The 110,292-nt window shown below is 43.4% G+C and overlaps 1 protein-coding gene and 5 long non-coding RNA genes across 15 annotated transcripts; 3 read left to right on the forward strand and 3 right to left on the reverse strand.

Annotated features, from left to right (window-relative positions):
• Positions 1-213: 213 nt before the first annotated feature.
• SV2B (synaptic vesicle glycoprotein 2B) lies at positions 214-61,983 on the forward strand. 2 transcript variants are annotated; one of them, XM_027466233.3, is made up of 13 exons: positions 214-485; positions 31,741-32,633; positions 44,002-44,182; positions 44,708-44,859; positions 46,866-46,999; positions 47,645-47,734; positions 49,870-49,980; positions 51,085-51,173; positions 51,938-52,102; positions 54,300-54,433; positions 55,373-55,573; positions 57,542-57,701; positions 58,654-61,983. In XM_027466233.3, exons 2-13 carry the CDS (start codon positions 32,117-32,119, stop codon positions 58,835-58,837), a joined length of 2,118 nt encoding a protein of 705 aa, XP_027322034.1. In that variant the 5' UTR covers positions 214-485; positions 31,741-32,116; the 3' UTR covers positions 58,838-61,983. The 2 variants fall into 2 exon arrangements, with proteins under 2 accessions (XP_027322034.1, XP_027322036.1); XM_027466235.3 differs by lacking the exon at positions 214-485 and adding an exon at positions 4,579-5,143.
• On the reverse strand, positions 22,523-35,744 carry LOC110352237 (uncharacterized). The gene is made up of 3 exons (XR_002400888.4): positions 35,584-35,744; positions 26,567-26,692; positions 22,523-25,816 (listed from the first exon to the last, which is right to left on the reverse strand). It is a non-coding gene; the product is annotated as an uncharacterized lncRNA (long non-coding RNA).
• Positions 61,984-73,509: 11,526 nt separating the features above from the next.
• Positions 73,510-85,498, forward strand: LOC119718077 (uncharacterized). Of its 3 annotated transcripts, none has more exons than XR_011811964.1 (4): positions 73,510-74,956; positions 81,487-81,590; positions 81,688-81,783; positions 84,637-85,498. It is a non-coding gene; the product is annotated as an uncharacterized lncRNA (long non-coding RNA). The 3 variants fall into 3 exon arrangements; XR_011811963.1 differs by having other exon boundaries at positions 81,487-81,585; XR_011811965.1 differs by lacking the exons at positions 81,487-81,590; positions 81,688-81,783; positions 84,637-85,498 and adding an exon at positions 75,049-76,024 and having other exon boundaries at positions 73,510-74,557; positions 74,884-74,956.
• On the reverse strand, positions 76,286-82,637 carry LOC140003411 (uncharacterized). Of its 2 annotated transcripts, XR_011811962.1 has the most exons (4): positions 82,405-82,637; positions 80,503-80,555; positions 79,830-80,011; positions 76,286-76,749 (listed from the first exon to the last, which is right to left on the reverse strand). It is a non-coding gene; the product is annotated as an uncharacterized lncRNA (long non-coding RNA). The 2 variants fall into 2 exon arrangements; XR_011811961.1 differs by lacking the exon at positions 76,286-76,749 and having other exon boundaries at positions 78,931-80,011; positions 82,405-82,632.
• Positions 85,499-86,604: 1,106 nt separating the features above from the next.
• On the reverse strand, positions 86,605-89,242 carry LOC110352239 (uncharacterized). Its single transcript, XR_002400890.4, has 2 exons — positions 89,083-89,242; positions 86,605-87,847 (listed from the first exon to the last, which is right to left on the reverse strand). It is a non-coding gene; the product is annotated as an uncharacterized lncRNA (long non-coding RNA).
• An 11-nt stretch (positions 89,243-89,253) lies between these two features.
• LOC106016267 (uncharacterized) lies at positions 89,254-99,177 on the forward strand. 6 transcript variants are annotated; one of them, XR_005268684.2, is made up of 4 exons: positions 89,254-89,608; positions 89,727-90,359; positions 96,198-96,338; positions 98,557-99,177. It is a non-coding gene; the product is annotated as an uncharacterized lncRNA (long non-coding RNA). The 6 variants fall into 6 exon arrangements; XR_002400889.4 differs by lacking the exon at positions 98,557-99,177 and adding an exon at positions 96,754-98,526; XR_001188846.5 differs by lacking the exons at positions 96,198-96,338; positions 98,557-99,177 and adding exons at positions 91,861-91,987; positions 92,498-93,087 and having other exon boundaries at positions 89,255-89,608.
• The last annotated feature ends 11,115 nt before the right edge of the window (positions 99,178-110,292 follow it).

Consider the following 110,292-nt stretch of genomic DNA (forward strand, 5'->3'; position numbering starts at 1 on the left):
TAATACTCAGTCATGCTGGGATCCCCTCTACTTGCAGAAACACGCCTGCATGACGGCAGTAAAAATCAAAATAAAACAAATAAATAAGTAAAAAAGAAAAACCATGCAATGCAGAACTCTGCTAGAGCTGTAACGTTGAGGCAGCAGGCTGGGTTTTATTACTGTGAGGAAATGACACGAGCTTCATCTCGCTCCCTCCTTGCCTGCTGTGCAGCCTCTCGCTCTCTCCCATCCCTCCTCTCCCTCCCCTTCGGCTCCGCAGCAGGGCTGGGGTGGGTGGCGCTGCGGGTGGGGCGAGCAGCCCCCCGTTTCCCTCCCCACCTTGGGCTCCCCAGGCTGGGATCCCCCGGGCTGCATCATTGGCATGCAGCGCCCGGCAGGACTGCATCACTGCTAGAGGAGATGCCGGCTCGGAGCCTCCCGCAGCTGCACGCCCCACTGTGCCGCACAGCCAGCAGCACCGGACGCAATTCAGGGTGCCCAAGGTAAGAGCAAGGTGTTCCCTCTGTGCTTTTATATATTATAAAAAAAAAAAAAAAGGGTGAGGAGAGGCTGATGGAAAGCTGGCAGGTCCTGGGGGCTCCGTGTTGAGTGCCGGGGAGGTTAGTGTAAGAGGCAGGGAAAAGCTCTGTCTAGAAATTAATACAGAAGATGCCGTGAGATGAAGGTGCTTAAGGATGCGGAGCCGGTGGCTGAGTTGGGATGAATACACGGGAACTGTCGGGGACTGTGTTCGTGTAAGGGGATTGGAGGTGTTGGGGCAGCCAGGAGTGAAGCAGCCGTGCAAACTCGCCCCGTCACGCTGCCCAGCTGCCCGTGCCCTCCCCAGAAGGGGATGTGCTGCTGTCTTTTATACTCTTAACTTGGGCTCGGGCAATTTTTAAATGAGTGCTCACGGTGTGTGTCCAGGTCGGGGTGGGCTGGGGTGGAGAAGGAGAAAGTGCACGGGGGAAGGGGCTGCCGTGTCCATCCGGGAGCTCTGTGCACCCGTGTGGGTGTGGGTGTAGCACCCCAGGGTGCCTCTGTTCACCCTTCTGCCCACCACACCACCAGCACCCCTTTGGATTGTCCCCCATCATCATCTTCCCCAGACCCTGGGAGACCTTAAACATAGCTAAAACTGAAAACTGCAGTTCGTCACCTCTGTTAGGAAGGATGAAATGAAGCCACAGAGAGAAAGCGATGGTTTGGGGTGCTAGTGGGGCTGACACTCTGACCAGTGACTGTGGCAGGACATGGGTTCTCTGGTGGGAATTTGCTATGCGTGTGTGCATGCACTTCTCTGCTCCCCACAGCACATCCCGACCTACATCTCTGCGGGGACTGCTTCTTCTCTTAGAAAACAAATGTCGTTCAAGGGAGATATTCATCTAGCTGCAGTAATATGATTCATAATGCCAGGATCCCATTAAAAATCACCGATAGGAACTGGATTCATAATAAGCTAATCGTAATGGATCACTTTGTCTCAGGAAAAGAAAAAAAAAAAAAGAATAACAACTCAACAATTATAATGTACAGGTGAGGAGGATTGCAATGCTCAGAGGAACCCTCACTGTGTTGAGATTGGGTGCTTTTAAGCACAGTGGCAGAGCTTAAAGGGCTTTCCTGCCCTGGGAGGTCTGGGCAGAAATTACAGGCAGGAAGAGAGTAAGTCATGTGTCCGACCTGGCGTGAAAATTGCTGCTTCATGGCTCTTCTGGCTCCCTGATGTTATCCTTTGGGGGAAGAGAGAGGAAAGGGGCTAATGATCTGCCTTACTTAGGCAGATATATTATTTTATATATATATATATATATGTATATTGAATATCCAGTAATGCCTCGCTGGCCATCCCGGGGTGAAGCACCAAGCCAGGACTCTGATCCTGCAGCAGAAAGAGGAAGGGAACCTCTCCCTTCCCTGCGGGAGAGCTGGGAGTTCAGATCTGAACTGACACTGCTGGTTTTCCTGACATGATTTTGCAAAGTGTAATGGAAGAGCTGGAGGAACCCTACCAGAGCATCAAAGCAAGACAAAGAGAAAGCACCCCCCAGGACAGCCATCCTGGTCAGCTTGCCCAGCAGAGAGTGCTCTGCCCCATGAAGTAGTTCTGCTATTTGCAGCTTTTTATGTTCCCTGCATGAAAATCCCTGGTACCCGACAACTGTTTATTGAGGGAGCTGAGCTGGAGGTGGAAGCCCAGCTTTTGTGCAACCTCATGTGAGTTTTAGCCAGGCGGTACCCAAAAGACAGCCAGGCAGCCTAGCCCATGCAGGCAACCTCCATAAATCTGGCTGCTTGTCTGCAGGTAGGGTGAGGGCACCAACTTCTGGAAGTGCTGTTAAAGTGGACGTGGAAGGTCCTACATGTATGATGAGTATAAAAGCACGCAACCTGGTGTTTGGTACAGGGGGTACACGAGTTTAGATTCGAAATAATAATTGATTCAGTCTGTCCTTGTAAGAAAAAAGCCAGGGTGCAGAAGAAGGGGTTTTTCATTGCTCATATTAACTCCTGGGTTGGGAATGTTGCTTTTGGTGCAATTAGATGCAAAAAGCAGAGGGACCCCACTGACCTGTGGTGATGCTCTCCAGCCCGTGCAGCACGGCGAGGAGGTCAGGGTTTGGAGGAGCCCGTGCTTGGTGCAGCATGAGTCAGGCTCCCTGCCTCACCCACGCTGAGTGCCAGCTCCCAGCTTTACCATTCCCCTTTCCTGGCCCAGGTACCAAATCCCATGGCTAGGAACAGTCCTAACCAAAGCCCACAGCCTGCTTCCAAAATTCTCTTCCTGCACTGTCAGGTCAGCAAATTAATTTTCCAGCTCACAAGCTGAAAACTCATGAAATTGTTCTTGTCTGAAAAGATTATGGAATTACTCCGGTGCTAATGAATGTTTAACATCACAGCAACTGAAGGACCCATTAGGGCTTTGACAGCCAAATAAAGACATGGGAGGAAAAGAGAGCCTGTGGTGGCTGTGCCAGCCCTCACTTTGTGTCTGGGGCAGATGGGAGGAGGAGGATGACTGGAGGTCTCGACTTCTCCCAGGTTTATCCAGGTTTTGCACTGCCCTTCTACCCTCCCGTCATGCTCTGTAGTTTGGGACTGTGGCACAGGTTCCCGAATACATAGGAAGAGCTGTGACCCTACCAAGAGAGTCTGGCAGTCATTAGGGAGAAAATATACGGCTGGGAATGGGTCTGCCCGGGCCCTGCTGCCTTTCCCAGAAGTGCATCCTCGCCCCTGCTCTTCTCGTGCTGTAACTCCCTGGGTTGCAGCCGCACAGGGACATCCCCTGGGGTGGGATGGGGAAGAGCAAAGGAACTGTGACACAAAGCAAGGGCCGCTCTATATTTAGGTGAGGGCCCTGGACAGAAGGGCTAATCCTCTTTCCCTGAATTATCCAGCCTGGGGATTAGACTGCGTTAAACCCCCCCAGGCCTCCCCTGCTGGAAAGGGCAGTGGCAGGGAGGGAGGCGGAGGTGTGGGCAGGTTGCTGGTGACTCACGGCGCTGCTGGCAGCACCCAGAGGTCACCAGGGGCCCGGGTGCAGAGTGAGACCCGAGTGACGTGTGGCACAAAAAGGAGCACAGAAAGGAACATTACAGCATCCCGATTAGGAAAGGACGCGGAGCTTTATAAATAATTGCAGAGATGAGGGAGTGCGGCAGCAGGTAGGAGGAGGAGCAAGGGACCCAAAGCAGAGGTTTCCCAAAGTGTAATCTCCTCCTTAGGTTTTTCCACGCTGTTTCTTTAATCAGAAAAAGGGATGCTTTGGGGATCACAGCCAGTGCCCCTGAGAAGATGTTCCCAGCGTACCTGCTCGGGCTGGCTCTGGAGACGCAGTGCTGGGGACGCAAGTTCAGGTTCAGCTCTTCGGAGTGCGAATGAATCACTGTCAGCGCTCCATTAAAACACTGAAGGGAAGCCAATAACGCAGCTCAGGGACAGTGAGTGTGTGTGGGGGGAATGGGATGTGAGGAAGGAGGCAGCCTGGATTGCACCAACAACCAAAAAGGGGCATCTGCTTCTGAGGCAGGGACAGAGCCGGTGCCACCGCTGATCTGTGGCAGGGCATGTGAGGGGCCCTTGCTTTTCCTCCCTTAATCTCCAGAAGCTGGAATCTATCTCAGAACAGTATGGTTTGTCTTCCTTCGCTCAGCTTTTCAGACCTTATCAAATAAATCAGTTTTTTATGTTTGCATTTTACCATTTACCGGGGTTCCTGCCACCTTGTCGTGGAGTTACATCCCCACTGCTCACCCCATGGACCCTCACGGTGCAGCTGCCACCCCCCAGACTCACCCTGCCCACCCTCGACTCAACTGCTGAAAAGTAGAGTTTGCTAGTGGGGAAGCCAAATACACCAACACACTTTATTTTTTCCCTGCATTTAAATCAGTTTATTCTATTTTCTGCTCTACAGCCTACATAACCTAAATCAGGATTTAGACCCTATTGTATTTTCCCTTACCCAGAACTGGGACAAATCGAAAGCCTCATCGTGCTGTTCAGCATTCCCACGTTTACCCTCAGCATCGAGAGGATGCCATTGAAATAACTTGGTGGCAGTTTGATTTGGAAGGGGAATAAAATGCTGGGCTCCCAGCTCCCAGCAAGGAAGGGAAATACCTCGGCTGGTCCTGCAGCACCTGCTCTGCCTGCCTTATTTCTGAGCATGAGGTTCGAGCTAGAAATCACCGGGGAAATCCTGGCTGGAAGAGAGAGAGGGAGCAAAAAGGGGGAAGACCATGGGAAATCTTTGCCTTTAACGTGAGCTCAGTGCCTTTCCTCCGTGTGCCGAGCATCCCCAATTTCCTGTTTAACTTGGAGTCCACACATCTGTCACGTTAGCATCTCCCGCTGCCTGGTTCCCCCCAGCCACCCCCCTCCCATCTGCTCTCCCTCCTGCCTCCAGCTCCTGGCGCTTTGTGCCTGGGGTGTGCGTGTGTGCGCCGGGCTTTGCCGCTGCCCGATGGACTTTTCCCCTGCTTGTGCCTCAGTACCTGGATGATCAGCTCGGCTTGCAGAGCATTTACTTCTAATCTCCAGCTTGTGACATCCTAGCGGAAAGGGACGAGCCTTTCAGGAGCGGCTCCCCTGGGTTGGAAAGAAGGGAAATGGATGGTGAATGGCTGCGATGAAATGTTTCCCAGCTCTGGTAAGGGATGCTTTTCTCTTGGTCCTTTTCTGGACAAGCAGTTGGGGTGTAAAAGTAAGAAGGTTTAAGGGGGTGAAAAGCAAAGGGAGGGGAGCTGAAAAAGCCACAGGGAAGAAAAAAAAATATAAAAACACAATGAAAGCCAGTTGGGCTTGCACTGAAGCTTTTCTAGGGGTCAGTGCTCATCAAAGCAATTTAATTACTGTTAGTGAGAGGATGGGAGCCGAGCGGATCAGACAATGCGTGTGCTGAGGCAATCAGAGCAGCTTTAACCCAGATAACGTTTCATTGCCCACTCTGTATCCTTTTTCCTATGGTATTTCCAGCTTAGTCTGGGGAATATTTGGAATGGATGGGCAGGTGCTGCTACCCAAATCCTGCTTTTTTAGGTCCTATGCTCTTTACTGCCGGAGTTTTGCATGGTCATTCATGATTTCTTGCCTCTAAGCTGGTGCATAAAGCCCGTCAACTTTTCTAGCTGATAAACTTTCTCTGGTGTGAGGTCTCACTGCGTTTTTCCCCCTGAAAGCAGTCCCCAAGGCATTGCAAATAGCTGTTATATAGGGAGGAACAAATAGAGATGCTTGGAAGGAAGGGGGTCTAGCTGGACTACGTGGACTGTGAGCTGTCGGATGTCCTGGGCATTGGCTTGCTCTGAACAAGAGGTCCGCGAGTCGATTTAACTCATGAGGCTCTCAAAATGGGCGTCCCGTGTCTAGGTCGGCTGCTAGCAGAGCTCTTACACCAGGAATTTAGGGCCCTTGTTTAAAGAGGATCAGGGAGTAATAAAACTAAGAGCAGCCTTAGCAGCCTGGTGGCATTGAATCCACAGAGGTCTGTAGATAATGCTCCCATTGGGAAAAAATAAAATTAAAAAAAAAAAAAAAAGAAAAAAAGGAAAGGAAAGGAAAGGAAAGGAAAGGAAAGGAAAGGAAAGGAAAGGAAAGGAAAGGAAAGGAAAGGAAAGGAAAGGAAAGGAAAGGAAAGGAAAGGAAAGGAAAGGAAAGGAAAGGAAAGGAAAGGAAAGGAAAGGAAAGGAAAGGAAAGGAAAGGAAAGGAAAGGAAAGGAAAGGAAAGGAAAGGAAAGGAAAGGAAAGGAAAGGAAAGGAAAGGAAAGGAAAGGAAAGGAAAGAAAAGAAAAGAAAAGAAAAGAAAAGAAAAGAAAAGAAAAGAAAAGAAAAGAAAAGAAAAGAAAAGAAAAGAAAAGAAAAGAAAAGAAAAGAAAAGAAAAGAAAAGAAAAGAAAAGAAAAAAGAAAAGAAAAGAAAAGAAAGAGGAAAAATACTAGAGTGACCTGTGTTCCACCCAAAACCTGGTGCTTCGATCCAGTAGTTGCTAAGATCATTTAGTGAGAAGAGGCTTTTGAAAACATTTGGTTTTGTGATACAAAAACAAATTCTTTCTGGGTTTATTTATGACAGGCAGAGTTAAAAAAACTACTCCTGGAGAAAATTGCAGGGGTGTTTTGTTTATAAAAATGTTCCTCTCGTGAAGCATTCATACAGAAACCTCCACCTGCACCAAATTCACCCATTTCCTACTCCTTGATGTCAGGTACCTCAGCACTTGGAGTGGGGCACCCTGCTGCTTGTGCTCACTCTAGAGCATCCTTAGAGTTTCAGGCACCAGTTACATTAAATCTGAAGATAAGGATCCTCCTCTCTTAGACAGCAAATTTTGGCTTGTTTTGTTTTGTTTTGTTTTCTAGTGGGCTTCAGAGTGACAATCTTCTGTACAAAATCTGTGCCTTGTGACCAGTGGGTGAAGTGAATACAGGAAAGTGGAGTGAGCTTTGTGTGTGTGTCTGAATCCCAGCACTGTGTAAGAGGGAAAGAGTGCAGGAATTGCCAGATGCGTGTTCTTTGAGGTGTTTGATGATTGTATCAGTAGGAAAATCTTAGAGGGCAGGTTTTGCTTCCTCTGACTGAAAAAAAAAAAAAAAGGAAAAAAAATAGTTTGTTTCAAATGATTAAAAATCCTTCATTCCCTGTTTGCAGGAAAACCACTTCAGAGCACCAGAAATGTCTATAATTTCTATATTTATTTATTTTTCTGGATGAACTACGTTATAAAATCTGCGGGAAGGTTGATGCCAGAGTATCTCTGCTATCTGTCGTGTGTCTGTGTGCAGCTGACGTTTCTCCCACGTCCAACCTGAGGTGTTGGCCAGCGGTGACTGTGCTTTCCTGGTCCCTGCTGCGGTGCTGCTCAGAAGGGTTCATTTCCTCTGTGTAATTAATGTGCTCTGTGATATTTATAAAGAGAAAATCCTCATACCCATCTGTGGTAGTTTTGGTACACCTGCCAAGATGAAATTCTAGGGCCAAATTAATATTACAATCTGCTAGATGTGTAGATCTTTATAGCATCCCAAAGATATTTCCTGAGAAATGCTGATTTGGTATTGAGAAGTGAAGGAAAGGTTCTGAAATCTTTGACTCTGGACTTCTGCTTGAATTTTAGTCTTTTCTCATGGACATTTGGGTTGTAGAGGGGGGATTTCTCTTGTGAAAAATCCACTTGGTAAGGACAGGGAGTCATGTGAAATCCTAAACAAAAAATACATCATTCATGTAAGACCTGTAGCATCAGTGTCATTATCTCTTCAGGATGAGATAAGCAAGGAGATGGAAGATGAAACCTTTCCTTGCCTGGGAAAATTCCACAATATTTGATTCGAATTGGAATCCAGTCACCTCGTGCTCATCTCTCCAGATTTTTCTTACCACATCTGTTAAATTATCACCAGCTATTTGTGTTTTAAACGAGGCCTTCCTCCCTCACAGCCCATCTGCTCAGCCTGTTTGTTCTTCCCGTGCAGTCACGACTTTGTCATCACGTTTCTGCCAGTCAACACACGCTGGTGTCTGGGGGGGGAAGGAAGATGGGGTACAAGGCCTTGTCTGGAATGAACTAGAAAGGAGGGTTGGGTCAGAAAAAGTGAAAGGAATTGGAATCAAAATGAAATTGAAATCGAAATGAAATTGAAATTGAAATTGAAATTGAAATTGAAATTGAAATTGAAATTGAAATTGAAATTGAAATTGAAATGGAAATGGAAGAGTATTTAGCCAGGGCAAGAAAGCTAGGAAGTTCATCCCACTTGAAGGACAACTCCAGAGAACTGGCCTCCTCCATGGGATGTTTGTCTCGTCCTTTATGGCACATGTTCAGGCTGCTGCAGATTTACCAGCATTGAGAGCTCTGATTATTGCAGCTCACAGGTTCCTGACCTCCTGAGCTCACACCCTGCTCCCATGGGCATGTGTGACTTCTGGTGACTCCCTCTTCGGTAGCAGCCAGAGGAAAACCCCATAAGGGTGGTGACTGAGGCTTCTTTGAGGAATCCCATTTATGAAGCAGTGTGACAAAGCAGTGACAATCCTCAGACAAGCCTGGTGACATCTTGTTTTGGTGGCTGCCATTTCCTCTGAGACCTGTTCTTAGGGGGATTAGCACAGCCAGAGTACGAGTTTAGAAGCAGGTTTAATCAGATGTCTCCACGATGATGACCATAAGATTGGCGAGGTTCAGGGGAATGGCAGTACACAAAAATCCTTCTCCTGTTGTACTTGGCACAGAGGATCTATTGCACCAGACGCTAACACTAATGGGTAAAAGCTCCTTTAGATTTGCAAGCTATCCCTGGGTGGGTGGATTCCGATTTTAGTCCCAGGGCTGCAAATCCAGTAAAATAAGCAAAATTCTTCTGGGTTTCTGCCAGGAGCACAGATATATGGGCTATTATGAGGGATATGGCACCTCATAATATAATAAAATTGAAAAGCAACCATTCTGTTCTCCCTTTTTTGGGGCCAGGGCTCAGTCTGCCCTGATCGGTGGGAGGGAGGAGGAAGAGAGGGTGCTTTGTGCAGAGTTTGGGTACATGACAGGTGTGGGCCTTTTCTAAAAACCTGCAACAACAGAGGGCTGGCTCACAAAAGCTTTCAGCAGACACGAGTGAGGAAGTGTGACCCTAATTCCTCTCTACTTCCCCTGAAGCTCGGAGCAGGCACCAGCAAGACCAGCCCCTTCTCGGGGAGCTTTAAGGTGTCCTTCTGCACCCCCACCCGGCACGCATTCACAGTCCAAACTCACGGATATTTTAACAGGGCTGTCTCACTGCAGGGATCAAGCATGCTTTAATTAAGAGCACTTGTGGAGGGGGTGTTAAATGATTTATATGCAGACACAGATTGAGAAATCCCAGTGGTTTCATCTCTTGATGTGTAGCTGCAGTTGGCAGGTCAAGGTTTTCTGGCATTCAGGAGCAGCTGAGGAGCTTTTCCACTTGTGATACGGGCCCAAAGTTGCTGGGTTTGGTGGAGGCTGAACCTCCCTCTGGCTGTGACCAGCACGGAAAGAACACACAGCCCATTTCCAGCGGGGGCAATGTGTGTGCTGTCACCACAGCCATTCATTAACCTTCTGGTGACTGTGGCTGCGCTCTGAGGTTGTGCCACCTTGGGAAAGCAAAGGTGTGTTCCCAGAGCTGCAGAACGGTGAATCAAAGTGGAGAATTTGCAATTAATCTTGCATTTATTATCATTAATTGAATGCGCTTTGGGCATATTTTTTTCTTCTTTTAGATGAGGATAGCTAGGGTTGGCTATTAGTGTCTCTTTTATTATGCTAGCAGGGTATCTTTTACACTTAGGAGCTCAGACACTGCAAACCATCAGAGATGCTGCTTGTGCTGCAGTGCCTGTGGTGCTGTGCAGCACGGACATCCCCAGCCCCACATCTCCAGTGGGATGGGAAGGGAGAAACCAGAGCCTCGAGGGGCTGCCTCGGGGATGCGAGGCGCACAGCAACTCAGGGAGGGTGCAGGACTCTGGCCCTCTGGTAGGAAATGTTCGTGGATTAGGAAAAGCCTAATGCATGCAACTTCTGCAAAGTCCTGCCCGCAGCCAAGATTTACACAGAGAGAAGTGGGCGAGAGCTCAAGCCCTGCTGACTTACGGCTACAGGGCGCTGAGCACAGCAGTTTCCCAGCCATCAGCAGGAAAGACAGCAAGATTTACACCTGGAAGGCAGCTGAGAAACAGAGGAATGAGAAATAAGGTGCCTCAAAGCCATGCTGTTTGAAAGCTGAAGCAGTGGCCGGGGCTCCTATTTGACTTCCCACCACAACAAGCTCGCAAAAGAGGAGAGAGGCTCTTGGAGGACGACAGGCTCACCCCTGGGCTGCTCCACGCAGGCAGCTGGGGCTGGTACCCCCTGTTTCAGGCCGTGCAGCTGATTAAATATTGAAAGGGTCTGCTTGTTGTTGCTTGAAAGCTTCTGTCTGGATGGCAGCGAAGTTAAGTGAGGACAGGTTTGCGCTGGCACAGTTTCTCTTTGCTTAAAGAGGGGGGGCCGTACACAGAGCAAAAATAGCTTTGTGGGTTTGAGCGGAAAGGTGCTGTTAGGACATGGGTTTAGGTTACTCCTTTTTCTACTCCAAAGCAAGCTGTGGGAGGAGGGTAGAGCAGCCAGGGGGCAGGTTGAGTTATCAGAGGGACCCGGTGGCATCAGAGGCTGTTGTGGGTGCTCAAAGGGCAACGGGCACGAGCACCCAACATGGGTGATCACACAATTGCCTTGCTCCAGGCTGCAGCCAGGATCACCTCCAGGCTTCCCTTGGAGAGGAGGTGATGGATGGAGGAACAGGCAGAGAAGAGGGAGGGAGAAAAGGCTTGTGGTGGGTTGTAGGATTAGGGGGAAGAAGGTTCGTTACTGCCTTGTGCCATAGGCAAATCTCAGAGACAGAGAAGAGCTGCTTTCAGGTGGAAGGAGGAAAAAAAAGACCATTTTCCTGCTCCTCAGCCAGGCCTGCTGTTGCACTCCCATCTTCCAGAAGCATACGCAGGGGGTGCTATGGGCATCTTCCATGCTGCACATGGCTGGGAACATCCTGAGTCCTGTGGCTTGGTGCCTCCCTTTCAGAGCACGAAAGGGGCAGGCTTCCTTTGTGGCAGAGATTTCCCATCAATTTCTCCCATCAATGAGTGGCAGACATTTTCCAGACCCCCCCTGAGCTTTCAGATAAGCCCATGGAGCCACCCAGAGAGGCCCCAAAAGTGACATCTATTCGTGCTTCCATTGAATTTCTACAGAGCTGTTCCTTTGCTGCTTCCAGCTCCACTGAGGATGTGCTGATTTCAGTCTCTCAGTAGGGTCTGTGCTGCAGGGAACATCCCAGCAGGGACAGCTGCAGGGCTTCACCAGGAGTTTAAGTCACTTTGAGCAATCAGAGAAGCCATCTGACCTGGAAAAGAAAGTTACCTTTGTTGTCTGAGTGCCCAACATAGCTGTTCATACCTTCTTACATATATAATCGGTGTCAAAAATTGGTTTCTTGCTGTTTGCACCTACAAACTCAGTCAAATCTGCCACAATTCAGCTAAGTACTGATAGATTTGGTTGTAGCATCCTTCTGATAAGGAGTTCAACAGAAATGCCTGTGAGCAAGCAGATGAGCAAAGCTTTGCTTTCTTGCATCCTAAGTGACACTGGACAGTGCTTACTTTAAGGTTTGCTAAACCCAACGAGGAACTTAGCAGCTATTTATTATTTTTTTTCAGTGGTGAGGAAAAAGAGATCATATTTATTTTTCCTGTTCAGACTAAGGTGGCATGTCCACAGCAGAATTTGCTGCTCGCTATGCATCGCCATTATTCTTCAGAGCTAATTGAAAGTAATGCTGAAACTTGATTTCAAAAATTACGTTAACCAGTTCAGCTTGTGCTGGCCATTGATCAGTTCCTAAGCGGGTTTTAATGGTGTTACGTGATCACTGGTGATTGTACTTGATTAGAAGAACATAATCACAGCAGGGCTGATGGATGAATTCGCAGCTGATCAAATCTGGGTTCACCCACAGCCCCGAGGTTCTGATCCATAACATATCTGAAACTAAATTAAAAAACAGACTGGTGGTGTTATTAGAATGGGATGTTTGTTCATAGTGGAAATGATCTGATAAAATTTTGGCATCTTTTTTGTTCTTTCAGAGTGTCTAGTGTAGCTGTTCAGTTTCAATCATTTTTTCCTAATTGTAATAAAAAAATTATCTTGACACTCATTCCAGCTGGAAGACTTCCAAAACAAAATATTTCCTATTACCTTTATAAATCAAATACCTGAATCAGATTTTTTCCCTACTAGATGTAGATAAGGCATTTGATTAAAAACCATCCAGAATTTCCATCTCCAAACAACATACTCTCAAATACAGGACCTGATAATAATTTTTCCATTTCTGAGGAAGGGATTTAATTAACTGTTGTGGGACTTATTTTCTTGTTTGGGTTTCTTGTTTGTTTGTTTGTTTTTCTTATACCTGCCATGAAATAATGCTACGATTTTGGCAGACTTACAGTATGTGAGACCATGGAGATCCTCAAAAGCATGTGACACGTAGGGAAGAAAACACAGTCTGTTACATCCATCCTAGACAGGTTTTCCCACTCAACGGGGAAATAACACAGGATCCGTCAACCCCAAAAAGTTGCAGAGAAGCTCTCCAGGCTGACAGGTCAGCTCCTTAAAGATGTTTCACAGGGGCCTCAATCTCCTGTGCATCTCCCTTGCTTGGGATGGGAGGATTTTCCCATTTTGATGCTCTGTGAAGGCATGGGATGGAGGCTTGGGAACCAAGCACGACCTATGGCTCTCTCCAAAAGGAGCTCTTCAGCTCCAGCAGGTCAAGGGCAGCTTCTTGCTCTGCCAGCTGGTGGGTGCCTGCCCGTGGGGGCGCAGACGAGAGTGGAGCTGCTTCCCTGATTACCTCTGGCTGCTGAGTTAATTAGCAGCCCAATCTAGGATGCTGACAAAAGGCATTACTAATGTGAACATGAATACAGCTTGGAGCTGGGAGGGGTTGGGGTGATTTTGCCACCACCATTAGTGAACATCAGAGAACATCCAAGATCTGTTTCAAAGCAAACATTTGAGGAGGAGATGCCACAGCTGCTTCCCCTGTGAGATTCTAGGGGATTGCATTGAAAGATTCAACCTATGTAAGATTTCAATGCAGACTCCCAAAATGGCTTTATTTTGCATCGGTCTGGTCCCATTTGCCCATGTCTGGACTGCCTTGTGCTTGCAGAGAGATCATCATTCAGGTTTCATCTCCCCACCAAGGGAGGAACCTACTTGCTCCAAGCAAGGAGGATCAGTGCAAGCCTGAGAGGCTCCTGAGAGGTGCTTAGAAATAAATAATGTCATTGCAGAAGTAGAGGCTTGCTCTGACCAGCCATGCATGGTTAAAGCACATAAAGGCAGAGATCTCTCAGGATCCAGCTCACGTGCAAAGGACAGAAAGGATCCACAAAGCCTTTAGTGAACTCACAGGGAGCTTGCACCAACTCAGGGCATCCCAGTGAGTTTGCATGGCCCTGAGCTGGAAAAAAGCCATTAACAAATGTCCACAATGACAGCACCCTTTTAGCCACTGCCTTGTCTCCATGTCAGGATCAGCAACAATTTGTTTCCTGCCTGTTCCACGTAGAGACACATTTTCTTTGGAGGTATTACAAAGGCTGTATGTAGTTTGGATCAGGGTATTGCATCTGCATCATGTTGACGCTCATCAGGTGCTCTTTCTAAAGGATGTTGGAGATAACAGTCTGCTGAGTGGGTGAAAGGAAAAAAGGAGAAAGGGGGCAAAATGGAGTTGCTTGTTCAGTTACAGCTCAGTTACTGGAGGAATGTTTCTCTTTTCGTTTCGTTTCGTTTCTTTTCTTTCTCCCCAGCAGTTGCTGAGTCAAATGTGCATATCAAAGTTTACTCAACAAGCCCTTTCTGCGTCCTTATGCAAAACATTTCTTGCTTGAAGATGGAGCCAATTATCGTGCATGTATTTATCCAGTTCTAGGAGCCTGCCTGGCTCCTATCTATATTTCATGAGTCTCCACACTCCCTGAGGCTCTGCTCTGCCTGCAGTGAAGGGCTCCTCCGCCACAAAAGCAACGATGACTCAAGCAAAATGCACAGACAGATGAAGCTCCCTGGATTTACCTCCCCAGCAGCCTGGCCTTTATCCCCTTTAATGCTGGGTGGCATTTGGATGCTCTTTCAGAGCCTGCCAGCAGTCAAGCACATGCAGTAGCCACCAACTGATCCTCAACTGACTTGCCCGCTCCTTGTACCCCATGTCCTTCAGCCCAGGAATACTGCCATCAGGCTTTGTCTAAACTTCAGCCTCAGGCTGAATTTCGGACTTACACATTTGCTGCAAATGCCCCAGAACTTGGCCAAGTTAATTTCTGATTTGGTGCACCTGGGGATAGATGAGCAGGAATGCTCAGTCCTCTGGTTTGCTCCCCAAGTAAACCTTGCCAGCTCTGTTTGAGAAATAGATGTGTTTTTTTGTTTGTTTGTTTGTTTGTTTGTTTTTTTGACTCATTGACTGCTTTTAAACTTCCCTTTTAGTTCCCAGCTGAAATGACTTCCTGGCCAGTTCACAATCTCCTTGTTCTTGCATTCATGTTGGATTAAGTAGCACTTTTTCCTTTGTTTTCTCTTCCACTGCTGTCAGTGCAGCTGGGTCCAGCTGGACACTACGGACAGTCCATTTACACCCCAGCGAGGCCAATCTGTTTGTGCAAACAAGAAGCTCTCCATCTTTGGAGGACATGCTCCCTCTTTCTGCTCAAAGAATTTTCATCCAAACATTTTATTCTCAAAAGAAAAAAAAAGAGATCTATTCTGAACAAATTGGGAATGCTTGAGAAGCAGATGTTCCCTTTTGCCCATTTTTCACTGAAAAAGACTGAAGTCACTGCAAAATTCTGTATCTCTGGGGAAAACCTGACAAATTTTGAAGAAAAATACTGACTGTTATGAAGAAACATTTTTTTTGGCCTTTTTTCATAGAAAATTGGGCAATTTTCTGACCCCTTCTCCCACCTTTATCTTCCTGAATGAAACAAAGAGGCAAGCAAGGAGGAGAGTACACTTCAGACTCAATTTTTAATACTCAGGGTTATTCCAGTAGCCTCCAGTGGACTCCAGGTTTGCGGGGTTCTCTTAGTTAGAATCATGTGGAAGAAACAAATGTCTGTTCTTGTCAGCAGAGCTGTATTTTTAGCGGGGGTTCAGAAAATAGAGATAATGTTGTATTTCTTTAAGTAGTGGGGGGGCTTTCCTGTGGTGCTCCCCTTTTTTATTATTTTGAATTTACTTTATGGTTAAAATACTGTGGGCCTTGACTGGTATTTGAACCCAACTGTGCCTATGTAATTTTTTTTTTTTTAATATTGCTTTTATTGTGGAAAGAACAAATGACACATCAGAGGTAAATCTTCAGTCGTTTATGGTGCAGCGTGCTATTCTTCCAGTTGGGATCATGCCAGAGGAATAATCATGTTTATCTATGCGATGCATATCTCTGAGATCCACCGTTCCCATTGCAGTGCAATCCAAACCCTGGTGATTTTACGACTGCTAATAAGCACTGTAATTAGGAACCTAATTAAATATCCTCTGATCTTACCCTTCGTAGAGTCGATCAGCTCAGGGGGTTGGTTTGGATTCTCCATTCCTCCCTTCACACAGGCTTACAGAGCAAGCAAAGCACGGCTGCTTTTTCACATCCTTTGAACTATATCAGATACTGCTCATCAGCAGCGCAGAGCTCAGGGACAAACAGACCGGCAGCACGAGCCAACGTGGCTGCTAAGTTCCTGAAAATTACATCAAATGTGTTAAGAAAAATCAGACAGGATGCCTGAGCTAGGAAGGAGCCAGGAAGGGCAGGGAAGCTTTGGCACCTTCCAGCAGAAAAAGTTAGCGGTGCCTCGACCATCTGCAGCAGCGCAGCTGGCGATTTGTCAGGGCAGTGTCAGAACAACTCTGAAAAGCTCTATCCGTGGCCAGGGGCAGGTGCTGAGGGTGCTGTGCAGAAGGATCAGCAGTTCTGCCTTCACTTGGCAACCAGGATTACTCTACCAGAAGAAATCAGCGCGGTCCGTGAGCCAAGGGAGCTCTCTGCGTGATGTCAGGCTGCAGGGAAAGCCCTCGCTGCAGGGCATCGCTTCCCTCCTGCCACGCACGTGGGATGGGGGGCAGAAAGGGAAGCCAGGCAAAAATTCCCTGCCTGTCCTGTGGGCTGTGTCACCTCAGGGTGAGGTGGGCACCTAGGATGAGCTGGGCAGAAGTGGGCCTCGGTCAGGAGGAACGGCACTGAGGCTCCCTGGGGATTACAAACAGCAAGCACGAGGGATGACTTTGGGTTCACAAAGCCCTGCTATGTTTTGCAGTCCACTGCTTGAGTGACACCCTTGGACTGATGCCCTATGTCCGACCATGGTGGATTTCCCTCAGACTTTATAGCACTCAGACACAGCAGCAGTCTTTCTGAGAAAGAAATGTTCCTTCAGCTTCCAACAAGAGACTCCATTGTAAGAAGGCAGGTGGTTATTTCCCAGAGAAGATCCTGCTCATTTCACAGTCGAATTTCAAAGTATATCACTTGCAGACAGGAAACGTCTACAATCTTCTCGACCAAATGCCAGTACCCCAAATTCAGGCACCGTGCAGCAGGTGGTGAGCAGAGACCTCCTGCAGAGCCTGGGTTTCCTGGATGTCCTCGATGGGGACAGCTGGGCAGGTGGCACTTCAGAAGCATGTAAAGCTGTCACCTGCGCTTTGCAGAGGATGAACACTGGTTTTAGCCACTAACTTTTACAAGAAATTTGGATTTATTAAAAACCAAAACACCATGATGGGCCAACTGCCTCACCTGGAGGATGATGGATTTGTTTTGGGGTATTCTGCAGGTGTAGTGTGGCTGGCTTGTGTTTTCCTCACTAGCCCTAGGAAAAAAAATATTGCACCTGGGTCCTATGGGGTGGTAAACAGACTTGCACAGCAGTGAAAAGTGGTGAGCTGTGAACATCCAGCATGTCGTGATGAGGCAGAGCTGGGGCATGAGGCCTATGAGTGTCCCAGGAGAAAAGCTGGGCCCCAGCACTGCAGAGCGTGGGGTCTGGGCAGGACCAGCCCTGGCAAGGCTGAATAGTGACCATCAGTCCTATTTATCAGTACTATTAGTAGCTTTGGAAGTCCCCACCATCCAAGATATCTCCAACTCTCAGCTTCTCCATGGGGAACTGGTAAACATGTTATGTTTGGAAATAAAAGCTCCACAGACCAGTTTAAAAACCCATCTTAACCCAATCACAACAAACCCATTTACTGTCAAATACAGGCGGTATTGGCCATCTTCCAGCAGCTTAAAACACAACAGACACTTCAGTGTCTTTTACTCACTGCCTTGTGCCCATCACGAGATCCATTTGTGGTTCTCACGTGTGCAGGAATTGCAGAGACTCGGTGCTGCCCTTGTTCCATGCCCATTACCTGTTTTTTTTCATATCTGCACCTTGCAGGAGAGAGGTAACGCGTGAATTTAGTGCTCAGGCAAAGCAGCGACTTCACAGCCCTGAAACCCAACCTCCACCACAGCACAGGCATTCCACTTTCCCCAGGCAACAACCTTTTGATGGCCCTTGTCCAGGTGAGATATATAACCTGCCTCTGTTCTCAAGCAGCTCACAGCACACTTGGGAGGTAGAAAGCAATCGATCCCCTCCTCAGAACGGGAAACAGAGGCAGAGACAGGAGTCACCCAACATCTTACAGAAATTCTGTTACACAGACAGGACTTTATATGTAAAAAGTCCCAATCTGATATGTTAATCATGGGTCCATGTTCCTCTTCCTACCCTCACTACCTTCCAAGGATCTCTTGCCACCAGGAGGGGATGGGTCAGCTCTTGCCCCTTCTGCTCAGCATGTGGCCAGGGGACCTGCTGCAGGCTTGGTGTTTGGGTTTCATTGCCATTGCTGCTTCCTCCTGAGTAATCAGGGAAGTTTTGCAGCCACCACCATATCTTACGTTGGTCACTGAAGTGTCATCAGAGCGAAATCTTTTTCCCCAACCTGTCTGGGTGAGATGAAAAGCTTTGTATCCACCCACTGTCTGCAGGCCATTCCCTGGCTTCCCTTCAAGTCAGCCTGATGTTACACTTTGATAAATAACTTTTGATTATCATCTTCTTCTTGCCACTTCCTTCACCTGGGATATTCTACTCCTTTTTCCCCTGAAGAAGCACCATCTGCCTTGAAGTATTTGTTATCCCCTTGAAATTTGCCAGTGAATCCCCCCAGGCTCATCATCTGGAGGACACCTGCTCTCACACTCCATTGCTTGCCTGCTTTCTCCTTTATATCATCCAGGATTCCTGCTTCTAGCAAAAGTCTTGAATTTATTTTATCTTAGATTTACTCAAGAGTGTGACAGACTGTATTTCTCTCTTCCCTCGAAGGAGCAGAAGCCATTTGCTGTGATAGCACTATCTCCTGGTGTCATTTCTGTGTGAATAGCCCCAATTTAGCTGGTCAAGGGAAGCCATTTCATAGCCTTCCTATTACTGCTGCCCAGGAATGATCACCCAGGGAGCTTTCTAGCCTGGGATCCCCTCTCTGACAATGAGCAGCAGCAAATATATCTAAAACCTCCTCAGTAGACAGCAGCAGAACAGCCAACACAACCGTGAAGTTTTCCTCTTGAAGGCTGGCTTATATCTTGAAACACTTTTTTCTCCTGGTAGAAAAAGAGATTGTCCAGGCCAATGAAATTCATGTTCTCCCTTCCCTCAGACACATCCTGTCCTTGCTTTCAATGTAGTCAAGGCCTTTGCTTTTATGCTAACATGTAGATAGGGATTTCCTTGTGTGAGATTTCAATTTCTTGCCTTATGAATATCCTGAATGTCCCATTGTCTCCTATTCTGAATCAGCAGGTAATTCCATTCCTTTTACTGTCTTAGGGCAAAGAGCCTGATTTTTTCCCTCTTCCTCCATGCTGAAAGAAATACTTATGTCCCAGAGGAAGCTTGGAAACGGCACCTACACAGGGGATTAGAAAGGCAAGTACTGCATGGAGACCCCTTACCAAGTTTGCTGCCTCATCCTGCCTTCCCTTCCAGCCAGGTGGGGCCTTCAGCAGCCACTTGGCCACCAGTACCATCTGCCACCAGCTGACTTTGCCAGTCTCGATGAGGAGTCTTGCAGAAAAGCATCACCAGCTAGCTTGGGGTGGAAGTGTGGAGCAAAAATAGAGCTCTACATGGTGGTGCAGGACGTGATCTCTAAAGCTAGGTGGGGACGAGTAGTATCAGCAGTAGGAGTAGGTGTGAATAACACACTTCGGGCTGCACACTATGCCAAATTTAAGAGTTCCCCTCTGAGCACTGAGGAAAGCAGGAGCTAAAGGAAAGCCCACACTCTTTGATCTTGCTCATATACTCGTCAGAAGCCATGTGGCAGTACACTGCTGTGGGAAGGGCTGGCAATAGTCGTACCCAAACCCTGGCAAGAAGTCCCTAGCATACCTTTCAGGAGTAGCTTTCCATGCTCTTTGGACCTGTTGTGCCTGGATTTGCAGCACACAGAGCATGGCCATCTGTCCTAAATGTCAAGACCATCAAAACGGCAGAGCAACAAGCAGTCAACATGGCCCCGAGGATCCCAGTGAGGGATTCCCAAGACATTAAGCCATCCTTCCTCTAACCAAACCTTTGTGAGTCCTGACAAATGGCTGCCCAGACATATATTTTTTCAAACCTTTTCCTTACCATATTTTACAGAAAAATCGTGGGTAAAACATAAGCAGAAGTAGCCTGAATTCAACTCTCCTGGCATAAATTGCATTGATGGCAAATTGACTTTAACTCCCATATGTACTGCCACATTCCTACCCACAAGCATGAGTCACACTAAGTAATAAATAATAGCTAAATCTTTCTGCCTCAACAGGTGATTTTGAGGATTTTCTCTCTTGCGTACTCATGAACTATGGTGCTATAGCCCGATGATGTATTGAAGCTATTAATTTTTGGAGATGAAGCTTTTTCATCATTAACGTCCAACCTGAACACAGGAATTTATTAGGCTGTTTGGGCGGCAAATGTGCAGCCTTCTCACCACTGCACACGTGCCTAACTGAATACTTTTTGCCCTTTTACTGTCTCAAGGTAATATTACTTTCCAAGACTGGGTGTTCCAGCTACTGTTACGCCTTCTTCTCCTCCTCCTTCACCCTGCCTTGTCCTACCTCTTTTATATATATATATATATATATATATATATAGCATATCCTGCTGTTGCTTTCTCTCCTTCTTTGGGTGCTGCAATATTGGCTCTGTGTCAGTGTTTTCCCCTTTTTCTCCTCTTCCTTGCCAATTCAGCAGAGGCATGAACATAGTTTCAGAAGACAGCAGGAGACCCATGTTACAGCTGAGAACTACATGACTTTGGGCTGTCAGGATACTGCCCGAGCTTAAAGCTCTGCATAAACGAGTTGCTCTTGCAAAGAGCTATCCTAAAAACTCCTGCAAGGACAAGAAAGGATTATGGAATGCCTGGGAAAAAATACTGCCAATCCTTTCCACACTGTTAGGGAGCCTACTACATGAGTTCAAATTATCTGCCCTTCTTCTCTGCCGTAGTAGTGCACAGAAACTGCTGGGGGCTCTTGTGAGTTGAAAGCCTCCACATGGGTGTAAAACATGAGTATAAATGTAGGGTTGCTGTATGCAAGGTTTTGTGTTACTGTTAAATGAGTACCAACATATTCCAGGCCCTATGACAATTTTTGTTTGCACAGCTAGGCAATAAAATAAAAAAAAAAAATCTTTCTTTTTATTTATATATTTTTGTTTACTTGTTTGCTTGCTTTTCCCTGCAAGATGCCTGTTTCCAAAGCAGGTTTGTTCAAAGACCTGGACATCTGAAATATTCGCAGTACAGTTTCCCAGCCAAGATAGGCTTTGCAAGCTGCCTTCTTACAGAAGAAAACACCACTCTGTGGGTGTGCGTTGTGAATACGATAAACACTTAATGGTATCTGTTGAATGATCCTGGATGCTACAGATTTCAGGTCTCCTCAGTAGTATTTCATATCTAAAAAAATGGTCAAAGCAATCAAAATGCTATGAAAACAGATGGAGCAAAAACAATTGCTCCAGTACTTTCACTGTTAAATAACCTTGAAAGGAGTCTCAGAGTGAACATCTTTTTAAATCTGCTGCTGCGTGCACTTGCGTTTCTCCACAGGCAAGGTGTATAATGAACAGTGCATTTGCAATTTGAAAAGCTGTGGTGGCCACAAAACAATTGTATTGGAGGGCTCATGGAAGACAAAAAGAAAAAAAAAAAAGAAAGAAAGAAAAAAAAAAGAAAGATGCTGAATTTAATTTGAGAATCACCCCCCTTATTTGATCTAAATCTTAGCTTTGCAGTAACTGCACTTCCTGAGACTGTTTTCATGTAGCTCTGAGAGGAAGCATAAGTAACAAACCTATTACAGAGCACGATGAGAGCATAAGGTTGGCTGTGACTGTGACAGGCTGCAGCACGGGGGATTTCTTGGAACGAGTCTGTGTTCTGGCACAGCCAGTGCCTTGGTACACTTCACTGGAGCTGGCAAGCAACTGCCTCCAGAGACTGATGCCTGAGCACCCTGGGCAGGGAAAGAGCTGTTCCCAATAGCAGGAACAGTTCCCTGCAGGGAAAGTGCTCAGCCAGTGGAAATCTCTGTGCTAGAGTCCTTTTTTGACACTGTCTTGGAAAACAAGAGAACAGCCCTGCAAGGGCTTGGTGTGAAATGCATTGGCTATGTCCTTCTGTCTCTTGTTTGTGGGAAGGTTTGTCAGACCCACAGCAACAGGAAGGTGAGCACAGGCAATAGCTGCTGATTTTTTACATTAACTGAAACAATGCAGTCACTTCATATTTGAATAGATTATCATGGGGTGTTTTGGGTTGAAAAGGACTTTAAAAGGACCCTAAAGCCCTTCCAGTTCCAACCCCACCTGGCCATGGGCAGGGACACCTCTCACCAGCACGTTGCCCAGACCCCGTCCAGCCCAGACCCCGTCCAGCCCAGCCTTGAACACGTCGAGGGATGGGGCAGCCACAGCTTCTCTGGGCAGCCTCTGCCAGTGCCTCACCACCCTCATACTAAAGAATTTCTTCTTTATGTCTTATCTAAATCTACCCTCTTTTAGTTTAAAGCCATTGCCCCTTGTCCTATCACTACACTCCCTAACAAGAGTCCCCTCCCCAACTTTTCTGTAGCCCCCATTAGGCACTGGCAGACCGCTGTGAGGTCTCCCCTATGCCATTCCTTCTCCAGGCTGAACAACCCCAACTCCCTCAGCCTGTCTTCGTAGGAGAGGTGCCCCAGCCCTCTGAGCATCCTCATGGACTGCTCTGGACAATGCTGAGATGCAAGGCTGTAGCACTGTGGTAACTCTGGGCAAAGGGGTTTTGTGGCACAGCTGCCCTGAAGACATCATCTGAGAGGAGCCCAAGGGGGAGGGTCAGATTTTGGCAAGGCAGAAAGGTGGGAAGGACAAGAGCAGAGAGTGCCAGAGGGACACAGACACAGTGGACGTTGATGCCACTCCATTAGCTAGAGACAGTAAAAAAATGAGGGATTTCATAAAGATACTTGCTTGAATTAAATCCCTTCTGAAAGAAAGCAGCATTTAGAAATCACTCAGGGTTACATTTGCTTTCATGACTCTGCCACTGGAGCAAATCTATTCATCACAGCCCTGTATTAATGAATTAGTTAATTAAGTAGCTCGTTATTTAATAACACAGATTGTAAGTGTGATGAAATAAAAGTCCCCTTTGTAGCTAGAGGCACATCTTTGCCAATGAGCTAAGCAGTTTGTAGTTAATCAGGCATGCTTGCTGTCTGACACGGTCAGAATTTGCTGAATCACAGGCAGTTTATTTCCAAGGTTATTGCTTACAGTCATTTCTTAGAGCTTGTCAGGGCCTCCAAGCCCAGGAAAGTTCGAAGCTGTCCAAGGGCATGTACACATGGAAATGCTCAAACTCATTGGAGGTCACCAGGGCACAGTTATTTCTGAATCAGCACTAAATTACCTGTTGGTTTATACTGCCAGGTACAATGCTGAAGGAGGGGTTGGTTCATTAATAAGCAATAAAGCCCCAGAGACTCTAGCTCTAAAATACTGAAAAAGACAAGGACATAATGGAAACGTGGGTTCAATGTTTGACACTGGTGTGGCTTCCCTGGGTGACCCTAAGAAAGCTCCCTGATTTACATCTGCTTTGGGATATCTGGGAGTGCTGCTTGGTATCCAGGTCAGGGTTTGTGCTTCAGCTTCACATTAGGAAGAGATTTGTGGGGCAGCAATGCTCACCTTTATCTTGGTCGTGTCAAAGATGGCTGGGTGTGAAAGCTGAAGGAAGCCTCAGCTTGCTGGTCTATAGGGTCCTTGGGACTCAGGGACAGTGCAGAGCACTTTGGTGCGTAAGTGAAGCTTTAGTCTCTCTTTGCCTCAGGTTGTGATATGCTAAACAAGCCTGAGAACTTTCCCTTGCCTCACAGAGGATGTGCAAGCACTGTAAGATGCTTAGGTACTGCAATAATAGGAGAGGAGGGGGAATAGGCATCTAGGAGAGGCTTATAGGCCATGAGTGTTTCTCCAGCAAAAAGAAGTTAATCTCAACAAGATGGCCAAATTCCAGTTCACGCATATGCATTTCTAAGATGTCTCTGCGTAAATTACCATCTCCACGAGTTCTGGCACTCAAAATCAGACACTTCTCCCACTAGTCCTCCTGCTGTGATCCTCTCCCATCATCCACGGTTTTGTTCTTTTCCCCTTCACCTCCTCCCTTCTGACTAAGCTCTCAGCTGCGATTTCTCCCTCCTTTTGCTCCTTGAAGCAAGTCTGTTCATTATTTATTAGCTACCATACTCTTATACCATCTGTCTCAACTCATTATCCATATTCAGCTTGTCAAATTGACCTTTTAGGGCCTTTCTGTGGAATCCTAATGTGTAGTCTGGCCCTCCTTATATAGCTCAGTGTTTCTAAGCCATTGCTTTCCAACTCCTACTGTTAGACGTTCCTCTGTATCTCACGGACACCCAATTTACTAGTCTGTGTCCTTAGCTTCAGAAAAGCTGTTTATTCTGCTTGACTGATGCTTGTTCTTTCTTTCGTCTGCTACATACTCACTGTGCCAGCTTGCTGCAGCACATACTGTCTTAGATATGACCTTTAAAGCATCTGTACCAAAAGAATATCAGGCTTTAAAATATAATCTCCCTTAACAATCACGGGGACTTTCTGTCCCTCGGTTCATAATGTAACATGGCAGATTACAAGTTCAGCCCACTGTGAAAGTCACCACCACATCAGGCAGTTGGATTTTAGTGCCTGATGCGCTGGAAACCAGAAACCTCCCTCAGCACACTCGGGATGGAATAGCACAAAAAAGTGTAACAGCATTAGAGCAGCAGAGCCAGGTTCTTACTTAATGTAAATCAGGATGGCTCAATGAAAAACAACGGGACTCTTGACATTCATACCACATCCAGCCGTGCCCCCAAATTCACAAGCTATTGTGAACGCATGATCTTCAAACATAACTTCACAGAAATTATGTTGCTGTAGCAAAGTGATACAGGATGCTAGGGACATATAGATTAGGTATTTTGCCACGGTGAAATAAAATATACATGGTATGGACCTGGACAGGAATATGTATAAACCACCACAGATCAATAGAGATTATCCAGAAACTGTAAGACAACTTAAGTTCAATAAACTCTGTAGCAGATAATTTTGAACTGCTTTCTCTGTTAAATAATTAATCTGATCGGCTGGTAGCACACCACATTGCTTGAGCTCTCTTTTCCCTTCATTCTCAATACACTGGGGCTGCATCAACACTGATCATCCTCCCATTTACAGCATAAGCAAACTGAATAAATGAGTACCGTCCCAGAGATCCCAGCAGCACGTTAGAGAAAATCATTGATTTTTACACTAAACAGAGGACTTTTACCCTATGTGTCCTACCTGCACTGCAGGGGAGCTATCATTAGGTGCCATCTGTACTGCTGAAAGCCAGTTCTTTGAACCAGGTGATTTCAAGTCAATGACTTTCAAAACTCTTGCTCTTCTTTTAACTCACAGCTACTCATGCGGGATCTGTGGCACAGATAGCTTGCTTAATAAGCTCCACAGAGAGTTTTTGAACCTGTGTTACATATCTATCAAATAACTTCTTAATAAAAAATTAGGAGAAAATTGTTTTTGTTCTTAGCTTTCACTTAATGTAGAGCTCAGCTCTGAAGCCACAACAAAAGAAACCTCTTTATCCAGAGCTGACTCTTTAAGATAGGTACCCATTACAGACATGCACAAAGCAGCTTTGATTTTTAAATCTCTGTTGTCCAGACCCAGTTAGCCTCTTGTGAGTATTTGCAGCAACAGTTGATTGTTATAGCAGTAAACACATAGCTTTGCACCTGAAAACCATTAATTAGCATGCCTACACAGATATACAGTGTCTTTAGTAGCAAAGTAGCTACCTTTTGCTCCCAGCTACCACGTGGCTGATAAAAAAAGTAAATAGAAGACTCACTCATCTGCCTTGATTTCTTGAAATGAAACAGCTCTGTTTTCTGCTAGATTTTCTAAAAAATTCAGGCTGGAGTTGACATTCCTCCAAATCCAAGGGCTCTGACCTGGGATTGCGATGTGGTCCTCTCTCAAGAAGGCCTGGTGACCATGGTTTCTTTTGGATTTTATTTGCAAGGACAAACATTTCTTCCATTCTTGAGGGACTGGAGAGGAGATGGGAGGAATCAGGAGGATTTTTAAGTGGTATATACACTGCCCATTTATCTGACAACGATCATATATGAACTATATAACTCCTATGTGAAAAGCTGACCTGTATTTCTAAAGAGACCAGATCTTCAGTGAATTAAATCATTTTAATGTACTGACCAGTGCTCAGATCTGAGACCATCCTATTCAAAACTCCTTGGGGACTCTTTTCTCATTACCACCTTAGGATTAGTATATTTGATGGAAAGAGAAAGCAAGGAAAGAGACTGATGAAAACATGCAATACATGGCCTATTTTGATACAGTCAGCTCCTCAAGTGGTCAATAGGTCTTTAGCCTGAGTGATATTCCCCACAGCCAACTGTGTCCAAAAGTATTTCATAATCGTATACTCCAAAGCTTTTCTTCCTGTCTGGTTATTATTTTGGCAGTGAAATAGAGTTGCAAAAAGTCAAGCAAGAATTAGTGAGGATTACAGCTGAGCTCTGACAGAGATGGCCTGAGATGGGTTTATAATCCTTAGGTATGAAGCAAGAGCTGCTGTTATTACTAAGGAATAGATTTTTTTTTTCCTTGTTAGTGGATCAATAACCTGTCAGAGCTTCCATCCTTCCCTGACCATCTCCCACCCTCCTCTGAGCACAATTTGGACCATTATCCCCACTCCCTGACTTCTGATTTCACTTGCTTTCAACCTCTCTGCCACCGAAGCCCCCTCACTCCTTTTTTCTAACTGTACTCACAAATGTATTCTCTCCAGATCTTGCCACTTTTCCCTCTGCAGGATCCTTGCCAAGAGCCCAGCCTTGCCATCTGTCCAGGAAAATGATGATACTGCAAAGCTCTCTTCTGGATGTTGAATTGTGTAGCTGGAGCAGCAATGTTAATGTCAGCAAAGATAAAATAAAATATATATATATAAAACAAAACAAATAATCAGAGCCTTGTGATGAAAAAAAGCCTTTTTCTGCCCTGCAACAGAGGTCAAATACCTTCAGTCACATGCATATAAAGAATAGGATTACTTTCCCTATATTTTATTTTTCTATATTCCCTTCTTAACAACATTCATTAGAGAATATTATATAAATGAAAGTAAATTGAAGAGCTTGATACAATTTTCATTGATAAAAAAGTGTCAGTTTTCCAAAACGTGATTTTTTCAGGTAAAAACCTGTTTCGACAAACATTTCTAATAAAAAATGGATCAAGTAGCTGACAATCTGGCACTTCTTAAATTAAACGTTTTTCCTTTTGAAACAATTCTTCATGCTTTATTTGGTGTTTATGAGAAGGGCAGGCTTCTGCCATAGGTAAGGTGAAACATTTTAATGGACCTGATCTGAAAGTGTTGTTTGTGTGGACTGTGGGGTTGCAGATTAATTTAAGCATTTTTCTTTCCAAAATGAAGGAAAAATTTTAGAACTCTTCTGGGGGAAAATAATTTCTCTTAGTTAAAAACTATGGAGCTGGACTGCAGAGGTCAGTGGACACCTGACAAAGACATTGAGCCTCATTTATAGAAAAGGGAACACAGGGAGCTCATCTCCCATCTTCAATTTATTTAGGCTTTTGGGGCATAAGTTGCCACTTATTCATGCAGACACTGCTGCAAAGGGTTTGAGCAATCAAGTGACAATGCTGTGCCCTTCCCATTTAGAGCTGGGGACACAATCCCCCAAGCATCTAAGTGACAGTCCCCCAATACTGCTCAGGGAGTCTGCAGCACAGCGCTGCAACACCCCCATCTAGCAGCGTGGCGACCAGACCTTGCTACAGCCCTTGGTCTAGTAACACTCGTGTAAATGTTGGCTGTCTGAAATCCAAGCAAGAGCTCCCCTGGGAGCTGCGAGTTGTTAAGCATCGCGAAAACCTGCTCCTTCATGTGTACAAATGGAGCCATTAATTGCATCCTCATTAAGAGGATAAGATTGGAACTTTACAAAAGCCAATAACACTGATCTGCGCTATTCCCTTTCCGAAAGGATTTCCTCTCCAACTCCTTCACAGCCAGCTTTGTGACTGCAGTGTCCTTATGGCCGCAGCAGGATCTTGGGCATCTTCCCACTGCTGCCAACAGAAAGCAGCTCTGGGGGCAGGGATGTTTGGCCAGAGGAGTTGTCCTTCAGGCAGAATATTAAACCTCTCTGCCGTCAGTTTTACAGGGATTCTTCTGATGAATGCTAAAAATCCCTTGAAAGCAATCCTGCAGTGTTCCTGCACTGCTCCCCACCTGTAATTCCTTTGCATTAGGATTTACAGAGCCTCCCCCTTCAGCTCTGTGAGACCTTCCCCTTTCGGAATGGGGAAAGGCAGAGAGGAGGACCCAGATTTCAGTTCCTAGCTTGACTCTGACCCCACCACAACTGAGGTTAGTGGGGACAGAAGCACTTTGGGGAGACCCAGAATAAAGTTTCCCTACCTCCGCCCCTCTCCCCTGCAGTTTCATGTGTTGCATGTTTAAGCCTTGCCTGCATGCCTTGGTTTTGTAGCAATCATTTAAAAAGGGCCCAAGCTTGAAATAGGCTCGATGTTGTGTGTACATTTGTCTCAAGCTTTCGTGCATCACTGCAAAGTATAATTACAGCGATCCAAGCCTGCAATCTTTACAAGAAGTCATGATTTCTCATCTCAATGCTAAATGGGGCTGCTAATATGAGTAAGTGCAGCTTAGCTCAAGTGAAAGGGTGTTAAAGAATCAGGTCTAGAGTGAATCAGCCCCTGCATGCAAGGCAATGGAAGGAAGCAAGTAGCGTGAAATATCTAAGAAAAATATTGAAGAGTACTAAATAACAGCCTGCCTCTAAGCACTGCCCCTTCTCCTGGGGGAATCCCCCAAAATATCCATCCTACAAGCTCAGTAGGAAGCCAGAGACTCTTATTTACTGAGTCTTGTTTTCTGAATTGCACATTCTTCCTCACACGGGTGGCAGTCACTGGTCTATGGACTCAGCAGCTCATGTCAATATTTCCTATGCTGCCCATGATGTGAGTGAACTCATAGAGTAAAAAACAATCTTTGTGTGTCAGCAAAAGAGCACAGATGCTTAAACAGGGCTTTTCTGAGTTCGTGGGCATTTGTGCTCCTGCAGTTGTAGGAGGCAGAGTGCCAAGCTTCCAGCCATGGCTTTTTAATAGTGAAGGAAAAGGTTTCCGGTGCTTGGTCTTCAAGAACATATTTCACTTTTTGAAAAAGGAGTTGTAAGGCTAGAGGTAAGGCCTGTGGAGATCTGGAATCTGATGAATCCTGTTCTTAATCATTAATAATATTAATACTTCACTTCCTAAGACCAGTTTTCAACCTACTCCTGTATCAACCAGAGGACAAGAACAGTGAGGTCACTGCAATTCCTGCTCTGACATTTGAGGTCACTTTGAAATATAACCTGCCAACAAATCACAGAATCACAGAATTTCTAGGTTGGAAGAGACCTCAAGATCATCGAGTCCAACCTCTAACCTAACACTAACAGTCCCCACTAAACCATATCCCTAAGCTCTACATCTAAACGTCTTTTGAAGACTTCCAGGGATGGTGACTCCACCACCTCCCTGGGCAGCCCGTTCCAGTGCCTAACAACCCTTTCAGTAAAGAAATTCTTCCTAACATCTAACCTAAAACTCCCCTGGCGCAACTTTAGCCCATTCCCCCTCATCCTGTCACCAGGCACATGGGAGAACAGGCCAACCCCCACCTCGCTACAGCCTCCTTTAATGTACTTATACAGAGCAATAAGGTCACCCCTGAGCCTCTTCTTCTCTAGGCTGAACAAGCCCAGCTCCTTCAGCCGCTCCTCATAGGACTTGCTCTCCAGGCCCCTCACCAGCTTTGTCGCCGTTCTTTGGACCCGCTCAAGCACCTCGATGTCCTTCTTGTAGGATGCTTAAGACTTCCAAAGAAAGGTCTAATGATCCTTAGCACTTTTTTTTTTTTTTTTTTTTAAGGCTATTTCCTCTACTTTTCAAAAGAAAATACGTCTCTATGGAACTACATTTTCACTGCCTTGATAAGAACATGCCGTTCAGTCATGACACAAATCTGTGTAATCATGAAAGTTACTTCAAGACTGGGAGGTTCTGAGACTCAAAAGTACCCTTGGATTTTTTTTTTAACCATTAGTGGTGACACTCCACATTGAAACAAGAGCTGTAAAGCCGATTTAAGTGCTTCTAATGATTGTCAAATGTATTAATTCCCCTCCATATTAACATTTCCACTGTGGATGCAAGTGTTTCTCTTTAATGCTACATGCACTGTAGCCTCCTGATCTTTCTGACTTGAACAGAAAGCCTAAAGGATTTATTTATTTTTTTACTTTATTGATTGCTTTTTCTGCCCTGGAATAATGCCCTACTGCCTTTTTAACTTCATACAAAATATATTGTGTGATTCAGCATAAAGAAAGGAGCGGGAAACACATTGAAAGCAGTGACAAAAGGCAGATGGTTCAGAGCAAAGGAGGATGCTCTGGAAGGGCCTGCAGAGACCGTGTTGTAATTATATGCCATGAACATAGAGACAGTTAGACAGAAATGAATAGGAAACTTTCAAGAAGTTTCTCAGAGCAACTCCCATGAACAGCATAGGTGAGACTCTTCCTTTTATCCTGAACATCTGGGCTGCAAAAAATACAAAGAACTTGCAGGAGTGATGCCCCTCTGAGCATTTTGTGAGAGTGTTTCTACTGAATTTCTCCTCTAGAGTCATTTTAGCTGCATTTACTTTAAACCCATACATATCTGCTAAGTTACATCACTAAGTGCAGGGATAGCAATGTGATGTACGTCTGCTTTGTGCACAGCTCTATAGGTTACCTGTGTGGGTAACAGCCACATATGTGGAACTAAGGGACACGTGGCAGGACTTAGAAGGCCAGATTCATGGCTGAACTAGATGTTGAAGGTCATTTCCAACTGAAATGATTCTATGATATATACAGGCATGTACATATGCCCATGTCATTTCTTAGCTCACTTTATTTAGGCAAGTAGCTCAAAGCTTAAATTGAAGTCCACATTTCTGTGCATGCCTACACTGTGCTGGCTCCTCTAGCGTGACTCTGCTTAGTTTCCCATGTGAGACTCCTTTCAAAATCTTGTCTACAGCTGCGTGCAGCAACAAACCCAGAATGCTGGAGAGCCAGCTGGCTAAAAACAGCTTGAAAAATAATGGAAATCAGGTGTCTAAAATGAGAATGTGTTTAGATGTGACTTGGCTTCCCTCGGTTTTCCCTGCAGAGAGCAGTGATTCCATACTAACTTTGTTTTTTTGCTTTCTGTGAAAATCAGCCTCCATCGATGGTTAGAGATGGGAGAGCAGAGCTTGGTGGGACTTTGGGTGACTGTATCTTGGCAGACACTGCCTGTTAGTTGTACATCTGTCACACAGACGGGTAGACACCAGGGGAAGAAAAGAAACCATCAAATAAAATTAATTTGGGGATCTGGATGAAAAGGAAAATGAAGCTCATATTTTGTGTCATTATGATGTTAGACACTGTAGATACTCAGGATAAGCATGCTCTGGGTAGGTGGCTAAGCACAGATTTAACAACCAGAGAGCACTTTTCAGGCAGCCCAGTTCGGTAATATTCTGCTCTCTGCAGAAACCAGTACCACCTGTGGGAGGCAAGACTTCTGGGAATGGCAGAATTTGAGACCACACATCACCTTACAACCTCCTTTAGGTTCCTTTACAGTCTATGCTAGGTTCTCACTTAGCTTGGTAATTTTTAATGCCTGTTTTTGTTGTTGTTTTCCCTGAGGCTCTGGGGTTTGCAGATGCAAAACCACTCCCCAAACATTCTGTTGCCGTTTTTTGCAATGGAAAAAAATGTGTGTTCAAAATGTTGGATGTTAAACTCAATGCATGCGTGCTTGCGAGCTTACCTTTGTCTCATTGCTATTGTTTCTTCAGGACGTGACCTTCACCCCCAGGATGAATAGAGAAAAAGCTGTCAAATCCTCCTAGCTCCCTGGCTGTGCAGTTTGCTGCTCCCTTGCTGTTCACCAGCCAGCAGCCCCAGCTCTTCCCACCCAAAGCAAGGAAGAAGCCAGCAAGTCACAAATGACAGCTGAAAAGTGAAGCATTATCAACAACTGCATGAGACTGTCAAAGGGAAACTTTATATAGAAATTCTCCCTCTGAGCCTGGGCAGCCGTGTATCACATCACTTCCAAAGAACAGAGAGAAGATATGCTCAAGTAATTCAGGGCAACAATCGCACAGATCAATACATATATTTGAGTATCTGCACACAGTGAGCTGCAGCACCGAGAAATCTGCATTCACAATGGATGATGGCTACAGAAACACAAACCTCTATCAGGGGGGCAGGGACACAAACCAAGTCTCTGATGACTATAGGTACCAGGATGGCAACTACGAAGGTTACACATCCAACGATGGCTACTACCGTGGTGGGGACGAGCCCACTCATGAAGAAGATGCCCAGAGCGATGTTACAGAAGGGCACGATGAAGATGATGAGGTCTATGAGGGGGAGTACCAAGGGATCCCACACCCAGATGACATTAAAGCCAAGCAGAAGCAGCGAGCTCCTGCTGGGGATGATGACTACAGAGACCGTGCTGACCTTATGGCAGAAAGGATGGAGGATGAGGAGCAACTGGCCCACCAGTATGAAAACATCATCGAGGAGTGTGGCCATGGACGCTTCCAGTGGACGCTCTTCTTTGTTCTAGGGTTGGCACTGATGGCAGATGGGGTGGAGCTGTTTGTGGTTGGATTTGTTCTGCCCAGTGCTGAGAAGGATATGTGCTTATCCAGTTCAAACAAAGGCATGCTAGGTAAGTGCCACTTGCAAACTGCTCTTCTAATGCAACAGACAGTACTGAGGACATCCATTTCTAGTGAGATCAGCTTTGGGAACATTTGGCGGCCCCTTTCTTATGTTGTATGTCATGTATAGTCATGGCTGGGTGGGTCTGATTTGAGAAGGGATTGCAATCTGCTGAAAAGGCAGCTACTGTAAAACAGCAGCTGCAGCATCACACCACATCCCAGCCCACCTGATGAATGTGATATGGCCCTGGTACTGGCCACCACAGGCTGGATCTGAACCAGGCAGCTCACAGTCAGCAGGTCCACAAGGAAAAACTCCTTGGGATGTTCAGGGTCAAATACAAAAAAGGTTAAGGTTGACTTCTCCTAATTTAGCATCTAATGACTCAGATTTCAATGCTTTTAGAAATTAAATGGTAATGAGAAGTCCACAAGGCAGTACCATCCAAGTATGATGGATATAACAGGCAGGGGTCAGCTCGATCTGGATCACTTTGCCATCATGTTGTGGCTCCTGGTGTTGCTCGGCTCTCCAAAGTTTTTCACGACACCCAGCTTCCCCTTTTCTTTAGCTTGAAGTCCCAGCTGGCAGATCAGCTGTGCAGCCAGCTCCTTCTACACGCTAACTTCTCAGCCAGAGCAGATTGCTAATATGTACTGGGTCAGAATTAGCCTACGGAGGTTTCTCCTTAGGTCTGCAGAATGAGATTAATGTGCTGCATGGAGATTACAGGGCCAGGCTACTGACAACATCCCCTCTGCATCACCATTAACACCTCCCTGCGGTCAAAATACAAAGGCTTACTTATTGTGAGTGAGGCTGGGTGGAAAGGCTTGGATGAACACTTTTTTTCCCCTTGCACATCATAAGCCAAAGAAGGCAAAGTCTCCCAGATCTCTAAGAACCAGGAAAACATCCAGCATGTCCTGTAGTCAGAGCCAGCTGTGCAAGAGTACAGCACATCTGGAAGGAAAATAAAGTAGCTCTTGGAAGAGCTGCTTTAAGAGGGGATGGTGTGTCTGGGTGGAAGTGTACCAGGGTCACGGGGAAACCATCATGGCCTACAGTGTATTTTTTTGTCCCAGAAGACCTGTCTGATGCAAGGTGAATGCAGATTTGGGATTAGACCCCAGGCCTTGACTCCATTTTATTTTTATTTATGTGACAAAGATGTTATATAATTACCCTTATATAGACCTCTCACCTTGGTGCATTAAGGTCCTAGATATACCCCCCCCCCCTTTTTTTTTTTTTTTTTTTTTTTTGCTGTTTCTTCTTTTTTCATCTCTGAACTTGAGATTCAGGATGCTTATTCCCATAGTCAGCTAGCTTTGTTCCTGGTTTTGTGCCTGAAAAGGTATGGTAATATTTTTTTTGCTTCACAAACCACTTAAAACTACCAGCTCAAAATAGCTCCAGTCAAATATCTAAAATCACATTGCTCACAATTGGATCTTGATTTCAAAGGAATTTCCGAATTGAGCAGCTCCCTATGGAACACCGGGCTGGGTGCCTTTTCAGTGATAAGACCTTTTTTGAAAAGCAGGTCATTTATTCTGGTGACTATATGAGAACTGAGATCTTTTGAATCTCTGACCCCTTAAATATCCATCTCTGCAGTCCCTGGCAGGCACCAGAGTCAGAAAACTTCAAATGTCACAAGAAAAATCTATCTTTGAAGTATTTCTGGCCCAACTACAGGTAAAAAAGAACAAGAAACCTCCCAAGAGAGGTTTTTTCTTCTGCTTTTTCCAGCTCACTATTTGCAAGGCTGAAAGTTCAGGGTGTTCTGATAAGCCCTGGACAAACAAGGAGACATTTGGATCCGTATCCAACTTGAGCTCCAGCTCACTGCACATTAACCGAGCTAAACTGGAATTCCCAATTAGGGGAAGAGCACTCCTCCTGCTGTCCTCTCCCTGCTTAGAAAGGCAGCTTCTGAGAACCTGGTTCTGCAGAACACTTTTCTCTGTCCTAAGCTTGTTCGTATTGAGGGATCTGCAGGCAGAGCTTGCATTCATACTATTTGTTGTTTAAGCATGAGGAAAAAGAAAGAATATTCCTAACAACAACAAAGTTCATTCACCTTGATTTGAGACAGACTAAAGAGAGGGGGAAGTAGCTACTGAGGGTAACACCCGTTTGTTACTGACAGGTGCTGTACACGAGGAAGGCCTGTGATTCAGTGCTTTTCTTGTTAACCCACTTCCTCAGCAGCTGGGTGTTTCTCTGCTGCAGGTTCCCTCTTGGAGCTGGGGTTTGCCAGATGATCCTTTCTAAAAAAAGGAATTAAGTGTGGCTTAAAAAGCAGAGCGCTGCACTGGTACCAGCAATGATTACTCAAGGGCAGCAAGGAGTGAGGATGTGAGGAGGCCAGAGCGCATTTGGGGCTGCTGGTGGGCATGGGGCAGTGAGTTTTGGGGCAGAGCTGGCTCCAGCACTGCCTGGTGTCCCAGGCTTTCTCCCTGCTCCAAGCAGCTGTGGGTGCACACCAAGGACAGACAGACATTGACACCTAATAGGCAAGGCTGGGGGAGTGATATTGATGGAAATGAGAACATAATCTTCCTCAAAACCTTTCCTGGATTAGCTTCAGCACCCATCCACCGGTGACAAGAAGAAGCTAACTGCTAACGAAGCTCAGGGCCTCCAACAGATGCTCATTTCTCTCAGGGTTTCCGTTCTCTCAAAGGTCTTTGGGTTGTGCTATTACAAATTGACCTTGCTAATTCCCAGGGTTTGGTGGCACTTACTGGCTGACTTGTTGCAGAAATGGGTGCCAATCACAGAGATCTTTGCCTCCTTTTCTGTCTAATTTGCAGTGATGAAAAGCAAGAGTGCATCTGCACTGAATGGAGGGACAGGTCAGCAGAGAGGCTGCAGATTTCCCCTATTTTATCATGAGGTTTTAGAGATATGGGGTCACTGCCCACACAGGCATTGCTGTCCCTTACCTTATCACCAGGTAGCAATAGGTCCATGCAGAGAGTTCACGTTCATTCCCAGGTAACCATTCATTTCAACACATATTTGCAAAGGAAATACAATCTGCTTATCCCAGGTTTATATCAGTTTATCCAGGTGGAGTTAGAGTCGCTTCCAGGCAGCTGCAAATGGTTAAACACCTGAAAGGTCTCAGCCATAACAAGTGGGGCCAAGAGGGGAAAAAAAAAAAAAAAAAAGAGAGAGAGAGAGAGAAAATAAATCAGGTAAGTAATTGAATTCACACAGAAATAGGAAGGGACAAATGAGAACTAAAGTAGCTGCCCCCTAAAGACCAATTTAGCAAAGTTCAGCTTTTGCTTAAAGGACATTTCACATTAAATAATCTGTGTATTGCTTATTTTTCCTCCCTCGGAAAGGAAGAGGGGAAAAATATCAAGCAAATTATGGCCAAATTATGCAAAAATTACAAATAAACAGATGCCCACAGTGTTTTATGAAATGTGTGAAATGAATTTAACACTTCTTAGAAAACGTTTACATTTTGTTCTGAAAATAAACACATCTACATCAGATGCAAATTAACAGCTATTTTAGCCCTTACTATCCCTCGTGGGACAAAGCACACATTTAGAATGTTTCTGTGATGTGAATTGTTATCTCAAAGATGACTGCAGGGGTATTTAAAAAGAAAATAAAAAAAGAAAAAAGAAAAAAGCATCAACAACTCTAGGTATTTTAGCTCTTTGATTTCGTGATTTTTAAAACTAGTCATTAGTATAAGCTTGCTAACTTGTAAAATTATTTTAATGTATTCATTTCATATCATTGTTTTTGCTGAGCTTTCCCCAACAATAGTCATAATAATAATGCATTTGTTAAATTTATTACACCAGTATATTCTTTTTCAGAATATTCCTTTTCAACATAACATATCCTGACAGAAACAGACTGTATTTTCATTTGATAAGGGCAATCATACGGGGAGTTATAAATTTTCTATTTGCTGATGTGCTGAAAGGCACACACCATAATTCTTTGGAGAAATATCGTGTAAGTGTGCATCTTCAAGTGCTATTAATCACCTCCCAGAGGACTAAATCTTGAATTGGCAAGGACAGAGTAGTAAGTACACAACAAGCAAAAGAGATGGTGTCATAGTAATGTTTTAAACTTTCTCACATCCTGTGTATAAAAAACTGAAGGCACAGTTAGAGCATCAGACTTCCCAGACACCAGGGCTGCAGTTGTTATCATCATTTCACAGCTCAGTAAACTGAGACAAGAAAAATGTAAAGCCCTTTGCCCGTGACTGCAAAACATCCACACCAAAGCTGAGAGCAAAATCTGTCTTTCAGGCACACAGCTCCCTTTCCTTTTCATGGTATAGTAATAATATTTTAAGGATAATATCATCTTACAGACTCTCAGACTCGTAATGTTAGATCAAAAAACATAAAAAAGATCCCATTTGTAATTATGCAGTTATGCAGAAATTCAAGCTTGGCTGCGTGAGTCAGGTTAAACCAGATGTGTAACACCATCCTTTCTTTTAGTTGTGTGAAGAGGATGCTTTCACATCAACTGCGATAAAACCTGGCCTCATCTTCTCATTGACCTGAATTCACCTGATACAACAGTAAATCCTAATCCTGTCAGCTCAGTGGTTTTTCTCCACTTCTTCTTCTTCTTCCTTTTTTTTTTTTTTTTTTTTAATTAATTATTTAATTGTTTATATTTTTCTGGATAAATGCAGACCAGGAGCCCAGCCATGGCTCCCCTGATGTTTCCCACCTCCATGCCAAACCCCACCTTGACCTCTGCACGGGCACCCCGAGCATCTCGCACGAATTCCTGGTCTCACACTTGTTCTTGGGCAGGAAAACTTCCATGGCCCAATGAGCAGCAGCATCCTGAGCAGGAGGGATGTGCTGGGCAGAAAAAAAGGTGCTTTTGTGATTTAGGAACACCCTGCACCTTGTGTGGGGCTGGTATGGGATGGCTGAGCCCCCCTTTGTAAATGCTGTGGGAATTTCATCTGCAGAGAGTCAGCACAAACAAAACTTTGATTTAGCAGAGAAGCTAGACGGGGGGACCAGATGGTCCTGTGAATGTTGTAGTGATGGACAAGTCCTGTGGGGGGCTGTGAAGCTGGATAAGTGTAAGCAGCCACCCACGCTGTGCTGGCAGCTCTTGCTGAGGCGTTCAGCATGCGTTGCCTCTCCGGGGCCGTGCCAAAGCACTCGTGGATTCACGTATCCACCTTTGGCTTTCCTGTGCAGAATCCCCTCAAACTCCACAGCCAGATTCATTCCGTATCCACCCCCAGAGCCCTGAAAATGGAAAGCTGCCTTTCACAATTGCAACCCTTTCTCAGCAGTAGAGCCATTAGCATAGATGAGGTCTCTCTGCTGATATTTAATCAACAAGGCGAGTGCGATGAGACTCCCCCTTCACTTGATTCCCATTTAAAAGATCAGTGAGATTCAAGGCCAAAGCACTAATAAGCCTGCAAGCAAGGCCAGATAAAAAATTTCCCTGAACTAACCCTCTGCTGAGACCGTTCTCTGTCTGGGAAATGCCAGCCACCGTTAGAGCACCAGCCAGGCAGGACTGCTGGGTTTTATTCCTCTTCAAATCACTCACACACAAATGGGTCCTGGGCTTTGCCTCATCCATCTCTCAAATAGGCCAGACCTGACTCACAGCATTTCGGTCGTGTCCATTAAATGCATCCTTATATAATAGATGCTAAGCTCATAAGAGTATTCATAAGAGAGTTTCAATTTTGTTTTTATTACAGTTTGAATCACAAGATGAATAAGGTCCTAATCCTTTTGGGTTATCAGAATGCTTTCCCCATTCAAAAACACTCTTATTACTGTGCTGCCAGCAGCCTCTGTATTAAATGCAGGTAAGAAATCCCATGTTCCTGTGGCTCCTGGCTCTGTGCGGACCTGTTGGCAGAGGTGAGCTGCTGCTGCCACTCCTACCCATCGGCTTCCTCGCTGTTCTGACAGCCCAAAGGGATCTGGGACTAATGCTTCCCATTTGCTGCCTGGATTTTCCATTTATTCCTCAAGTCCTTTGCATGACTTGAAAAGGATTCTTTTAAGATGTGCCTAATTTTTAAGAACTTTAATCCCATTAATGGTCAGTGAAAGTAATTCAGGCTTGTGATGGAGATTTAGGTAAATCTTGAATTTTTCCTTTTCTTTCTGAAGTCCTTATGAGTTTGTTTCTAATGATGCCAAAATAGGAAAAAGACAGTTTGCACACACATAGCCACGTCTGCCTTTCTTTACTCCTAGAACTTTAGCCTTTATGTCCATGATTCCTGTCTAACATGGAGCACGTAGCTTCAGTAAAGGCTAATAAATTTCTTAATGTGAAAATTCTGTATATGTTACCTCTTTTCCAGTGGGAATAAGCCCAGTCAGTGGTCACATATTTTCCTTATAACTTCAGCATTGGATGACTCATAACCCCAAATTTATTCTTAGAATTTCAGCTCTTCGGTTTTCCACAGATTTTATGGGAGGCTATAGCAGACTTTCCCGCAGGCATTCATTATACTCCATTACCCGTGGAACAGTCTGCAAATAATGGCTTATTCAGAGTTGCCCTTATGATTTCACCCATCCACTGCGTGTGTTAACTTGGAAGCTGAGCTCTCCTAACACAGCCTAAGCTGCATGGTGTTGTTCTCTAGAACTATTGGTAGACAGAAGGAACACAGGAGAAGAAATACCATTTAGTGATCACTTTTCTTGGCCCAATTCTCCTTAAAATTTGTGCTTCCTTGTTATGACATGGATCTCTTCCAAAGGAAACAACCATTGCCACATTCTCCTAGCAGTACTCCAGAAGACTGTCGCTCTTACATGGACAAGTAACTAGTATGAGTAGCAACTAGTATGAGTAACTACTCCACTCAGCCCTGGGTCCCCACCACCTTATTGAACAATTTAGCATCTTACTTGTGCCACTGTTGTGTGAGTCAGTGATTTGGGGATCCTGCTAGCATGGGCAGTGCTCAGGTCAGATCTGACCAAGCAATCTTTCCATCAGCTTGTGTTTTTGTTTTTTTTTCCCCAAAAATTAATGAAGTGACGTCATGCAGTCCGTAGTGTAGGGCAGCCAGACTTTCTGGCCCAGTGGTTGTACAGCTGTGGCCAAACACCGGCCTCTTGAAACAGCTGAGAAGTGCAGGATAAAGGCAGCAGGGAGCCAACAGGAAGGGGAGCTCTGTAAGAAACTTGCTGTCTGCTGGAAAGGCTGCTGGGAAGTGATGCACACAACTTTTCAGAAGTGATTCGCTATGGAGGAATGACAGCCAAGGTGGGGTGCTAGTCCAGGAAACAGGAATCTGCAAGGCCTGAGGTTGTTCTGTACCTTGGGCCTCAAGATCTGTTAGCGGATGGAGCGTTTTATTGCAGCTGCCCCAAAAGAAGGTTTAGTAATATCAGCTGGAACACGCAGTCTTCCCAGAAGGGACCTTTCCATCACAATAAAGCGCCCTGCTGATTTTGTTTCAGCCCTGGAGAAAACATTTATCTAACCAGCATCCTTCCCCTCAGAAACTGGCTGAGCTAACAGTCCCTGGTCATCCCTCAGGCTCCCTTTACTGAAGATTTTCATTGCTTTAAGTTTCTAGGGGACAATGCATCCGTTGGCTCATCACGAACAATAACCAATTAAGGCCACGTGCTCTTAGTGAGTTATTGATATTAACAGCTCTGCTGTGTTTTATGCTGCTAGCTGTTTGATGGACGCTGTGTGGCAGAGGTTTAATCTTCCCTCCCATCACGAGTTTAGGCTCCTGGAGGAAGGGGAGTCCGAGCTAGCTGAGTCTTTGGGAATACTGAATACAACTTGAGAAAACCTGAGAAATCTCCCCATGATCAGCCCCCTCTTTGTGCTCCTGATTAGGGGGAACTTTTTGCTGCATCTGCTCTGTTCTGGGCACTGTGAATTAGACGTGAAGCATTTTAACTGCCCTGTCTCCAAACTGTCTATCCGCAGATTTTTACACTTCTCAGGGCTTGGTGGATGTGTTAAGCTCTGGGGAGCACAGGCTGTTGATCTGATGAGTGGATTTAACACAAGTTACTGCAAGATGGCAGACACAGGAAGGTTTATATTCACCACATCCTTGTGGTCACCATCAATGAGGCAAATTACACTAAAGACAAAGTCAAACCCAACTCCTGAACTCCAATCCCATCTCCATGGAGCATCCTCTCTTTCCTCGGAGCTGGGAGGTTGTTGAGCTCTGGACAGAGCTGGCTGCCTTGCACCAGCTAGGGCACTTGGCTGTAAAAAATCCCAGACTAGAAGACAGCAACAACATCCTCCACCTCCTCCTAATGCGGGACCTTTTCTGTTGTTAAGAGGCTTTGGATCAACATCTGCCATTCAGGGATTTTCTCAGAAAAAAAGAAAAAAAAGAAGAGCAGCAACAACAGCAACAATAAAAACACCCTTATATGTGTATATATAGGCAGATCCTTTTTTTTTTTTTAAAATTCTTTGGGGTCTGGTGATGTGGGCTGAACTGTGTGCTCCATGCTGGCAGGGCTCGCTGCCAGGTGGTGGCTGTGATGTACAGGGTGCATCTTCACTTCTGGCTGCTGGCTGCCCTCAGCACTGCTCCATCAGATGTAGCTCAGGAGCCAGGGCAAAGCATTAAGCCTCACGGCACTGCATTAAGGTTCTTCCTTCAGAAAGATTTTGGATTGAAAGCTTTTTTTTTTTTTTTTCCTCAGCTCTCCCTTGTAATTTGCACTTGAGTGAACAAGCAGGAGCCCAAATCTAATAGAGAAAGAGATCCCAGGCCTCCAGCTGTGTGTCTGTTGTCTCTGAGGGCTGCAGGTGACTCTCTGGACTTGCACACCCTCAGCTGCCCCTGGCAGGGCAGCTGGGCTGAGCAGGGCAGGCACTGAGCAGGGTATGGACCTCACAGAGCTGAGCGCTCACCGTGGATGGACAACCACACTGGCAAAATCCCACACCCCTGCTCTGGTATAATGTCTGTTAAGGGGCTAGAATATACCAGTCCTTTGCCTTTGACACACAAAATCCTGATTTCCAATAGACATTGTGTGGATAGAAAAGAAAGCAGAACTGTTCCCTGAGAGGTGATCCCACCATCCTGCTACGTGTTTCAAGGTGTTTCAGAGTCTGAACTTTGCCACCTGTGATCAGTGTGAGACAAGCATCCTTCAGAATGCCGCAGTGGCTCTCTTGCATAGCTTTTAATTTGGTAATGTATTTTACATCTAGTGCAGGCATTTGCAAGCAAAAGAAAGACAGAATCAGCTGCCAAGTACCTCTCTGCGTTGGTCCTTAGCTAGCTTTGCTGGATGGTACAAAACAGGCTTTGGCCATCAGACTGATTGTCTTGCTATAACATTAATGAATCACAAAAATATTCATCATCACCCTTATTTCCCAAGTGATGACTTCAACAAAACAGGTCCTGGGAGAGATGTTGGATTTCAAGAGAACTCAGCACTTGGATCAAGGTGTGGACTGACCCTCCAAAGAGCTTTGGAGACACATGCTCCTGCCTGACCCCTTCCATCCTTACATGTAGTTCAAGCACCTGGTCCATTTGCTACTAACTGCTGGGCTAATCAATTCCCAGATGCTATCCCTATCTGCAGTATAAAACTTTTCACTGTAGCTGATCAGTTTTTCTAACCCCTGCAGCATTGACTGCTATTAGATTTTAAATATTTAATATCTGATCCTGCCGTCCTTTCACTTTGTAACTCCTGCAGGCTTCAACAGGAATGTTGCCAGCAAAAGAACCATAGCTTGTGGAATGTTCTTGCTCAGTGACATCTCTAAATCTTGAAATTAGATAAAATAAATGAAAATAAAGGTAAAATAATAAATGGCCATTCCAGTGTTGTTCTTGGTAGAAGAGCCATGGAAACTGCCTGTTTCTTTAGGCCGGAGTTGCAGGAACAAAGTGAGGTAGATACAAGGAGCCTATTTGGAGAAGAAAACCATTCTCTCCTATTCAGTCTGCCTTCAATGTGTTCACAAAAACTGTCTCTTGAAGACCCCATGATAGAAGATCTAATGAAGTTGAGTTAAAAAAAGAACCCGTTTTTCTTAGCAATGTCAGAGTGGTTACTCCATAGAGCAAACTATCAAGACAAGCAGTAGGTTCTTCCTTCTCCTGAAACGTTCAGATAAAGACTCTGCTCTCTTAGACATCAGATCTTGGCGCAGTAGTGAATGAAGTACCTGTGCTACTCAGGTCAGATCAGTACCAGACTGATCCTTTCATGTAGTGCTAGGAGAAGCAGCGAGTGAAAGAGATTTTTTTTATTATTTTATTTCTCCAAAGGAAGCATGGGCAGGGTAGACAACCTGCAAAGGGATTTATCCCTGCTTTAGCAGTCTCTTCTCTCATGGCTTCTGTGTATAAACAGCAGCCAGAGAGCCTCCTCCTTGCACATCCTCAGTCCTGTTGCACTCAGAGGGGTTAGCAGAGATAAGACATCAGACTTCTGTTGTGCCGGTGGTGGCACACAGCTGGGACACGTGCACCCTAAGCTGCTTATGCCTGGCCATTGCTTACGTGCGGGGATATGTGAGCAGAGAGGCTGGGAAAGAAAGATGTGGGTCTGGTCAGATGGTCAGATGAGGGTATATCCGTACTGTAAGATGTGATGCTGTAGGGAGCAGTGAAAGGTCATGGGCAAATAAATGGGGAAATTAGGTTCTGCCAAAGGATAGAGGTTCTTTCATCTGAGATGGCTAATTTGGGGAGAATGGGGGTACTGTTCTTCACTGCAGTGTGCAGTGTAGGGGCAGCTTTTAAGCTTCATGTAGAAATTCCCAGCATCAGCCCTGGGTTCAGAACAGGTTATGCTGACTCCCCAGGTGCAAAGCCTAAAAGGGATGAACACAGTTACATGTGACAGTTACAGGAGAGTGTTAGATTTTGGAACAGCCTTTATTTTATTCATTTGGAAATATTAATGATCATTACTTGGAGCAGTAACAGTGTCTCCTAATGACACCTGCAAAATGCAAAGGGCTTTTTTAATAAGCCTGAATGTATTTCTGTTTAAATTCATGCACTGCTTTTTAAAAGCCTTGTCTTTGTAATTTTTTGGAAAAAAAGAAGTCATAAGAGTATGCAGAGCCCGGCTGGGGCAGGTCTCACTCTGCATTATGTATTCTGGTTCCTGACAAGTTTGGCCTGCCATTGAAATGGCCAGAATATCTGTGAGGCACACAGACCCTCAGTGGTATTTCCATCCTCATTTCCCTCTCAGGAGGTAGCTGGCTGTGATCTGGGGGAACAGCAGCTGATGTTGGCCACGTATGGAGCAGCAAAGGATTTTCACATGGCAAACAGGCGATCGGGTGTTACCAAACTCACTGTTTCTCTCCCTCTCTTCTAGGCTTGATAGTCTACCTAGGGATGATGGTGGGGGCCGTCATGCTGGGTGGCCTGGCCGACAAACTGGGAAGAAAGAAATGCCTCATCATATCACTTTCAATCAATGCTGCCTTCGCGTTCCTCTCCTCCTTTGTCCAGGGATACGGATTCTTCCTCTTCTGCCGCCTTATCTCAGGCCTCGGGTGGGTAGCAGGTGGATCTGTCCCATGTCCTGGAGGAGTCCCGTCACAGCTCAGCTGCTCCTGAGCAGCACCCAGGGGTGCAGGGTGGGCGAGGAAGGCAGATGGGGTGATGTATCTCTGGTACCAAGCCAGGGGGGACACTGTGGTTTAGCACATGAGCTTGTGTTTTCTCGCTCTTGACCCTGAAAGCTTAATCAGCAAGAAGGTTTGGTCATTAACATTTTTTTCTGGTACTGCCAAATTGTGCATAAAGGCCAGGGAGACTGATCAATGCCCACCTCAGTTGGCAGTCACGGTTGCCAGGGCTTTATACAAACTGGGCATTAAATGCAGCTTTCAGAGATAACAAGGAAATTGTTTATTGTAGATATCTAAGACCAGTCCAGCCAAAAAGAGATTAGTGTTTTTCCTGCACAGCATTTTGTGCAGCACATCTGTAGGTGTGCCCTTCCCTTTTAACACAAACAATCCCAACTACGTGACATTGAAGACTCATTTTTCTCATGTGCTGTTTTTTCTCCTCAGTATCGGGGGATCCCTCCCCATTGTGTTTGCCTATTTCTCTGAATTCCTGTCTCGTGAGAAGAGGGGGGAGCACCTGAGCTGGCTTTGCATGTTCTGGATGATCGGTGGCATTTTTGCTTCAGCAATGGCTTGGAGCATCATCCCCCATTACGGTAACTGTTTTGTGCTTTTGACTTTTGGCAACGTCACCTTCCTGCAACACTACGCTACTCCAAAATCCCACACAGATGACATTAGTCAGTCCTTACACAGCCCAGGATGAACAAAACTGAAAATAATAGATACCTGAAGTGCACACAAAGGGGCTGATAAATGTTTTGATTGATTGCTTGGCTGATGCTAAGGTTGTAAGAGAGATTGCTTCATGTGAAGGTTGTTTTGCCTCAAAAGCCTCAAATACACTGCAGGAATTATATCTCCAGAGCCCGAGCAGTTAATCAAAAGGACGGTGTAGTAAGCGAAAACTGGACTGAGATTATATTGCAAAAAAATTGATCCGGTTGTCAAAAGTAAGTAACTTTAATGGGGGAGTTACTGGGTGCTGTGAACGTTAGCGGTAAGGACAGCACATGTTCTTTTCCTCAGCCAAGTGTCAGCAGTCTCAGGGCTGCTGTGTATCTGTGTATCTGGTGACACATCTCTCCGGCGTGCCACGGACTGAAGTCATGTCTAGCTTCACCTAGCGGAGCCCAGGGGTGGGTGGGTTCCCTGCACGGAGCTGCAAGTGGGAGAGAAAAAGTCGATGGGTGAGCTGTGAGCTGCGATAGTGCTCTAAGAAGCAAAGCTTGCTTGTGATGGGGCAACTCCTCCCAACTTGTGTGCATGCCCCAGGAAAACATCGGAAGCAAATGTCTCCTGGAAAAGATTAATTCCCTCGGTATTCAGTGACAGCAGCTGTCTGCAAAATCCTGCTAGAGGAAAGTAGGGCAGGCCACAAAGACCATGAAGAAAAACACTAATGTTTATGCATCTATCAATCTGGTTTTATTATGTTTAAAACACAATCAGTATAAAGTTCATGTTTGTAATCAATATGATAGAGGCTGTTGGAACAAAAATGCAAAGTTACTGCATAGCAATGTCAGGCTGTAGTATGTATTTTTTATTATTTGTAAACACATTGCTTTTTTTTTTTTAAAAAAAAAGTATGTATTTACAGTTATTTTTCAGATTTTCTTTTGGTGCTGTGTTTTTGTATTTTCTCTTTTTGATTTCCCAAGGTTCCCTGCTATTTTGGAACCTGAGGAAAGGATTAGAGCACCGTGACTGGTTCATGTGAGAACTCTGCAAAAGCTATTGCCTGATTATTTCATTACCACATGAATAAAAATGTCTATAGAAAAAAAAAAATAAAGTAAATGTTCTTTATTAATTTTGTATCTAGGAAAAGTAAACTAAGGAAAAAAAAAAAAAAGCTTATATTCAATTTTTTTCCTTTTTTATTTTTTTTTTCTTTAATTGCCTTTTGTTTTATTTTAAGAAAGTATCTACATCAGTGCAGTTTGTTAATGGAGCAACATAAGAATGATCGCGTACTTTCTGCTCCTTGTCAGGGGAATACTGACCTGGTCAAACATCAGGGAAAAAGGGGGAGAGGAGGAATCCTAAATGCTGGATTAGGATCTTGATCTTCTGAGTATGAATCTCAACCCAGTTTTTGTAGTTCTGGAAAAAGAATCACCTTGCTTTCCTAGCTTGCTTCCATAAAAAGTGAAGTATGCGTGTGAGGTATGAGAAGAAAAAGAGATGCTTCTAACATGCCTGTCAGATCAGAGAAGATTTAGCCTTTGTAAATTTTCTGTAACAGTACTCAGAAGCCATAAATTATGGCCTGATTCCTCTACCCTTTCCCAGTCTTACTTGCTTACATCTGCATAGAGCTATTTGTATTGTTAGATGATTTCTAAACACAAAGATAAAAGATTTTTAAATGGCAGAGCCTGAGCAAGGATGTTTCATTTTCTGTAATGAACATGAACTCTCTTGCTATTATCTGCTGAACATGCTATCGAGCCTCTAAAAGCCATCATTACTAAGAATAGCAAACTGTCAACCTGTCCCCATGTCATGCAGAGCTGTAAGGTTCAGAGCTGCTTTAGGAGAGAAAAATCAGGCTCCCCATTTAGTGTCTTCACCTGTTGGATGTTGCTGTTTCCAGGCTGGGGGTTCAGTATGGGAACCAAGTACCACTTCCACAGCTGGAGAGTCTTTGTTCTTGTCTGCTCTCTGCCCTGCATCGCCTCCCTGGTGGCACTGAAATTCATGCCTGAAAGCCCGCGGTTTTTGCTGGAGGTAAGATGATTCATGTGAACGTTGCAGCCTGGTATGAGCAGAGGATAGCTGGTGATAGCGTGTCACCATCTCTCTCTCTTTGCCCCTTCAAACACACACAGCACAAGCATAGAGGCAAAAGTGGCCCTACACATCTAAAGTAGCTCCACAAATTGCTTCAACCCCAAAGACTGCAGAATATGGGGTTAATCAACGATGGCCAGTGCTTTACTGGTGAATGTGGCATAGGAAGAAGGTGCTGGGCGCCAAGAATTTTATAAGCCCAACCAAGGCATTTTGAAAACAATCTCACAAAGTCTGGGCATGTAACTAGTAAATGCTGGTGGAAACGCAAAGGACAGCCCCTGCAAGTCAGAGGTGGGAGTAGAGCCCAGGTCTCCTCACACATCTTCTCTTCTCTGATATGGACATAATGCTCTGTTCCTGACTCCTCTCCTGCCCCAGACAGTTTTGGGTAACTCCTTTTCCCAGCACAGAAATGCTGCACTGTGCATACAAACCACACTTCTAGCTCTTTGCCCTTAACTCAGCCAAGCCATACGGGTGTTCTCCAGTGTATTTGACCTTTTGATTTCTCTCTACACTTTTTTGAATTACACAGCTGGGAATTGCAACATTTATTTTCCTTTTCCTTGATGTTTCCAGATGGGCAAGCATGACGAAGCCTGGATGATCCTCAAGCATGTTCATGATACCAACATGCGGGCCAAGGGCGAGCCAGAGAGGGTGTTTACGGTGAGTTTTACAAAGCCACTGCCATTTAAAAAGAAAAGCAGGACATAATTTCCTTGGTGTGGCACAGCACCAGCTTATTCTTCCTTGGGAGCCTCCCTTTCAGTGCGACCACCCCCAGCCATCAGGGCTCTGAGATGCACTTCATGCATTTAAGGTTAGGTGCCAGCCTGTTTTTTCAAGAATCAATCAATCCTTTGAATTGCTGTGAATACTCTTCATTCCTGATGTTCCACTACATTGTATAGAACAGTGATTTTCCAATTACATATGCACTTAATTGGTCTGCTCTAAGAGACTAAAACCGAGTAAGAGTGATATTAGTCATGTGGGAGATCTGAGTCACTCCTTTATCCATTCCGGCTTCTAATCAAACTCTGATTAAACCTCATGTACCTTCTAATGAGCTTCCAAACTCCATCTGCCTCATTCCCCATCTTTAAAAGTCTCCAAGAGAAAGCAAGATGAGTGATTACTACTCATTAGTCTGCTGCCTGTTGCAAATAAGGTCACACCAGGGGTCTTGGTTTATAGCAAAATCAGGTAAAAGGTGTATGCTGGGGTTAGTTGCAAATTACTGTAATTCAGTTGTGAACTCCCAGTGAGACAGCTGGGGAATAGCTCCTGATTTATGCTTTTAAAGATAAGAAGATGCATGCTCTTGGAAGATAGAAAGAAGGAAGAAAAGGAGTTATATATGTATGTAAAACATATCTTTTCAAACAAAAATTTGGGCCAGGCTCCCTGTTCAGAAGGATTGTCATGAAGCAGTGCCCCTCAGGAATGATCCTTCGAGAACAAAAAAGATTAATTTCCCTACCTGACAATTGCATGCAGTTCAAATAGGACCTTAATGAGCATGTGCTATTTTTAGCCCATCAGACTGCTGTGAGGTAGCAGAGGTGAGAGAGAGCCCAGCGACTCTAAATGCCTACCTGGCTTTCCTGTAATGCTGCATCGGGCTGGCCAGTCTGCTGCTTATCCATGAGGAGAGAGGCTTAAAAATGTATATATCTGTAGGTAGGGCACTGTGAGAGTCTGAGCTGTGTGGGAGACCCAAGGAGCAGCTGTACAGCACTGGGTTGTGCTCGTTGCTCCATCCAACCACCACGGGCTGGGCAGAGCTGAGCGTTGCACCTCGAGGCATGGTGCCTTGGCTGAACCGAGATTGACTGGCAGCCACTGGCACAGGCAGAGGATCGGTTCGGCTGGTGTAGTACAAACTGTTGGATTTTGGGTTTATCTGATAGGTCAGAAGTTGCCAGTTTGTGGTGAGTCAGCTGTAACCAGGACAGCTCCCGGAGCTGACATTTAAGCAGTGCCAGCAAGAGGAACACAGAGACTCCGCAGCTGAGCCAAGCAGCTCATTCACACTCGGAAATTTATTCAGTAAATTTTCACCTCCTTCTTGTATTTACAAACCGATCATGGTTTTCTTGAGCATATATTTTATTTAAAGTTACTGGGCAAACATTTTCCAAGACTTGTTTTTAAGGTTTCTCGAGCAGCTCAGTTAAGGTGTTCAGTGCTGAAAATTCAGGCTGTTTTGGTGGAGCGAACCGATTGCTCACCTCATGAGCGAAGGCATTTTCAGATGCAAAGATTCCCATCTACTTGTTCATTTGTCACAAAGGTTCTGCCAGGGGTACTGAAAAGGTGCTAAATGAGAAATGCTCCTGCCACTTGTGATAGAAAAGGAGATCCTAGGGGCACAGTTTGATGTAGATGCAAGTGGCTGATCATGAAGATATATTTTACTGCAATTGTCTGATCCTAATTCCTAGAGGGAATCTAAGGGATGCAGAAATAATGTAGAGCACAGGCACATTAACCAATACGTGAAAGACTGAAGTGGAAGTGGTGCACTTTAAATACTTCAGGGAAGCAGAGAAATAAAAGAGAAAGGATGGAGAGAAGGAGGACAGTAAGGAAGGAGGGTTAGCAGGAAGGCTTTTTCCTATAATAAAATCTCATGTTATAAAAAAATCAATTAACACTCTTTCTAGTGATAACTTTCAAGAAAAAGATAGTAAGGGATATCACATGGAAACATGATCTAGAAGACAGCAGAGTTTAATATCCATCCAATATCAGTTCTGTTAACTTTGGTCCAAATTATTTTTCTCTCTCTCTCTTAGGTTTCCTACATCAAAACCCCAAAGCAAGTAGATGAGTTTATTGAAATCCAGAGCTCAACAGGGACCTGGTACCAGCGGTGGCTGGTCAGAATCACAACCACTTTCAAACAGGTAAAGAGAAAATAAAACATCCCACAGGGACTTTTGAGCTTGGAGCTCCAGTGCTTCATTGCCTCAGGTCATTGTGTCTTGAAACCGTAACTCTCTCTCAAAAACCTGACACTGCTTGCAAAGGGCTGTAGTTGGACTGTACTTTCTATACAGATATGAGCACATGAAAGATGCCACACTGGCAGCCAGGCCCCGAAATGCCCCTGTGCCCAGCAAGGCAATCACGCTGTGCTAATGGCAGAGCTCCCAGCCACAGCCCCAAGCACTTGACTCTCCTTCAGATATCGATTCCTCTCCCCCAGGCCTAAGTGAATTTGCCTCCTGCAGTGGATTCGTGAGTGCTTGTTCCTTGCTCCTGCTGAGACTGAGTTTCTAACAGCTTTACATTATCTCTTCAGCTAATTTAACCCTTCACAGATGTAGAACTTTGCGGAAAATCTTGTTGGATGATTCCAGTCTAGGAGAATGAGCTTAAAGTAAAGGAGTGTCCTTCTTAATTAATAGCAATGTGGGTTTATGCTATATTGATGTGTCAAGTTAGGAGCATGAGGAATTATGTTCCTTAATGTTTCTGGCAGTGATTCCTGCAGTAGGTCAAGAAAAGCAGATCCTGTTTTCTATCCTGCTCTGCTTGGCTTCATCCCCACCCAAGTTCATTGTACCCCTCTTAAAGTGCCAACTTAATTTGGATTTTTGCTCTTCAATGAGCTTTGGAGCTTGGTTTGACAGTACTCCTGAGGTCGTACTTATACATGAAATGACAAAATTGTCAGAGGGTCTGAGAACAGGTTCATAGCCACATTTACTGGTGCAGGCTGAGGGGCACACTGTGTCATCTGAGCCAGCCCTCATCAGGCACTCCAGCTCATTACAGAGTGTTCAGATCAAGTACCCTGGCACACAGCTGAATGTGTGATCTTTCTGTAAACCATTTATCTCAATAAACATGAATTTGAACTAACACTGAATATAAGACATGCATCTGACCTTCCCCTAGTAAGCCCTTTTTACTGACAACATTAAATTTATGATGCACTCAGAAATTAATCTTTTGAGTCTCTGTGAGAATTTCCTTGTAGATAATTCTTTCTTATGGATTTGTAGGTCTGGGACAATGTGCTATATTGCTTAACAGCCCAGTACAGGATGAACACACTGATTCTGGCTGTGGTTTGGTTTACTATGGCCTTAAGGTAAGGCACTTCAACATTTTCAGGAAATTAGAGGGCTCTCAGAGTATGAATAATTATTGGTACATTTAAATAAACAATTGCAATATTAATCCTGGTATTGCTTTAAAGAGTGTTTTTTTTACTAAGCTTTGTCTCTGATGAACTATTGATCAATTTGATTGCCTTTATGTGAACACAAGGTGCTTTGAACAAGTCAGGACTTGAGAAGTCAGTGGGGCAGTAGTACTTTCTGACTTTTAGTCCTTTCATTTAATTTTGTCCACAAAACAAAACAAAACCAAACAAATAAAAAAACTACCTGCTTCTAGCAGTATATCAGTCTAAACCAAAACTATTCAGGTTAGCTCAAATCTAATCTACAAGTAAATTTTAGCTAAATCCCTCTATACTCTCACACTTGCATTAATCTCCTTTCCAGGGGAAGTTTCCAGATTTCTTGCTGCTCTGCTGGTCTCTTAGGCAGCAAGGACAGAATATTGTTGTATTTTCTGGCTCAGATGTCAATGTCACTAAAATTTAAATGAGTTGCCCTGCTTTAGGTGAACAAAAATGGACCAACATACTTCTAAGAGCAGCATTTTAGAGTAGGGAGATATTTTGCTTGGTCCTATGTCAGAGTTATGCAAGAATTTCAGTCAGAATTGCATTTGTATTATGAATTTAACAGGTTTACAAGTTATGAAGTAGATGTTTGGGAAAAGCACTGCAGTATTTTCAGTGCTAGGATCCTGTATCCCTAATGTATTTCTCCCATTTTCCTTTAGTTACTATGGCCTTATTGTCTGGTTCCCCGACATGATCCGGTATTTCCAAGAGGAGGAATACGAATCCCGAGTGAAGATCTTTGATGAGGAAGAAGTGTCACACTTTACCTTTAATTTCACCCTGGAAAACCAGATCCATAGAAACGGGGAATACAGAAACGATAAGTAAGTGAACAGAAATTGATTTGATTGATGCTGACAGGGAAGAGGGCATGAGCAGATGTGGGGATGACATCCACCAAAACACACATACAGTTTTAGGAACTAACCCTGATTGCAAAGTAACTGAAATTAATTTTTGGAAAGTTCTTTTTTATTAGTTATCCACAGAGCAAATGTCCTTTTTATCCTGCTTTTCACACACACTGCCTGAGCCACTCACATCTCCAGGCCCAGTGGGATCCATCTGAGGTGTCCTGCTTCCAGTAGCGCCCTTACTGGGAGCTGGGCAGCTCAGGATGCAGCTGTGATTTTCTTTGCTTAGCACACACTGACATCTACTGGTCTTGGGCAGCAGAGCCCACCACTTAAAACTTTTTTTGAAAATAAAAAGCTGTGTTGCGCTGAAGTCCTTGGTATGACTTACCTGAGTCTCCATCCTGCAGCCCAGTAGCATGAGCTGTGCCATGGCCAGTTGCACTGGTGCGCTGGCCAGCATCTCCCCACAACCTGTCACCTTCTCTTTTAGTGCTCTGAAGTCAGAGAAGGTACTCTAGGAGAACATCATTGCTTCCTTCCCCTTCTTCTTTTTGGGCTGGGCCTGGGTTTTTATTCTGCATCCAGCCTGACCTCAATCACAGCAATATAAACCCTAGTGATTTGTAGCAGGACATTTTTACTTTTCTAAATCCCAATCTAATGGGTAGGAAAATACCCCTATGTAAATTTTGTGGTGATCCCATTGCCCCAGAGGGCCTAGACAGGGTGTTGTTACTCCACATCCTTGCACTATGGGGGGAACATACAGGGCGTTCACTGTTACAAAATGATTTATTAATTTATTCTTCAACTGGAACTGAGGATGCTCAGCACCTTCCAGGATGAACATATAAAACTGTGATGTATATCACTATACTCCTGCCTTCGTCCTCTCCAGTTTAATAACTCAAACTTGATTAAGCTACATTCCTGCAACATCCAGAGCATATCTCATGATTTATAGATCCGTTTTGCCTCTAGCCCTTGACTGTACATTAAAACTCCATTGAACACCAGGCCATTGCTGTGTGACTCTTTTAAAGACAGATGTTAAGAAAGCAAACTGCAGGCAAAGGATTTCTAACAGCCTTTGTGAGTAAATACATCACAGGCTATTACTGGGCAAATGCAGAACAGCTGAAGTGTTGCTGTAACCTGTGAGACCTTCTACATGATGCAAAAGACTTGAGTAGTCTTCTTGTTATATTTTGAACATTAATAATATCTGTTAGTAGTCTCGGTTAAGAAGTCCTGCAGTGTTCACTTAATGGTGTAAATAGCCATCATGTTAGCGTGTCTTGTAAGTGCTCAATTCAATTATGTTTCTGGGCATATGTTATGAAGCCTTTTTATTTGGTGACAGTTGTGGCGTCCTCAGCTAGAGCTATAATGCTTGCACTTAATACCTCTTACATCTTCCAAACATGTCTGTGCATTAACTAATACATCTTCCCAATGTCCCTGCAAAATCTCACAGGTAAATCAATATTGTGTCATCCTTCAGGCAGGCAGGTCAGACATGTCAAGCTTCCCATCAGAGGAGAAATCAATCATCTGACACTGTTGATTATTTTTAAAGTAATCTGTTTTCTTTACACGATATGCAACAGTCCTCGAACAGAGATGGTTACAAGCAGTACCCATAATCTTCCTGCTCCCTCTAGAAAGCTTACAGCAATTTTGCTTTAAAAATCACTTTGAGTTTAAACAGCTGTCAGAAACCTTTCACCAAATGGGCTCCTGATAATGTCTGTTTTTATTTCTGCTTGAGGAAGGGGCAGAATAAAGAAGGCAGGAAGGTCAACTGCCAAAGAAAATGGCATGCACTGGGTGAGACCGAGCATTGAAAATGGGAGGATTTGTATCAACTGGGTTTTAAAAGCACTTTTTTTTTTTTTAAATTTTTTTTTGGTCACTACTTTGAGGAATAGGAAAACTGCCAGAAATTCCGTAAGAGCCATCTCGAGCCATCTCTTAAAAAATGTCTTCAAACCCCTCTTTCCTAATAAAATACAAAAGCATTTTGTTGGAAGGTCAGTTACACATTTAAGCAAAACCTTTCCTGTAAATGACAGTAGAAATTATCATCAGTGCTGTCTCTTGAAACATGTTATATAATGTAGGAAATACCTCAAAGTACAAACTTCTGCTTCCTGCCCCCCAGATTTATCGGCATGAAATTCAAAGAAGTGAGATTTGAGGACTCGTTGTTTGAGGAATGCTACTTTGAAGACGTGACGTCCAGTGAGACCTTCTTTGAAAACTGCACCATCATCTCTACTGTCTTTTATAACACTGGTAATGGGATTCCTGATATGGTTTCATCCCTGTAATTAGGAACCATTTAATCAGATTCTGGGAGGAAGGATGATAGGGATCTGTGTGTGTGTATGCACTGGCTAATGAGAGTGGTGATGGAAAAAGGAGGGTGAAGGCAGGCTATAAGGGACTAGTGCTGTCTTAGCTTTATGGTTGGTTGGCCAGGGTGGTGCTGGCGGTGCTTTTGCCTTATGGTTTAGCTAGATATATTTCTTTTCTCACAGACTGAGTTTAGTTTCCCATGTAGGCATCAGCCTGCCAAAAAAAAAAAAAAGTGTGCCTCCACTAGCATTGCCCCGAGGGCTGAGGCTGCTCCCATCTGTGGTTCAGGTTCTGTTTCTTGCTTAATTCAATGTATCTGTTGCTACATTTGGAAGGATGCTCCAGGTCGCTCCCAGTGTTTTTATCTACATGGCTTCTGGTCTCATTTGCTACTGAAAAGGAAATGCAAAAGTCTGCGCTCAGGCCTCGGCACATTAAAGTAGTGGCAAAATGCCTAGCAGTTTAAAAGCTTGATCCAACAAATTTGGCTTAAAATATAATTTTTAGTTCCGTCTTTAATTCATATTCAACTTTTGGTTTGTTGATTACAGATAATAAAATATTCATTAATTTGTCCTGCAAAAGCTTTTAATTTCTATTCTAATAGAGAACAAACCATAATGCCATTAAAGTGAGAGTCTGCTTTGCCCCATCCATGTGGCATAGGGGTACTGGTCCAGGTCATTCCAGAAATTAAATATGCCACCAGCTATCAGGCATGAAGGTAAAGTTTGTCACTAAAATAAAAACTCCCTGGCCATTTCCATTTATTGAGGAGCATCTCTGAGACCTTTAAGTTAGTTTTGAGCCTGACTCCTTGCTGTATGAAGGGAGATCAGCTGATCAGGATCAAGACTTTGCCTCTTTCTCTTGCAGATCTCTACGAACACAAATTCATCAACTGCAGGCTCATAAACAGCACATTCCTGAAGGAGAAGGAAGGCTGCCACATGGACTTCGAGGAAGACAATGATTTCCTGATCTACCTGGTCAGCTTCCTGGGCAGCCTGTCCGTGCTGCCGGGTAACATCATCTCTGCATTGCTCATGGACAAAATAGGGAGGATAAAGATGATCGGTGAGTGGTCTGTAGGGGTCTGTGCTGAAGCAGGACCACCTGGTGCTGTGCAGTTGGTGCTGGTTTCTGCAACGTTCTGTATAAATAAATAACACGTTTTGCTTGTAGTGATGAAAAATCACAACAATTACTTGCTGTGGCTGTTTGACAGCCTAGGAGATCCATCTTTGAGGTTTCTGATCTTCAAATTATTTTAAAAAGAGCTTCAGGAAACATATGGTAGATTAATTGCCCATGTCACATCCAAGCAAGTTGCCACCCTTTAGACATACGGGACTAAGTTATCACCTTATCAACTTCTGATTACTTTGGGAATTTCTAGTGTTGCTTGCTCCAGGGTTCAGACCTTGCTCTCTTGCCAGGTGCTGTGGAGTCATGCCTCAAGGGACAGACAAGTGAGCTTAGTAAAATCAGGGATGAGACACTCTCTTGAGTGTCTCACCTGTTTCTTCTGGGAACAGACAGAAGTTTAGTTAGCTGAGCTTCGCTGTCAGACAGGTAAAGGTTAGGAAGATGATCTCATCAGTGTGTCAAGAATTTACACCAGGAGGGCACAATGAGCCTTCACATAGTGAATTTGGAAAAGACCCAAACAAACCAGTGGGTCTGTGGGAAATAAATTAAATAAAGCTGAATGAGAATCAGGTTGTCCACCCTGCAGACATGTCAGCATTTCAGCATTTTCATCTGGAATTGAGATGACAGCTGGAAACCTAAATGCTTATTTCTTCTGCAGAATGAAAAGTACAGGACAAAAATTGGTAACGACATGCTGAAACGTTTCACTATGGAATTTCCAATTGAAACAGCCTTCTGGCATCCCACCCGTATCACTCTGCTGAACATATTATTTCTGGTCAGCTTAACGTGAAAACTGAATTTCTCTTTTGTGTTATGTGCCTCACTGGGACTTCAGTTCAGTTTTATCGTGTTCCACTAAACCCTCTCCTGTGCTGAATGTCAGATCTGGGGCACACACGGTGTCCCTGATGCTGCACTGTACCTCTGCAGTAGAGGAAATATCTGCACTGCACAGAGGGGGATGTGGTTTGGCTGTGGAGAAGAAGTGGGCAGGGGTCCTGCATGGTAGCTTTCCATAAGTAGAACATCACAGTGGCAAAATATAACTAAATATACAAAATGAAGCATTTTAGTTCCAGTTCATCATCCGAATCATTTTGGTTGGTGTCAAACTGATTTTAAAAACCTCAAACAAATAAAAAAAAAAATCTTTGGTTTCCTGGTGGTAAATGGAGATATTTCAGCAGCAACAGAACTTTCCAGTGAAAGAGACTTTGATTTTGCAAAATTGCTTCTTTCAGGTGAAAATTCCCAACTGGGAAAGAAGGCTGTGATGTAGCCATTAATATTCCTGAATCTGAACTGTGGCTAACTGAGCATGAATGCTCTCACTTTCTCCCTCAGTGGCGTTCAAAAAATTATAGCTCCTGTGCAAATGTGCCATGAAATCTAATGATGTTCTTATAATTAAAAGAGACCTCAAGTGCTTCTTACAATCGGCTGTAAATTATCTTAATTGAGTCTAGAAATGTGTCAAGTGATTTCAATAAGATGTGAATTGCTCTAGCTCTTCACTCAAAACTCAAGTTGAAAAACCTTCATGATTCTTCCTCCTCGTTGGCTTTCATGTTTACTTGCCTCTACTCTTCCTGGGTCCATCTGGAAGTCTGAGATGCTGGAAATCTGCCTGGAAAAGCCTGTCTTCAACCTCTCCGTAGAGCAGGAATATCAGCATGATCAGATGGTTATTGAGAACATTTTCAGGCTGGTTTCCAGCATCACACAGTGACAGATAGGCAGCATCACAGTATTTTTGGATTTTTGCAGATTTCATTCATTTCGGGGTAAAGCGTTGTCACTTAGAAGCCATCTTTATCAACACTGTGGCAGCTCGGCCACGGATGAGGGAAACCGGTGCCAACATTTTTCTCCTGGTTCCCCCCGCAGGTGGCTCGATGTTGATCTCTGCAGTGTGCTGCTTCTTCCTCTTTTTTGGCAACAGCGAGTCAGCGATGATCGGCTGGCAGTGCCTCTTCTGCGGGGCCAGCATTGCCGCCTGGAACGCCCTGGATGTGATCACCGTGGAGCTCTACCCTACGGATAAGAGGTGCTCAGAGTCTTTTTCCTTCCCACTCTTGGCCCTCTGACTCTGTCCTCTCTTTCCCTGATGGAAAAGACCAATGCTCACTCTAGATACATTGATGGGGGAATTGTATTTTATTTATTTTAATAAATAAAATAAAGCAGACCTCAACAGCCTGGTAGTCCTGAGGCTATACTGGATCAGCATAGCCATTTGCAAGCATAATTCTGCTTGCACCATGGCTTGTACTCAGGGAGTTGTGGGGGTGGTATGGAGATTATAGGCAGATAAATTATGGAGAGTACATCATTTCTGTGTATGTGCATGAGGTCTGGCCCTTCAGACTGTGTCCTCCAGCCTCTCTTCTTAGCTTATCACCATGACAGCCTTTCCCTTCACAACAAAGACGCAACCACGTGCACAGAATGATGTGGGAGATGAGGTAGCATTGGAAACTTTGGGGGAATAAGCTACAGATGACATCTTTCCTGCCAGCATCATTATAAACCTTTTTTTTTTTGCCTTTTCCAAGCTCTTGGGGAGAGAAGTGAAGGGGAAAGACTGCTATGAAGACAGCATGCTTTGAGCTTCTGGGTGAAGCAGGGTTAGGAGGAGAGACCTGGCCATTGCTCTGGTGGCAGCCCACCCCAGCCAGTGCTTGGAAGGGCTTTAAGAAGTTCTAGAGCAGGTTGGGTCCTGCTTTCCTTGGGAAGGGCAAAGGCTGTCAGAGTGGGCAGCTCGAGAGCTAGGGAAAAGTTAAAATGAAGAGAAACGAGTACACACAGACATTTTCCTCATACACACAGACATGCAAAACAGTGATATCTATTTATTTACTATCTATTCTGGCTGGCTTACTTGCTGGGAGCGTAGCCTAGGAAACATAAGAGCATTCACAAATAATCCATCCAGATCTTCTGTAGTTATGCCAAGATCATCCCTCCTAACCATTGCTTTCTGTTTCTCTTCCCCACAGGGCAACAGCCTTTGGCATCCTCAATGGGCTTTGCAAGTTTGGTGCCATCCTGGGGAACTCGATCTTTGCCTCCTTTGTAGGGATAACCAAGGTGGTTCCCATCCTCCTGGCTTCCTCTGCTCTGGTTGGAGGTGGCCTGCTCGCTTTGCGCCTGCCAGAGACTCGAGACCAGGTCCTGATGTGAGCAACTGAAGCCAGGGGGGTCAGGGGTGGACGTAGAAGAAGAAGAAAAAGGAGCCATGTTTGGAAAAATCAAAATGTCCTTTTCTATACTGTTTTGTCGATACCTCAAAGAGAGGGAGCAGAGGTGAACGAGCCCAAAGGGATAAAATGAAGCCCCTTAGTATCTGACCCTTTTACAGCCATGATTGGTGCATGCAGCTACTTCACACACCCTGCAGAGCTTTGCTGTTTGGGTTTAATCCTGCCTACACTGGGAGCCTATCCTTTCCCTCCCCATCCCCGTGTAGTGACACAAGACACGAACAGGGGCTTTGTGTGTGCGTGTGCCTCCGGGGGTGTGAGCAGATCCTGAGCTGAGCTGTGAGAGCCTGCCTGCCTTGCTGAGCACTCCCTGGCAATTCAAACAAGCTGTGCTTAGACACAAAAGGCATCCAAATGGCAGACAGGTAACAAACCCATCATAGGTCAGATCCAGCAACAGGAACAAGAGCTATAAATGTGACCTTAGCTGTCTTGATTTGGGGGTTACAACTTGAAAAAAATGAGAATCCTCGTTTCTGAAGGATTTGAGAGTGGGTGCTCAGCTCTCTTAGAAGACTCACTATCTCAAAGCCCCTTACTGTCTTCACTTGGGCATAAAGAATCACTAGGCACCTTCTTGGTCTGGGAGAGAAATATATACATAATTTTATATCTATAGATGTATTTACACTTACTTGCAAATGTATGTGCATATATTGAAGTGATCAGCTAGTGAAATTTATAATTTTTAATTTCTGCACTATTTAAAAGACTTTAAGAGAGGCACTAAAAACTATTCCCACTAATTCAAGTTTATCTGGAGCTATGGCCAACTTAATGACACACCATTCTTTATACCAGACACCAAATATATAAATGCATTGATGACTGGGAGTATAATTTCTATGATGCTAAAGATCTTTTTCCTACAAACTCAGATGGAGGAGAAATTAATATGATGTTGGAGCATTCCACAAACCAAATGTGTACATATTATCCAGTGTAAATAGAGGACTTTTTGTCTAATACCTAGAGTATGTTAACAGAGAATTTACCAGCATTTTAGCCATATTAGTTAAAGAATATGATGCTTCATTTTCTTACATATTTGGGTCTCATCAAAACACTGTAAGCACAGTTACTTATAGCCATTTAACTTGCTACATGGGGAATGCACACAGCAAGCTTTCACTGTACAGAACATTAAATTCTCCATTAAGTGGGACAGTTAAGTTTGATATCCTGTAAAGACTCTTTCTGAATTTCATATGCTCTTTATATTGTACAACTTAAGTTCTGTTGCACCTGAAAGCAAAGTGAGCTGTGTATTTTTGGATATATTTTCTTGGGAAGCAGGAATGAAATGTATACTGTTAAATAACACACAGAAATACCTAGATAGTGCTAATTAGGCCCATTCAACAAGCTCAGCCATAGACCAGAATTGAGTAGAAATGGGAAATAGCCACATAATGCAGGGAATTTGTCTCACCGTGATATTTTCTGACATTAAAAGTTATGAGTTATTTTGTACTTTTGCTAGTGACCTTTTTACTTTTCATTGGTTCCTTTTTTTTTTTTCTTTTTTTTTTTTTTAAGAAAATCAAGCAGTGCTAGGCTGAAATCCAGCAGGACTGAAGTCTACCACCTCTGCCTTCAGCTGCACAGAGGCAGTCACATACACCCACAGCTCACACCGGGGCCAGCCCCGCGCAGCTGTGGCAGTCGGTGTCAGCACCGCTGCAGAGGACAGATGAAAGACACAAAGTGTGGTGAGATCACAAGAAGCAAATCCTTGCCGATGAGAAAAAAGTGTCTAAACAGCATTACTTTCGTCACTGTGTCAGCTGGGGATAAGCACTTAAAGAGCAGCTAGGCTACAATGGGCTATTTGGGATTTTTATAGATTTACTCTGAGGTTTATGAAATTGATAAAATCACAAGCGGCTTTAATAGCCCGGCTTATTATGCCTCATTTCTCATTTTATGGGTAGCTTAGGGCCTTTTTTCTGATTTGTCTTCAAAACAGCAAGGTTCCTTCACTGAGGTAGGAGTGAATGTAATTATGTCCTTTGGCAGTGGTTCACAGCTTCTGTTGAGAATCACAGCCCAGAATGTGTTTTTTCTCTAAGAATGTCTGATCCCTTTGCATGGTAAAAAGCAGCTAAATATGTGTTTCAACACAAAAGATCTCCATGGTCTCTATGTTTCATTCTTTCTGTCGGGTTGTGAATGCCCATTAAGTCATTGTATTTACAGGGAAAAAAAGGTTTGTTTCATGGCCTGCACTATTCTGTTGTGCTGCTCTGTGGAGCCAGAACTTATCTTTATTTATTCCATGAAGCACTCTCAGTTACATCTATATCCAGTGCTCTGACAGCAAACCTGATTGTTTGTGTTCTCCATTGACACTGCACAATTACAAAAATGGCATCACTTATTTTGCAAAACTTCACCATTGGTTTCCTTAGAAAGAAGAAATTGAGGTCTTAAGGTGATGAAAATGGTAAGGTAACATCAGGAAATGTTATCCAATCTTAGGAAACTTTCTTCTTTGCAGAATGGGTCCTTCACAGGGTCTGCCTGGTAAACCTCATGACTAAGAGAAGCTGGGGCAAGGTAAAGAGCAATAGGATCTGGCAGTCAGCTTCACCCTGGTTCCCATGCAACTGTGACACTAAAATGCATGGGTTGGTCACTTCGGAGTTAGGGGACAGTGGGTATGGGGCTTGATGATGTTCCTATCCCTGATATTTGACCAGGGAGTTCATGAACAGCTACAAAAGTGCAAACACACACTGCAGCTGGTACACCAGGGCCTGGGAAAGGAGGCACAGTTAACAGAGAAGGAAGAAATGAAAAGCTGAGGAGAAACCACATTAGCTAGCCTCAGACACCTACAAGTCAGCTGTCTGAATTCAAACTAATCACCCAGGGTTCCCATTACTCCCAGTTACACGAAATAGTGAACATCTGTGGCCATTCAGTTTTGGTTTGGCTCCGAGTTTCAGGCTGTGCGCTACCAGCTAGGCCGAGGCCAAGCCATGGGGCACCGAAGCACCGTGCATGGGGAGGTTTCTTGTCGGGCACCTCCTCTGATGGCTCAGCTTTGTTTCTGCTGTAAAATCAGCATTGTGGCTGCACTGCAAGGGCCAGCTTGCCTCCTCCAGCAGTTCCCCCTGCCTACACTTGCCGCAGTGAAGTCTCCATGTCTTGGAGTTCTGCTATTACTGGATCATCTGCAGAGGAAAAGTGCTGATCACAGCCCAATAACAGTCCTCACTGAGCACCATTTCCTCGGATTTGTGAACTTTTCAGCAATGAGGGCACAGAGGACCAAGACAGGGGACTTGCCTTAAATCCCAAAAACCTCCTGTAGAGGACAGTTGGACCTCTTCACGCATATGTGGCACGCCAGTCCAGCCACTCAACCAGGGACTTTGTGGCTTGGAAGAGATGGGTATAGGGAACCCAAACCAGCCTGCTGGGTCCTGGTGTCTTCATCCATACAGTGGAGTAATGGGGCCCCTGGAGCAGTTCATTACTGCGTTCCTGAGCACACAGAAACAGGTATTTAGAGGAACAGAAAGCACTGTTGCTATTGTACAAGACCAGTGGTATTACAATAAGAGTTCTGCCTCCTTATATTCCTGTTGATTTAATGTACTGTTTTTCCTGAACGGCAGTTGTGCAGCACTGCTTCTGCTATCACATTTCATTCTGCCACATCCTGCTGGTGGTGGCTGCTGCTTGGGGCTGGGTGGGGTGACCCCCTGCTCGCCTGTACCATCCTCATCTCCCAGAAATGCTGTGCGATTTATGAACGGCAGCGTATGGATCTTCTGGACTAAGAAAAGGGCCACACTATGAAAACCCACATCCAGAGACAGATGTTCTGCACTCTGGGGAGAGGTCCCTCAGCTAATGTCCTTTGGTGACAGGGGAAAGATGCAGTGAGGGACGTTCCTTGAACCTGGGAGCTGTCTGGCCCCTGGGCTGGGTTCACATGTCGGCACAGAGCAAAGCTGCACGGAGCTGAGCTTTCTGCACTTCTTAAGGTCTCTTCTAGGTCCTGCTTTGAGACTTCCAGCAACAGAGTATACTCTGACACTGGTAAGGACATCCTAGGTTCGTTTCTGTCCTTGTTTATGTCCTTTGACTCTCCAAAGGACACTAAAACCTGAGAGTATATTTTTAGGTTTATGTAGATTTGAGCCCCATGCATTGTATTTCCATCAAGTTTCTCCCTTGGTTTCTCACCCTTGTATTAGCCAATGCTGCTTTTAGGAAGAATCAAGCCTGGGAACTGTGAAGGAAACAAAATGAAGAAATTTTTTTGCTGTATGTAATGCTAGAGCTGTGTAAATGTTCACACACTGCAAGTTCCCCTGTAAATAACACCCGGTGTCGTGCATTTAATGAAATGTTTCATTTAGGTGTTCTGTCAGCTCTGTGTGTGAGATAGCCAATTCCAATCCCTTGGTTCCTTGGTTCCTTTTCTTCATTTAAAACTTTTTTTTTTTTTTTTTTAATTTGATCTGTGTCTGGTTGTCACTGGAAATTGCAGCTGTTCCAACGGACTTTGTTTTTGTTCTCCCTGTCACATTAAAAAGCTGGAAGAAAAAGAATGGCTCCTGCAGTGTTTGTGTTTAATGTGCACTTTGAGTCCTTTTACAAGAGTTGCTGTGGGTGACTTTGTACTCTGAAAATGTGGGGACTTCCTCTGATGTTTGCAATGTGTACATCCTTGCTATCTCACACCATCCCACCTCAATTAAGACTCCCTTCTACTACTGCATTATCACACTGTGCATTTCCTAATGCATTACATAAGAAACTCTATAGCCTGAAGCATTTTCTGATGAAGAAAGCATAACGTATTTTTAAGTGCCATGTAAGAAAAGTTTAGCAACAGGAACACGTCCAATAAAAAAATGGTGTTTCTTGTAGCTACACAGCATTTGACATAGCACACTCTTTTCAGGCTTGTTGGTAAGGCCTTTAGGTGCAGAAAGGTTAAGTCCATTAGTGTCCAGTTCTCTCCTTGAGTGCACTACATGTGCAACATGCTAAAGCTAATATTCAAGCTGTTAGATATTGGAAACATAATAAAGGAATTATGTAGGTTCATCAGTCATCAGGAGACCAAACCAGGCATTTTTCCTCAGCTTGGGTTCAAGCAGATGCCAGAGGACCCATCTGGGCTGGGGTCTTACTGGGTGGGCCACAGACAGCAGCTGGTAGGGACTGGTCTCAGGAGCTGCCAGCTGGGAATTTTGCAATACCCCTGTCTGGCTACAAAGAGTTACAGTGACTACAGCTCATAAGCCCCTCGTGTGTATTCTGCTTTTATACAGAAAGCTGTGTATTAGCAACCACCGTTAAAAATAATTTTCTTAGAAGAAAAAGGCTTTTAGATAAAGGTCAGAGATTTGTACTTAAAGCCTCAGAGGTGCTTCAGAGTAGTCCTTACTCCGGGCTATCTGACATTCTGTGTGTAAGGCTGCAATCTCATTAAGCAGGAAAATCCCATATTTGAATGTGCAGACAAGGATTCTGAGAGAAATTGTGTTAAAATAAAATAATAATAATAATAATAATAAATTAATAAAAAAGACTGGTTTTAAAGTAGGACCTGGGGAATTTAAGAACAGGATTACTTGGCACAGTTGCCTGAGATAGCATGAGATAGACTAGATGGTAAGAAAAGCTTTGTAAATCTGTGTTGCTGTTTTTCCATACTGATGATTTTACCTTGACCATCTTATGCTCACCAAGTGGAGTTTCAGGCATAGATTCCTGTAACCACCAATAAATGACCCAGATTCCCTGGATGTGCAGGTTCAGCCAAGCTGTCAGAGAAGGTTACCTAGTGGAGGAAGAAGGCTGGAAATGATGGCAATTCCAGCAGCTACTAAATGCAGTAGGTTTGAGTGATGCTTGAATTGTGAATTGGGATATTGGGAATATGATTTGAGTTGGTGTATGGTAAACAAGACCATTATTTTTTCAATTCTTCTGTATCTCAGAACTTTACTGGTTTTGAGGCTTTTCAAGAGGAGATACAATTTGGCGGTTTGACTTCACAGTCACTCAAAATCAACCACTTGGCCAGGCAATTGGTGCTGGGCACTGGAGCCCTGAATTTCCAGCTTGGGGCAGAAACTGCTGCAGGCTGAGTGCCCTGCTGATTGCAAACTTTGACTTTGTGGCTGATATCAAGTGAGCCTGTAGTTTTCAGACCTTTTTTTTTTTTTTTTTTTTTTTTTTTGCAAGCTGATGTATAAAACACGCAGAAAGCTAACCAAAGAGATTGTGGCAGGTTTTCTTTGACTGTTTTCAGTGGGAACCAAGGAATTTGCAGCATCCTTAACCCATAATAAGGTTTGGGGCTTATATCTGACTTTTACATTTTGAGTGCACTATAGGTATTAATTAAGCCTTAAAAGTACTATTGGAAAAGTGAGAGCTTATTTGTTCCACCACTTGCTTCACCTATACAAGCAGCCATGTACCTATACCTACTATACGTGCACACGTGCATGTATAGAGTGACCTCAATCACCTCGAGTGCATTTTCTGCTTCTGCCCCAGTCCGTGTGGATCAGAAACGAGCCCGGCTCAGGCCAGAAGATGGCAGCAGCTGCCCGCAGCACCGGCAGCCCCCGCAGTGTTTCTGCTGGATGCGCCCAGCACTGGGGCCCCGGCAGGACCCGCACGGGGCACGGGTGCTGCCAGCGGGTGCAGAGCACAGGGGTCTGGTCCCCCCAGGAAAGTAAGGGAAAGGTGACAAAATCGAGCAATGGTTAGAAAGTTTTGAAAGGACGGAGCCCTGCCTAGCGCCAAAGCTTTTGAAGAGGGAGTTGTGCAAACCTGGAGCAAAGCAAATGTAATTATGGAGGAGAAAATGAGAGTTTCTGCTTCAATAGTCTAGTGCAATGGGTTTCCAGCTTTCCTGGCCTGCAGCTCCTATGTGTTTTCCAGCAAAGAGGCAAACACCTTGTCAAAATGTGGCGAAACTCCAGCTGGATGAGAAATACCCAGGGCTGGCTAGTGCTTTTCCCAAAATGCTCCTGCGGCAGCCACAAAGGTAAGATGAAGGGCATCACACATACCTGTCAGTATGTTGCTTACCACCTCAGAACAACCTGCAGCCACAAAACCTCAATGCCTTTCCGATATGGGTGGTATATTATTCAATCAGAGGACTGAGCCTGCTGAAAAATAACCCAATAGCAAAAACAAATGGTGCGGCTGCCTTTCTTACAGCTTCTAGAAATCACGGAGCCCATCCTGAGGCCCGTGACATGGTTAAGTGGGTTTTTACACCCCAGATTTGTGAGCTAAGTCTGTTCAGTCTGCAACCACCACGGCTGGCTGCAGCTGCTGTCTAATGTGAATTTTATATTGAGCGTTTCTATCTGGGAACCAAGAGGTTGGGTTCCCCTGTAAAACCTCTGCTTCAAAATAAAAAAAAAAAAAAAAAAAAAATCAAAAGAAACAAAACCAAAACTATCCAGTAAATACAAGCAGACCTACTTACGAGGAGACCAAAGCCAAATCTCAAGTGGCTTTGCTCCTCTCTTTTGTAGCCCTGTAGCACTGCCACCTCTTTCCAGGCTCTCCATGAAGAAATGCCTCTGGCAGGACAGCAGCTGGAGCAGGCTCTGTGCAGGCTGCGGGATTTCAGAAGGAGCTGGTAATATTTCTCCAGAGGGAGCCCTTTCTTAGCCTTGAAATCTGCTACAGACCGGGAAGAGGTTATTGTATGTGGCCTCCTGAAACACATCTTTGAATGATAAACTCGGTGCTTTCATCCCTTCCTATTCAGGATAAGGACAGAAGAGCTTTGAAAGCTTCCCAGCAGCCCTGCTCCTTCTCTTAGGCCCCTGAACAACAAACTGCTCTGCAGAAACTAGCCATGTACTGAGCCCTTAGGCCTTTAAATGTTTCAGAACAATTTTTTTTGCAGCCCTCTTTTGACCTAACCAAAGAAGAGTTTGTGTCCCTGGCTCAGCTCAGCTGCAGGGTGCTGCTGTGTCAATTTGTCCCTTCTGTGTCCCACCTGGATGGGGACAGGAATAGTGCCACCTTTGCACTGGTCTCTCGGGGCAGATGTCTTGGTCTCTGTGTGGTCACCGATGCATTAGGTGCCCGAGAGACCTTCTTCAGCAGGTTTTTAGAGGTTTTGTGGGGTCAGTTACTTTCAGTGTCCTGATATTGTGGCATTTCAGCACATCCCTCTTCTAGGTCATTTAAAACAGCTTCCTTTTAAAGTGATGCAAATTTAACCCCAAGTAACCAGTTTCCCTGTCTCCTTAGGTCAAGGTTCAGTAGAAAACTTGAGGAAGAAATGTTGATTAAGGAGAGAAAAGAGGTAACTTTGGGTGAATGCCATACACACCTCAGAGTTCAAGGCTGCAGCTTAGTGTATCCTTACATCATGACCAAGGTTATTGCAAATTTCCCATGTCCACTGGAGATGAAAAAAATGCCTTTAAGAGACAGGATTTCACAATGAAGAAATACAAATAGGAAAATGATGCATGAAAATGTTAGAAAACATCCAGGAAAAAATAAATAAATAAAAATGTTCAAATCCAGACCCTTTTCTGACCACTATCTGCTTGATGTGGGGCATTATAATGGGCCTTTCCACCAGGTTCTGGTTTCTCCTAGTGCAACACTGATGAAAACACAAAACAAAAAGCCTCACCTTGAATTTCTATCATATATGCAAGCCCCAACCAATGGAGTGTGGGTGGCAGGTTCTCTGAATGAGAATAAGGACAATGCTGTGGCTCACTGGAAGACTGGCAGTTTTTTCTCACTTCAAAAGAAAGCCTTTCCAAACTAGATCTCTGAGATGATTCAATGCATAGCAAAAATCTGTGAAAATCATCTCCTGTCACTTTCTTTCTGTTTTATTTGTTTATCTTCAGGTATGACTTCCCCAAAGATCCACCCCTGCAACTGAAATCTGGCAACACGATGCAAATTCCATGTTGATTTTTAAGCAAGATTATGTAAATCCAATATGTTCAGTCACTGTCGTCCCAGGAATTCCCAGTATGTGAGACAGTGCCAGGGAAGGAATAAGGGCTGAGCTAATCAGCATGCATGTCTCAGCAAGATTTTCTGGTGTTTCTTTCAGAAGTAGGAAGCTGTAGGTTCCTGTGCACCCGATCTCTGGGATTCTCCAAATATAGGAGAGTGCTCTGCTAGCAAAGAACCAGACAGTGGGTATCTATGAGCCCACTCTGCTGAGGGAGGCTCATATACAAAGCATGGTATAGTGTGTAATGGCTACCTCTTACTGGAAGATGACTCCTAACAGATCTCCTCTGCTGTTGTTTGGTAGATACCTCCCCAGACCACTTTAAGGTATACTTCTGAATATAACGGCACAAAGCATTAAGGAAAACTGGGAGGAAAATCTCCATCTTTGTGTTTGCCATATAGGGATCCTAATCTAGTTGGGTGTCTGCCCTTGAGCTGATTCAGGAACAAAGCAATACAATTTATTCATTTATTTATTTGGTCTGAGCAGCTCCGTGGTCATAACCCTGAGCTATTAGTTCTTGTGTTCCCCTTTCCATCTGTAACGAGAAACTACTGCCTGACATTAAACCTTAGAGTGAAGTCCTTGAATTGGGGCCTGATTAATTGTGTTTCAAACTGAGACGTGGGGATGGTGCTGGCTGTATTGGCCTTACATCTTTCTCACTAACTATCTTTGCAATCACACCTCACAAGTGACTACCTTGTATCTCTTTGGACATAATTGTGCTTTATTTATTGTCATCGTTGTTGTTATCATTCATAAAAGAGATCTTCAAGGTAACATGGCTGATGGACTTTCAAGCATTTGGCAATGACTTCTGCAAATCACAAAGAAAAATATACCTTCCAATCTGAGGCATAAACAAAAGCAGGGCAAGGTGATGATGAGCTTTAAAGAATAGATGTCCTTTCGAGTCAAAGATTCATTCCAGATCGATTATCACGCAGTAAATAATGCACCTGAGTCTATGACAATAGAAAGCAAATTTACACTGTTGCAAAAATACTAATCGCTAGCCTAGAGACTCACATTATTAGCTGAGAATAATTATTTTCTCCAAGGAAAGCACAGACCTTCAAAGGAGATAACATCTTAAATCACAGCAAATTTTAATTTAAATTCAAAGTGTAGAAATCTCCATAATACCCTATCTCTAAGTTATCTGGCTGGGATGGTGTCATTATAGTGTTTTAAAGACAGCCCCAATCGTTAAACTAAATACCTGCAGCCTAACACTTTGCAATTTCATTTTCTCCTTGTCAGAATGTGTAATGGATATTTGTACCGGAGGTAACAAAACAGAAAATGGGAAGGTGTTGATAACTTTGCCATTACTGCCTCTTAAACTGCCTGAGAGATGGAGAGGACTGGATGGCAGTGGAGAAGTGGTACCTCTATAATGGGATGTAAAACAAGGCACCCAGTCAGTGCCTGCTGGGGTAGGGATTTGTGGTGTCTGGGAACTGACAGCTCCCATCGGCAGTCATCAGATTCTGGAGAAACAACAGATTCTGGTGCTCTGTTCCCTCCCCCAGGGATCTGTTTCACGGGCTTCTTGTTAAGAGTCCACCAGGTGAATTGGAGTGATTTTTTGGCCTCTCTTTGAGCTTGTTTTCTCCTCTGAATGCCTGAGGTCCAGTAAGAGCATTTCTTCTATGACAAATTTCTTAAAAGTGTCAAACTACAGCAAAGGCCAGGCAATGGCACATTTCTCTGACGATTTTCAGAAACACCTGAAACTACAAAAGCTACACATTGCACTCAAGATGCTCAATTACACTGATGTTTTATTCCACAAACTAAATACAAATATAAATAAGTTAGATGAGCACATTCAAATGATTCCTGAACCTTCGCTCATCTCACTGAGTGCCCTACTTCAAGATCCAAAGTTTATTGCCTGTTAATGGTATGTGTGCAATCGAAGGGAAAAAAAAGATGTCCCTAAGTCAGACTATTCACATCCCAGGAAATTTCTGTCTTTTGCTTGTCTGTCCTGAGATATACAAATACGTAAAGATATTAGAAAGGCAGGAGAGAAAAGACACAATTTAGAAGTGATTACTGCTAGATATGCAAGAGATACTTGGTTCCTTGAAGACATGGGTGCAGTGGGCTAGAAGGAGAAGAACAAGACTGTGGCTGTAAAATGTAGGTGGTCAGGATTATAAAGGTGACATTCTGGCACTACAGATTTCACTTTACTCACATTTTCCTGTAGGGGAGCTGGATATATTTTCTTGATCTCACCACAGCTTGCAGTAGAAACCTTCAAGGGTCTGGTCTGCAAGATTTAGTATTGACACACCTTCAGAAAACTTGTCCTCAGCCACCATAGCCCTGAAGCTATGTGAAATGCCCAAAGACTTAATTGTCTCCATTACTTTCTGATCCCTGGCAGGTTTTTCTTTCAAGTTTGTGCAACACAAAGTGCAATAGGGAGGATGCGGCAGGGAGATGCAAATGGCACAAAGAGGTGACCCTAAGTCTGAAGCCTTTGAAAACCTGGACTTTAGTGTTGAAATTACTATTCAGGAAAACACAACAAAAGAAAGCTTGTCCCCTCAAATGTGAATCATTTGTTGAGAGAGTCTTCAGGGGTGATACATAATTGCTATCTGTTCTGCCTCCAAAGCAACTCAAATCAGCCTGGTGACATTTGTCACAAACGGAGGCAGATATTAATAGGCTGCATATTTATGAGGCTTCTTTACAATGCAAATTGCTTCTTAGTGAACTGCCTTCATACTGGCTTTTGGGCCATTTTATCCTTTCATTTCTGAAATTTCACTCCACTATGGTGCCTGAATATCCTTAGAAGACAGAGGGGTGAAAGCCTAGTTGACTTCGTAAGTTGGGACAGCACCAGGAGCTCTGGAAGTGCTCTGTCAGGGGTGTAGGACATCTGCTCCAGCAAGAATTTGAAGGCCTTGGTCCTCCTACTCCTGGTAGAACAAAGACCAGAATAAGTCCTACAATCTGGCTAATATACTTGTTATCCAATGCTCACTGCTGGAGAGCAAGATGCTTGTACCCATCTACTTGGCAGTGCTGATTGAATAAGAAGTTTAATTTATTTGGATTTCAGAGATGTTTTGGCAAATGTAGTCGGGGGAACACTTTGTCTTCTTTTCAGCATTATATGAAATGTGTATTTTTAGCACTTGCGTTCAGAACTAATTTTTCAGGAATTTCCTGGCTCTCAGCCTCTCAGTTTGAAAAATAATCAGTAAAACATTAAGAAAGGCTGACGAAAGGCAACAGGGATAGGGACAGTTGTAAGCAGTAGCTGATGTCACATGTTGATTGTTGTTTGCATCCTCAGTGCCAGGAAGGAAAACAGACAGAAGGTGGTAAATACAATGCAAAACAAAGTATGTAAATGCAAATTAGCCGGTAATAGTGGCAGTGACACAGGGGCAAGCACTTCCTGGAGACTAGAGGCTTTCAGACTTCCAGATGATATTTAAAGTCACTGCGCTGAGCTCTTCTTGTCAATAGCAGATTAATGAAAAGCATACACACACGGTGTAGTAAGATGTCAGAAAAGTGAGTGCTGAAATCCTGGCTGGATATTCTTGAGCAGCTCAGTGCACTGAGTGGCAATGAGAACCCAGGTTTTGCATCTTTGAAAACATGCCCCTGCGCTGGAAAATGCCCATATATTTATACACAGGTGAAATTAGACTTACTGTAATATGTGTATTGTATAAACAGACTCTGGTAGCTTTTGTGGTCATATGTGATTTACAAATGCAAATTACTGTTATTATTAATAACTATGATCGTAACCAGCTGGGGTTTATAACCCAGGACACGCTGGTCCTGCCAGTCTATTACTAATGTATGTCTCCTGATCATTATCTTATAAAGCAGCCAAGCAAAGTGCTATACTGCATGTAGGAAATCATCCCCTTTGTGCTGCTAAGTGAACTAAACACATAGGTACCATTAGCCTTCCATTATGTGCTCTTCCAAGTACAATTAAGCACAGACAAGGTCTAAAACTGGGGCCTGTTGTTTCTCCCAAGTGCATGATGCAGGTGGAGTTGACTTATTATGCCCATTTTAATTCTTTTTTGCCTGTTTGTTTGTTTGTTGTTGTTTTCTTTTTTAATGCTAAATGGTCTCATTAAAACCTCATAGAGGAAATCTATTCATCTTAACCGAAATATTTTTGGGTCCTTCCAAAACCAGTAATCAGAGACTGAAGACAATCATCTGCCTTGCTAATGGACCACAGTTACATGTGTAATTGATTAATTAAGGAAATAAAATCACTGCTGAGACCAAGGGAGGAGTCCACAGCTTCAGCAGGCATTGAAGTGAAATAGCAATGAATTTGCCTTCTGGGCAAAGGGGCTGGGCTTGTTTCAGTTATTTTGTCCTCCTTATAATGCTGCATCCTTTCTATACAGATTCTTCTTAGGTATCCAGTGTCATGGGCTCTCATAGTTCACTGTGAGGGTGAAAAATAGGAAAACGGTAAACACCCCAACCTTCCTTTTCCAGCTGTCAGGAGGAGCAGGATTTGATTTAGTTTTACCCTGTGTGTTTTTATTTCCGTGCAGTCATCCACTGGCTTTGCGTGTGAGCAGTTGTGCTGTGTGCATGCAAAGAGGTGATGGGGGGAACTCAAATGGGAGAGCTCTTCGGCTGGCTTTGAATGAGCGTGGTGATGTCTGATGTTATTTGCAAGCTGTGTTGTCATGATTTACGTCCTACAGGGGCCATGCATTCTGCCTCACCATTTCCTTTACTAGCTGGGAGCTTCACTGGTGCCTCATAGCAAAATGGCTTTACTGGGGAGAGATTTCATGGGTAGGGAGAGCCAGACACAAATATCTCAGCAGATTGAACAGGGGAAGTGGTGCAAAGCAGTCATCTCTGGCAAGCCCATGGTGAATGTATTGCTAGGAGGATGAACTGTGCTCTGTAAGAGCTTTCTCAAGGCAAAAGGCTTATCTGAGCACCGAAAGAAGTGCAGCACTGAGGCACTGGTGGGCGCTGGGACCTTGGTGCCTCCACAGCACACCGGACTTGAAAGGCTTCCAGCACTTGGAAAGGTCTTGGTAAGGCTTTCAGTGATATGGTTCTTGTGGCTGCATCAGAGAGAATAGAAAATAAAAATGTAAATGTTTGCCCTTGCAAAATCTACTCCTTTTCTATGGCTTTCACACACCTTCCACCCTGGGTGCATTAGTTTTATCGTGCACAAAGCTCCAGGCGAGTCCAAAGACCAGATGGAGTTTATAGAGGGTTAGAAAAGAACAGAGAGATGAAAATTGATGAAGAGCCCTAAACCTGTCTGCAGATAAATGTCCTGAGCCCTCTAATGGCCGAACCGTTGGCAGTTCAGGCAGGCAGCTCAACCAGCACCAATTTTTAGCAGTTAGAGGCCGAGCTGTTCAGCTTGCTCGCTGCGCCTGCCTGCTAGCCACCTCCCATTAGGCACTGCCACTCCATTTGTGCAGTGGTCAACGATCTCCTGGAGAACAGATGGCTCTAACAAACACCACAGACAATTTTTCTTTAGGCTAGAAACAGTTTTATTTATTTTATATTCTTGAGAATAAATAGACCACAGATACAGTTTTGGAGTCCTCATTCCACCTACTCTGGCACAGAGTCTTTTATGAGTCCACTCCATGCATTTTCTAGGTTATTTCTGTCATTGATGGAAAATAAGTGTACTGATTGTAACAGAGATAAATTACTGCTTCAGTCATGATGAGTCAGGATAGCATCTGAGATATTGAAAGGTTTTCACTGGGGTGGTCTCATTTTTTGATCATGATTTTCAGGTTTTGAAAATTGTAGGTAAGCAGCTACGAAACAACACCCCACGTTACCTTTGTATTTTGCAACATGTAAAATAAGCCTTTAGGCAGATAAAATGAAACATACAGAAGCCTTCTGAGTTTTATGGCAGCTAAGAGCATTTTTTATCCCAAGAACTTTAAAAATAGCATCTTTGTGCATTTATCTCTCAGGGCTTTTGTGATTTTTTTGAGAGTCGATTGAGCCTTCTTATCCCAGCTTCCTTGAACTTTTGGTTGTGAGTGGCAAAGATCTAAAGTCAGGTACATTTCCTTAACTGTCCCCTAAAGTATTGGTCCTTAATTCCTGTGAACAACTGTAATAAGCTGCTTTTTGAAGGTCATTTACACCTGCATTGCTAAGGTATTCAGTGCCATAAAAAGATTTGACAAAGCACTACTCATCTGGGCAGAATTTTAAGCATGACATTAACTGTGTTTAACTCTGCTTGGTATCAGTGGGGCTCACAATGAGTTCTGAATGTTTCACTGAATAAGGATGGATTCAAGCAGGTGCATATTGTTAAGCAGGCACATAAGTACCTAAGAGAGATAAATGGAGAGAGTTACAGAGCAGCTGGTATCTCTGCTGTCCTATCAACACGATTCCATTTGGTGAGCAGGTAAAAAGGGAAAGAAACCAGAAAAGAGAAAAACTAGATTAAATTAAAGGATGAGAGACAAATAGGTGTTTCCTGGGCATGTTCAGAGTGATGCATTGATGCCTTTTGACGGATTTCCTCGTGTGGATGTGTCCTCTCTTTGGTGCAGGCTATGTTACGGTCATGAAATGTGGTCTAATAGAAGGATCATCAAGGTAAGTGCAATCTCATTCATGGTCCATAAACAAGCAGAGGAGAGGCTCTTGGTTTTCTAAGTAATGCCAGCTTTGAGACTGATCCAGAAAACCCAATATCATGCAGCAACATTGAATGCAAGTGCACGCACGTGTGTGTCTGTGTATGCAAAACCAGTCAGACAGAGTAGTGGAATTTTATAGGACAGGAAACAAACTTTCCTTGTCTTTTTGCTTTCTGATTTATCTCAGAAATGCAAAACTAAGGTACCTCCTGGCAGCGTGAATTGCAGTGACTTATGATCCACGTTTATTTTATTGTATGTTTTATTTTCTTACAAATTCAGATGTCAACGTAGCTGGGAACAGAGAGTGTGGGGGTAACATCCAGAATTCCTGGGTTTTCTTCATCATTTTAAGGTTTGTTTTTTGATCTCAAATTATTTGACTTCCATCCTAAAATTCCATTTTAACTATAAAATGGGAAAAGTGATACTTTCCTTCTTATCTAGGAGGCCCCATTTTACTCGTATGTGCGCTGTGTGGTTTTCCTGGCACTCCCGGACTTGTAATGGTAGCTCTGTATTGATCTGTCGCTTCCTCCTTCTTTGGATGAGAATTTATTTCACACACATACACCACTCAGTTCATGCTCTGGTCTGTTGGGAATATTTAGCCCTCTCGTGATACCCAGCCCAATTTGAAGAAATCAATTCATTCAGACTTGTGAAGACAATGATCCTGCAGAAGGAAAATAAATGAGCAGCGGATGTTTACTCTAATGGATGATGAAAAGCTAAAGTGTTTTAAACACTAATTTATTGCCATTGAGACTAGCAGTTGGATTTAGGCACAGGAAGGGCTGAAGCTCCTGAATTGGTTCACTTTCTTGCTGACATCTCCATTTTTCTAGTTTAAAACCCAAAGTTTGTATTAATTAGTTAAAGTGGACAGTGTCTGTAAGGCACAGCAGATGGGCATGAATTTTGTCTGAGGTTCCAGTTCTTAAGCAGTCATCCTACAGCCTATGTTAATGTTAGTTATAGAAGAGACTTAACCCTGTTGCTCTTCTGACTATTTCCAGTGTACATCTACTTGGGAGGTAATGAAATCAGATCTGTACTTGCTGACTGGCAGTTTATCAGTTGGGGACATAATTCTGGACACAATTGTATACAAAAGCAAACTGAACTACTCAGCATAAAGAGATTAAAACTTTGAGGAGGCCTGGCAGTGTTTGGAGCTATTATTAATTAGTATTGTGACCATCATCTGATCTCTGAAGCCTGGGTAAAGTCCTGTTTGCCACTGTGGTAAGTGCTATCCCAAGAAAAAATAAAGAATGTGCTTGCACCAATGTGCTTAGGAATGGAGGATAAGAAAACAATGAGGAGGCTGCAGAAAACATGGTAAGCAGGGATATTTGCAGAGCTATCTCTGCAGTCCTGATTTGCAGAGAGTAATCGTGGCAATCTTTTTTTGTGCAATTAGGACCTGCTACAACAGAAATAGTTTATAGTTTCTTTGGAGCAGTTTCAGTATTCAGAGACCAGCATGGTAGCATCTCATGTGCATTTGATATGGAATGGGAATGCTGAGTCTCAGGGAGAAGAGAGGGTGGGTGCTAGGCTAAATTTGAAAGAATAGTGTACAGGTGTAGCAGCTGTAGCTTCCCCAGGTAAAATGCACTTTTGGGAGCATGTCTCCTTTTAGATCCTCTGCAGAGGTAAATCACAGTCTTTCCAGCATTACACTATCTCCTGTAGGAGAAAAATAAAAGGTTTTAAAAGTGCAGACAAGCACTGAACCATTTTACAGCCCTGACTATCCCAGCAGGATTGACAAAGGCCAAATGCTCAGCTTCACTAAATGTATTTCATTGAATGGTATTGACATTTTCCATCTTCCCTTTCATTATGCCCCTTCCAAAATCATTATGTATAGGAATGAATTATCTTCCAAGTGGAAATGAAAGAATATATAGTCTTTTTTCAAAGGCTTTGAGTTTTACTTTTGTACAGAGGGAGTTGGGCTAGGAACTATCAGTGGGCATGCACATAGGAATATTTTTGTGTTCCTCCCTTCCATGAAACTTGCAGGAGTTGGTGCTGAGAGGTGTATGGGGAAAGCTGCTCCCACTGAGCCGTACCATAGGCAGTGTGTTGCTTCATGCTGGGTTTGCCATTGCTCCTTCAAGGTGTGTGGCTTTGTTCCTATGCCAAAAAAACAACAACAACAAAACAACAACAACAACAAAAAAAAACTCAGAGATGGCTTGGAAGTAAAATGTTCACAAGTCAAGAAATGCGATATTCAATTTCACATGTCAGCTTCAAGTCTGATGCTGATAATCACTGCCTTAGAGTACACTCCTCCTTCATGCCCTTGCTTTAATCATTTCACAGTCCTAAAACAGCACTCAGACCATCATGGTTGTTATCACTGCTGCTCCCCTCCAAATAGTGAAGCTTTGCTGGTCCCACTGGAGGCTTTAGATCATCTCAGCTGTTTGTCACAAACCAACCTCATCTTTGAGTTTCTATATCCACCCCAAACCTACATTATGCCATGGGTGTATGATTTCTACAGCACAGTGCATCCAGAGCTTTGCAAGCTGAGCCCTGAAGAGGCAGGTTCATCTGACAATGTTGTGTATCTGTTAACACACAGATTCACTGCAACAGGCTGGCCACTTAGGCCGAGAAAATACAAGAGATTGCATTCAATGTAATGCATACAGGAGTCCTTTTTTCATCATATATCCTATTAAATTAACTGGAAATGAGTGTTCATCAGTCTCTAAGGGAAAGAGCCTGAAGCCTTTTCTTTTCACTTCACATCAGACATTCATCAGGCCTTTGATCTTACTGCTCGTGACTACATCGGCTTACAGAAAAGGTCAGTAAACAGCTCTGCAAGTACAAGTTGGATTTCCAAGGGCCAAGTCTTTTAGTCCTTAGATGGGAATTTTTCATTAAAATAATGGTCAAATTCAGCAGGTCAATCTCAATCTTTTTATTCATTTAGAACCGTTGGAGTTGTGTGGAGATTACAAATTCCCTGTTGCTTCTCAGTGAAAATGGGATGAATTCAGAATCAGGGTAAGGTTACCCTGTTTTCCCATGCTCAAAATCTTCGGCTTTTTCTTCATACTCCAGGCTTCCTTTTCAAGAAAATTCTCTTTGACTGTCAGATACCATTCCTGTTTTGGAACAAAGCTGAGTTTTTGCTTTAGGGAAAAGGGCTGGACTTAGAAATGTGAAAATACTTCTAAATGCTTCTTGTTACCTCTTCTGGTAGAGACTGCATCTCTCTCTGCTTTGGTAGCAAGGTTATAGATGCATCTAGAACCACTTTTTTTTTTTTAACAGACACAGAGATAAAGTCCACATTTGGTAAAGTTAAAGTCTCTCTTTTTAGTGCCTCTTGTTATATGATGTTGTACCATACAGAACAGTGCTTGGGGGAAAAAAAATCTCAAAATTCTGCTAGACTTGTGACTCTCGTATGTACTTTTTGTGGTTGAACTGCATGCCAGAGTCCTTCTGCAAGATAGCAGCACAGCTTTTCATCTCAGTTTTATAATTCTAAAATAGATTAAAAGTAAACTCCTATATCCAGGCTCTTGGGAGAAGCTTAATACCTCATTTGCAGCCCTTACATCCCCCCAGTTCCGGGAGGGATAGCCATCAGAGAGGCTTCATGGTGGATGACACCTCCTGCAGTTATGTTACTGTAAAGGGGCCGTTCTTGTGCTGTGTGAAGCCTTTCCGAGTGATAAATGGTGCTTTCCTCTCTCTCCATATCCATCAAAACCTCTTCATGAATTTGATTGCACCCTTGCCATAGAAGTGAATTAATATCAAGAGGAAAAGTCAGTTTTTCATTAATTCACATCGTTTTTTCATTTGTCACATTATCTTCTCAGCTTTAAAATCCCTAATGCTCTGGGTATAAGCCACTGATTAATGACATAAACTTTCACCGTTCATCCATGCACTTGTATAAAGCATGAAAAATGCAAGGCATAATCAGACCATCTACAGAGTGTCTCTGCCCTACCTTTTAGTCTCTGCGGTGACCTGCACCAGCAGATGTACTTTGTGGGATGTCACGGTTCGGTTAACAACTCTGGGACGATTTCAAGTGAAAGTTTGTCACAAAGCTGAGGAAATACTGTGCTGTCATCTCCTCCTCCAAAGTGAGGATGATCTAGCCCAGTTTCCTTTAGCAAGTGCAGTCCTGGTGATACAGCACGAGGTTGGCACTTGAGCGGATGATTTACCCTGAAGACCTACAGAGACAACCTTCAGACGCTTCCAGAGCAAATCCTCTGGCAAACACATATTTCCATTAGCCTTTGCAATAGTTTTTCCGTCTCAATAACTTCTTGCACGCAGAATTTTTTTTGAATGGAGGCACCAAAGTGAACACTTCCTCAAGGGAGGGGAGCAGTTTTCCAGACTGCTGCCAGGAACACTGTGTAAAAGAGTAAATCTCAGGCTGGATTCTCACCTTCCTCTTCTGTGAGACAGAGGAGATGGACCAACAACCAGACTTTGAGCCACTGCAGGCCATTGTATTGCTGGGCTATACTGGTTTTATGGGAAAAGAAATCTGTGATTAGGCAGTGGTCAGGTCCCCTTATCAAGCGTTTTATTGTTGAACAGCTCTGTTTTGTTTAACTGCTCAAAATTATACTTCTGGTCTGTCACACTGACTAATGGGCACTGTGGACATTATTTTCATTTTAGACTAGATGCAAACTCTTGTCTCCATGGATGCATAAATGAATTAATTTATCTTATTGAGGTTCTTGGCCCTCAGTAGAATGTCAGAAGTAAAGTGGATTTTTTTAATTATTTTTATTGTTATTGGTTTCTTTGCTCTTAAACAGGAATATTTTGGGCATGTTCTGTACACATACTTCCTGGGGAAATTAATTATTGTTATTTTATTATTATTACCGTTTAACACTTGTATGGTGCTTTACATCTTCAAAGCACTTTGCAAGCATTTAGCTAATTAATTAAAGTGCATTTCATGCAAACTGTTCCATTTCCATCTGGATTTACAATCAGCCCTCCTTTATGGGGAAATTATGTCACACATAAACCGAGTGGAAATAAAAAAGCCCATCGTAGCTAGGAGCAGCAGCTCGCGCGGAGCAGCGGGAGGCAGGACGTAACGATGCCTCTACAGCTGCCACCCTCGGCTGGGGTCCTGGCGGCTGCTGCACCGCTCGCTGCTCTGGAGAGACCCCAAACACGGCAGCTCACAGCGAGACACGCACCCGGAGCAAGATTTAGAGACAAACCGGTGGCCTTATTTCGGAGGAGAGTTTTGGAAGCGTTGACGGCCGCCTGTTGTTAACAGCGTTCCTCCATCCTGTTGTCATCACGGCGCTGACAGCAGTTGTTTCAGCGTTATCCCAGGCTGGAGTGATGGCACTGACATCCTCTAAACGTCTCGGTCCTGGGGATGAAGAGAACATTCGTTGCAAAGACTTCTTTACCCCTGTTGGAGTTCAATGAGGCTTGAAAGACACTGAGTGCAAGTGACTAAATGGGAACATTGCTTTTGACAGTGTGGTGTCAGGGACCTGTGCCTTGTTGGTCAGCCTTTTCTAGTGCCACTTGTTGGAGCTGGCTCTGCCTTCCAGCCTGTCTGCCTCCCGCACCAAGCTATTAAAGGCAGAAAAGTGCTCAGCTGTTGGGATGAGGGAAGGAGAGACCTTCAACACCCTGCCTTTTATTGCTTGTGAAAAACCAATCCTGGTTACCTCCAGAAGAGGGTTTGCCAATGACTTTGAGATATTCTACAGCATTTGCTAAATAACCAGAGTAATCCCCAGAAAAATATGAGAAACAATTCAGTAGATGCAAATAAGGTGGCAGCTCCTAAAACTGAGGGTTATATTTAGATGTTTTGGAGTGGGCAGGGAGGAGATTGTATTAAGTGCTTACCTAGAAGAGGAGAAAAGGAACATAGCTGGTACCAGTGAACTTGTAAAAACAACCTAGAGAAAGAAAACACTTCACCAATGAGGGGGAGGAAAAAAAAAGAAAAAAAAAGAAAAAAATTTTGTTGTTAAAATTATTTTTTGATAGTGAGATGTTGATTTTTCCTGTTTTCATAGTTTTTCCCTATTCTCTATTAAGCTGCAATTTAGGCAGGCAGTGATCAGTATTTTTCAGGGGAAAATTAAAATATTCTCTTTCAGAACTTCAATTATTTTCTAGAAGCATTTCCAGACTTTGAAGGAAACAATAGACATTTCTTCAGCACTTTTCCCTCCAGTTAAAATGAATGTTCTCTTAAAAAGAAAAGAAAAGAAAAAAAAAAAGAGAGAGAGAGAAAAGAAAACCCTTGATTTCTATAAGAATCTGTACAGTCACAGTAATCTAAGAAGCATGGTAAATCACGTCTGTAATACTTTAAAGCTATCCTGCTTCTCCCATGTGTCGCTGTTATTGGACTATGCAGTCATAACCAGTACAACTGTGGCTTGTGGTAATTTAACTATTGGCCCAAGTCCATGAAAATCCCGATCTTTCACTGAGTTGAGAGTAGAAAATATTTTTGAGCCCCACTGCAGTCGAGATATCTGTATTCCTTTACTACCTGTTAAGTTTGTATAATATCTGTGAGGAGAGAGCTAGGGTGAATGAGATCTCAGAGCAACCAGAGCTCATGGCTGTGTTTGCTCTTTGAAATCTAGTGCATATAAATTGTAAAGTTAAGTTCTAATGCACATTTTTCTTGAAGGGAATAGGAAGCAGGTGAAAGTTGGCTATGAATAGACATTTTCTGCATCCTGGCTGCATTCTGAAGACTTCCCCGCCTTCTAATGATGCCCTTTGGCTTTTTAGTTTTTATCTATGTTGGTTTTCCACTTTAATGATCATTTCTAAATTGTTATTTATTATTGCCATATTGGTTCTTTGCAGAGTGCTTCAAGCAAAATGTGTTAAATCACAATACACAGTTACTATTATAACTCCAATTGATAATCTGCTGTGCCTGCAAGAACTTTGCCAAGCTGGGAGGTGAGGTAATCTGAATGCTCCTGCAAGAGGAGGAATTCATTTTCTCTCATTTGAATATTTTTGGGTGCAGAAAATTCTGACTGAACTTTCATGTCTGGATAGCACAAAGCAGAACTCCTCATGCCAAGACCTGAACTGTCCCCAAAGGACCATACAGAGCTATGGCCTTGGCTCCTGGAGAACCACAGCAGCTCCAAGGTAGGTGGCAACCACAAAAATTACAGGGCCCTCTGTAGATCTCTACAACTTCACCAGGCTTTCTGTGGGAGTGGGAGAGACACTTATCTGACTAAGGACACTTATCTGTTCCTTCTTCAGTCCTACTGATGACGGAGCATCTAATTCTGGTAGATGGACTTCTCAGTGGCACCAGATGACTGTGCACTATTGCCTCGAGGTCATTTTTATGTGCAAACCATGTCCCAGACTGACTTTCCTTTCCCCCAGGGAGGGAAGGGTTCCCTCTCCTCTCTGAAAAGCCAGCAGGACTAGTTATGAAAAACAGTGCTCAGTAACATAGCTCAAACTTGGCTGCTGGGTGCTGGGCTTTCAAATTCCAGCCCCCAGTGGATTACTTCCCGAAGCGCAGGAGGGAAAGCCATGGATGGATTATTTCTTGGCAAACACTGACTTTAGCTAGAGAAAGCAAAGGGGAAAATATTTAAGAAATTATTTTCTTTTCCCTCTGTGCCTGACCGCTTTCTTGCCTTCCTGAGATTCAATTTCTATAGCTGAGTTCCAATTTTCAGCTCTGTGCCTCCTCTCTGAACTAAAGATTGAATTTAGTGTGATAGAATCGCTGAAGAAAGATTGACCTACCTAATTCAGATCTTGGTCTACGTTCATGCTTCATCCTGCTCGTGTGTTTGGAGGTAGCTTTGTAGCTGAAATGCCTGGACAATTTTGATTGTCAGAGTGCAGTTCAAGAGGCTTCTTGCTCCTCCCCAGTCCTTTTCCCACTTCCTAAACCTGACTGCAGTTAGGATATTTATTGTGTATGCTATTCCATTGGGCAACTGCTCCTAACTAACAAGCCTTTTTTCTCAACAACATCATACCTTCCTAAACAGGGAAGACTTGAGGTTGCTGCAGGTCCAGAGAGATGACTCTAGGCAGAGATGGAAACACTAATACGGTCTTCCATTTTATCCCTATTCCCTTGCTTCGCCTGCTTTTAATTTCTTGAATGCCAGATTGAATCATGCACCCATCTTGTTCATGTTCCATCCCTCTCCAAACTGACAGGGAAAGCAGTAAACGAAGCTATGGCCCACACTCTGCTTTTATATAATGAAGAGTTCAGTGACTGATGCCATGGCTGGCTAGGATCAGCTTTACCTATCAAGGCATCCTTTGAAAAGGGGGTTTCATAAATCATTCAGCCATCACCATTTTGATAGTGCTCCCACATCCTGACCACAGGGCAGCAGCGCAGCAGCTCGGGCTGCACAGAATGTCTTTATTCAGGGGGTTGTTTTCATTTCTTTGGGCTGCCAATATCCTGTAACATTTCAACAGCCAAAGAACTATTTGTTCTTGGGCATTACTTTCTGCACTGGGAATCAGTCAAGTACATTTGCATGGTTAAATTTCAGTGACTTTGTTTGTTTGTTTAGGCTCTGATCCCCTCCAGGTTTTGAAAATTCACTTATTCCCTACATTTAGTTGAGCCTGATTCCTTCCATCCCTCAAAAATCCTGATGAAGTTTAAAATAAACCTCCCCTTTCAATCCAAAGTAAACAAACAGTTTGTGTCCTCCTATCCCGGTTGCCTGCCATGTTTTTGGAAGCAGGTTTCTTGGTTAACTTGCACTCTTGGACTGGCTGCCTTGCCTCCTCCGGCACGCAGTGAGTGCAGGCACCATGCTTGTCAGGGCTGGCTTGAGCAGACTTCCTGGCAGGACTTTATGGTGATGGATTAAGAGGAAAAGAAAAGAGGAAAGAAAAAAAAAAAAGTTGATCTATGAGTAGCTGAATTTATGAAACTTCTTTCCTGCCATTTTGTGTCTGGTGTTTGGATTATCCTGGATTCAATGGTTTGGGATGCAGCTTTTCCCATGGCTAGAACACTAATAATAGCTCTGACTTAGGTTGCTTCTCTGGTGTCTAATTAGGAATAGGGGTTTAGCCCCAGTATCAACCTGAACATAAATGCAGGCTCTTTTCTACTTGCTGGACTATTTCCTTCTGTGAACTTCATATTTTTCAGAGTATTCACATATCTGGTTCAAATCAGTTGTTGGACTTAATGATTTTTAGAGAGCCATAGGCAAAGAGAAAACAGTTGCATGTGTAGAGATGATCACATAAACCTCACTTTCTCAGGTAAACTGGCCAAAAATCATCATCATCTGGTTGGCTGCAGATTCACCCAGGAGTGCAAGAGTTTCTTTAGTTGAGGCTTTGTCACCCCCATTGCATTTGGTGACATCTTCCACTCCCTTGCTAGTAAACTACAACAATCTCCCAGTCTCTCTCTGCCTGCTTCCACAGAGCTGTGGTGGGAAAGGGCTGAGGTTGAATGGCCATGCTTCTGCTGCTCTGCATCCAGAGCCTTCAACTCATTCTCTTTTTAGAAAAGAAAAGAGGAAGAATCCTTGGTTCCCCTTTCGTTTGGTCTGTGTTTCCAATTCATTCTCAAAACAGCAGCAAATCTCACCTTCCTCACCCCCAGGCCCCAGAGGAGCAGAACACTGTTAATTAATTCTAATGAACATCAGATGGCCAGCTCCTCTCTTTCTGCATTGGGACAGGGGTTACTTTTATCTCCATCATTTTCTTTCCTTGATCAGATTTCCCCCCAGCTAAATTAAATCTGTCCTCTGTTTCAATTGATTTTTCCTTTCTTGCTCTCTTTTTAACAGAAATAAGTTTACATAAATGTAAAAGCAACAAGACAAGGTCTCGGAACAGACACATTGGCTGTCTAATGTGACCCAGGATGCTCTAAATCAATTGTAGTGCAGTTTAATTTATATTTTCATAACTCATTCAGTTCCTCCTCCCTTCTCCCCTAACCCTGAAAACTAAGCTTTATTTAAATGTCGCCAGATCCTGGGAGACTTGGATGGAGCTGCCTGGCCCATTGGACCATTCATTTGATGCAAGAGGTGGAAAGTCTCAGATTTATGTCACAGCAGCAATATTTCTTACATTAGCTATTTATGGATTTATACATCTTTGCATTTTCTTAACAGTAAATAAAATAAATAGTAGTCACCGAAGGCCTGGCAGCGTGACAAGAACCTTTGTAGGATGCAGAACAAGGACAAAATTAAAAGCAGAGAGAGTAAATAAATCTTTGGGCAGGACTTCTGCCACGTGGGTGATTGCTGCACTCTGTGCATTGCAGTCATCGTATCTGTGTAGGGTCAGGGGGAACAGACGTTCCCTGCAGAGGGGGTTCTTGCCATGCAGCTGTAACATGAAGCCAGCATCACGGGGAATGTGGTATGGGAGAAACCTGGAGATAAACTGGAAAATAGATGGAGCGCTGGTAACACCTTTGGTTATGAAAGCTATTTTTTATGTTCATCTCATGAACTTGGAAAGTCTTAGGCTTGTGTAGGTAAATGTGATTGCTACCAACAGCAAGCTGGCTTAATTATTTGAAAAAAGCATTGGGGTTAAAGATGATGAAAAGCAGTATTTGTATTTATTTGAATGAAAACATAATTCAACAAGATTTTTTTTTTTTTGATTGTGAGAAAACCTCAGAAGTATTTACACTGTCTATTGTATACAGCTCAGGCCAAGGAAAATCCCATTGACTTATGAGACTCCTTAAAGAAGTGCATATAACAAGACTACTCAGCTCTATGCTTGCAGGATTTGGCCCTATTTGCGTACAGCATCAGGGGTGCATGAAAAGCTGTGGTGGAGCAAATATGTATGCGTGAATGTATGCATATATACCCACATATAAAAAGTATAAAATATTTGCTGTCACCATAGTGACAGAGAATATGTGTGTGTTGCTGATGCCTTGGTAACAGCCCGTCTGTGTATGTCTGTGTGTGTGTACACGGAGTTACCATGGGATTGGGTGTGGCATATACTTAAATAGAATAAGTAAAAAAAAATAATAAACCACATAGGCATAAGAAAGCCCAACAGGACATCTGTCTGCCAAATCATTATTCCTTTTACACATCTCCCCACAACCCCAGCACGCAGAGCAGCTCTTTCCCATAACTAAGGAAGACTGAAAAGTCTTCGGAGCATCGTTTTCTACTGTGCTCATCTCCATAACTTCACGTGCACTAGGCAAATGACAGATAAAATTTAAAGAAAAATAACAGCATTACAACACAATGGTATGTGGGCAGGAATTAACACTGTTTTATTCAGTGAATCCTTTTGCCCTAAAGAATGAGTACAACAGAGCACCAGTAATAGTGCACCAGGGAGAAGAAAGGCAGAGTGAAGTCAATTATATCTACTTAGGTAAAATCATGCTCTAGTCCAAGTGATAAAAAATTCCTGTTAGTACACAGCAATCATCAACAATTAGGGATAGTTCTGTATCCCTGATTTTCTAATACAATAATTAGTAACACCATCAATACCTAAATGATTTCAGCAAAATTAATACATTTGTTGGGTGCCTTCTGAAATGACAAGCTACTCACATTCATACCCAGAATTTAAGGGTGTCATTGCTACCTTGGCCTTTTTCTGAAAGCCATCTTGAATCATTACATTTAGATATAGGTATGAGCAATCTTGAAATTAAGTAGTTCCCCAGGTTCCAGGATAAAATCCCAAGCCCTAGGCAGCAAACATCAATCATCTGAGTACTGGAGCAAATTTTATTTGTCTCTTACAAGAAGTTACTAAAAGTCTTAAAGTTTTATGAAACAAAAACAGGGAGGAGATGGGTTTAATATTTACTGTGCCTTTTTGTCAGCACTGCTGATCCTGAATTTATAGCTTGTATGTGATCATTATAAATTGTACCGTACACAGTTGCCCATTGACCCAAGTATCTGTAAAACCCTTTTTGGAATCAACCACAAATTTTAGAAGAAAGCACATTTGCAAAGGAAAAGGTAGTGAAATGCTCTGGGTAGAGAAGAAAGAACAGTCTTGTTAAGCTGTGGTTCTACCATTAGTGAAAGTCACTGGTTTTAGATTAGGCATTATAAAGCAGCACTTCAGGACAACTGTTGTTGCGTGAGAATCATGAGAAAACTCTCCACATCAAAGCAAATCAAAGTTATTACTTCCATCCTATGCAATCATGGCCATGAACCCAGGGTTCCTTGAAATTCCCTTCCTGCATTGATTTAAAAATCATTCTCACTGGTTTTATTAAACTGGAAGTGTAAATCCTGGCCTGGCTGTCATTCCATCTCAGTTGGTAGGAAATTATATTTAGCAGTGATGAAATTAATGCCTGAAAGGATACAATAAATAGAGGAAGACTGAGGGAGAGAAAATTTCATATGGAGGAAAAAATAAATAAATAAAAATAACAGAACAAGGAGCAGTGTTGCATTAGGCTGTGTTTGATTGCAAATGGCAAATGCGACCCTGATGGCAGTGCTCTGTATATTGCTCTTCCAAGTACTCGTGCAATCAAAATGTGGGAAGTCTCCCTTTGGAGCACGGAGGCATGTTCCTGCTCAGAGCTGTCTTCAACACTCGCTGCATACTAAATTGATTCTTTTCATGTTTCAGAAAGTTTGATTAACAATGCTTGTCTCCTTGCCCCTGCCTGTACCAGTGACAGTTTTACAGGCGGGTTTTTCTGCTGGTAACTGTGGCTGCAAAGTACTTGCTCCGTGTAGGCCAGTGAATGTCCAGTCTATAATACACAATTTTATTTGATGTTCCAGTCTTGTTAAACGTCAGCTTTCTGCTGAGTACTGTGTGTGATACCAGCTCTGGGAAGCCTTTTTTTCCTGGAAGCTTGTACTGGAAACACACAGGGCTGGAGTTTTACCAGAGCTCGGTAATGAACAGCTCTGCAAGATAATCCTTGAAGCTTCAAAAGATCTCCTCTCTAACTTGATTATATATTTAAAAGGAATCAATTTTTAAAAACAATGAACAGTTTTATAAGCATTAGGAAATACTGACATGAACGACTTATTTCTGCAAACTTCTTCAGCTCTTATGGAGGAATTCTGTAGAAACTCGTAGGAAAAGAAGAAGTCCCTGAAGAAGTTTGGGGTTAGAGGGTTAATAGAAAAATCATATCTCTGGTGTGGAATTTATTTTTTCTCAGTGCACCTCAGTATAGCATTCTGTTGGACATCTAAAGGGGAAAAAAAAAAATCTATCAGAAAGTAACATTTTCTAATCTAGTTGACTACAGTTCTGCCCTGCAAATAAGTAAAGACTTTCTCATCCCATGAATCTAGCAACTGTGAACGGCAGATAGGAAATAATTTGTCAATAGATTTCCAGATACCACAGAGACATGGGAGGTTAGGGCAGGTACACACCTCTGCACAGAACCATAATTTGTCTAATGCTTTCTTTAGCAGCTCAAGGAAAGCAAATAACGTTTCATGAAACTTTTCAGGGGAGGGCAATGAAGAAGCAGGCCCTCAACAGCTGCTGCCTTTAAAATTGCTTTTCAGGTGTTCTCAACACTATCTCTTGCCTGCTGTATGGACCAGAAGCTAAAGGATGACTTCAGGTAAGAGACCAAAGAAAAATAACTCCATTAGTTCTGAAGACTGCTCAGTAGGCTACATGTTGAAATCAGAGAGTACTTTTTCAGTTTACATTTTTAAGGTAAATATAGGCAGCCAAATGGACAAAATAAGTCAGGCTGGGCCCTCAGTTCCTTCAGCCTCTTGCAAAATCCACCCTAGGGTCATTCACTGAACCAATAAAGGAATGGCAGAATGCAGTACTAGTTACAGCCAACATCCCAGTGATTTTATCTGGCATGAAAAGAAAGTCCTAAACACCATTAAATGCAAGAGGCATTTAGCCTTCCCTGGCAGTAAGTTTTTGTGGGTTTATTTATAGCCTGTTAGTGCTTATAGAAAGTAAAGGGAAAATAATCTGAAACAGAGTCAGCAATTGCATGGCCAAAGTTAGGAAATCAGCTGCTCTCATAACAGTTTGCTCCTGGTCCAGGATACCTTGTCCTGCTCTACTGCCTGTCCATCCTCACATGAGTTACTCTACCCATGCAGATGGGTTAAGGGGTAAAGGGCCTCAGGAAACCTGCATTATCCCAGCAGAAATTTTAGCTAAAATATAGAGAACACAGATATGTTTAGGGAGAGTCCAGAAGGCAGTTGTTCTCTCCCAGAAATATTTTGGTAGAAATAACATTTTCCCTCCCTTTTGGATCCAAATCACCTTACTAAAACTTCAGTATTTTAGGCAAAAACTATTTTGTTTCCATTAAAAAAAAAGTCTATTGTGTAAAAAAAATAGAGAGAAAAAGCAGCCTCCAGACATAGTCGCAGAAATGCTATGAATTGTGACATAGCATTGGCAAAACCCCATATCTCCTACCCAAATATTTACCCTTCCCTATGCAGGAGACCCCAGCTTTCAATCTCTTGCATGCCTGTGAGAGAGGGGAAGGGGAGTAAGGGAGCTATAAATAGAGCTGCCACAGGAGGCACCAGCCTTCCTTGTGATAAGATGGAAGAAGAGTGCAGTCTTTCTTGATTACTAATTGAATAACTGGATTACAGGCTCATCTGAAACCCCAGGCCTGGATTAAATGATGCCAAGGTGTCTGCTGTGGAGAAGGTCTCCTCTCTGTCCTCACTTCCAGGAGAACAGAAAGAAGCCTGATTTCCAGCAGCTGATGCCCATCAGCATTAGGGGAAGGAATTCATTTTTGCAGTCAAGGCTCAGGAAGAGGTGCCACAGTGTATTTAGGGAGCCAGGTTATGTGGTGAGTTGTGTTCCTCCTGTAGTATAGGTCAGAGAGGGTCTGTGCTGCTGTCCCTACACCAAGCAGCTTTCCTTGGGTGAAGGTGCCTCCAGGCTCAGCTGAAACCTGCCGGGGAGCCTAAACAGATAGAGGAGCAGCAGAGGAGAGGTGGGCAGCTTGTTTAATGTTCAGTTAAGTGCTGCCCTACTCTTACCTTTACCCCTGATTGCCGTAGAATACTTAAAGCTGTAAATAATACTTAAAACTTTCCTATTTCTAATATCAGACTATCTTGTGTTGGACCAGAAGTGCTACCCACAGCTAGCCCAGACCTGCGGGAGATCATTTAGAGCAGCAGCAGGTAAAAGAGCAAGGAGATTTTACCCCTCTCGTATGGATTGGAGTTGAGGTGAATGCCTGGAGTCTGCTTGCTTTCAGCTGAGAGAGAGGACGGAGCAGCTGTACAAAGCAGCTTGCGGAGGGCTCCCTGTTGCTGTTTTGAGAAGCTGTCAGATGAAAGGAGTGTCAAGGACCACAAAGCAAAGAGTGGAGGCCACTGATGGAAGAAGGTCTGTAAAATCTCATCTACAAGTGTGGCAGAAAAGCATTGACAGGGAAGGGCTGACCTGAGCAGCTGCTGCAGCTTAAACAAGAGAAGTGATTCTTGAAACCAGCCATTAGCAAGCTGCAAGTGGAAAATTCCCTCCCAAGTCCTGGCTTTTCAGAAAGGGAGAGGTTAAAAAAACATCTTAAATACTGCAATACAAACGTGCTTAGAGCATGTGTGTACCTGAGACAAGGAGCAGCACACATCCCCTGCTGTGCGGTGAAGGACGAAGGTGTGCTGTGTTGTCAAGAATATTGCAGAACCAGCTCCCTAGAAAAGAGTGGAAAACTTCTACATCAGTCCATCAGCCGGGTAGGCACTGTGCACATTCAGACCCATCACAGCACGTGGTTCGTGGGAAGGGATAAAGGTGTTGGGATGTATGTTGGGAGGAGAGCTGTGGGAGAGCAGGTCACTGGACATTAAAGAAGGGACAGTAGGCCTTGAGGTAGAAAGCATCAGTGGGAACAACCCTGGCTCGTTTCTCTTATGTACACCTGATTCTTTTTTGCTAAAAATCTCAGCTGTGAGTTGTTCTGGAGCTCAGAGTTATCTGGCAGGTTTAATCACAAGGTATGTCATGTAGGAGATGCTGAGCTCATGTTTGACTAATGCTGAAAAGGGCAGCTGGGCCCCTGATTTTGGTGATCAGAGTATCAGCTGTGTGGCCTGCAGAACAAAATGGCTTGGCTGCTTCCATTTAAGCAGCAGTGAGCTGCAGAGCACAAGGAGAGGAAATACAAGGTCTTAAATGAATCCAATTACTCATGCCATTAATTTAGATTTACTTGAGTAGTTAGAGCATGTTAAATAAACAACAATTGATTAGTTAGATCATGTTCATTTGAAATTTAACCATGAGTGGATGGATATTTATCTTATAGTGTTTCCCAATAGCTTTCTGTCATGTTTAAAAGGAAGTCATTCAGGCTTTTTGGTCCTAGATTTTCAGTTATTCCCAGGATTATTTTTTTTTCATGCAAGCCTTTTTCCAAGGTTAAGTGATGGGGCTGTAATGATGGCAGGGGTAGGCAATGCTTTTTTGCTTGCTATGATTGAATTAGTAGCACAAAAAAGAAGGAATGAACCCTAAGATTTGCCTCTGGTTCATGTGAAGAATCAGTATGGCTTGAAACCCACACTGGTTGCAGTGGTGTAGCAGCAGGGAGAGGAACACAATCTTCGTGGACTTTGCAAAGAAAAACTAAGAAAGCTGGTGGAGCAGACGTCCATGCTGAAGCAGCTGAAGAACTCTTTTCACATTGACTACTTCATGTATATGGGGTGGTATGGGAGGGGAAAAAGAAATCCGTTTTTTTTTTTCTTCTAGAAGCAAGGAAAATTTCCCTTTCTCCCTTTTCCTTTAGATAAATCACCATCTTCTCTGTAGCTCACATCTCCTCTCTCTTCACAGATAATACAAAGTCAGATGCATCTTTATGCAATATTTTCCCATGACGTGTTCTACCTTAACCTTTTCCCTGTGTAAAATAAAGCTGGGATTATCTCCAATCTGAATTGGCCTAAGTACACAATCTCTAACCGAAAAAAAAAGTGAGAAATCATTTCTTCTGGGACTTAAAGTCTTAATCTGAACCCAAGTAAAATGATTATAAAGTAATGTGCTTCTTAACCGCATTACTATCAGACAACATTTCCTGCTCATTAATGTTTCTGAGATTGCTCCATGGATAAAAATGGAATTTTAAAAATAATTTATTTCCTCTAGTGGAAACAGAGTTAGGAAGTAGGTACATTTAAAAGCAGAATACCCTCTTACATTTGGGGGTCTACATAGTATTCTCTCTTGCAGATACATCTTGATTTTTATCATACATCTGTGGATCTGCATTTCTCCTTCCATGAACTCTGCATTTATTTCCAGTCAGTCTGATTTCTGTGAGCTGTTTTTCTGATGCAAACACTTTGAGAATACAAAGGTAAAGCCCAGTTCTCCCATTCGTGGAATATATGTGTAGAGAGAGCAGAATATTAAAATAAGCTCTGTGTTGTGAATCGCAGAAGCATTCTGCCCGTGTTTTATAGATAAGTAACAAAGGTTTAGATGGCAAAACTGGTCTGTTTACTTGCAGATTTTATGCTTCTTTTTATTTGGTGGTCCTCACTGTATATCAACTCAATAGCTTTTACCTGTGTCATTTTCCAAGTCTCTGAGTGCCTGAGTCAGTCTTTTTCAAGTATGCCCTTGTAGATGAAATATTATCTTCTCCAATGCATTTTTAAATAAATTAAAGTACTTTCAAGTTCCTGCTTGGAGAAAAAAAATCAAATCTGGCAATTTTGTAATATTTCAGTTGTGTTCGGGTTGTAATTCAAGCAAACAGCTCTATGTGCAGTCTTCTAATTAAAATGAACAGATATTATCAGCTTATTAAATTAGCTTCCCATCTGGTAATTTCACTTTTAAAAATAAAATCTATTCTGCTTAGGGGAAAAAAAATGAAACCAGCATAGCAAGTACTGAACTCATCTTGATACTGACAATGCAACAGTCTTTCAAGAGATGAGGATGACTTTGCAGTAGGGAAGAAGTCTGCTACTAGAAGGTGAGGACAACTTGGTGGAGAAGAGGGTGAGAGATTGATCCTGAATACTTTACTTCTCTGGATCAGTTTAAATTGTAGGAGTTTTTCCTCAAGCTTCCAGTATTGTCTTGTCATCAGTCTGTGAGTCCTACGTGAATGATTCCTGCTCATATTCTAAATAGCATGGGTAAGTTTAGAAACAGATGTATCTTACTGATGTATTATTGCATACGAACATTTGATATTCCAAAAAAGAGAGTTCAGTTGAATAGTCATTTTATTGATGTGAAACCATTCTCACGTCACTCTTGGTTCACCCTTGGTATCTTCTAGCATTAGCAGTGGTGCCTATTTGGTATATGAGGTGTAGGTTCAGGTTTTCAAATCTGATCTCAGCTCCATCATCACCCACCATGTCAGGGATGTACCTACCCTCCTTGCAAACTGTGACACTGAGTTCCCAGCACTGAGCTCAGCATGTGCTTGCACTTTCTCCTGCCAGGGGCAGCAGCAATAATGTGTGCTCCAGATTAATCCATGTAATACTCGTCTGTCTCATGTCAGTACTAAGGGATGTGCTGAGAGCCGTCGTGAATACCCAGGGACAAACATCTGCCCTGGAGCACTGCTCCACAGGGAAGACAGCAGGAGGAATTTCTTGATCTCTGCAGCTCGGAGTTTCCTGACCTTTTCAACTGAAGGATTGCCTAATCCAGAAAAAGAAATATAAAGAAAAAAAATCCAAATACACTGTGATGCAGTGTAGCTACATGAGTTTTCATTTGTAAAAACCTAAAAGAAGACTGAACTTTGAATGCTCTTGAATTCATTCTTCTCAATTTTTTGTTTTGCATCCATGGGTGTTCATGTATATAGTTTTAAATCTCCTTTTTTTTTTTTTTTTTTCTTTTCTTTCTTCTCATGTGGAAAATCACTTCCCAATGCATTAAAGACTCCCCAGGATCAGAGGCCCACAGATAGGAAATACTGCTCTGGCCAACCAAAGTATTAGAGAAGAAGACCTGCTCCACAATCATTCATACCCTTTTCCACTGCCAAAGCCTACACAGTGGGGGAGCAGGAGTGGACCAAATAGAGGCCCACAGTCCTGAATGTTTTATGAATCAGAGGAATTTCTGGGAAAGTAAAATCTAATGGATAGCATCTGTTGTACCTGGCAGCAGTAGCCTAGGATAGATTCAAGTTCTTACTAGCTTATTGCTTATGACTCACAGCCACCTTCCTGAAGAAGCAGAGTCTGTAGGATCCTTGGGAAAAAGGTCTGGAACCCAGCACTCCGGTTCTGGGCAAGCAGGGTGAGAGAATCCAGGCCAGGTGACAAGGATAGATCCATCATGTCAACATTTCCAATTTTCTTGGCTCCCCACTGACTGGAGTCAATACACGAAGAGCAAAATTACAAAGGAACAGCTATAGAGAACCATCTGCTGGAAGAGAAAGTCATATAACTGGAACAATTACTCAGCTGGCTCTATGCACTGCTTTTGGCCAAGGGGCCTCCCAAATGGTCATGTTCACTTCTGAGAAAGGGGATGCCTCAGCTGAGACTGGGAAGAGCAATGGAGCATGGGGAGCAGGAGCAGCTCAGCCAGGACCACTGCAGCCACAATATTTTATACATACAATGTAAGAAATAATGAAACTTCCTTTTTTTTTTTTTTGCTTTCATTGAACACCTCTATCCTAAGTGGAGACAAATAATGACTCTTCCAGGTCTGAGATGAAGACCTCCTCAGTCTGATATCCACGGGGACCCTGGCTCAGCAGTGACAAGGCAGTAGCATTTCTGCTGGACACCAAAGCAAGAAAGGCAATCTCAGCCCTTAATTTATTGTGTTCAGCTGCTTTCCCAACAACACTGCCTCCACAGAAATGGGGAAAAAAAAATCAGAGGAGCATTTCATTAGCATATGAGGAAAGAAATTCAATACAGATGACATTTGCTTTGCAAAGCAATAAACTAGGTTCAATCTGTTTAACTGTTAGGTACTCTTAGGATTTAGCACAGAACATTTTCAAAACCCCATTGCAATGTTAAAAAAGGAGAAATGTGAGGTGGAGATGAGGAAACTGAAGCACAGAGGTTGTGAGAGACACCTCCGAGGTGGGCAGTGGCAGAATTGCAAGCTGGGACTATCAGGCTTTGGGATTTTAGCCTGGGAGTAGGATATGTCTAATGCTTTTTTTGTTGGGTGAGGAGTTGGTATTTGTGGTGGACAGCATGGTGATTCTTCCAAGACTCAGAACACTACAAATCTGCTTTAAAAAGGCAGCTCTTTTCTTATTTCAAGGGAGTGTGATGGTGTTGAACATGTCAAGTAAGGCATCCTCGCAAGAGTGCACATCTGCTGAGATGTGACATCCCCAACTCCAGCCTGTGTCAGGAAATAATTTGATTCCTTGTAATTAGATTCAAAGGGCAGCAGCTCCCATTGCTCTGCGTAGGTCAGTGATCTCCAATAAAAGGCAACTGAGAAACCAGCCAGACCAATTAGCACGTGAGCACCCAATCAATTACTGTAAAATGACACAATGTGAAGCAGAATAAAGCCCTGGCCCGTGTTATTTCTGACACAAACAAAGCCTTCCAATAAATATCGGAAAGATATGCAAAATACCTGCCTCAAAGATGTTCAAAAACCACAGCTGGCCTTTTCATGAAGGCTTGCAGTTGTGATCTAGCACCGGTTGGTTAAAAGTTCATAGTTTCCATTATACTATATGCATGTGTATATGTACGTAGCTATGCGTGCAGGTATGGTGGGGCTGGGTGCCTCTGTTGGCATTCTCTCCCTAGGAGGGGTGCCTGCCGTATGTATCTGTGTGATTGAAAAGTCTTGTTCATTAGCTCGGGATGCTCATATTGTGTATATTCTATTAAGTACATATTGAATATGCATCTCATTTTCATTTCAATTAGGATCAGAGGGCTGATTTCATTCATGACTATAGATTCCTTCCAGGCCATTTGCATTTTATTCTGTTCATTATTATTTATGTGCTCTGTGCTCTCAGAGTAATTTAAATATCCCTCTCATGATTGCCCCCAAGTGATGAATTATATGCCCTCCTTCAAAAATCAACACAACAAGCGCTGTGTTAACCCTCTGAATTTCCTCTGTGTATTTATGGGGTCTGCTGTCCGCGGGCCCTAGTGCCTCCTGTTGGGTTAGGAGCAGGTGATCTATCACACAGTGAAGACGATTTACAGCATGACAAGCCATCGTACCTCCTGTAGTGCTCCAGTGGAAAGACATATTTTGCCCCCAGCCCCAGTGTGAGTATTTCCCAGCTCTGTCAGGGCTCCGGGTGTGCAGGAACAGTCCTGTCTGCAGCCAGCATGACAGCTGAACTACAGATAACCCATCTCTTCAGAAAGGCACTTGAATTTCACTTCACCTCTCCCTCCCCAAGCACACCCTCTTGCTTACTGTTTCAGAGCATCATAGATTTAATTAAATATTCTGCTCCCGTTTTTATAGGAAGGCTGCATCTGGCTAGCTGAGACACCATGTTTAAAGTGTTTTTTTTTGTTGTTGTTTGTGGTTTGTTTTTTTTTGCTTTTTTTTTTTTTTTTTTTAAGGAGGTTTTAGTCCACTGGTTGCCATGTACAGATATGTGTGACTGAATTTGCCTGGTCCCTGACCTCCACTGAGATGAGTGAAGAACTGGAGATCCTTCCTGACACGTAGAGGCTCCCCAGTGCCTTCTGATGATTTGACAGGTACTGCCTAAGATCAAAATTTGCACAAGCCTTAGCTCGGAAGGGAAACTTCAAAAGAGCTGGAATTGCAGTTTAAATTGCCAACAAATTGTGTTTGCATTGGAAGAGGTATGCAGTGATTAATTGCTTGCTTAAATGTAGCTCTGCATCTGAAAAGGCTTTGGGGGATATAAGGAGGTCGGCACATTAAATCTGACAGTAACATAAGCTCCTGTATTGTTTTGATCTATCTTAACAGAGCTGGAAGGACGCAAACGTGTGATAATAATAAAATACAGACTGAATGCATTTAGGAGTAGTAAAAAAGTTGTTTGCTTGAATAGGTTCTGATGCAAATGAAAATGAAAAAAAAAAAAAAAAAGAGAAGAAAATGAGATCCTTATTTTCTTAAACAAATTACTCTCTCTGTCCGCAGTTTAGGCTTTTGTCCACCCACCAGCTAATGCAGCAGCATCGTGCCACACGTACTGTCTATGTACAGAAAGGAAATAATGAAACCCCCACTGCTGGGTCTGCTGCTGCTGTTTTCTCCTCCTGAGGGGAACCCTGGGTGTTCATATCAAGGTGCAGCAGAAGGCAGAAAGCTCCAAGACACTTCTTCAAACACACATATTAAGGACAGGTTTAAATGGAGTGGATGTTGTCTAGTGATTCCTTTTTGGTTCTCCAGTCACCACATTAACTGATCTATAATTAGTGTCCTGGTTGCTCCTGTGGGGGACCAACATGGAAGCAAAGCTCTCCCAATGCAAGCGCAATCCAGGTGCTGAGGATTCCCACCTGGACAGCAGGACTGGGGCCATAGCAGCTCCTCAGCCCATAGGTACCTAGGGTAGATAAACAGGGGAGAGAGGTGTAGGAAAGAAAGCAAAGAGCAAATAGCAAAGCTTTCCTAACTGTACTAGACTTCCTTAAACAGAACAGGGAGAAGGAGACAATAGCCATGATTTTAAATCCTTATAGCAAAATGTGCATAAAATTATATACATTTGCGTTTTTCCCGGTAAAATTATTTTGAGGAAACACGTTAATACCTTCTGTAACATATGTCAAAGTTGCTGATCAAAGCAAGCCCTTTCACAGTTTTCTGTGTGTAACTAGGTGGAGTTCCAGCTATTTATTTTTATCTTTAAAATCCCACCTGTCTTGTGATTTGGCCATAAGACTGACGGATGCCCTTTCTCACCAGGCTGCTGAAATCAGCAGAATCCTCTAACTGAGCTTTGCTTAGTTCTTTTCCTAAGAAAATTTAAATAAGTTCTCCATCTCACTGCAAAGGAGGCACAATCTGCACCAAATGGTCCTGCCCTGGAGGTTTCTGCAGGTATTGACTCTATTTCACCTGTGCTTCAAATGACTGATTTGAATTCACTGAAAATTTGAAGTATCCTGGCCGTGAATGCAGGTGGAAAAGACTTAGTCCACATTGTCATCTGTTGGTTAAAGACAGACCTGAACTGTAAAATATGTCTCTGAATGAGCCATAAGTATCCTCACCATTTTATCTCAATGCCTGCTACCTCCATACCTCACGTTAAGACCATCTAATATCCGTACACCTAGATGTCCAAAACCCATCACAAGCTCAGAAACCTAATAGCAGGAAAGGAGGGAGCAAGGGCTCTATAAGGTGTCCCTGGCGCTTGCTCTTGTTGCATCCAGCCAAGGACGTGGTTTCTGGAGTTCTTGTTGTCTGTTGTTAGATGTAATCCGCTCTGAAACCCAAGCCAGTTTCCAGGTCACATTTGTGAGCATATCTGTCATCTTATCTGGATTTTCAGGGTCTTGTAAACTGGGCAGCCATGCTTAATTACAAGCTCTGTTATAAATGTTTCTTATTCCCCCAAAATGAGAGAGGGGGATTTATTTCCAAATAAATCCTAAACCTTTTCTATATACAGCTGTAGCTGAGAATCTCACCTCTTATTTTCTGTCTTCTGGGATGTGCCAGTGAGCTACTGGGAAGATACATTTGCTCATTTCATTGTTGCAAAAATAAAAGCCTATTTGGCTTAATGTATAAAAGGCCCTATTGACACCAGAGCCTATGCCTGATAGAAGTCAATTGTGTTGTACATACCCCTTGAAAAAAAAGAAAGGTTCGTGCCTCTTTCATATGTAAACCGTGTATTCCCTAATTTATCTTGGAATAAATGCTATTAAGCAGCCTGTAATGCAGCAGAGGAGATCAAAGGGCTGTGTCCTTGCCTCTCCGCAGCAGCCACTGAAGATGCTGGAGTGGTGCAGGCTCCCCGAAAACACGCTGCTTGGCTCTTTCGCTCCTTGAGCCTAAGTTACCACCTCTGTCTACAAAGGCGAAACTGCGGGCTGCACGATGGAGATAAGACACCGAACTGAAGCACTTGCAGATGGCAGTCGCTATAGAACAGCACAAAGGCCTCTTTAATTAAGTCTTCCCTTCCCCTTATTAAAATTCAGGAAAGATTACCAAGGAATTTGTACTGTATCTGGAAAACGAATCATAACAATTACAGCAGGCTGCCCCAGGCTGGCTAGATTGTAGCTTATTATTCCACAAAGACTTGATAAATGTGTAAATTTATATAGAAGGCTTCTGCGTGTCATCATTGCTGTGCAAAGTCTCCCTGCTTTCCATATTCAGTTTTAGAAGGAAGACCAGCTGGCTAGAGTCCCTTGAATTATTTGCTGTTGTTGTTGAATTTTTAAAATACATATAAATTATGTCTCCCATCTACAGTTTATCTACAAGCTGTCAAACTGGGACTCATTCATGCTCTTTTTGATGTCTACTGTAAATCCATCTAGCAGCACGGTTAACCCGCTGGCCCCACATCCATTAAACATCACAAACAAACAACTGCATCCCAATTATAAACATGCATTTTTAAATGCCACAGGCTTCTCTTTAAGGAAAGAAGCAAACTTAAAAGCATAATTGTTTTGTACCTATGAGCTTAATTGCTTCATAGTAATAAAACAGGTTGGTTTGCATATGTGCACATCCCTAATGTCAGTCTGTGTTTTCCCTCTAGATGATTAAATGGTGGCCCGAGGAGGGGGGCTGGGTGAATCAACCATTATGTGCAATCCCACTTAAAAGGGCAGCTTTCAACAAAGATCAGGGCTGGATTTGTTCCTCTTCATCACATCCTTTGCCTGTATGATTCCATGGTGAAGTCTGGAGCCATGGTGTAAATTATTGATAAGACTCATGGATTATTGTACCAGGAGGGACTGTTCAGATCATCTTGGTCAATTCTCCTGCATAGAACAGACCAGAATACATCTCTGAATTAACATCTGGATGAAGATCAGAGGTTTGGAAGCTGTGTCCACGCTTAATTAAAACATATCCATCACTAGATAATCTACTAATGACCCGGGGGAAATGTTGCTAGTGGCCACATTGTTTAACAGCCATCTCTTAGTCAGAGTGCAGACAGATCCAAATTCAGCTCTTAGCTATTTGATTTTGCTCTGCTCTTGCTTGCAACACTGAAGAGCCCTCATTTCTGATTTTTGCTTCCTTCTGCAGCTATTGGAGATGATGATACCTTGCCCTCTAAGTTCATCAGCAAGGCACTAAACAGATGAGATGTCTTTATTATTACTATTTTTGGACAGGTAATAGGTTATTCTAACTTCACATATTTTCTGAACCCTCTATTTTTTCAGCATCCTTCTTAAAGTGGGGGGATATCATAACAGGACATGCTATCCACTTATGCTGATGTCTGCCCCTGGTAGGGTCTCTCTGCCTTTACAATTCTTCTGATTTTGTATCTGAGACCTCAGGTTTCAATGTTACATAGGGATCTCCTTCACTTGCTCCTGCAAGTTCGAGCATTTTTGCAAATTTTGAATGATTTATATCATGCTGGTTCCATGTGTAAGGTGCCTTATGCTTGCGCTGGAAAACAGGAAAATGTAGATTTTGAAAGATAGTCTTTACATGTTCTATTTACCAAATCCAGCTCAATAAAATGTGAGGCCACCTTTCTAATAAATATCTTCCCAGTAAACTTTGGCTATTGCTCAGAGGTCTCACTGGAGATTTCTTCATGGTAATAAGGTATCTTAATTTTGTGCTTCAGTGATCTTTTCTATTCCACACAAAGCTGTACCTGCTAATTCTCTTTTCTCTCATAAGGCTGTTGTTTTGCCAGGACCTTGGCGCTAGGATCAGTGCACGGGTACAATTAGGTGCTGTGCTAATGGTGTCAAACTACAGAGATTATAATTACGTGTTTAAAATTCTTACTACAGTCGTTCTCAGAAAAATGGGAAATTTACTCGGGTGGATGTTATGTCTCAACATTAGTAGACCACTATCTTTAAGCCACAATGTGTAGATATCAAGTAATAAGGGGTTTATAAGTCCCAGCGAGGCTGAAGATGTTTTTATTAAAGTTACTAATATTCATTCCAGAGGCATTTAGTTTTAAAACAAAATTCCTTTTCTAGTATGTCCCCTTCTTCTCTTTTTGCAAGATTTTAAATGTTCAAATACATGCAAATACTTTTTACAAAGAAAATACCAGACGTTTCCACAGTGCCTGAGAGCTCAATGCACTATGTGAGCACTGCAAATATTTAAATTATGTTCCTACTATTTCAGTGACACCTTGAAGCTAGGACTTCAGGGTCTGAAAACACTATGCCATGACATCAGCTTAGCTAAATCAAACTTAAGGTCACATAAAACCAAGCTACACCCCTACAAAATGTGCAAATCAAGGCCTAGGACTGTATATGATGTGGCCAAAGCCATGATGAGAGGCAGAGGAAGGGAAAACACAAGGGTTTCTGGTTTTGTTCATTTTCTTTCTTTCTTAATTTTAAACAATATTTGTCATTGAATCTCCATGTAAATAATCAAAAGGAAATCCTCAGCAACCTCTCCAGGACTAGTTCTTATTCTTGCTTTTTATCAAAAACACTCTGGCTGGTGTTGTCCACTGAATCAAAGTTTTCAGCTGATCATGAAATTAATAAATAAGGTGACACATTTGATCTCCACTGTGGATGAGATTTCCCATTTCATGCTTCAGTTGCCTGAAGTAAGAATGAGAGAGAGAGATTTTTTTTTCTTGTGGTTGTAAGGAAAGCTGATGAAAGATTACCTTAAAATCCCTCACAAGGGATGAACAAGCAAGAAAGATTTTTTTTTTCTTCCCTTAAAAAAGATAAAAGCAAAGGAATAAATAAAATAGAAGGGGGCACACTTTATATTGATTTTCTGGGTCTGCTTGCATTAAGGCATCATTCTCCCAGGACTGCAGGGAGAGAAAAGCTTAAATGAAGAGATGAACAGATGCCACCGGCGTGTGGGCTGGCTACCAACACGAAGTGCGGATGCGGTGACGCTCGCCTTGCTGCCCACCTACGCCTTTCAGGGCTTCTGTCTGCAGTCAAGGCTCTTCAGAGAGCACTCACAGCCTTGTCCCTGAAGATGTGTTAATTTAAAGAAAAAAAAAAAAAAGAGAGAGAGAGAGAGAGAGAGAGAGAGAGAGAGAAAGGGAGGCCTCCTGTTCTGGGAAAAAAAAAAAAAAAAAAACACAAAACAAAAAAATGTTGCAGGTCTGGAGGGTTTTTGCATAATTTTGCAAAATATGGAGAAGAAAATGTGGAAGAAACACATCTTTTATTTCATCTGATAAAGTGGCCTTTAGTCCAGGAGAGCTGCAGAGTGCCATGAAGAGACTGATGCCCTTCAACAGCCAGGAAAAGAAATTCTAGCCTGGGCATATATTCATGCACGTACATACAGATGACCCAGCCATGATTTTTAAAAATTATTCCATTAATAAATATTTAGAAAATTAAATTAAAATAAAAATAAATAAATAATGGATAAATTATCACATCAAAGCAAGTGTTTTGTTTGTTTTGTTTTGTTTTTTTAATTTCTATTGAGAAAGAAAGACAGGAGAAGGCCTGCAAGTTCTCAGATATAGTACTTGCAGGGATGAAAGCATCTAGGAAAATACAAGAGATCATTACTATTACTTAGAAAATGGTTTAATTATGTTTTTTACTGAATGTTTGATGTTGGATGGCACAGTGCATTCTTCAGCAGCTCATAAAAGATTGGAGCTTCTCCTTCAACTTCATAGGTTTGAAATGACTGTCGTATTAGTACAGAGAGGGAAATGCTCAATTATTCTGTGAAGTGTCTTTAAGAACATATGGAACTTCAAAAAAAAAAAAAAAAAAAAAAAACAGAAGAAAGAAAGAAAGAAAAGAAAATCTCTCACCAACAAGAGGGAAAAAATGAATAAGGTCTGTGTTTCCTTTTTCAGAGTACCAAATCACTCACTGACATAATAAAGCATCTTTATTAACAAATAATGTTTTCCATGCAAGAGCAAATGGAAGGTGGGGTGAATATTTTGAGGAATTATTTGTAAGACCAGTGTGAACTGAATCATGATAAAAATAAAGAAATAATATTAATACAAGTGAATTGTGTAGATATTGGAATAAATTAGTCCAAATATACTGTGCAACAACGGTAAATGGATATGTAAATAATTTCTAGGATACATTTTTTTGAAAGATATTCCCAAGATTTTCTTACTCTGTTCTTCCAGACCAAAGAGACTGTGAGTACAAAAGGTCTAACAAAATGTTAGAAAAGTTTTGCTTAGGACAAATTCTTCTTTAATAGTAATGAAATATGTCAGTTCTGTGTTTTAGTTTCTGCTTAAAATGCCTTTACCTCTTTACAGTAATTTTAGTATGCTTTGTTATAGGCATACCTAGCAAAAACGACAGGGGTTAACTCCATTTTCCACTTCTTGGTCTAGCCTTAATATCAAGAAGAGTGTGGTTTTCTAGTTTCTCCTTCACCAGGAGCTACATCCTACAGCAAAAAGCTCATTATCTCTCACTGGTGATGAATTCGTGAGCTGAACAGAAATTTCTCTGCAGTTGAAGAATGTATTAAATGTTCCTGGTATACATTCTAGCAATTTAATGAGTTTATGCGTATGTGTGTATAAAAATGTTAATTTATAAATAAATCTTTCTCCCCCCTATAATTCTTTATGCCATAGTAAGTTAACCCCATAAGCACTGGGTTATATTACTTTATAGAGTTTGGGTTCTTTTTTCCTGTTCAGCCCAAAGAAATCCCAGGCTGCTTGATGCCACCTTTGAGTCTTGGGCTGGGTAAACTCAGGCACTATCAAGTCTTCAATTTATGTGGGCTTCTCAAAAGTCAGCTCTCTCTTCTCCTCTCCAATAAAACAAGTAGAACAAATTTCTTCAATTTTAATTTTTCTTTTCACTGGGTCTACTGAAACTTCATTTCTTTTTCAGAAAGTGGTGTGTAAATTGGTGATCCTTTCTCTATAATTATCATCTTCAATTGTATGTTGCAATTTATAGAGCAGAAAGCAAAAATCTCTCTTTTCTGTCATTTGACCCTCTCTCCCCCCACACGGTGCTGCCTGCAGGAGATGCAGAGGGCAGCAAGGCTGCGAAAACTGCGTGGAAGGAAACCCTCAACAGGAAAGAATCCTTTGTGCAAAAAAAAAACTTTTGTCAGCTGAAAATTTCATTTGGAAAACAAGAACAACAACCACAAACCCCAATGCTTGTGGTTAAAGAGTAATGTCTTTAGCTCTAATTTATACTGACGGCAGAACAGAACCATTGCTCAGGCTCTGCCTCCTCTCACCCCATCTCAGCAAGGGTGTTATTAAGTGATAAATCAATTACTTCAAGGCAAACTGGGGTCCTTATACAATGTTCATTTGTAATTGAAAGCAAATAGAAATACCTTGGGACGGGGGTTTGATGACCCGTTTTGAGGGCAAAGCTTGAATAAATGCCCCATGGGGCAGCACAAGGCTACGGTTTGTATTACAAATCCTGAGTCAATGTTATTCCTCAGAATCTGGTCCAATACTGATTTCTTCTTTAAAGTAATGAAGACTCTGAGCACAAAATTTGAGTTTAAATGGTCGCAGCTGGCAGAAAGGTTATTCTTTGTATCTGAGGGCAGAGCCCAAATAGCCCTGCCCACACCAGGACCTGCTGCATTTCAGACCCTGTTCCAGGCCAGGGCTGAGCCAGATCCAGAAGATGCAGGGGTAGATCCAGAAGTGACCTGCTCCACAGACGTGTTTCTTCCTGGCCCCGAAGCAAAAGGCTTGTCCATGTCCTGCAACAAGTATCTTTATACGGGCTGTAGCTGCAGCAGGTGAGGATCTGCCCAACTTCTCTCCTGTTTTGTGAAGCCACCCAAAATGGAAGAAGAACTTTTGCCACTTGATCTTTTAAATTCTGTTTTAATCTTTGAGGATTTTCTTTTTGAAGCAGAGCCAGCACTCACAGAGATCATGCCTGCTTGCTCCCACTTGCTGTTTGGGATTAGTTTCTGTCCCCATCTCTAACCATACCCCTGCTCACATCACCAGGTCCGGCACAAGCTCTCCATTATGTGAGATAAGAGCATATCCCTCTGGGCCTTTTGCCACAGTGTTTTCGTCATCTCCTATATCTGGGGAAAGCTGGAGTGAAAAATCCACTGTGACTATTTACATTATGCTATTAACGAGATCCAAATGGAAGCAGCCCCCTCCCTCATCTGCTGCTCATCAATTTAACCAGTGGTGCCGAATGCTAAATGGGAATGGTGAGCTTTCAAGCCAGCTGCTTGAAAGACATGATTACCTTTCTGTTGAAGCTCCTTGCTTTGAGGGGGCTTTCTGGTAGCACTTGCCACCTCACCAGCTGTGCTCAGCAACCTCCACAACATCTTACCCGGCTCAGAAATAAACCTTGCACATCTTTGACCATTGCAGGGGTTTAGAGGTGACCTCTTGGCTAGCTCCAGGTTTAGTCTTCCACTTAACCAGGAGAGTTTTTGTTTGTTTGTTTTGGGGTGAGGTCTATAAACAACCTGCCTATGGCTTTGGCAGCCTCATGACAGTGAGGGAGCAGGAGGAAGAGCTGTCACAGCAGAGGATGACTGGGTGCTGCAGGATGCACTGAAGTGCCTGTAGCTGGCAGAAGGAGTGTGGCGAGGGCCTCCAAAAATCACGGGTGCTCAGCTCCCCGCAGGCTTTTCCCCATCATTAATGGGCTCGGCGTGTTCAGAGGTCTCGTTAACAACGCGACAGCAACACACAGTGAGTAGCACGGTGTCGTTCTGCAAACGGCACTACTTGGGACTATTACTACAGATTGCCTTCACATTATTCCTCTCCCAGCTACAGTTTAATTTGAATTCAGCCAGATTCCATCAAATATCCAAACGCAAGCTCGTATTCAACTGCAGCGGAAGGTATATTGGCTGGCAGTGAGTCAAGGCTTTCCAGCAAAGGCCCTGGTGATTTTTCAATCACCCGCTTCGTCTCTGAGGTGTTAGTTTCTTGCTAACTACCAGGAGGGAAGACACAACATAGCAAATGAAGGGGAGAAGGGAAAAGGAGCAAACCTCCAAACCACAGCTGAGCAATACGCAATGCACTTTATCCCCAGAAAACTGTTTTTCCAATGTCTCTGCCTTCTTTAAACCTGGTTATAGTTGTATGGATGTCTTCAGCAGAAGTCTGAAATTGGAGTTCCCTTTAATGGGCCACAGAGAGAGACTAACAGGTTTACGCTGAAAATTCGGTGTTAAGAGTATGATTTTAAAGGAAAAAAAGCTCCAACCGGCCCTAGAGGCTTGTGGTTGGTGCATTTGATCTCTTTTCATCTCAAGTTACACACATGAACTTTTGCTTGAAATAAAGTTTTAACTAGTCTTCAGTCCTTCATTTAAGCACGCAAACCTTGAGAAAAATATCTTGCCTTCCTCCAATTCTTTCTTGTTCGCATATTTTCTGACTTATCTGAGAGTCGCCCTTGCTGGTCTTATCCCCGGCACAAACAGGACCTGTTCTCAGGGACAAAAAAAAAATAATAACAGGCCTCTAAAAGAGGCCAAAATGACACTGAATCCCTGTGAAAGCTGAGGCCATCCCTTACTCATTGACCTGGCTCGCTGTCAGTACAAATGCCAGGTTACTGCAAACCATCTGATAAATGTCCCGGATTGATTAACACGGAGGAGAGGCAGGGGGAGGACGCACGCTGGCAGCAGCTGGGGTCAGGTCCCCTGGGAGAGGGCAGGGAAAGGTGTCTGCTGCCAGGGGGCTGCAGCAGCGTCCCTGCTGCTTGCCCAGGGACAGCAGTGCTGCAAAACCATGGAGCAGATTGAGGCCGACCCCTCATGATCTGGCTGAGTAATAGAGGTGTCCAACTTAGACACGACAGCTTCATCTCCACAGGGCCATGAGAACAGAGGTGGGCGGCCTCAGGAAGTAGGTGACCTGAAATCACCGAGCTCCCTCTCCTGAATTTGGGGCACGGTTACGTGCACCTCCAGCTCAGCTGCAAAACCAGGTGGAGAAGTTGCAGGACGGCCGCCGGTTCCTGATATCAGGCACAATCCACCACCAAGCTGTGCCACCAGGGACACCTGTGGAGCTGGGACAGAGCAGTGACAGGGCTCTTCAGTTGCCTTTGTGCCCCAAGTGACCCCTAGACAGCCACCAACCCTGCCAACACCAATGCCTGGGGCCCACACAGCCCATCCTCCTGGGGCTGCAAATGTGATGCTGCAAAGGGTCGAGGAAGAAACTCCTAGCACAGACCACCCGGCTCATCACCTGGCTTCTCAGAGAGCCAGTCTTCCCCTTCATGTAACCCAGTAATTTGTTAACCAAGAGGTAGATGGCTGTAAATAAAGAGCACGTGAAGCAGGGAAGGGAGGGATGAAGAACAAAAGCATCTAAAATCCAACTGCTGTCACTGGAAATAGTAATGTGATAGCGCTGCGGCATGCGGGAGTTCTAAGTCTTTGTGTCAGAGAATTTGCTGCACAAAAGGCATAGGGAGAATTCAAAGCAGTTTTCTCCCTGTTCTTGTCACGATAGGAATCTGTTTCTTCTGCAAATAACCATGTTTTTCCCAGCTGATCCTTCTCCAAATGGGGGAGCAGGCAGAGACAATTTAATCACGCTGGTGCTGCCTATTTGGTGTTTGCTCATTGCTCTAAGCTCCTTTGTGATCTCTCTCAAAATATTTTCATCCGCTTGTTTGGGGAGAAACTTTTCTCCAGGCAGTAATGTATAATGCAATAATACAGGACATTGCAGCAAATTTCATCATGTCCGAAAAACAAGATGCAAGGTGGATTTGGTCTCCCATTTGAATTCCCATTTACTTACCTAAACAATAATGCTGTTTTCCCTACAATGAAAGGAAAGTCAATACATTGTGCATAATGATGTTTTTCTGTGGTCTGCCTATTCTCTGCATTCTAATTTTCAGTGTTAACTTCCAGACACATCTAATGTTTCATAAAAGGCAATGATCCATCTCAAATTCCTTGGGACATGTCTCATTTTCTGAAAGATGTCTGTTGTTTACTGCTGGCTGGCAGAAAAACAAAAACAAAACAAACAAAAAAACACAACTTCTTTCTTGTTGTTGGCCTTTTTGTGTGCCCTAGACTTTATATCTTTATTTCTTTTTAAATCCTGATGGAGAAAATAGAAGGGGTGTTGACCTTCATTTTATGCAATTTCATCCCAGTCAGGTTTTCTCTTGCTGACTCCTTAGGTTGTTCAATCCCTCTTCCTACAAGAGATGTTTGCACACCGTTAAGGGCAATATTTTCATAATTGTAGCTCTCAGGCTGGTGCCTGGGGCCTGTGCTGTGCTTGAAGGCAGCAGCAGTGCTTCTCAGGCCTGCTGTCCTTGTGTCAGACCCACAGAGGGGCCGGTGTGCCTGGGAGCCAGCTGTCTTTTCTCTGTTCCTCTGTTGTACTGCAACCGGTCTGCTCAGCTAATTTAATGAAAGGTATCATTTCTCCCTCTGCATCCTGCCTCGTGCCTTTTCTGGGCAACATTTCAGATTCCTGGTAACTGCACAAGGAATGCCCTTGGGCTGCCTGGGCTCTCCTTTTCCCCAGTTAAAGTCTTACCCAGATATAAAACCATCCCCTTTCCCAGGGACAGATCCCAGTATCCCAGGAGGATATTTGCAGAGAGCATTTTTCCTGGGTTTCAGCAGACAAGTTCTGAGCTCCCTTCTCTTGTCCCAGATGAGTTTACAGAGCCTTTCCCACTTATTCCCAGACTTATTAGGACAGGGATGCTAAACGCCAGGAGCATTTGGGCAGGCAAGGGAGACCTCAAGAGGTCCCTGAATCAAGATCAAGCACACCAGTATGGGGCAATACTGACACAGGCATACGGGGACAGAAGCTGAAATACAATGCAGAGCACCAGCTTCATTGCTCTGCACAATTACACGTTACACAGAACAACCCTTTACACCCGCAGTAATGCTCAGGCATCAAAGTCAAATAAGTACTGGGTTTATGTAGGATTTTTTTGTATTGATTTGTAAATAGACAAACCAATTTTGCCTGACTCCCTCAAGACATTATTGATATTTTTCTGCTGTAAAATCTTCCCTTTTTGTGTGTATATTTATCAAGGACAAGGCAAATAGATGACAGGACTCATGTTTTGTAAAGGTAGCTCCAGAATGAAATGTCAAGAATTGGTTTTGTGTTTCCTATTTCCTTCAATAAACTTAATTCAGTTAAGTCTTTATAGTTACTCAGCCTATTATCTGAAACTCTTAGATAAGCAGATCCTTAATTATTCACACAGAATATGTGACATCCCGTAAGAAAATGAAAATAAGAGCAAGTTTACATCTTTGCATTTTTAACCATCACTTTTCAATATGAGCTGGACAATCCTCTGCTGAAGAGGTACATTCTGGTGCAGGAGAGATTCATTAATACATATTTTTACATATAAAATGTAATATATTAACGAATTATGCTAAAACCTGCTGTGCTTTCCACAGGTACTGATTAGCTTGTTTTAAAGAAAAGTAAACCCCATTGTGGTGCAGAGCCGTGGAGGGATCTAAATATGCCAACGTAATTCTTGATGGATATTAAAATACAACAGGGTGTGTAATTCCCATTGCTTTTGTATACATAGATTAAATCCTGGCCCTTTGTGATCCTGGCACAGAAGATGTTCAAGCTGAGAATGTCTCAAGTGTTTGTACTAATTAACCATTTCCAGAATTTGCAGTCCCCAAAGCGTGAGTCAGCCTCCAAGAACACATGATATTTCAACTTATTTTTAATGCACCTTCTGCTTCCTAAGCCCTAACATTGAATTCAAGCTTTCCTATGCAATCCTGAAGGCTGCAAACATACTCCTTCTTTTTACCAGTAGCTGAGATTTCTATCTAATCATACATCTGCAGGAGCTTCAGTGCTAAGAAAAACATGAAATATCATGAGAGTCAGAGAGTTTCAATCTGGCAGTGAAAAAAAAAAAATATATATATATATATTTCCATCCATCTCCTCCACGATGCAGTTTCTGTATTACTGTTCCAAGCTAGTTCAATTTATAAAAGGATGGGAAAGGCTTTTATTGAGATTCACACAGGTTATTCCTGAGTGGTTTGAGAGCTTGATCTTTCACAATTCAAGTTAATAGAAAGCATCTCATTGATATGAGCAGGAAAACACCAAGCCCTGTGATCTTTTTCTTCCTTTGGGCAAGAAAATAAATCAGGATGCTATGGTGATGGAGAGGTTAAAACCTGAAGCCAGATGCTCATCGCAGCATGGGCTGTTCTTTCCCTTTTGACCACCAGCTGCCTTTTGGTGGGAACAAAATCCCCTGGAGATCTCCGTGCAGCAAGTTGTACACCACCCCTTTAGCTAGAAGGGTTTTGAGGGCTGATGGGGAGGTTTTGGTGGTGGCTACAGCTTCCAATCTCTGTGCCAACTCTCCTATTTGTGGAGCAGCTGCTGGAGGGTGACCACCAGGAACGCCACTGCTGGGTAGCGATTTCTTTGGAATCCCCAGTGCAGCTTAAAAAAATAACGATGACTCTCTGTCCTTCTGCTCCGTTACCCTAAACACGCTT

This window comes from Anas platyrhynchos, chromosome 11, assembly GCF_047663525.1.
Source record: "Anas platyrhynchos isolate ZD024472 breed Pekin duck chromosome 11, IASCAAS_PekinDuck_T2T, whole genome shotgun sequence".
NCBI classification, from domain to species: domain Eukaryota; kingdom Metazoa; phylum Chordata; class Aves; order Anseriformes; family Anatidae; genus Anas; species Anas platyrhynchos.

Coding starts and splice junctions, on each gene's coding strand:
- SV2B (XM_027466233.3), top strand. CDS start 32,117: ATGGATGATGGCTACAGAAACACAAACCTCTATCAGGGGGGCAGGGAC. Junction 52,103..54,299: donor GGGGAATACAGAAACGATAA/GTAAGTGAACAG, acceptor CCTGCCCCCCAG/ATTTATCGGCATGAAATTCA. Junction 57,702..58,653: donor CTCTACCCTACGGATAAGAG/GTGCTCAGAGTC, acceptor TCTTCCCCACAG/GGCAACAGCCTTTGGCATCC.